Here is a 144179-nt window from a genome sequence, read left to right as displayed (position 1 = left end):
GAAAAGTTAGATAGGTTAGAGTATTGAATGTAAAAAGAGAAAACAAAGAAAAACAAAAAAGCATTAGCTAGCAGTGTCCATGGTGGAAGGCGAGACACTTAGCAGATAGTCGCGAAGTTTCTGGGGATCATCATAAGACTTGGTACGGCCATTATGTGTGATCTTGCAGAAGCAGGGATGGAGAATTCCATACTGAATGTTGAGTTGTCTCAACGTAGGCCGGAGGTTCAGGAATTCCTTACGTCGAGCATTTGTAGCAGAAGAGAGGTCTTGGGAAATGAAGATGTTGTGACCAGACCACTGGAGACGACGTTTGGCCCTGGCGGCCTTCAATACAGCCATTAACTCTGTGAACTCCAAGAATAACATGATGATACCACGAGGTTTGGCGTCATTGGAGTTGAGGCGGCCAAGGCGGTGTGCTCGTTGTATGTTGAGAGGATGAGTCGATGGTTGGAGTTCCAAAAGTTCCTGGAGAAATTTCCAAATAAAAGAGACCATGTCAGACCCCTCCAAATTTTCCGGAACACCATAAACGCGTAGGTTGTTGCGTCTATTGCGATTTTCCAAATCCTCGGTATGGAGTTTGAGTTTGTGGATTTCTTGCTCCAATAGTGGAATCCGAGTTGAGAGGTCTTGGACATCGCTTACACGTTGTTCTAGGTTCAAAACTTTATTTTCCATAACCACCCATCGCTCCTCAATCTTCTGAAGTTTAGCATTGGTTGCAGACATAAAAGGCTGAAGACCACGCACCTCTTCAAGAATGGAGTCCAGTACAGGGTTAGTAGAGGAGTTAATGGGGGATGGCGGGTCATTTTTAGGTCTTTTAGGTTTTGTTCCAGTCTGCGACAGTTTCGGTGAAGTAGAAACATTTGCCATGGTGCAGGACAGCAAAAGGGAGATATGACCAACAAAGTTGTTAAATATGAATTGGAATGTGGATGCACAAAGATGATAGGGGCACACAGTGTGGCAAATAGAAGCCGATGAGTAGAGGAGTTGCCAAGTATTGCACTATTTATCAGTGCGAAGACACACTATAGGCCACATATCACCATAGAAGGAGCATCCACGAATAGGAGCATATGAGCATGGCGGTAGAAGTTAGTGGTGACAGAAAGTGCAAGGCTAGAAAAAAAAGAAAAGCCAAAACACAATCAGGCTGGTATCAACAGGGCAGTGAGAGAATGCAGGAGGCAGGTGGCCGTAGAATATTAGAAGAGCAAGAGTCTTTGGACGACGGTGAGGCAGTTACCACATTGCCTTGATGTAACAGTAAAAATTATGGCATTCAGGAATTCAAAATGGCGGCCGTTTCTCCACAGAGAATAAGCTACGCATTAGGTGCAAAATAGATAAAATGCATGAATTGGAAAAGAACTCACGACATACTGTAAATGACTCAGCATCGTACTTTGTTTCTAGACCAAGCTAATGCAAAAACGGAAGGGTGAAAGCAGATGGTGTATAAAGTAGCATTCTCTCCGACGGCAGACAAAATGGCGGCCGTTCGCGTTGCAGATTGAAGAGAAAGTTGCCGATATAAATAGTCACTGAACTAGCGCTCGTTTTTGCTGTAAAAGCGCTGCATCATATACTGCCCACCTTCCGACGCCGTCACAAATCTGGAAATCTTCCAAAAAGACGGGAAAACGGGTCCTCACGGCATCCGCAGGCTCGTCCGAAGCGGAGCTCACGGGGAAGACGTCCTCAGCCGCCGGCGCGTAAGCCACGCCCCTATTTTCACAAATTATATTACATGGAAATTCCTAACATTAGAAATGCCCTACTACCACGATTTTTCACAACATTCATACAAATGCACGTATCTCTAATTGCATCCTTCATGATTAGTTTTTAATATTTCACAAACTATAGTCTCTAGTATCATATTTAAAATATCCAGCTTGTACTTCATTGTTACAAATTTTTTCACCAACTTTTTTAAAATGGTACATTATCAGCAAAGAGCATGGAAAACTCTAGACCACTGCACTTAGCATCACAATTTTCATCAATATACGTTAATAAGCAACATTTGCATTAGAAATCCATTATCACAACTCGTTTATATGTATTAGTGTTGTCTTATAAATGATTTTTCTTTATCTTCACGTTTTTAAGCACGCTTTTATGGTGCTTTTGCTATACTGTCTCTGTATCAGGTGTCACTGTGTCTAATGTGTGCAACATGTACTTTCAACCTTTCATATCTTCTGTGTATAAACATGTCATGTATTATGATTTTAAAAATCATGCTGCACCAGGAGTCTTCTTCAAACAATGATTATCATTTTTGACAATTGCTTTCACAGGTTACCTATTCAGTGCAAAATCTTAACATGAACAGCAAAACAGCCTCATTTTACGAAAAAATTCAAGTTGTAGTAGGCCTTGAATGAGAACTACCCAAGAAATGTCTCCTACCACACCTATAATAATCTAACAAATAGCTTCCCTTCCCAGAACTTGCCTTGAGAATTCCAATAGAAGCCCATGTTCTGATGTGAACCTGGGCTTCTATTGGAATTCTCTATGGCATATTATCAAGCCCGTTATCGCCGCTTTAGCTTCAGTTTCCTGCCGATAAAGCGGCGATAATTTTAAGGCCGTTCTTGATAATATGCCCCTTAGTGTTTAAAAGCACTTGCCACGATGTTTCTTGTGCGTCCAGCTTTCATGCTGCAATACCACTGTCAAGTTAACGCTTTTGGTTAATGTTCCTGCTAGAGAGAGATCGGCCAGGTGGTAGCGACGAAATCTGAGGAGGTTAAGGGGAGGGGTGCCAAAAAAGAATGTTGCACTGGGCGCCAGTAGCGCTAAAGTCGGGCCTGTCCCCAGGTAACTGACATCCTTGGGAAATTGTGGCATTCAAGCACCATGTACGGAGGGAGATTCAACTGAGTTTTTAGCATTTCAACTGTTGAAGCACATTCTTCAACTTTGGCAGGTGTTTCAAATTCCTTTTGACGCAAATAATATCTAAAAAATGCAAATTCCCTTCTATGGGTGAAAACATCCCCTTAAAAGTCATCAGATATGCTACAGAACCTTCCCTAAACTTCTGCCAATCCAGGGAAGTTAGACCGGGAGTAGACAGATAAGTTAGGGCCCTGGCACATTCCGCATGATGGAAAATGAATTGCTTCATAAATGCCAAAGGCAAGTTAGAAAACTAAGTGATTGCTTAAAGTTGTGAAGAACCTCAATACAAAGTCCCTCAAGGAGTACACAACAAACTTGTACAGTACCCACTTCTGACAGCTGTGGTGCAGGGTTCTTGCACAGTCTTAAACTGCTATCATACCGAACTGCTCAAATAAAATGTGAAACACCTAAAGAAACGCAAAACAAAATGGCCCACAGAAATCACGGCTGAGCATACTGGATATAAGTAAAGTGCGAAGATTTATTTGGTTTGAAGAGAAACCAGAGTATCCATAGCATGCTGGATATGTGAGCATGGGTTCAAAAAGACAATGGAAGCAGAGGCATCAGTAGATTTGCATGTCTTGGAAACAATCTCTGACACAATAATATGCCACCCTCAGAGTTAGACATTAACACATGGCGATGCCTTCTGTGAATGGTACCTTAAGTCACATGATCTCCTTCAGGCAAAATTGCTTTGTTGCCACTAAAAAGAAGACTCCACTAAGGCGAAGTAATACAATTTTTATTTACTAAAGATCCAAACACGCAGCAAGTTTCAAGGGGCAACAGCTGTTACACTTATTGGAACATTACCCTCCAACACACCCAACATTCTCTGTGACATAAAAATATGACATTCTAAATATCACATATCTTATTCAAGAACCCAACACTACTACACTCCAGGAAGCAGCTGGCGATTTTTTTCCTCTTCAAACAACACATTGACACATTCTAACCTCTTGGTACAGCCACCTGTTAAAACAATTCAATTCCATCTATGCTGATTCCCCAACCTTAGCATTGCTTTACTCATATGCCTTGTTTGTGACTATCTCTTGCTCTCTTTGGTAACAACTGTGCAGCCAGTTGTTCCCATGAATTACTGTGCCTAACACATGAGTACTCCAACTAACAACCACCTCCCAAACCCAACGAGTTGTCATCCTACTTCTTAATAGTATTCCCTTTGCATGCCGCAATTGGTTCATAACTAGGTTCACATTTATCAGTGCTTAATTTGAGCCGGTGTTTCCATTGAAGGTCCACTAACACTTACTTTTAGGCACCAGTTTTTTTGTTTCAGATATTACATGTATCAAGAGAGGAGAAAACACACAAACCAGAAAGCCGGAGGAAGAGAAACAGAAAACCTCCTGCAAAAGGATAAAACAATAAGTTGCAAGAGCGAGATAAACAGACAGGGTGTCTGGTAGTGGATTAAAGAGGTTTCAGGTGCACTGAAGACTGCCCAGTTTTGGTATTCTGCGCACTGACAGGAAATTGCATAGGGCGAGCACTTTTGAGCAGGGATTTGGGCATCTCCACTCATTTATTTAGAAAATAAGCCCTGCTTATACCCGTCAGAATACAGACTCTGAAGATACCGTCACGACGTGGGCCTCAAAGGCCATCACAGACAAGATATTCCCCACAAAAGATCATTTTGAAACGTGGGGAATATCGATTGTACGAAACACACGCCCAAGATATCCATTCCCATTCCCGTTACAAAAAAGTACCCGCAATGAAACAAAGGGGAACGAAAAAAAAGGTTCTCCCTTTTCCTGTCTACTAGGTGCAAGTTCAACAGATGGGGTAATCTTGAAAGTAAATAAGCAACCAACCAGTCAACATGGCCGGGACAAAATGGATTGGTCCTGGGTTCCTATGGTTTTGAGTAACAAGGGTCCCTAACACGGAGAAAAACCTTTCAATGACTCCATGCAGGAGGGAGGAAATGCAGAGTGTTAAAAAAACAACAAACCTCTCTGTTTGTTCATGAAACGTACACGGCTTCCAAGAAATGGAGCTGGACCATGACACACAAGCCTTCTTTTCCCAACAAGATATAATCCTGATTCAGGAGTCATGGAAATTATCACCCACAGTAATACCAGGATTCAATGCCCACCACATCTTGGCAGAAAGACTCTCAAACTTTGGGCACCCCGGGGGAGGCCTATCAACTCACATAACCCAAAAATACAATTGGACATCGGAAGCACTGGACGTAGGCCTTAATTGGGTGCAAGTGACCAGAATCACAGAAACTCTGGCAGTTGGGCCCGAACAGTGGCAAATCATAATTCTCAACGTCTATATCCACCCGGAACGGAAGTCACACCAAGATAAACAAACAAGCCTAACGTCACTAATAAAACTGATGCAAAAAACCCATTCAGGATGTTCATTATTAATCTCCGGGGACTTCAACTGTGACCTAATCGGCAAAAACAGGGCAAAAGGAAACATGCCGAGGTTAACTTCCAACCTAAGAGAACTAGGTCTGACGATTCTGAACGGCAACACGAGGAGGGACAGGCCGGCAGGTATTACGTACCTGTGTGGAAGGGCTCACTCAACGATAGACTACACAATAGTAAGCGACGACCTAGTTCCAGGCGTCAAGACTTTCAAAATTGTTCAGCGGCCAGAAAGTGACCACTTCCCCCAAATAACCACCTTAAACACCACGCCCACTCTGGGACCGAACCTTTCTTGTCTACTTCATCAAGCATCCAAATTCAACCTAAAGAAATTAAAATGGCGAGGAGAAGGGCTGGAAAAAATTCGGTCCGCCGTCACAGCTCGAATACTTGAGCAAGGGCTGCAAAAAAGGGAAGATCTTGTAAAAAATTGGGAGCAATTGGTCCTGGACCTTCTCCAAAAATTCCCAGCAACACCAGGGACACAGACCAAGTCTACCTTCAAAAAGGAGCCTTGGTTCAACATGGAACTAAGAACAAAAAAAAGGAGGGTAGCCAAAGCGGCCCGAGATCTAGCACGACAAAAAAGACTGGGGTTACAAGCAAACAAGGGAGACCTGATCGAAGCCAGAAGCGCTTATAGAAAGTCACTGAGCATCGCAAAATCCTCCTACAAGGAAAAGCTATGGAACAAACTCCTAAGTGCAGGAAAACATCCTAACAGCCGTTACTTTTGGGGCATGATTAATGATCTAAACAAAGGATCTAAACTCCATCAGGAAGCAGGAGTAGGAGCTGACGCTTGGTCCCAGCACGTACAATCCCTATATTGCACAACAACAGTAGGTCTCTCGAACGACATAAGGTCAACAAATTTAATTGAGGATGATCAGACGGGAATCAACAGCACAGGTACAGAAGGATTAGGGACGAAGGGGGGTTCAAAAGAGGAGACGGTATTCCCGGAACTAACGACTAGAGGAGAACTCTGTAAAATTATTAAAAGACTAAAAGCTGAAGGAGCTGCAGGCCCGAATGGGCTGCCCAACGCCATCTTCAAACACGACCCGGAATTCTGGGCAGATACCCTAATGCCACTTTTCAATCATATTTATAATGATGCCCAGGTTCCCGCGTCTTGGAAGGGTAACATCATTCACCTAATTTTTAAACATGGTGACCATCGTATTCCAACAAACTATAGGCTTATATCTTTGATAGATGTAGAAGCAAAGCTTTACGCCTCCTGCATCCTTTTAAAGCTGCAAGAATGGATTGAAGAATCAAACAGAATTCCTTGGTTCCAGACAGGCTTTAGGCGGAAAATGGGAACAATCACCAACCTCACTTGCCTGTCATTACTAACGGACAGAATGGCAGCAAAGGGCGCACGGTTGTACGCCTGCTTCGTCGATATCAAATCGGCCTTTGACAGAGTTAACCGAAAGCGTTTATGGGGTAAGCTACAGTGTTGGGGGATGCCGACCAAACTGTTACAGGCAATAAAAGTTCTATACCAAAACACATGGGCAAAGGTGAAACTGGGAAATGGAGCTTACACCACGAGGAAAATACCAACGTACCAGGGCCTAAAACAAGGCTGCGTTTTAGCACCCACCCTTTTTAATCTTTTCCTTTCCGACCTCGCAAAAGTGCAGGAGACGGACGAAGTTCACCCTCCATCATTGGCTAATCATCGAATTCCTTGCCTACAATATGCTGATGATATAGTACTGCTGAGTAAAACTCCAATTGGCCTACAAAGAGCTCTAAACCTACTAGCAAAATATTTAAAGCAAGAGGGTCTGGACCTAAGCAAAGAAAAAACAAAAGTGGTCCGTCTGGTAGACCCAAAGAAACTAAGATATACATGGATGGTGAACGGGACAAAGGTGAAGGAACAAGGGTCGTACAAGTACCTCGGAATCACAATATCTCAGGGCGCAAAACAAACGGAGCATAGAACTGCAATACGCGCAAAAGCCCAAACCCTAATCTTCGCTTACCGTCTACTAAAAACAAAGATGGACTGTCCAAATCACAAACATCTGTTGAAGGTCATGTCGGCACAAATTTTACCCTCTCTGTCTTACGGTCTAGTCACCTGGTGTGGCAAGGAAACAGACTTACTAAATGAGCTCCAAACCAAAATCTACAAAGCAGTTTTTAATCTTCCAAGATGTGCCTCAGCCTCGCAAGTTAGGCTTGAATTTGGTCTGCAAAACCAGAAATATAGGAGCATGAGCGGCTTCGTAAAACTGTGATCTGCAGACCCGGAATCCATGGACTGGCTAAACTGGGAAGTTATAAAAAATCAAGGGGAGACCGGAACCCCGTGCTCCTGGGGAAACTACCTGAAAATCTGCGTAAAAGAGCTGGAGTTGGAAGCTGCATGGGAATCCGCGATGGATAAAGCAAGCATAAGCAGATTGGCCAACAAGGTAGCAAGGAAAAAATCCTTTCAAGAAGATAAAGGGACACTACTAAAACGGCGACACGGCTGGACCATTATCAATTCCTTCAAAGCAGGATTACCACACGCTTACTTAACCTCTCACTTTAACGTGCATTTAAAAAGAGCCTTTACAGATTATAGGATGGGCATGCACATCTCGAAGGATCTATTACCATCCTGGAAAGGTAACCACCAGACTGCGCAATGCAGACTATGCAGCTATAAAACAGAATCATTAGCTCATTTTTTGTGTGTCTGTCCTGCACTTATGGCACAACGGCAACGACTGTTAAAAGGTATTTGCAATGAGCTAAATATCCGCACCTGCAGACAAGCAGTAACTTGTTGGTTGGGAGGGAGTTCTATTATTATGGCTTGCCGGGGAACAAAATTCTTGGCAGAAGTGAAAAAAAGTTTGAGCCAAGTAGAACGAGGAGAAGGTTAAGAAGCAGGACACTAAGGCTGCCTTGATTTTAACGAATGGTAAAGTTTGTATAAACAAGCAAAAACATTTTGATATTCAAAGACAGCGGGAGCATCTCCGGAAGAAACTTTTAAAACATCGTCCCACATCATTTTTAACAAGAGAGGAGACTTAATTTTACCAAACATATTTACACTTTGTATTATTATTTATAATGTGAAAATTGTAATAATTTTAATTAATTATGCAATAAACCTTTTTGACTTTTGACTTTTTGAAGCCCTGCTTATACATGCATATCCATACAGACATCAAGATGTATTTAGCCACTGTATATTACCCCCAAAATTCACCAAAATCCGTAGAAGACCAGGTACAACATGGGGTTTTTAGTCTCTCTCATCATGTTGTATGACAAAACCTTTGAATTACCTATTATGTGGGATATTGCCAAGAATCAATCAATGTATATGGCATACACTAGAACAATTAAACAAATTATTTCTACATTTTATAACAGATATTTACTTTACTTTCAGGTGATTATAAAATATTGCAAATAATAACATTACATAGGGGTCTTAATTATTAGTATGGGGTCCAATGCCACCATAGTTCCATTGCACAGGTTGCATAAATAAATATACAAAAAATGCCAGTGTGCTGACTTCACTCCGGAGTTTCTTGGTGCAGAGAAAAATGAAGAGTTGACATGGCACACATCTCTGTGTGCGAGAAAGCAAAAGACACATAGATGATGGACAGAATGCAGAGCAAATCATACATTCAGCCCCAGTCAAGAGATCTGGGTAAAATCCATTGTTCTTTTGCTCACCATGCTACCTGAGTTTGGACCCAGTCACTTGCAAATCAGTCTTGACCCTATTACTCATGGGAACAGTCCAGCCCGACCGCCAAGCCAGGTCCTCCCTGATTTGCATATGGCTGGGTCTAAACTGGAATGGCATGGGCAGTAAAACAACAATAGATATAGGCCCAGATCTCTGTATTGGGGTGAATGCTTGACATTGATCAGCGTGCCATGCCCATAGACACTGCATGAGATATAGGTAAGACACCCCTCTAGCAGGCCTTAGCCCTAAGGCAAGGTGCATTATATCTCCTGTGAGGGCATATCTGTGTGAGCAGATATGCCTCTGCAATTTACTTGTCGATTCCTGGATATTGTAAGTGACCAGGGAAGCCATAGTGAGTACATGACCTGGACACTCGTCATTATGAGGTCCTCAGCTCCAGATGTCTTTACTGAAATTTGGGATGTTTGTACCAAACATCTCTGCATAATAAACCTGCACTGATTTCAGAGGCAGATTTCTTAAAAAGTGCACACCAAGGACCCCGTAAAGGCGTTCCCTGAAACCTACTAATCCTTAGGGTGGTCACCGACTGGCCTGAGCCAGCCTGCTACCACCAGACAGTGTTCTGACCTCACTGGTAGAGTGCCTTTGCACTCTGAGGCCAAGAACAATGCCTTTCCTGGGTGCAGGTGTTCACACCTACCCCTTGTCAGGAAGATACATCCATTGCGGGGAGCTTCAGATGGCTTGCCACATTTGTAATGAGACCCCAGCCTCCCCTGTTACATGGAGCAGGCTTCCTTCCTCTCCTCACCTCCCTTTTTGGAAGGAGGACAGGTGGGAAAACATCAAAAGAATAGGAGGTGTGTCTCCCTCTGCCATCTCCACCCCTCGGGTGCTGGAGGTGAATTGAAGTGCACTTTTCAGTGCCCACCATCTAGAAGATGGGGGGACTCCTCCAATCAGGGATATATGCCCACCCCCATGTGGGGTGAGCCTTTAGAGGGTGTAGTCACCCTTATGGTAAGTACCCCATTAGCTACTACCTGGCACTCTCTTTAACCACCCCTGAATGTAGTATTTAGGTACACACCACACCACAAGCCCTGAACTTCACTTCCTAACAACCTAAGATTAGCCGGACACTACAGAGTCACACCAGCTGAGAAGACTGCAAACACATCAACTCACCTGGCCCCAGCCCTACTGGCCTTTCTGCAGCTCTCGACGATCCTGCACCAACAGACGACCTGCCCTACAGCTCTCCATGCCACTGGAGTCAAGCTAGCCTGGCTGATGAGGGGTGATGCCCCAAAGCCGGTCACAGGATGATTGTTTCCAGTCGAGGGAGGACCTGGCCTGGCAGTTCGAGCTGGATTGTTCCCATGGGGAACAGGATTAAGAATGATTTGCATATGGCTGTGTCTGAACTGAAAAGGCATTGGGAGCAAACAAACAATGGATTTAGGCCCAGATCTCTGTACTGGGGTGAATTTTTGACACTGTGAAGCATTCTGTCCATCAATTGTTCTTTTTGCATTTGTCACCCCGAGTGGGAGGGGTATGCCCAGACGTGGGTCCTGTGCTCTCCATGCCACTGGAGTCAAGCTGGCCTGGCTGATATGGGGTGATGCCCCAAAACCGGGCCTGGCAGTTTGGGCTGGGCTGTTCCCATGGGGAACAGGATCAAGACTGATTTGCATATGGCTGGGTCTGAACTGGAAAGGCATGGGGAGCAAAAAATTATGGATTTAGGCCCAGATCGTTGTACTGGAGTGAATGTTTGGCATTGTGCAGCATTCTGTGCATCAATAGGTCTTTTTGCATTTAGAGGGTGTAGTCACCCTTACATTAAGTAGCCCATTGGCTTCTACCTGGCACTCCCTTTAACCGCCCCTGAATGTAATATTTAGGTGTCCCCGCAAAGCCCTGAACTTAAGTTTCTGACAACCTAAGATTAGCCATACACTTAGGAGTTGTACCAGGTGAGAAGACTACAGACATCTGACTAGGCCCCAGCTCTGCCAGCCTGACTGCAGCCCTCCACGATCCTGCGGCAAAAGACGTCCCGAATCCCCTAAGACTTGGGAGGACTGCCTACCTTCAACAAAGATCAAGAATTCTGAGAACAGTGGACCTGTTTACCAAGCAACCATCTTTAAAGAAAAGGCTGAAGAACCGCGAAGCCTGCCCCTGGTTCCACCTATGCACCTGAGTCCTCTGGCCCGAGTATGAGTGGCCCACGAGTTCCATCAAAGTGTGCCAGTGCTCCAGAGCCCAAGTCCACCATGAGCTGACCTCTCCTGGACACCTCGACTTCACCAGCAGCCTCTGCAAGGAGACCCCCTCAACTGAAAGCTGTTTTCTGAACCCAAAAGGCACCCTTGCCCCCATCCACCCTGGGCCTTGATGAAGAGGACAAAAGTTGTCCTTACGACCTCGAGCTTTGCAACTTACCCCTGCAGATATAGGTTTTCTTCAGCCGGCCTCCGGTTCTGAGTCTGTAGCCGGTTTTCAATTTTGGCTTTCTCCATTGCTTTGCATTGGGTCCCCGATGTGGGGTAGGCACCCTGCACCCTGTCAGTGGAGGTGTAGTGTTGATACTGCTTTGGGCCCCATCCAGTGCTTGCTTCAACCCCTGGAAACTGCCTCCATCACGCCACCGCTACTTACCTGTATGTAGCCTCAGACCGATTGCTTCCAATTCTCATTGATTTGTATTGGGCGCCCAACCTCGAACTTGCACCCTGCACCTGGCTGGCCTTGTGCCACTGGTTGTGCACTGTTAGTGCTGAATGGAACCTTGCGCAATACTGCCGGTAACTTCCGAAGACTGGTATTGTAAGTTGATGTTATCCCTATGTATGCTGAATATTTTCTTCCTCCTTTAGGTTCACATTGAAAACACTGAAAATTGCAGGGTCCATTTTTGAAACTGAAAAATGTTTCTATTGAAAAACGTATTTACCCAGGGCAAAGTTCTGTGGTTCTACAAAGCAAAGATAGCAAGTATTATTTCTATAAATTGGCGTGGAATGTATTCACTGAATGTGTCTCTCATTTATTGCCACTGTGTGTACAGCAAGATGCTTAACACCTCCATCTAATAAACCTAACTGCTTGCCCACACTACCACAAAAGAGGACATTTGTATTATCTACTTGAGCCTCTGTAAAGCCTCTAGGGATCCACTGGACCTCTTTTTGGTATAGTATATTGAGAACCAGCATCCCACAGTACATGTGCCAATCGAACAGGAATCTTGCCATCTTAACTTTCACAATATATATTAAATTAATTCCCTACTTTTAACTTGCTTCCTTTTTCTTTTTTTTTTTAAGTACCTTGGCACTTGTTCTATTTATCTTGACCTTTTCATATAGAATTGGGACATTTTGTGCAATTTCAATACAGTACACCAAATGTGGGGGCATCAGCGCAATTCATTCATTCCTTTCTTATTCATATTGCACCTGTTTCTGTACGTTTTAGGGGATCTCAGGCATACTCATGCAGATGTAAAGGCCTATGCAGTCCCTATATAATCCCTAAAATTCTCAAACATGTTTTTTCAGGGCCTCATTTATGGGGTTTTGGCAAAGAGCAGTGCAGCAAGTCACCTTGCTGCATTGTCCTATATCAAAATAAAAGGGCAGAAATGCACCATATTTATCCAATATGTTGCATTCCTGTCCTTTACCCCAGTGCTGGCACCATTTTGACAGCATAGCACCAACGCTGGCACCCTTGCACCGGGGTGGAAGGGTGCCTATGTTGTTGCAGGATTGTTTTTGCGCAGGAAGGGGCATCTTCTTGCTCAAAAACAATCCTGGGAGGCTTTTTCCTCTTTCTAAGTATGCTGTAGAATACAGCACACATGAAAAGAGAAAAAATTAGGAGAAATTTATTTATTTATTTATTTATTTTTAGAGTTTTCTATAGCGCGAACTTGAACCGATTAGGTTATCAGAGCGCTTTACATAGCACAAGTTTCGTTACATGTTAACACAGCAGTTTACATAGAATCAGTTACGAAATAAAGTTATTCCTCCTTGTTGCACCTCCCCTGGGGAGGAGTGAGGTTTTGGCACATCCCTAGGTTTGCATAGATTTGTGAATCTGGAGAAGCGTTGAAATCCATGGTTGCTGCATGGGAACACCCACCGCAACGCCCATGGAACGCCCCCCTAGCGCAGAGTAAGGCAACGTAGCATTTTGCACTGCCGTGCCTTACTGCATACCTATGAGGCCATTCAAAGCCACGCAGAGTGGAGTTGTGTGACTTCGTAAATAAGATTTAGCAGTGTCCGCCCCCGGAGCATTATAAAAAGTGACACTCCTGCCAAAGTGTGATATTCCCATTCTCTCTGGAATAACTTGGAAATGCTATTTACGACCAACTGGGATCCTGCTCCAGCCAATCTGTAATCAGGTCTCTGTGTTTACCAGACCAGTCAATAAACACTGTCCACACCAAAGGTGCGAAGCGGCCTTACCTAGGTATGCAGGCCTTCTACGATGACAATTTCTAACTTGAAAATATGCAAAACAATTATCTGAAGAGAGTGATTAGTTGTTTTTACCTTCTTCCTAATGAATGCCTTTCGAGAGCCTCGAGAAGGCTGAACCCTCTGCTTTCTATGTTTTCCCTGATACCAGCTCCTCCAGTAGCTCCCTTCCAAGCTTCTTTGTCCAAGACAAAGTTAGGAGGCATTCAGCAGCAGTGGGAGCCGAAAATAACAACATGTTGTGGCACCTGGCCGACAATTAGCGCCATTGATGTCCGTTCACAGTTTCGCCTCATCCGTTATAATTGGGGATATGACAGCCTCCTAAGTGTCATTTTCCAAACTCATTAGGCAATGTCTTTCTCCAGCACAAAAAAGAAGCATTTAACGAGTCTATAGTGCCCCTCCTGATGGAGGCATCACCTTGGAGGTGTGGGAGAGGAAGATGGCGCGTAAACTGCCGATACCACAGAAAAGAGCTGAGACGGCGACAATGTGGCATTCATTACCTGAGTTCGGCTGTCAGAAAATGCAAAGCTGCCTAGAAGCAGAGATATTCAAACGAGAGACTGAACTAAAGTTCCTGAGAGAAGTTGAGGGGCCGCATTTGGAAGAGCCATCGTTTTTTATTAATTATGCAAAATGAAAGTGCTCGATGGATAAAACATACCAAAATCATTCAAAGGCGAATAGAGAAGCATAACTAAGCTCAGATTCCAGATGGGGAACACCTGCACGGACACACGACTAACATTTGCAGCCACAGCTACACGTTTCCTCGTATGAGAGGATGTGCTAGTGAAGCACTTAAGTTTTTGAAATGCTGCCCTTGTATTTGGAAAGACTGAAAAACTGCATATTGCGTGAGATTTATTTATGTTTGCGCAAATAGTTCAGGCACCCGAACAGCTAGTTTTTCCACCTTTTTCTGTCCCGAGAGATGGCCGGCAAATTACACTTCATCCTATAGAACAGAGGACATAACAAATACTTTTGTTTCATTTTTGTAGAAAAAAACTCTGATTACTGCGTTCTGACAGGAGTGCAGATGTTTTTTTAACAACGGAAATCGTGAGAACAGCAACAAAGCCTGGAACCAAGAGATAGGCTAGAGCAGGGGCGCAACTAGGTCTTAATTTCGGGGGGGGCTGACATGGCAGATGAAGGGGCGTGGCTAATGTAAATCAATGGGGCGGAGCTAAAATGGCAGATAATCAGAATCGGGTAATGCTCAGGTCAAGCTGAGAAAAAATGTGGTGAATTCTGCATTTGAAACTGGACAACAATTGAAGCACACATTTTTGTTAGTTTGATGCATTGCCCCCCAAAACCCATACTCGCCCTGAATCTTAAAATTACCCCTGGCACACCAAAACACATACCCACGCTGAACCCTAAAATTAGCCCCCTCACACCCTAAAACCCATACCCGCCCTGAAATCTATAATTACCCCTGGCACCCCAAAACCCATACCCACCCCACACCCTAAAATTACCCCCTGGCACCCCAAAAAACAATACCACCCTGAACCCTAAAATCACCCCCCTGGAGCCCCAAAACCCATACCCGCCCTGAACCTTAAATTACCCCTGGCACCCCAAAAACCATACCCATGCTGAACCATAAATTCCCCCCTTGTCCCCCAAACCCACCCTGAACCTTAAAATTACCCCAGGCACCCCAAAACCCATACCCATGCTGAACCATAAATTCCCATCTGGCACCCCATAACCTATACCCACCCTGAACCTTAAAATTACCCCAGGCACCCCAAAACCCATACCCATGCTGAACCATAAATTCCCATCTGGCACCCCATAACCTATACCCACCCTGAACCCAAAAATAGCTCCCTGACATCCCAAACCCACACCTGCCCTAAACCCTAAAATTACCCCTGGCACTTTAAAACACATACCCACGCTGAACCCTAAAATGAATCCCCTGGCACCTCAAAACCCACACCCACCCTGAACCTTAAAATTACCCCTGGCACCCCAAACCCCATACCCATGCTGAACCATAAATGCCCCCCGGCAACCCATAACCAACACCCTCCCTGAACCATAAATTCCCCCCTGGCACCCCATAACCCATACCCACCCTGAACCCTAAAATAGCCCCCTGACATCCCAAAACCCACACCTGCCCTGAACCCTAAAATTACCCCTGGCACACCAAAACACATACCCACGCTGAACCCTAAAATGTCCCCTGGCACCCCAAAACCCATACTCACCTTGAACCCTAAAATTGCCCCCTGGAACCCCAAAACCCATACCCGCTCAGAACCCTAAAATTACCCCCTGGCACCCCAATCCGTAACCCACCCTGAACTCTAAAATTACCCACTACCACCACAAAAAAAAAATGAACACTACAAACTTGCCTCCACTCATGATCTCTCCATCCTAAGATCTACTCTTGACTCCATTCAAAACTGGATGTCATCTCATCAATTGATTCTGAATCCCTCCAAAACTGAATTCCTCCTCTTCTCCTCCTCACTCTCTCCTCCCCCGGTTCAATCATGGATGGATCAGATGAATCTACTAAACAACAAACCCATCATTGTCGACAGCGCAAAATCTCTTGGTGTCATTCTAGACAAAAAACTCAATCTAACTCCCCACATCAATTCTATTGCAAAATCTGCTCGCTACCAACTGCGCCTTCTTTGGGGAATCCGTCGCTTCTTCCCGGAGCAGGACCTTATAACCCTGGTGCAATCGCTGGTCCTCTGCAGACTAGACTACTGCAATTCTCTTCTTACTGGCCTCCCCAAATCTCACCTGTCTCCACTTAAGTCTGTCTTCCATTCAGCAGCTCGTTTCATCTATGGGGCCAAAAGAAGCGATCACATCACACCGATGTTATCCACCCTCCGCTGGCTTCCCTTCGAGGCTAGAGCTATCTACAAGACCGCTTGTATCACCCACAAAGCCTTGCACTCCTCCTCTCCCCGCTACCTGGCGAATAAACTGAAACTCTCTGGAGGCTCTAGACCTTCACGCAATGCCGAGAATCTACTGCTTGAACCTCCCACTTTCAAGAAGGAAAGAACAATGGCCCAATCCTTTTCAGGCAACGCAGTGAGAATCTGGAACTCGTTTCCGCCTGAGCTCCGGACCACCGCCTCCTCCCAGGCCTTCAAAAGGGACCTCAAAGTTCTCCTCCTCCAGAGACACCTCCAAAAGTAATTCACGTCCTCTTGCTATTTGGAGGAAGACTCCCCACTACTGATATTTTCTACTTTCTATGACCATGGGAGTGCCTTCCCAGTGTTTTCCTGTGGTGGGAGTGTCTGCCTTTTTGCAGTATTCTCCATGTACTTGTGTTCGGTGCCCTTTTGTAACATGCACACTACACTTTGCCCATGTAACACACGGTTTCTACCTCTCACATGTTTTTACCTTTGATACTTGCACAAGGGCCACCTTGCCTACGTAACGCCTGTTCTTGTGCCAGCACTTATTGCAGTATTATACCTCAAATTATACTCTGTTTTCTCTTATAACTGCACACTTGTCACTTTTCCTCTTGTGCACTTTTGACTACCTCATGTATTTTTGGTTGTTCACAATTTTTACTACCTCAAGTATTTTGTTTGCTCACAATTGTCACTAATACCTTTACTACCTCATGTATTTTTGGTTGCTCACAATTTTTACTACCTCATGTTTTTTTGTTTGCTCACAATTGTCACTATTACCTTATGTAAGTAACGTATGTTTTAGTAATCTGCTCTTTTGTAATGTTTCTCATTATGTTTCATTTCTGTTCCTAATGTGAAGCGCTCTGACGCCTTCGGGTAAAGTCCGCGCTATATAAAAATGCATAAATAAAATAAAATAAATAAATAAATAACAGCAGGGGCAAAGGGATGGCCAGTGCAGGTGATGCTTTTCCTTTGTAAATTAATTCCTGCTGGCGTCATAGCCCAGGGGTTGCTGTCTGCGCACTTGTATGAAATACACATCTATACAAGTGCACAGACAGCACCCCATGGGCTATGACGCCAGCAGAAATTCCTTTACAAAGGAAAAGCATCACCTTAACTGGCCAGCCCTTTCCCCCTGCTGTGCACTTCACACCCCATGCTCACAAGCGATCAAGTGCTTAGGTGAAATCCCTGCCTTCAGGCAAGGATTTCACCTCGCAGCGCCACCGTAAAGGAAAACAAGAGGTGGGGGCAGGAGGTCACTCACTGAAGCAGAGGCTGGCTGGCTCGGGCTGCTGGGCCTCTCAGAAAGCATTAAAAAAATCATTCTCCGATCGGATGCTATCTTGCACCATTTCAGTGCGTGTAATCTTAGCCCGGGCAGAGGAGGCGACGGGGGGGGCTGAAGCCCGGTGAGCCCAATGGGTGTTGCGCGCCTGGGCTAGAGCATGGGTACTCACAAGCATTCTGTTGGGGGGGCCAAAATTACAGTGTGGTTTGTGGCGGAGGGCCGCATCCGTAGGGGTGGAGACAGTGAGGGCGGGGTCAATGGGGGGCTGGGCTAGAGTAAAATAAATCAAACCTGTTTCAAAACATTTGACAATGTGACAATGCTGTATTTCAAAAGCAGATGTAATTACAAAGAGCACATTTTGATAATAAATTTTTATTAGCAGGCAATAGCAAGCTTAAGAGGCATTGCATATCTTCATACACACTTTGATCCCAATTCCATCACAGTCGCTCTCTCTCTCTCTCAGTCAGTCAGTCTCTCTGTCAGTCAGTCTCTCTCTGTCAGTCAGTCTCAATCTGTCAGTCAGTCTCTCTCTCTCTCTCTCTCTCTCGGTTTCTTTCTCTCTCTATGCCAGTCTCTCTCCAGTAGTCAGTCAGTCTCTCTCTGTCTTAGTCAGTCAGTGTCTCTCTCTTAGTCAGTTAGTCTCTCTCATCAAGTCAGTCTCTCTCTCCCTCGGGCAGTCAGTCAGCCCCTCTCTCTCTCTCCCTCAGTCATTCAGACTCTCTCTTAGTCAGTCTCTCTTTCTTTCTGTCAGTCAGTCTCTCTGTCAGTCAGTCAGTCCCTCTCTCAGTCGGTCTCTCTCTTAGTCAGTCAGTCTCTCTGTCAGTCAGTCATTCTCTCTCTGTCAGCCAGTCTCTCTCGGTCAGTCTCTTTCTCTAAGTCAGTCTATCTCTTTCTGTCAGTCAGTCTATCTCTTTCAGTCAGTCAGTCTCTCTCTCTCTCCCTCTGTCAGTATCTCTCTCAGTCAGTCTCTCTCTCAGGCAGTCTCTCACTCTGTCGGTCTCTCCATAAGTCAGTCTCCCTGTCTCTCTCTCTCTCTCTGTCAGTCAGTCTCTCTTTCTCAGTAAGTCTCTCTCTCTTAGTAGCTCTCTCTCTGTTAATCTTTCCCTCTCTCTTAGTCAGTCAGTCTCCTAGTCAGTCTCCCTCTCTACTCTCTCCACTCTTACTCTCTTTCCACTGTCTATCTCTCTATACTCTCTCCAGTCTCTCTTTCTCCCCTCTCTCTCTCTCCCTTTCTCTCTCTCCACTTTCTCTCTGTCTCTCTGGGGGTCATGGGTACATTACCTGCAAGGTCCATCCGTGGGCCGCCAAGGAAGGCCTGCCGGGCTGCTGGTGGCCCGCGGGCCGTACTATGAGTACCACGGGACTAGAGCATGGCTACTCACAAACATTTTCCCAGGGGCCGAAAGTTTGGTCTCAGGTGTTTACTTAAATTCCCCTCCTTTTTCTTTATTATCATTTAAGACTTCAGGATGCGTGCTGTATAAAACCTTCTCCTGTGTTTGGAATTAATCCCTAATGGTATTGTTGTCAGAATGGGGAAGCATGGAGGTTTCTAATTAAATGTTTGCAAACTGTCACTTTAAAATAAATACTTCTCAATGTGCTGCTATAATATGATTTACTAAGGTAAAACAGTACTGCAGATTAATGAAATACATATTTTTAAACGTTTAAGTTTCCTGTCTTTAAAAAGTTAAGTGGTGCAGTATCCCATAGGTACTTCCTTTATTTAACGGAAATTAACCTTTAAATAAATGCTTGCTGTTTATTTAACGTTTTTTTTTAATGTTAGTGCTGAGTGGAGGAAACAGTACAAAAAGGGGTGGTGATGGACAGAGCATCTGAATCAATCAAACACTCACACCCAGTCAAAAGATCTGGGTTTAATCCATCACCGTTCTTTAGCCCACTCTGCCATCCCAGTTCAGACATGGCTATATGCAAATCAGTCTGACCCTGTGCCTCATGGGAACAGTCCAGCCCAAACTGCCAAGCCATGTCTTCCCCGTACCGTAAACAAGCTTCCGAGGACCGGTTTCTGGCATTCCAGCCGTCTTTAGCCCGGCTTGCTTGAATCCAGTGGCAAAGTGAGCAAGGGACTCACGTCTGAGCATACCCTGCCACACTTATGGCGGCCAAAAGCGATACAAAAGGGGGTGGTGATGGACGGAGCATCTGAATCAATCAAAAACTCACACCCGGTCAAAAGATCTGGGTTTAATCCATCACCGTTCTTTAGCCCACTCTGCCACCCCAGTTCAGACATGGCTATATGCAAATCAGTCTGACCCTGTGCCTCATGGGAACAGTCCAGCCCGAACTGCCAAGCCATGTCTTCCCTAGACGGAAACAAGCTTCTGAGGACCGGTTTCTGGCATTCCAGCCGTCTTCAGCCCGGCTTGCTTGAATCCAGTGGCAAAGTGTGCAAGGGACTCACGTCTGAGCATACCCTGCCACACTTATGGCGGCCAAAAGTGGTACAAAAGGGGGTGGTGATGGACGGAGCATCTGAATCAATCAAACACTCACACCCAGTCAAAAGATCTGGGTTTAATCCATCACCAATCTTTAGCCCACTCTCCCACCCCAGTTCAGACATGGCTATATGCAAATCAGTCTGACCCTGTGTCTCATGGGAATAGTCCAGCCCGAACTGCCAAGCCATGTCTTCCCTGGACTGGAAACAAGCTTCCGAGGACCGGTTTCTGGCATTCCAGCCGGCTTCAGCCCGGCTTGCTTGAATCCAGTGGCAAAGTGAGCAAGGGACTCACATTTGAGCATACCCTGCCACACTTGTGGCGGACAGAAGCGGTACAAAAGGGGGTGGTGATGGACGGAGCATCTGAATCAATCAAACACTCACACCTAGTCAAAAGATCTGGGTTTAATCCATCACCGTTCTTTAGCCCACTCTGCCACCCCAGTTCAGACATGGCTAAATGCAAATCAGTCTGACCCTGTGCCTCATGGGAACAGTCCAGCCCGAGCTGCCAAGCCTTGTCTTACCTGGACCGGAAACAAGCTTCCGGGGACCGGTTTCGGGCATTCCAGCCGTCTTCAGCCCGGCTTGCTTGAATCCAGTGGCAAAGTGAGCAAGGGACTCACGTCTGAGCATTCCCTGCCACACTTATGGCGGCCAAAAGCGGTACAAAAGGGGGTGGTGATGGACGGAGCATCTGAATCAATCAAACACTCACACCCAGTCAAAAGATCTGGGTTTAATCCATCACCGTTCTTTAGCCCACTCTGCCACCCCAGTTCAGACATGGCTATATGCAACTCAGTCTGACCCTGTGTCTCATGGGAACAGTCCAGCCCGAACTGCCAAGCCATGTCTTCCCTGGATCGGAAACAAGCTTCAGAGGACCGGTTTCTGGCATTCCAGCCGTCTTCAGCCCGGCTTGCTTGAATCCAGTGGCAAAGTGAGCAAGGGACTCACGTCTGAGCATACCCTGCCACACTTATGGCGGCCAAAAGCGGTACAAAAGGGGGTGGTGATGGACGGAGCATCTGAATCAATGAAACACTCACACCCAGTCAAAAGATCTGGGTTTAATCCATCACGTTCTTTAGCCCACTCTGCCACCCCAGTTCAGACATGGCTATATGCAAATCAGTCTGACCCTGTGCCTCTTGGGAACAGTCCAGCCCGAACTGCCAGCCATGTCTTCCCTGGACCGGAAACAAGCTTCCGAGGACCGGTTTCTGGCCTTCCAGCCGTCTTCAGCCCGGCTTGCTTGAATCCAGTGGCAAAGTGAGCAAGGGACTCACGTCTGAGCATACCCTGCCACACTTATGGCGGCCAAAAGCGGTATAAAAGGGGGTGGGGATGGACGGAGCATCTGAATCAATCAAACACTCACACCCAGTCAAAAGATCTGGGTTTTATCCATCACCGTTCTTTAGCCCACTCTGCCACCCCAGTTCAGACATGGCTATATGCAAATCAGTCTGACCCTGTGCCTCATGGGAACAGTCCAGCCCGAACTGCCAAGCCATGTCTTCACTGGACCGGAAACAAGCTTCCAAGGACCGGTTTCTGGCATTCCAGCCGTCTTCAGCCCGGCTTGCTTGAATCCAGTGGCAAAGTGAGCAAGTGACTCACTTCTGAGCATACCCTGCCACACTTATGGCAGCCAAAAGCGGTACAAAAGGGGGTGGTGATGGACGGAGCATCTGAATCAATCAAACATTCGCACCCAGTCAAAAGATCTGGGTTTAATCCATCACCGTTCTTTAGCCCACTCTGCCACCCCAGTTCAGACATGGCTATATTCAAATCAGTCTGACCCTGTGCCTCATGGGAACAGTCCTGCCCGAACTTTTGGCCGCCATAAGTGTGGCAGGGTATGCTCAGACGTGAGTCACTTGCTCACTTTGCCACTGGCCTTTTGTACCGAGTGGAGGAAACAGCAGCCCAGTGCCACTTTTGCCCTGGGGGCAACATGTAAAGGTCAGGAGGGCCTCAGCCAGCCCTCGGTCCGTACTTTGAGGATCACTTGGCTAGGGCAATACTTAATTTGTAAAGTCCGGCCCTGCACCCATTGTCCCTGTCAGCACTCCCACTGACTTTACTAAGAGAACTACTGCCATCACACAGCTACAAGTGTGATAACCGACTCTATTCCAGGCCCACAAAGCTATAAGAATGGCTTGGGCGGCAGGTATCAGTCATTGTAATGCATATTGAATTAATAAACAACTGTTGTGTGCTAATCTCTAAATTAGGGAAACAGCTCCACCATTTTGCAGACTCTCATAAGTGTCGGTGTTCGTAATTAAGTGGTGTTGCCAAGCACCATGAACCACCGGCTCAAATTAAGCACTGTGCTAGATGCAGCAAGGTGCTTATTCATGGCGGTAAATGTGTAGCTTAGTTGGTGCAGCAGTGGCTCACTTTCCTGGGTATCTGCCATGATCACCTCCTAGCTGGCTCACCAAATGTTGAAACAGGTTCTGACTATCAAAAAGGAGAACAGCGAGGCTTGGCAATCAGTAACAGTTTAAGTTTAATTAACCCCTTGCATGCTGCCGCGATTCTGCGCCTGTGCGGCACATTCCGATCGCGGGTGCGGTCATGGCAGCCCCCAGCCGTCATCAGCACACGAGCACTGTAGTGCATGACGGCTGGGGGCCGTCATCAGCATGCAAGGGGTTAAACAATAACTGCAGAGAATAGCAGCCACATCTCTTACAGTTGCATGCTTAAATTCAATTTGCATTAGGTACATGGCATGCTTTATACTGTACAGTGTTATTACTAAAGAACAAGGGAACCCTCTAGGTAAGCAAGGACCTGGGGTATCAATTAAGTAAAAAACAACGGTCCTTGACAAGGAGGAATAAAGATATCAATAATTATAGGCCACGATTTATATGCCCTTTAATGAACAAGAAGTCCAGCCGGACTTCAAAATTTATTTGATAACCAAATAGGACAAATCAAACAGAACAACAATAAAGCAGTGGGACACAGTCCTGTATCCCCAGTACTAAACATACAATACACAGTACAAATAACTAGGGATTTTCAGGCATGATAATTGCGAGGTAAGCACCCTCCATCTGTTGTTCCTTCACTTCATCGCCAGGCACCTTAGCTAGCCCAGGCTTATTATGGTCTCATTCCCCGTAGGCACAATACGCTTAACCCTACTACCAGCCCATCTCGACTCATCACCCTCATCACCCCCAGCCCTCCCAGGCTTCACATCTGGAAGCCCGTCCATTCTTGATTCTGGAATTGGTCTAGTCCACTGTGCCTAGGTAATTATGCCACCCCCGGTCTTAGAGACTTGCCGTTCTACCTTTGCACGAATATCTCATGATTGCAATATGAGATGTTATACTCACACTTTCCACCTTATCCACGTAATGCCTCTTGCACGCCATATATCTATGCACGTTAGCCGTGTTCGCCTGGCACTGGTTGCCTGTCACTTTTTGATATGTACTATCCTGGCATGCTCTTGGGCACCGATAAGAAATGTGGCTTGGTTGCGACACGTTTTGATATTTACCATCGTGGCATGTTTTGATCACCAATAAGAAATACGCCGTGGTTGCCTAGCACTGGTTGCCTGACACTTTTTCACATGTATGACCTACAGCACCTCTAAGCATGGTATGTTAGCGTGTTGAAACTGTTCTATGAGTAATACAGCTGGTTAATCATCTGTTATATGTTTCCTTGTTCCCTCCTGTCAATACAGGCCTTCAATTTCAGGCAAACACTGATTGTCCTGATGATGATCCACTATTTTTAACTGGATCGAAACGCTGTCGACATAATATGTGGTCCAAACACTAGTTCACTATCATGTGCCTAAAATCATGTGTTTTCCACATATGTGATGCAAATAGATTGTAATATTACCTTTTTGCTCCTGTTCCTTCTAATGCCTGAAATCCCTAGTTATTTGTACTGTGTATTGTATATTTAGATTTGATTTTGATTTGATTTGATTTATGCATTTGTAAAGCGCGCGATTGCCCATAGGCGTCTTGGCGCTGTGATTCAGCTCTGACTCTTGAAGATGTTGATTTAGGGATATACAGAGAAAAGCCACGTTTTAACTTGCTTTCTGAATGTTTTCAGTGATGGACTGTTTTTTATATCTAGCGGTAGTTGGTTCCAGATTCTTGCTGTGTGTACCATGAAGCTTCTTCCGCCCCAGTTTGCTCTCTTGAATCTTGGTACCGCGATTGTTTTCTTTTGGCCGGATCTGAGAGGTCTATTTGGCTCATATAGTTTTAAATGGGTTTTTAAAAATTGGGATCCAATTCCATTGATTGCTTTATATGCTAGGCAGAGTGTTTTGAATTGTATCCTCTTTTCGATTGGTAGCCAGTGTAGGTCTCTAAGTTTATGGCTGATTCTTTCAAATTTTGGTATCCCTAGTATCAGCCTGGCTGCTGCATTCTGTAGACGTTGGAGTTTGATTAGAGTCTTCTTCCTGGCTCCAGCATATAGGCTGTTCCCGTTTACAGGACTGTGTCCCACTGCTTTATTGTTGTTCTGTTTGATTTGCCTTATACTGTACAGTGGGTACTGTAAAGTGAAGCTCGTGCCCCTTTGAGCAGGAAATACTGGTACTGTTGGTCATAAATTACATGTTTAAATGCTTGATCCCACTATGATAGAAGGGGCCATAAATACCAACTGAAGGCCACATTCCGAGGTGGTCCAGGTTGTCAGGTGTGTCGTGTGTTATCTAGGGTGACCACTAATACTAGGCATTGTTTGGGCTTTATTTGATTTATGCAACTGACCAGCTACTCTGGCATTGTGTCCTTAGGCCAAATGCAGGCCTTCTGCTGTGCATTTATTTGTGTTTATGAGTGTGTGCATCTGACTCAATGTATTTAGGTATTACATCCTGGGGCCATTTGTGATTTACTGCTGCACTCTTCCAGATGTGTTTGAGGCTTGTTCCATATCTGGTGTCTCATCACGGGAAGCACTAGGGGTGATCTGATTAAGGGTCACTCGGAAACAGTAACAATTGTTTTATGGTGAATTTGGGTTGCCCATGCAATTGTTGTTCTGAGGTTTGCTGGAATCCTTAGAGCGGGACCTTTCTATAAATTGATCCGATGCTAACACCATCTTATCCTATACTTCCAGTACTGTAATGAGATATCAGTGTCCGGTGCATGTTTTTAATGTTCTATTACCATCTTATCCTGTCCTTTGAGCACTGTGCTGGGGTATCGCTGTATGGTCCATGTCTACACAATGCTAAAACCATATTTTCTTATATTTCCAGTACTGTACTGGGATGTTAGTCACTGTGCAGTTCTTCACTGAGCTACTGCCATTTTTTTCCTATGCTACCAGTAGTGTACTGGGATATCAGAGCATGTTACAGACCTTCCCTGTGCCAAATGCCATCTCATCCCATGCTTATGGTACTATACTGGGATGTCAGTGCTCTGTGCAAGTCTTCACTGTGTTACTACCATCTTATCCTATACTTCCAATACTGTATTGGGATATTAGCGCACGGCGCAGGTCTTCCCTGTGTTTCTAATACAGTACTGCGATATCAGTGCACAGTGCAGATCATCACTGTGCTATCATCATCTTATCCTATGCTTCCAGTACAGTACTGTGATATCAGTACGGGATGCAGGTCATCACTGTGTTATTATCATCTTATCCTATGCTTCCAGTACAGTACTGCGATGTCAGTGCAGGATGTAGATCATCACTGTGCTATTATCATCTTATCCTGTGCTTCAAGTACAGTACTGTGCTATCATGCAGGATGCAGGTCATCACTGTGCTATCATCATCTTATCCAATGCTTCCCATACAGTACTGTGCTATCACGCAGGATGCAGGTCACCACTGTGCTATTATCATCTTATCCTGTGCTTCCAGTATAGTACTGCGATATCATGCATGATGCAGGTCATCACTGTGGTAATCATCGTCTTATCCTATGCTCCCAGTACAGTACTGTGCTATCACGCAGGATGCAGTTCATCACTGTGCTATCATCATCTTAGCCTATGTTTCCAGTACATTACAGTGATATCATGCAGGATGCAGGTCATCATTGAGTTATTACCATATTTTTCTATTGTGTAGATTGCAAACACTCCTGTCACCAAAATTAGTTTGGACATACCTTCTTGGCACATGGCGGTACTCCCACCCCTTTGGCATACATGGGCATGACCAAATTGCTGTCACCCATATTTCATGCAGTCCAAGCTACATGGAAATCTACTTGCTCTGCTCCGCTCTTCTTCCTGCATATCAATGCAGGACGCAGGTCTTCACTGTGCTATCATCATCGTAATCTATGTTTCCAGTACAGTACTGGGACATCATGCAGGATGCAGCTTCACTATGTTTATCAACATCTTAACCTATGCTTCCAGTACTCTACTGGGATATCAGTGCACGGTGCAGCTCTTCGCTGTGTTATTACCATCTTTTCCTATGCTTACAGTACTGTACTGACATATCAGTGCACAATGTATGTCTTCACTGTGCTATTACTATTCTCTTCCAATGCTTCCAGTGGTGTACTGAGTTATCAGTGCGCGGTCCATGTCTTCACTGTGCTATTCTCGTCCAATGCTTCCAGTGTTGTACTGGGATATCAGTGCACCGTCTACATCTTCACTGTGGTAATACCATATTTTCCTATGCTTCCAGTACTGCCACCTTTTGATCTAAGAAGGACAATTGTGATTTGTGGCCATGAGTATTTTTGGTGCTCATGGTTGGATAAGGTGGTTGAGGCAAATGCAGCTGTGTAATGGAAGCAATGTTAGGTTAACCTTGTGTTGTGAATCACATGACTATTGAACTCCCTAGTGGATCAAAGTAGAAGCTAGGGATAGATTTTTCAGATCCTTTTTGTGTTCATATGAAGAGAGAAGTAAACAACATTGTAGTTACTGACAACTTTACCCAGTGACCAGAACAGAAGGTGGAAGAAACTGTTACGTTGTTATTGTTATTGTTAATTTGGATTTGTAACGCGCCCAATCCTCTACAGGTCTCTAAGCGCTCGGAAATCGATGTTATTACAATAACTTGGCACAACACATCAGAGAGACACAGCTAATAGTTTACATTGCGCTCAGAACTTTACCAAACAGCAGTGTTTTCAACCGTTTTCTGAACGTCTAATGCTGTCATTAATTTCTTGGAAATATTGTTTGCAAGAGAAGGTTTTACTAAGAACTAAGTAATGCATAATGGCAAACAATTTACCAGTGAAAAGTTTGATTATCATCTTTCCAGATGTGGTGTGGTACATAAGAGGATCGCAGGTTACCAATCGAATAATTAAAGAAGCTATCCAACATTCAGTGAATGGAGAAATGTGTTGCCATCAAACTTTGCAGGCTATGCCAAAATCTTGTATGACTACTCCCAGCTCGATAATGGGTTCATCACCAGTATGAAATGTTGAAAGGATGGAAAAAGGTTCAGATCTTGTGCCATGGTCATTGGAGTAATTGGTTCTTCGACTGGCACAATTTATTTTAAAGTAAGACAGAAATTTGATTAATTTTTAAAGAAAGTTGGAGCATTACATGAAAAGTAGAACGGGGAGAGAATCCTGGAAGGTAACTAGTGTTGGGGATTTAGTTCAAGTTGATCTCCCCAGTGAGCAAGGGAAAACACAGCTAGCTTAGTCTGATCTCATTAGAGTCACAAAAGTCGTAAATGTAACTGGTGGAGTTGAAGGAGCAGCTGTGTGGAACTTAAGAAGTGTTTCTATGTACTAAGGACAGAGGGATCTAGGAATCGTATCGCCCGGATAACATGATGTGAGGGTACCATCAGTGCATGTATCAAAGATGGTGCTTTTGATCCTGTGAGTAAGTGCGGTTCCTGTTGATGCGCAGTGCTGAGTGGGGATGGTATTTGTGTTTTACATCAAGGATGGGAAGGCATTGATGGTAGGGGTTTAAGGCGTAGCAATAGAAACAGATTTGTGCCTGGAAGATTTTATTTTTTTGTGCTCAAGAAGTTTTTAGCAGTTAGAAATAAAAAAGAGGGATTCATTCAGAAATACTTGCGACACAGGTAAAATCCATGTAATACAAAATGCGCATGAGAATACGGTTGATTACATAGAACAAATTGGCACAGCAGAGTTAAAGAAGTGGAACAGATGAGCAAGAACACAGCAGAGAGATGCGTCCGCAATATAACCAGTTAGCACAAATGTGATCAAGAGCATGAAAATAGCTGTACAACCAGTGAAATTAAGTATAATGTAAAGCAGTACCACGAGAATTAACAGTGTGTGTTTCGCCTATGATACATATAAAGCCAAGGGGGGAGGAAGGAAGGAGGTCAAGGAATAGGTTGGGATGTCTGTCACATGACTCCAGCATGATCCCTAGGAATAAATGGTGGATAGTTAAGGGTTTTGTGCTGTGTTGCAGCTGTTGTGTAGCATTTCCGTTTTTTTTCACTGGCCGTCCTTACCTGCAGAAACACTGTGCTCCCACACACTTCCACAAATTAAGACACTCACGTTTTTTTATTTCATTCATGAATAACCAATTCCAGGTTTCTCATGTAGTGGTTGTAGTTTGTCCTATAAGTTTATACACTCGGAACTACTTGTATATAACCGGTAACAGATTGCAAAGAAATAACTGGGGCTGGATGACTTCCTTAAGCAAATGGACATAAAAAAGCAAATGAGCCTTCTTATGTCATATTAGGTACTTGAGGCACTCTCGAATTCCCCAGGTCCAAGCGTAAGGGGCTGATCTAGCCCAGTTGGTATCTGCCGCCCTGGCTATTATGGTACAACATGCAGGACTACAAGCACCAGATGCAATGAAAAAACACACCCCGACTGGATGAAATGCTCACTCATAGACCTGGGAAACATGAGAGAGCTCGAGGAAAATGGAGCATGATGGCTAAATCTCTCCCTGGGCAGGAGCCGGGGCCTGCCGGCGCTGCTTGGCGTCCTTCCTCCCAGGTTATTGCATTATTTCCTCTCGCAGTGCAAGGTCATCGCAGATGATGGGGCGGATTCCCAGCAGTGCTCCACTGACCCACTTCGGAGTCATTCCCTTGATGTCACTGAAGGAGACCGCGGGCGGAGGGAGGTTTACAAGAACGCGGCTGATTCCCGCCACTGTTTGCCTGCTCCTCACTGCAAATTAATGTGATGCTATTATGTAAGAGCCCTCATCCTCCCTAATCACATTCCAGACCCGAGGAGCCCGGGAATAGCTCCAGGAAAGTTTCTGAGCTGCCGCTAAACTCGGGGAGGGGAATGTTGTTGAGGGCCTGTACAGTGCCTTCCACAAGTCCTTTGAAATACAATCTGGTTCTGTCACTACTTTTATTTCACTTATTAGTCGCTCGGGTTATTACATTTTAACTACAAAAGTATATGTTTTCTTAACAGTTTTACACAAAAAATGAAAAGCACATCAGGTAGAAAAATTGAGCCTGTGTGATTTTTTTCCACGTGAAAGGCACATAGTTGTAATCCTTTTAAATTGCCTTTCTGTCACTGGTGAATATTCAGTGAAGGTCAAACGTGACCACGGCCAGCGACTTGTGATAAATAAACGTAGTTATTTGACGCTTCGCACTAACTGTTTCCTTCTGTGAATTGTTAATGGCGACCGAAATGCAGACACGGGGCCTCTCTAGAGATGTGCGGGCACCGACATTGGAAACAAAAGAAGTATCACCCCATTTGCATTTACGGCTACCTGGAACTAAGCAGCAGCTTCTCGGGTGATGAACCGGCCAAAAGCTGTGTCCCTTGTCTAGAATGTTGGTTGAAAGTTTAGGCACAGAGGCCAAAGATTGTCTGGGCATGGAACCCAACTGCCCATTTCTCCTTTCAGTGACACCTTCATTATCCAAAGCTCTTGCATGTCGATGGAATCAGCTTTCCATTTCTGGACTATTATGGATCTATGGAATCATGTTGGATTTTAGTTTTCCTTACTTTCAAAAAAACATCTGTGATGGACAGGAGCACAATTAGCCACAGCACCTCCATGCAAGCATGCTTAAAGCACTCAACAGACCAGATACGAGGTCATGGTGCTTGCAGTTAGGGAACCTTCAGACTGAAGAAACCTCTCATCAGAATGTGTCACTAGTCTCAGGCAGGTCACTTACTTATAAACCTGGCTGGTTGGGACCTTTTTGTGGTCGACGTAGAGCGATTCAGAGGTTAGCAAGGAGCGAGTATCCCTTTGCTATCAACTAACCCTTCATGCATGGGGCTCACCCTGCTCACTTGAATTGTCTAAATACTCAATTTTCATGGCTTTTCCATCTACTTACAGTGTCTTGAAACACTCTCTGGGGGCCATAGGCTTTGTTAGCGCTTTATAAAACAAGGAAACAATCCAAGACCAAACCTATAAAAAAACAGACTTATTCACAAGATTGTAAAACGGGCGCTAGAACTGACCAGTCATTGACTAACTTTTCAATATATATATGAAATATATATATATATATATATATATATATATATATATATATATATATATATATATATATATATATATATATATATATATATATATATATATATATATATATATATATATATATATATATATATATTGGGAGGTTGGCTTGTCTTTTCTTGAGAATGCATCACGTGATTCAGAACATGCTCTCTTCTATTTATACTTTTCTCACTAAATCTTGAGGGAGCCTTTGCTCCCCATGGTTGCTCCTTTACTGCTCAGGCCTACACGAAGCATTGTGCAGTTATTGACATTCGACCTGCTTCTGTGGACAGTTATATTTCTAGGGATTAATCCTCATAAATCCTAGGATGGTGGAATCAGGGGAACTAGACTGATGCCTGTCTCTAAGGGTTGCTTCAGCAGGACACCCTTTACCCAGTCTTGGGCTTTCACTGAGCAACTCAAAGATTTGGGAGTTGCAATCTTGGTTCATTTCAAATGCAGAAATTGGTCACACATACCCAATAAATGTTTTGTACAGAGATAGACAACCATTGAATACACTGTTTGGGGGATGTACTCTCTGGGTTCTTGGAAGTCAGTGATTACTGAATAATATCAATGGTGAGAATTGTCATTTATGTCTGGTGTCCCATGACCTAATGCCTTGAAACTGGAAAAAACAAGGGTCTTTCTTTCCATAGAGGGAAAGCAATCAAACATACTTCAGGAGATTTGAACTCAGATGCTGCATTGAAAAAAAGCAATTGCCCTCAATGATTTAAATTCTTAGTCGAAGTGATATCCTATAAAAAAAATAGCCATTTTATTTACATAAGGGAAAGTAGGGCAATTAAAATTAGGAACACAAAACTCAGAAGCTTCTTCCTTCCGGGTCTGAGCAATTACCCCAACACAGCAGTCTTATACATTGAACAGAAGCTCAGTATAGAAATAAAATAAAAATGACTCTCTCTGTGTGATCAATGTTATCATAAACAGAAGGGTGCATGCATCTGGCATGTTGTACTGTAGAGTAGGTTTGCACTTTGCAACCAATGGTACATAGGTGTCCCACAGCCTCCTACACTGTACCAAACATATTATGGCATGATTGCCATTTTGACTTATCATCTCACCAGTTACTGAGGAGTGCTGCAACAACTCACAATTGTTACTTAAACATCCACCACCTTATATCAACAGGCTTCTCTTCCAGATCAAAAGGCGATGTTTCCGATTGCACACTGGTCTTTTCCCAAAGACAAAAGAATCTCGGTGTCCAGTTAATGAGACTACCAGGGAATAACGTAACCAGGGCACAAGAGGCAGTTTAATTATATATTTATTTGTGCAATTCCTTTGCACTATGCCAGTGGTTCTTAACATTTTGACTTTTGTGTATATCCACACAATCATTACTGGAACCCCGGGACCCTGCATTGAATCATTATTGGAATCCAGGGACCACCAATGTGTCATTACTGGAAGCCGGGCCGCCCGGTCGAAGCGTTTTTGATGAGTTGAAAAGCAAAATAATATACAAAAAATACAGAAGCGAGCATTCATCAAACAAATGCACTAACGATGAACTATTCTACTCAATTTACAAACAAAAATAAAAAATAAAAATCTTAATTTTAAGGAGACAGTATAAGCTTTTCTAAATTCAATGAAGGGCACCCATCATCCATACTATATTCTGTTTGATGCACAAGCTCAGCTCCCTTAAATAAATCTGACTGTATGAACCTAAATTTTAAACTCAAATTTCAGATTCCTTCACAAAACGTTTTAACATTTTCAATATTCAATTTTGCTTCTTTATTTATGTACAATTTACTAATCTGTTATTATTTAATTTTCTAAACAGTCGTGAGCACCTGAGTAGGTTTGGCGGACCCCCAATGGTCCTGAAATACAAGTTAAGAACCACTGCGCTATGCCATAGTGCGTTACAAAATTTAAGGGGATGGCACAGTCAATGCTTTTATGATCTCAAATGGCTACTGAAAAGATCATTAATAATCAAATCCAAAAGAAAATTGAAGAAACCAAACATGTTTGTACATAATAAATACATGAAATGAATAATGTTTAAGCTGACTCAGTAGTTTAAAAGATAACTGTATCTTTCCTCTGGAAATGGGTCCGGATCCCCGGAGGTTAAATGCCAGATTAAGTGCACGGGATCCTAATTTCCTACTGCTGAAAGATATCAATGGACTACTTTTGCAAGACAAATCCCTGTCCACCAGCCAAGAAGCCCCAGGCAGATGCCACTGCAAAGAAGAGAGGAAGCAACAACAACGTTCCAGCAGCAAAGTGCCAGAAATGGCCACTCAGTAAAAATGACTGCTCAGAGAACCACCACACGTCTTTGCTGTGAACAAATGAAAATCGTCTCCAAATTCATCCACAGGAGCCCCAACCAAAGATGCAACATTAGGTCAAAGAGGGCTGTCATGTCTGGCATCTCTCCTATGCCAGTCTAGTTATCCTGTAGAATGTTATCATTGATATGATGTCATGGAATTCTAGGATGTTCATGAGTGTCATTTGTAGGTTAGGTACTGCTTAACTTTGTGATGCAATTCCATATCTCTTTTATGTGAGTGGATGTTCGTGAGTAATTTTTTGCAGTTTAGGAAATGTTTAAAATTTACTGCTTTAACTTCAGGTTGGGATTTCCATTTCTCTTTTAGGTGAGTGGATATTCTTTAGTAATTTTTACAGTTTGAGTAATGTTAAAAATTACTGCTTATTGTTCTTGATGCAGCAGTTGGTAGTTGATTACTGCTTATACTATGTGATGTAATTTCCATTTCTCTTTTATGTGAGTGGATGTTCATGTTTTTCCTTGTCATTCTTTTCTAAAGTCCGTATAAATTTTCTTCAACTATTCTTAAGTTCTGCCAGTTTCTATTTTACCTTGCGCAAGGGTTTCTTTCTAGTAATGTCTGTCTAGAATTGTACTGGCAATTGTTTTTTGTTCTCTCCTTCTAATTGTTCGTATTCCTGTTCGGTGTAATTTTCACCTTTCTTTATGTTTACTTTCCGGGAGATTCTTGTGTTTTCTCCTGTTTTAGATACTTTTCTTATAATCCTTTTTGTGTTTTTCTCCATTGTCTTCCGTTCGCCGGTTCATGTCTTCATACCAGTCTGGCCAATTGGTGTGTTTTACTACAACCTTGAACGTTTTGACTACTTCTCTTTTGTCCTTGAAGGAGAAGATGTGTTTCCTTTCACTTCTTTGCTTTTCTATTCTTTCCATTTTATTCTAAATTCTTTTGATCTATTCTTTCCATTATATTCTGTATACTTCTAATCTTTTCTATTCTTTTCATTGTATTCTGTATACTTATAACCTTTTCTATTCTTTCCTTTATATTCTACATTCTTCTATTGTCTTCTCTTCTTATTTTGTTGTTCCGTCTTTACTCTTCCATTTATGTCTTCTTCCATCTATACCCTTCCTTTTAGTTTCTTACCTTTTCCTTTCTTCATCGTTCTTTATACCTTCCTTTGAGTTTCTTACTATATTCTTTCTTCATCACCAAACTATGTTCATTTTGTTGCTGTTATGCTTTGCTTTTTCGATTCCATTATAAAGGGGAAGATGTGTCATGTCTGGCATCTCTCCTATGCCAGTCTAGTTATCCTGTAGAATGTTATCATTGATATGATGTCATGGAATTCTAGGAACTGGACTCTAGGAGTCAGTTGATAACTGGGCTGAGCAAGAACATACTGCTCCTGGTGGGGTTTCTTCACTGCTCTTCATTCTTCCTCCTTAACTTATACCTGTAACCTAACTGGAATAAATACCTTAACCTTCCACTTCGTCTGCTTCCTGATTCCTTCACCAACACCACAAGGGCCTTTCTATTATGAATGCTCAGCCGATATAAGTTCCAGTTGTTTCTCCAGCAACCATTGCGGCAGCAAGTCAAGCACTGAAGACTTGCTCCATTGGAAACCTGCACCGAGACACTCTCAGAGCACCACAGCTGAAGGGCAGTGAGGTGGTAGTTGCACAGCACAGACGAGCACAAGGCCAGAGTTGGAGCAAAGGCAGTGCCCAGGCATCCTCAGAGGGGGCAGGATGTGCTAAGACCATAAACCAATTCACAGGAAGAGGACAAGAGAGCAGACTGCATTGTAAGAGCAAACCTATCCACCTCGGCTCCAGCCTCATATGCATGTGGCACAATAGAAATGACAAATATGAAAACATGAATTGCTTCAATTTCTCTTAGCAGACAATGTGGAGGTTGTTTCATTGTATTTACCTTCAGGAGAGGCCAGTTGCAAGTGTAGCTGGCCTCAATGATCTTTGTTAAATGTTAATGTTCTATGGTACAGGAAGTTGGCCAGCACCCAGTGTATGTAATTGTAATTACACTGAGGCCAGGCCTGGACTGACTACTGGGCGTTTTGGAATGATGCCGAGCTGCGGGCTGATTTCACTGCGGTGGGGACTGATTTCGTTCATGGAGAAACGCGTGTGCTTCGAAATAATTAAAGCAAAACGAATTTCGTTTAGCACACGCAGGTCCCCATCAACGAAATCAGCCCCCAGCTCAGCAGCATTCCAAAACGTCCGGTAGCCAGTCCGGCCCTGACTGGGGCTTATTTACAAGCCCCTTGCGCCACCCGGACGTCACTTTTCCCATGTTAAAAATGACACATAGGTGGCGCAAGAGGCATGTAAATAAGCCTCACTGTATGTAGGTTGCAGATACCACAATTCATAAGACCATGTGTCAAAATTAGTCATTGAATGAGATGATGTTCTGTTGGTGAAGAAGCCGCAAAATCAAAAGTATCCATTAGACTCACCTGACTGCTAATAGAAACTGGAAAAATGAAATTGAGGGTAAGAGTTCAACAGTGAATTCAAAACATGATATCCTTATTATTTACGGGCTACAGAGATGGTGCTGATAGTTCCATAAATATGAAGACCAGCTCTAGCCAAAGGAATACTATCTTCAGGGCTATGGAAAAGATGAATCAGTGTTGTGTCCCTGGACTGTAATGAACTGAGACAGGTTACCACAAGCCATAGTTGCAGGCTCCCCATTCTCACAGTCCTGGATTAACTCTATTAAACCACAACCCTCTGGTCATAATAATATCTTTCTAGTCAGCTTGGCCAAGTGGGCTGGAGGGTCCTCATGACTTATATGTGTCATTGTTACATGAGAGGGCCTTTACAGAGGCATCAATTTGTTGTGCATTGTTCCAAGGGGTTGTATAACATGACAACGCGTGGTATTACCACACGTGCCATTACAACGCAGGAATTACAACGAAAGTTGTTACAACGACTTTCGCTGGAGGGCGCTGGATAGTGGAATAGTTTAATGTTATACTCCAACTCCAGCCCACGTTGACAGTAGGGAAGGAGTTGGATAGAAAATTAAAGTACTCCCAATCCAAGAGCGCCCTCCAGCAAAAGTCGTTGTAACGACTTTCGTTGTAATTCCTGCGTTGTAATGGCAGTGCGGGGTAATCCCCACGTTGTCATTGCTGTTCACCCTTCTCTCCTTGTAAGGGGCTCATAAGCACATCATCCAGGGCAGATTGCAGCATCATGTTTTTTAAGATACAAGGACTGGACTGGGCGGTAAAGAAAACGTTGACACTCAAAGTTCTGCTCGTGTTAGACATCCATTTAGACTGGTGCAGAGTTTCTTCTGAAAGTCTTATAGAAGTACCAGTTACTGAATCCAGGAGAGTCGTCATAATTGCCCTTTGTCAAGAATGGCAGTAGATCAATCAACGTATTAGCTTTCTGTACATTTAAAGTCTGCTTCAGCCCTGTCACAGTGTATTTCTATGTTCTTCCTTCCTGGGCTTTCATGTGGCAGGAGAGAGGCGTCCATCAAAAGGTCAATGGGTGGCTTCAGGGAAAGGGCAACAAGGTAATGTTCTCTTGTGCAGGACAGCACCCACTACAACAAAAGCCAAGCTGTGAGCCGGATGGTTCTCAATTACTGTTGCAGGGCAGCTGTTCTGTCAAAATACATTTTACTATCCCCAAGACATCTGGGTCCCTGAGGACGTGTCCAGGAGATCACAGATTGCAGGTTGAAAAATCCAGAAGAAAGATAAGGGCATGGACAACCTGGAAGCGAAGCAATAATGTATGCAGGATACACAGTTCACCCTGCAGCTATGAGGAATGCAACAATTGTTATAGGGTGTGTTGGCAAAAAGATACGGCTGACACATGCAGTTGGTCCGGACCAACTGCATGTGTCAGCCGTATCTATGAGGACACCGTTCCTGTCTGCAGCGGACCCAAGAATTCTTTCGGGACCGCCTGCTAATCCTTACTACCTGCCGTTCGGGCGAAGTACTTGCTCAACTGTCTCTCATCGTGGACGACGACCATAACTGCTGGTGAATTGTAACGTGGAAACCCCTTCTCGGCAACGGACGGCACTCCGCGGAACAAGAACTTACAGAGTAAATTCACGATGTCTAAACCAGTGGCGTAATCGAGCTTCGCTAAGCACGCCGTCTCTTAATTAAGAGGCGCATCAATGTTCCTACCTGGCATAGTAATTGTATAAAGTCCTGATGATGATCCCACTGTATCTTAAGAGCGTGGGATCGAAACGTCGACCTTTTATAGAAGTTATACAGTACAACCAATGTGTATCAATTGCTGTATGTACTACTCTGGCAAAACAATTGTATTGCTGATCTAAAAGTGTCCAGTTTGCTCTTTTCCTCTTTTGCCTGCAAACTTTTCCTTTCTCATAATCACTTCTTATTCTTCTACTCTTTCTGTTCTGCGGTAAGGCACAGGATTGTGCTCTTTATTTCTTGTAATGTTATTTATGCACTAAACAATTTTACCATAGTTAAAAATAAATTCCATGTCCGGCTGGACTTGGATAAATACATAAGCGGCTCATCAAGGCCTGTCTTATTACCAATATGTTATTCCTTCCTTACTGCGGCGCCACCATTCCGGATGCCACGCCCCCCACCCAATCACCCTTTGGCTGCCAGTGACCACAACGCGTTACCGTAGAAACTCCAAATCCAATGGACCTGCATTGAGGCTGCCGCTCTCACCAAGGTTCGTGCTCGGCTTTGACCCACTTCGGGTTAGGCTTATACTGATAACCCACCGAGTCCTTACATGTATTGACTCACTACCTTTACCCCCCTAGATTTATTCTTGCCGCTCCTATCACTGACTGGATTGGTAGTAAGGATTTCTTTCCTTCCTGGACCCCCCTTGACAGCACGACTTTCTACTTGTCCTGGTAATTTTAGCAACTTTTCTGTCCACACTTGGACTTGTTATCCGCTCTTGCCAGAGCGCTTCATTCCATGTCCTTGTTTCCACAGACGCCCCTTCTTCACGGATCCCGCCCCCCATCAGCAGCGGCTCCTGCGTGGACCTACCCGGTGAGTCTCGCGCAGCCTCTGTTGACGAGTCGGCCGTACTCTCCCTTACCACCCTGTGACTTTATGTCTTTTTCCCCCAGAACGAGAGCCACTTGTGCCACATGGCCTGACGCCTGTGCTTTTTCCCTGTTCTGAAGCCAGCCGTCCAGCACCCATGCCTCTCCAACTTGATAGCAGCCCTCACAACGTCTAACTCCTTCCCATCGGCGCAATCCTTTGATTAGGTAGCCCAGTCAACACCCCGCAGACCCGTGAGTGAACCCTAATTTTCCTTCAGCGACCAATCCCCAGTGCATTGTCCACTCTCTATGACATGCTCTCCACGTGTGGCCCTTCCTCCCCCGCACCTGCTTTTGTTTGCCACTGCCCATCATGGTTCCCCGCATTCACTGCTCAAGCATGCTTCCTCCCCTCAAACGTGCCTCCTGCCGTCATCACCCCCCTCACTCCTTAAACCATGGGTTCCTGCCTTGCATTCCATCCAGTCTCCAACTGGACAGCGGCCTCCACTGTGTTGAGTTAGTATCTTTCTGATACTGGGTTACCCCCATCTATAACCTCTTCTTACCTCCCACCACCCCTCGGTAGCGTATTGTCCACCCCCCTGACAACCGCCTTACATCTTGACCCACCGGCTACTCTCGCTCCAACATTCCTCTTCCTTTGCCTCCCCATGTAGCTTTGCCCTCGACACAGTCCTGATGAAGATCCTGATTTAACTGGATCGAAACGCCGTTGACCATCCAGCACAATCACAGGCGCAACACACGAAGCGGTTCACGACATTGAACCTATTAAATACGAACTTTTAAAGCCACCTGGAACCGCCGTGTATCAAATGTTTCACTGTATATTTATGCACCAGTCACCTTGCGCCGCCCACGCTGCTCACATTGTCACATGCGTCTCTACCTTGGTTTTCACTGACACACCTTGAGCATCACGTACAATTTGGGTTGTTCTCCATTTTGTTAGTTGTATACTGCAGTGCTGCAATAACTGCAAATTACTTCCTATGTTTTTCTTTTTCCCTTGAAGATTTATATAAATGATGCCTTGAGCACATGCTATAATCCTACAGAGTCTCCTTGCTTCCTTTTGGATAATGTTGTACTCATATCTCTGCTAACTGCCTTCAAATAATACCAGTTGGGATACCATATGTTTTTACCTTACTTTTACCTTACCTGCACAGGCCACTGCAGGCTCAAATAGATTGTAATTCAAAATCATCTTTAAATGAATGAATGACTGAATGAATGAATGAATGAATATAAAACTTTTAAAGTGTGAACTTAGCCCGAAGGCATCAAGGCGCTGCAGACAGGGTCAGTATATCAAAGTTCACAAATTACTAAAACTCAAGGTTTAAGGGAGATGAGGACTGGAGCAAGAGAAAAGCCAGGTCTTCAAAGATTTTCTAAAGGCAGAATGTAGTTCCAAATTAGAGATTGAGAGAGGAAGCAGATTCCACAAATTGGCACCCAGCAGCGAAAAAGCCCTCCCCCCCATATGACTTTCCTGAACCTGGCAACTGTTACCCAATTCCTAGCAGCAGATCTCAAATTCCTCCTCGGAATATAACTGTGAAACAGTTTATTAATGCCTTCAGCACCCTTGTTGTGCAAGGCCTTGTGTACCATACACAATGCTTTAAAATCAGTTCTCCTCCCCAGCGGGAGCCAATGAAGGTTCTTAATGGTGGATGAGATGGCATGAAATTTAGGGAGACCCATCACCAGCCTAGCAGCTGAATTCTGCACTCGTTGGAGTCGATGCAAAAGTTCCCCATTTATTCCTAAATAAAGAGCATTGCAATAATCCAACCTAGATACCACAAGGGCAACCACTGCCTGTTTCCGAGCTGAAAGGGAGAGAAAAGGAAAGATCTTCCTAAGAGTCCTTAGCATCCCAAAGCAGGTTGCGACGGTTCTATTTATTTGTGACTTTAATGCCAGAGAGGAGTCTACAATAATGCCTAGATTCTTGGCACTTAGACAGGGAACAGGGCAGGCTCCTAGAGAAACAGGCCACCAGGCCTTTGACCAAATATCAAGCTTGTCTCCAAAAATGATAACCTCAGTTTTATCTTTAATGCTAAAGTTGGAGTTTAAGTTAGAACTCCCTGAAAATGCTGCTCCCAATCAATTGTGCATTCTATTCTATTGGTGTCCTTCGTAACAAGACTGTGAATGGCTGTGATGTTGGGCTTTGTGTATTGCTTCTAGACAGTAACATGAAGGAGGCTTGGGGGTGGAAAGGATGTTCCTTCCTGGCAGGGTGAATTGGGAGGGTTGTACCCAGCCCCACATACATCTCAAAGGACTTTGCTTCCTGCACACACATAGAAAATTTACAAAAAGCCTGACCTGCCTTTTGTCACCCCATACAGTTTGGAGCCTTGACAGGGAAAAGGGAAGAACTTTCCATAACCAGATGTGGGGGTAGAACAGGGAGTAACCTCATATAAAGTCTAGCATTAGGTATAAATATTGGGCCTGCAGAGCCACTCATCAGACCACTCATGGGCCTGTGGAAGATTCAGAAGAAGGGCTGCTCCCGGAAGGACTGCCTAGCTTTCTGAAGATAGAACATTAGACTTGTTGACTTGATCCCAGTTTACACACAGTGATTCCCAAGGAGACAGTTGGCTGGCCTCCTATTTGAGCTACCAGGATACCAAAAGCTTCCAGGCCCTGCCTTGCAAATGCCCAGCTGACCATCACCAACTGGACATGCCTGATCCCTGTTGCTGTCGATCTCCAGGAGGTGTACCACAGGTCCTGGACTCTTGGTAGGCATTCGAAAGAAATGCTCCCTGCCTAACTGAAGGTTCCAACAGAAATGTCATGAAGCTACGTAGAGCCCTGTAAAGCCATGAAGCTCTGAACCGAAGGCTTCACCAGAACCAAAACCGAGCACCGCAAAGCCTCGTCACATAGCTGAAAGCCTCATCAGAACCAACACAGAGTGAAACCTCACAAAACAATGCCGCATAGACCTCGTATTAAAGAGAACTTCCAGTGGGCCAAACTTTGTCCGATGACCAGCCTCCACTCCATTGCCATTGAATTGAACTTGTGTCTTTTTCCCAGTCCAGTGTGGCCAGGTACGCACAGTTGGCACTTGGTATCTCCTGTTTTCACGTTGTAAGTGTTTGTGTGCTGCATAAATACTTTACAGATTGCCTCCAAGTTAAGCCTGACTGCTTTTGTGCCAAGCTATCAAAGGTTTAATCACAGGTTAATTTAGTAACTTTTGTGTTTCACCTTGACATGGATTGAGGTTGCTGCTTGAGTAGGGCTTCCACCCCTCTCAACAAAAAACCCCAATTTCTTACACCACACACACATACACACCAGTTGCGGTTGCTGCAAATATTCAGTGGCGGGGAAGTGGGGGATTAATAAGAAATAAAAAAACAGCTTACCTTATGCTGCAGGCTGCCTCACGCCTCAGTGCACCTCTGCTCAACTAGTGCTCCTGGCAGTCCCTGAGACAGACTCTGCATCCAATCCATACGTTGATGTCATGTTATGAGAGCCCCACCGGTATTGGCCTGGGCAGCCTAGTTTAATGCTTGCTCAAGCACAGGGAGTCTGTGCCATTTCTGCACCCAGCTGTAGAACACAGCTGGCATGGAGAAACCTAACTGTGCATGTCTGCCCTGTGCATTGACAGTGCCCAATTAATTAATCCTCCCTGCCATGGTCTGGCCCATCCCTCCCTACACATGCATGGCTCAGCAAGTCACTTAAAAAATAAAACGATAATAAAATTGTTTTAATATCATTTTATTCATTAACTGGTGGCTTTGAGCAGACGGGCAACACTCCTCCACCATTAAGGAGGAGCAGCCGCTGATACACACTCTCAGGTAAGGTCTGTTCACGCACACCCCACACTACATAAATAGATGGAGACCTGATGCCCGAAAAGCATCAATAAATATGTTTTCTCCAGCCTTTTGTGATTGTTGCGCATCTCCTGCAGAAGGCGGATGCAGGATCGCTGTTTACAGCAGTGGCACCAGCATTGGGGAGTTGTGGGGGGGTCGTGCGGGGAAGAATGAAAAAAAAAATGTACCCCGTTTCTGCTCCTGCTCTCCTGCCTCCGACTCCAGGAACAGGAAGCAGACTGCCAGGCTCCTTCCCCTAAGCCAATCACAATGCTGCAGCTTTGTGATTGGTTTGAGCGCTGTGAAGCGCTCAACAAGAGGCTGGTGGGGTGGGAATGTTCTCCATGCAGGCTGTAATGCAGCCTGAATAAAGAACGGGGAAAGTGCACATGACTGGTTTGGGCGGCCCAAGAGGGCTGACCAAGCAGTCATTGCACACTTACGAGTGGGCAAACCACTCTTCCCCTGCTCCCAGAGCAGAGGAGCCCCCCCACCCGCCTTCCTGCAAAGTAGCAGGGCACAAAACATAAAATGATACAGTAAGTTTTTTTATAATTTTATGTTTATACTTGTTACTGCTTAAAAGCAGTGGGGGGGGGGGGGGGGGGGAGGGGGGCGCTCCTCTGCCAAAGGGAAAGGGGCCGCCACCGGGAGACCAGGCAGGTCCTCTGGACTGGTCCTCATTTTAATGAATTGAAACATTCACTCTAGAAATGGTCACTTTTGCTTGAAGCGGTTAACCGTTTCAAGGCAGGGCGCTGTTCTGTGTTTCTCTCTGATAGGTAAAGATGATGAAGGGGTATGGAGCCTGGTCCCTCAAATCTCGCAGCAAAACAGGAAACCGAGGCCTTGAAGCCAGCAAATTCATCAGACAAGCTCGAAGGGGTAATCGGAGCAAAGCTTTTTAAACTTTAACAAGTGAGAGGAGAAAAAGGCTGCCGCTGTTTTAAACATTCATGGACGGTTGGCAAGTCTGTATCAATTATAAAGTAAAATAAAAAAAAGAAAGCACTAGAAAGAAATGCCGTTCTCTCTTGTTTTCCTAGAAATGGCATGCTCAGCCTGCAGCCCTCAGATGTGGCGCAGACGACGGGGTTTTATCTCGCGCTTTGACGTGCGGCTGCGAGAGCACACTTTGTTGATCACGGGGGCTGCGGGAGCGGCTGGTAATAACGGCCTCTGCTCTGACTCCCCGACTGAAGCAGCGCCGCGGAATCACCGCTTCAAGGGAGCTCAGTCAGCAGTGCCTGCCGTGCTCGCCGTACTTTACATGTCTGCGCAGAACAGAACTATTTGCCGTGTTTTGATCCGTAAACAAATCGCGCCACACTCCTCATCAAAGCTTACCGTGAAAGGACACGAAGCTCTTGGATATTGAATGCAAGTCCCGATCTAAAGAAAATGCGCGTTATTTAAGAGTTCAGAATCAGGACTTGCCTGGCCATTCTGGACTTGGGCGTTTCCCCCGTGGGGCTGGGGCCAGGCGACTGCTTTCAGAGCTGGGAGGGCCGCCATGACCCTGGGGCCCCATTCTTGTCGGGGGGACACTGAAATGTGGGGCTGATGTCAACATTTTTGCCAGGGCTTATATTTGTTTTTCTAGAGGGATACTGCTCTAAATTTGACCCCGACATTGAAATTAAGAACAATTTAGATTTTACCAACATATGCTTTTCTTTTTACAGAAGGCAAACAGCTCTCCTCGTGCTATTTGATATCATCTTGTGCTTCTCTGCCCCTAAAAAAAACGTTGGTGCTCATAATTGCACATTTATTAAATGGAAAAGTGAATAAATAATGTTATGCTTGTTTAGTGCTTCTTGCCACGCACAGGTTAGGCAACTACAGACACAAGAAGCATTTTTAACTTGGTGGATAATAAAGTAAATGTATTCCTTATCACAATCTTTGTGTACCTTCACTCCCATTCCCAAGTGGTCGATGATAAGGAAGTAATTGATACACCTTGACTTGGGAATGATGCGAGTTACATTTATTATGGGCAAGAAGAGAACCCCACATTAAAATCATGCCATAAATACAAAAGAAAGAGAGGGTTTTCTTTAGAAGTGGACGGGGGCATTCTGTTTGATGACCATGCATCTTGATTGTTCATAAGACATTGATCTTTTTAAGATTGACGTTTTCTACCATCACATCCCATTATTTGAGTCTACAAGCTCTCTATCTAAGTAATGGGATCTCTGTCAGCCCCAGGTCCATGCCCTCAGTCACAGTCACAACAGTTCCTGCTTCCCACCTTGAAGTTGTACATCCCAGATCTTCCCAGTGCTATGCCCTCCATTTGGCACCTGCGATCCAACTCCCACCCCAGTCCTTACTTTCATGCATTGGTCCCTCTGTCCCAGCTATAAAGCCCTCTATCCCCTCAGCCCCTCTCACGGCCCAAGGACCATTACATGCATCCCAGCCTGAAGACTTATATCCCACTGCCTGGCCTACGCTGCAAGATCTGTATATCGTCTGCACACCCAGCCACCATCTCAGCCCCAGCACTCCCTACAATGTAAAGCAGCACAACATAACACAACACCAACACACAAAATCAAATAACACCACACAGAACATGAAACAACACATAAAACAGCCCAACACAACACATAACATAAATTAACATAAAACAAAACATAATATAACATAACATAAAATAACATAACCGAACATAGCATAACACAACACCTAGCATAATGTTAAAAGTCTTAGCTTCTGCCTTGAAAAGTGTCTTACCACGGTAATGTGAAGCAAGCAAACAACTTCTGTCAGTTTATTTCTAATGAGAATTCAGAAGAAACTCTCCCCTTTAGTCCTTCACATTTGAAATTTCTAGTGGTGACTGAAGCCAATAACTCCAGATTGGATTATGCCAATGCAAGACGTCCAGGTCTCACATCCTTTTCAGGCTGTAAATTGCAAGGGATTCAGAACAGGGCAGTGAGGTTTGTTCACAACTTGTGGATATAGATCAGGATTCCTGAGGCCCTGTACTCGCTTACCAGTAAAAGGGAAATTACATTCAATGTGTTGCTTGTTTTTGTTTATAACATTTTATATGAGTGGGTCTGATTTCCCTCCAGAATTTGTTACCTAGACACTCCCCTAAATTCTCTCTTAGTTCCAGGTCTCTGGATTTGCTGTCAGCTGCATATCTTGCAAGAGCTAATACAAGTGGTCGAACTTGTTTTCTACACCAACTAACTGAAACTCTTTTCATCTTTACCTTTGTCAGCGTAAACACTGCCAATTATTTAGAAAGGCACTTAAGACCTATGTTTTCTGCTGAGTCCCTTTTATAATCACCCACGAGCGCTAACAATGTTTCAAGATTCATAAGAACCTCAAACGTAGCATAAAATAACATAAAATTGTCAAATTAAAGGCTTAAGAGAATTGTTTGTCAATTTTAAGAATACAAAGAGTTATTAGCAAAGGAAAATTCAAATGTAAAAGGCATGCTTAATGTATGAGCAATCACCTGATGTGCATTGTCCTTGGGATCCTAGGGTGTGCCGAAACCATGGCCAAACACGGTCATCATAAGCCGATTCCACTGCTATTGGCAAGGAGGGCAGACTGCGACCTTGCCCTTCAGCCACGCAGCTTTGTTGAGTGATGTACTCAGTGCTCCCAAGCATCAGTGGTGTAGACAAATTCATTTCTAGCAGGGTTTAGGGATGTAAATCAGCTTGATGAGCACAGACTGGGCTGCAGACCCACCAACCAAGCTTGGCGTTATCAAGGGCCTGCAGGGGGCTAGCCTGTATCAAAATTCAAGGAACAATAATTCCCATTGGCGTCATTTGCTAGGACATTTTATTGATTAAAAGGCCAAATAGACTTACACACTTCATTCCAAATTATAGGCAAACAATACATGACCACTGTATTCAATGGTGACATTTTTTATATATACAAGTTAAGAGATAATAAATGTGTAACACATGATTAAGGCCCAGGACAGAGTGTCCCCAGTGTCAAAGCATTTGCAAGAGAAATACAAAATTCAAAAGATGAATAAATGCTGATATAGAAGTAAAAGCAGTATAGGATTCCTGAAATATTCAACAATTTAATTGCAAAAAGACCATTGATTGTTTGTTACTTTATTTATTTATTTATGTTCTTGTATAGCGCAGGACTCAACCCCCGAAGGGGTATCTCCGCGCTTACGCTTTACCAAAAGAACCTAAACCTAGTCATGAACTGTGAAGGAATCAGAGTGATGATATCTTAACAGGCAGGAAATAAATACGTTTTTAAGGTCTACCTGAAGGACTGAAAATTGGTGAGTTTTTTGAGGGTTGGGGAAAGTGAATTCCATAGAATGGGGCCTTTGTAGGAGAGGGCTTGACCTCCCTGCCTAGCTTTTTTAATCCTAGGAACCTGGAGCAGTTGCTGACTGCTGGAGCGCAGACTACGACCAGGATTATAGAGAATACATTTTTCTTTTAGGTATTTAGGTCCATTGCCATACAGACATTTATGTATTGTGCAGCAGATTTTAAATTGTATACGCTGCCTAATTGACAACCAATGAAGTTTGTCCAGGAGGGGACGTGAAGCAGTCCTTGGCTGAGCATTGAGAACTAGTCTCGCTGCGGTGTTCTGGACCACCTGTAGTCTCTGTAGTTGTTCCTCATTGGCCAAGATGAACAAGCCGTTGCAGTAGTCTAGTCTACTGATTACCAACGTCTGGACAAGTGTTTTCCTATAGCAGTCAGATAGGAACGGGAAGACGCGTCGTAGCAGTCCGATGACACGAAAGCAGGATCCTGCTACTTGATTTGTGTGCCCTTCCCTCAGCTCTACGAAAGGAGGAAAATTTTGCCAGTTTTAAGAAAAGCGTAAAAACCTGGCTTTTCAATAAATAATTGTGGTCTTTGATCGTGCTGCTTTCTGTGTTGTCGGTCTCTTAGTCCTGGCGCCGGGAAACCCTTTGTGGGTATCTGCGCGCATTATAAATGCAAAAAATAAATAAATAACTAAAATAAATAAAAATTTAAGCAAAAGTGTCTTGTCTAGCCGCACACCGAGATTTTTTACGGTCTGTTTGGGACTTGGTGTTGGTCCCAAATCCGGGGGCCACCATTCAGGAGACCACAGAAGAGTGGCCTCCCCGAACAGCATGACCTCTGTCTTGCCTACATTACACTGGAGGCAATTTATGGCCATCCAGTCCGATATTGCCCTCATTCCATCTGCAAAAGATTTTTGTATTGCGGGCGTCAGGGTCTGAAAGGGGAACAGAAGCTAAATGTTGTCAGCATACGACACAGAGGTGAACCCATGAGCTCTAACAATGTCTGCCAAGGGGTCCACATACACATTGAAAAGTGTGGGGCTTAGGCATGAGCCCTGTGGCACTCCCTTGGTGAGCTCCCTTAAGATGGAATGATGGGAGCCCAATCTGACCCCTTGTAGGCTCTCCAACCAGGACAGGCCACGCCTCCTATGCCCATCTCCCTCAAACGACCGAGAAGTATCTCATGAGACCCCGTGTCGAAGGCAGTGGATAAATCTAACAGCACCAGAATCATAGTGACATCCTGATATTATCGGTCACTGAGAGGAGGGCAGATTCCGTGCTGTGATTGGGCCTAAACCCAGATTGCGAAAAATGTAGACCCTCCGCTGCCTCGATGTACTTAGACAAATGGGTGTTTACATGTCTCTCGGTCATTTTGCTAAGGTAAGGCAGGAGGGAGATGGGTCGGAGGTTTGAAAGGTCCGTCCATGGAAGTGCCGCATTCTTTCGGATAGGGTTCACCACCGCTTTTTTCCACTCTGTGGGCACATATCCTTCCCTGGGAGAATGGTTAATCACTGCTTGGATATGAAGTCCTAGCAAAGTACGCAGGGAGGCAACTATTTTGGCCGACAGAAAATCATCTGGAGACCCGGATTTTATATGACTCATGAGGGAGGAGAGATCTAAATCACTGACTGCTGGAAATGCCATAAGTGAAGTATCTCTCCGTGTGGGCAGAGTAAAAGAAAAAGGAGTGTTACTCTTTTGGCTGGAGGCCCTCATGATTTTTTCATAAATCAAATTGATTTTATTTTCAAAAAAGAAAGAGATTTAATCACATAATATTTGAGAGAAATCATCTGGGCTTTCGCATGCAACTGGTTTTACAAACGCCTGAAGAATTTTAAATAATTCCTTAGAACAATTACCCGCTTCTGCAAGTTGCTGAGTGAGGCTGTTCCTCCGTGCAAGTTTAATATTTTTATAATAGTGTGATGATGTTTCGACCCCTGAAACAGAGTACTGGGGTCTCATCATGGCTTATAAAATGGGGGGTGGGAGGAGTGCAGCTGAAAGTCTCTTCCGGATAAGGGCTGGATATAAAAAAGAAAGCCAAAAGTCCTATATGAACAGAGGTGCATGCACACCCTTGAGTGTTGGATGGAAAAATGATATTGCTAACTCGGAGTAAGTTTACACTTGCGGAAGGTAGGAAGTTAAAGGATTACAGTTCTAGGAAGTAAAGTTAATTCACGAGGTAGAGTATAGGTACAGTGACAGGCAGTCGATTTGGGGAAATTGAGGTGGACAGTTAGGGGTGGAGGTAGGACGAGTGGGCGGTGATTATTTTTCTGTAGCGTGGATGATAGTTTTGTAAGGCGTTTGCTTCGGGTAACATAAATGTTGTGATGTTCACCTGCCTCATTAAAGTGACCTTTTCCACACAACAAGTAGTCAGTCGTCTGTATGCTCTGCCCTCTCGTCCAAAGTGTGTGAGTGGAAACAAAACTAAACCAGTCCAATGCATGAGAGATATTTTTTTTAACTGACATGTTACAGTTAAAACGCAACCCTAGTATAGGCTGGAGATGTGGGGGTGTTGTTTGTGCTTGAATACGCGCATTCGTGCAGCCATTTATCAGAAAGTCTTTAGTTTCCTCACCCCACAAGCCAATGACCTTACCAATACAAGAGAACAGGACGGCACAAATACACCCACTTCACACATCCTCCCAGCCCCATTTAGGTCAGGGTAGAAAAAACTTACCACAACTAGACCACTGAATTCATCGAAGAGCAGCCTATGCAGAGAAAACAGAACTCCTGAGGTAGGGCACAGAAACCAGTTATTATTATCCTTTTTGCTTCTGATTGATTCGTTTATGAGCAGAACTCGAGTAATAATTCTACAAAAAATGCTCATGAAATATACCTGTAGCATGCATCCAGAACCTCATAAAAGGCATTACAATCAAAGGCTTCCCAGATAACTCAATGGGCAAGGGCTGTGGTCGAGAGGGAAGAAAGAAGACTTCTACATCCTTAACAACCACTGGGAATTGAGTACTGTTGTTAGAGAGGTTATTGTGCAACTATAGGTAGAAACCTACATTTACAATATATTTATTTATTTAGTTAATGCGATTTTACATAGTTAACCCCTTCGCTGCGGCGGCAATTCCGCCGCAGCGCTAGGGGAAGGGCCGAGCGGCGCTCGCATGCTCGTGACAGAACCGCTCCGTCACGAGCCGCGGTTGCGCTGTGCTCATGACGGAGCGGTTCCGACATGGCCCCGCCTGTTCAATCGAACGCGCCGCGCAGGCCCGAAATCAGCGCCGCGCAGGCGCGGCGGCAGGGCCGTGACGGAACTGCTCCGTCATGAGCACAGCGCAACCGCGGCTCATGACGGAGCGGCTCCGTCATGAGCATGCATGGGGTTAAATATATCGTAATCTGATGCAGAGCTGTGAATAATGTCGAGATCTGAGCCACTATGATCTTCCCAACAAACCCGCCAGGACCAGATTATGACACAGGCTGGAGGAAACTACATCAGAGTAAGTCCTGTCTTGGACATTTACTGCTGTGCGCAAACAGGAAGACTGACATTTACCAAGAATGTTGCAAAACATCACCAGCATTTGCTGCTCTGTTTTGATTGAATGGAAAATAATAAAAAAGCAACAACTTTGCAACTGTCACAGAGTAGCACCACATTCTACCCAGATCCAAAAAACATAACAGGATGCGTAATTCGTATTGTGACACATTCAAATGGTGTTGCACAAAAGGCACAGAACTAAGGGGTTATTTCAGCAGCAACATGGCTGAGAAGAGCAGCAAGGAGCAGGGGGAGCCCCTGGAAGTCAAAGGCCACCTGTCAGGAAGTGTAAAATGAAGCTGAATGAGAAAGAGGTGAAGATATTGACTTCCGAGGTCACGAGAATAAAGGATCAGCTTTTTGTCATTAAAGCTCCGACCAGCCAAGAAGGCCACCTGGTGGTCACGTGGGCTTGACGAGACGAATGCCGATACACCAACATGCAGAACCGTTGAAGAGTTCAGTAAAGGTGGCATGGGCACCAGTGAATTGGATGGATGAAAATTGCCTGAAATTAAATGCATCAAAAACCGAGGTCATCATCTTCGGCAACAAACCCTCCCTCTGGACGCCAGATTGGTGGCCACCAGAAATGGATGCGTTACCTACTCCCTCTAGTAAAGTAAAGGATCTAGATATTACCATAGACAAGTATCTCACATTTAAAGCACAAATCAGCAAAATTACTGCTGCATCCTTCTGTTCTATAAGGCTTATCAATACAATTTAAAAAGATATACAAGCTGAACTGCTGAAAACAGTTACCTTGGCAATGGTCATCACATGGATTGACTACTGCAACAGCCTTTTTCTCACCCTCAATTCAGGATTGGTGAATAGGCTCCAGATTATACAAAATGCGGCGCCTCATCTCATTTTTAAATTCCCAAAATTGTATCTGCAAGAGAAGCTTTAAAACAACTGCATTGGCTACCAGTTAGACAGAGATGTACATTTAAAGCTCTCTGCCTAGCTTTCAAATCATTGCACGGTTTGGGACCAGCACAATTTAGGAACAAACTGAAGTAGTACATTCCAAACAGGACCTTAGGTCAGGTCTGGCCAAGAACATGGTGTCACTACTTTTAAGAAAGCCTTCTGGGGAGGTAGGAGCTTTTTCAGAGCAACAGAAAAGCTTCGGAATGACTTACCAATTACTTTAAACTCAGCCCCTTCCCTGCTGAACTTCAGAAAAAGCCTAAAAACGTGGCTATTTACACAAACTGTTTAAAATAGGAAACCATTTCTGTCCTGCTATGCTTCCAGTACTGGTTGTCCCTTCTGTCTTATTTGTTTTTTGTTTCGATAGCGCCAAGACGCCTTTGGGCAATAGTTGCGCTTTATAAATTATACTTACATTACTTATATTACATTACATTACCTGAACAGCTACAATGATGATTTGCGACAAGGGCTTTGTTTACTCATGTGACTGATGTGCGAGTAAATGGCCAGCAAATAGCATATTGCAAGAAGCAAAAAAAAAACGTATGCCTTATCCTTATTATTGAGTCTGTAGGCAAATGCCAACCACATGACTGTGAAGGCAGGCGTGAGTGTCCGCGAGGCACCGTGAAGTACAGTGACAGCCCAAACACCACCCGGATCCAGGGGTATAGAACACATCACAAACAGAGGTTCCCTGTGTAAGATTGTTAAATGACAACACGGGAAGCGTGGGCAGGATTTCCAGGATTTATTCAGGTGAAAGATGCACCCACAACCGGAGCCGTCCAGCTGCAGAGAATGCACCACCAACTGTGGCATTGCTAAGGTTCTCCGCAACGGAGCAGCCACTCTCGAGAACGCAGGCAGAATACAAAGATAAACATTGCCATCACGAGTCTCGTGAGTGCACGCAACTCGTGATGAAACTAATACATTGTATAAAAAATGACATTGCACTTACAACATCTTCCCCCTTAGGGAGAAATGAAAGAATGTTACATACAAGCATTGGTGAAGTTCAACTGTTAGATTGCATAAATAAATTGAATAAGCACAGTAGGATTGTTATACCAAAGCGAAATCTCGTAACCTACAAGAAATTTGTTTAAGGCGTGTGGACCTTTTAAGGCATGCTTCAGATGACACGTTGTGATCAATGGCTTGTCATTGAGTTGCATGAGCGGTAACTGGTGCAGAAATAGAGTTGGAGCTAGACTCTTTTACATGAGGTAAGACAAACCAATCACAATAATCATTTTCTACAGCAAAGGGTCTACTCAAAACATCAGCCGGAGGAGAAGATACTTTAACAAGAGCCCTCTTGTTCCACCATCCCTCGTTGTAAAGAAGAGCGGAACACTTGCTCACTTGTATTTCTAAGGTTGGCAAAGAGAATTTGGAAATGCCTTTGGCTACTTTTCTAGGGTTCTTGACAAGGACCCAGTCCCCTTTTTGCAAAGGTTGGTCAATGGAATGTTTTCCAGAATCTAATTGTGCTTTCATAGAAAATTGTTTGGCCTTTACTTGTTCTTGCAATAAAGTGGCATCAAGAGAGTAATTGGAGTTTTCCTTATTTTTCTCAAGCAACCAGTTGGGATTGGAATGTGAGTGTACTCTTCTTTTCCTGAGAAGAGTGAAAGGTGAAATGCCGGTAGTAGAGTATGGAGTAGTGTTGTATGCCCACACCTTGTCGTGTATAAAAGCCAAAGGGTCTTGTCTGGTAGAGATTGCAGTTTGTATTCCTTCCTTTATGTTTCAATTGCCTGTTTCTACTAAACCATTGGAGGAAGGTGAATACAACGCAACCTTTATGTGGGAAATGTCATGCATTTTGAAGAAGGAACACATTTTTTGTGAGACAAAATGTGTTCCGGTGTCAGTCACAAAGATTTTTCGAAAATCATCAACATCAAATATGGTTTTCAGAAAATTGATGGCATTTTCTGTTGATGCTCCATTACAGAAGCCATAGTAAAGCCACTTAATGTCAACTAGTAAAATCAAATACTTATTTTCACTTGGTAAAATATCATAGGGACCTGAAACGTCTAATCCCACTTTATCCCATGGGGGCTCTGGAAGAGGAACAGGATGTAGTGGTGTGGAAAGAGTTTTCCAGTGTTTGTTTGATAGTAGGCATTCTGTACAATTATCAATCATTTTTCTGACTTGTGCAACTAAAGATGGCCACCAATAGAACTGTTTAATGCGTTTGCATGTCTTGGTAATGCCCAAGTGACCTTGATGTGCTGAGTGGATGATTGAATGGTGCAAGGATTCCGGTGGAACAAACAAGTCATGGCGTAAAATCATGTCATTGACTAAGGAAAGTTCATCAGATACATTGGCAAAAGCTTGTAATTCATGTGATAAAACTCTACGTTCTGACCATTTGTTTACAATAAAATCCTTGAACTTTGAAAGTGTGACATCATTAAGATAAGCTGTATTCCATTCATGTTCAGCAATGGGAAAGCATTCAGCAACTGTGACTGCACAGTCAACATCATCATCAATTTCAGATGTTTCGTTTAAGGACATCCTTGACAAACAGTCCGCCCTGAGATTTTTACGACCAGGAATGTGTTTTATGACGAAATGGAACTCATTGAATTTTGAGAGTAAGCAAACTAGTCTGGCGGATGCATTATTGGAGCATGTGCATGAGTGGCTTATGGTCTGTGTATATCTCGAATTCCCAACCACAAATGTATGTTTTGAACTTGTGAATGGCCCAAACGTAAGCTAGGGCCTCACATACAATGGTGCTGTACCTAGTTTCAGCAGACTGAAGTGCTCTGGAGGCAAAAGCCACAGTGTGTTCCTTGCCTGCTACCCATTGACTTAACACAGCACCTAAGCCAGAAAGACTAGCATCAACACTAATGAAACACTTGAACCCGTCTAAGAACGGGTGTAAGGCTGGAGAGTCTTCGATTTGTTTTTTTACTTGTTCAAAAAAAATTGTAGCTCACCCGACCATGCAAATTTTGCCCCCTTTCTTAAAAGAGCCAGTAAGGGTTCCACGATTTGTGTGTAGCCCTGCACAAATCTAGCACAATATCCCGCGAGCCCGAGGAATGAGCATAAGGAATCTTTATCATTGGGAGGTGTGGAATCCCTAATGTCCTTTATGAGAGAAAACTTTGGTTTTATGCCATCGGGTGATAGTGTGTGTCTTAAGTAATCTAACTATTGCACTGCAAAATTGCATTTTTCGTGTCTGATAGTCATTCCGGCCTTTTCTGGTACTCTTAACACTTTGAAAAGAACATTGTCATGTTCTGTAATGTTACTTGCAAATACAAGGATGTCGTCCTGGTACGCTTGTACACCAGGAATGTCTTTGAGCAGAGTATCCATGAGTTTTTGGAAAACACTAGCCGCAGAGGCTAATCAAATTGGCAGTCTCAAATATTTGTTAGCCTAGAACGGGGTTACAAAAGTAGTTAATTCTTGGGATTTGAGAGAGAGAGGAATCTGGTAGTAAGCAGATTTGAGGTCTAACAAGAAAAAATACTTAGCCCCACCTAGATTGGCTAAGAGATCATGAATTTTGGGTAAAGAATGACAATCTAAGATTATGTTGTCGGAGCATAGCCTAACCTCACCATTTATTTTGCGTACCAAAACTATGGGTGACACCCATTCGGAGGAGTTGCATGGTGTAATGATCCCCTTGTCACATAGGTTTTTAAGGACCTTCTTTAGCTCATCTCTTGCACTCAAAGGTAATGATTGCACCTTGAGAACAATGGGTTGTGCATTTGCTTTGAGACATATTTCATGTTTAAAACCTAATACATTGCCAACCTTATTCTGGCAAACATTGGGTAAACGAGTAAGTGAGTTGTCAACATTGTAATTAGAAACAGAGAGATTAGCAAAATCGATATGTTCATGTTCATGGTAGCTATAGTAGTCATGTGGAATATCTCCTAAGGTAGACTGGTTCATCTGAACCGGCTTTGAGAAGTAAGCCCATTTTGCCTAAATCTAAGCAACCTAAAATGTTTCTCCCCTTGAGGGCAACATATATTTTAGTGTAAGTGCGTCTACTCAAACACTCAATTCTGGAATTGAAGTATCCGAACATCTTAATGTCTTTCTCCCCATAAGCCTTAGGGTAAATGTCTGATTTGATGAGGGATACATGTCCATCCCTTTGTGCGTGAAATTCTGTGTCTGAGAGGATGGTAATAGGAGAACATGAGTCAGCTTTGACTTGTAGAGCGACTGTGCCAACTAGTAATTCACACCATGGTCCTTTAACTTTGCAACAGTCAACTGAGTCACACTCGATGGATAATAAAACATCATTGAGTCGATCAGAGCAGGATTCTATATTTTCTTTGAATTCAATTCTGTTGACCCTGATAAACTTTTTGCCAATTCTGCATACAGCTTGGAAATGTCCTATCCTTTTGCAAATTGAACATCTTTTGCCAGAGGCAGGGCAATTAGAGAAAATGCCAATATGATCCTTTGACCCACATCTGTAGCAAATGGTAGGTTTATTGAAGGATTGTCTAGTAGATTTGTTGATAAGATGAACTGAACAAGAGGAAGAAGGTTCATCCAATGTATGAACATTAAATTGTGAAGAACTTTCTTGTAAAATTTTCGTAGAAATGGTTGCTCTTTCAATGCTTTTGGTGATATCTATAGTTTCTGCTAGAGAGAGATTTTTGCAGCTTAATAATCGTCTTGTATTTTTTTAGAAAACCCTGAGAAAATAAATTGATCTCTAATACAAGTATCTGTGCTTGCACCGAATTTGCATGTAGATGCTAAAATTCTAAGTTGGGCAATATAATCTTCCACGCTTACCTCTAAACTCTGCCTCCGTTTGAAGAAGTTGTGGCATTCTAATTCAACGCTGGGTTTGTCAGAATATGGTTTATTTAGGTGTGCAAGAGCCTCTTGATATGTGTCCCAATTGTCACCAGAACCACTGGGTTCAGGCAATATGGGAAGATTTTCAAAGACCTGTTGTGCAGCAATACCGAGACAACCATATAAGGTTGCAACTTTGCGAGGTGGTGAATACTTCACTGCATCAATTCCTACAAGATAGTTCTCAAAACCTTTCAGCCATTGTCGCCATTTCAGTACAGGTTTACCTGGAGTTTGGAGAAAGGGAGCTGGTGTTTGAAATTGTTGAGCTAAGGCCATAATAGATGACTGTTGCACAAATCTGGTCAGCAAGAGGAGTTGGAACGAGTTTGAGTGCCCAACAATATTATTTTGTTTGTCGCTGTAACACAAAGTAAATATGAAGACACAATATTGTACGAATTTAAACAACCTTGAAATAGCTGTGAAATACGCAGTAATAAGATGACAAGCAAAGCGTGCCTATAGCTGTGATGAAGAGTAATGAAATGGCACACAAAACTATGTAGTAATAAGATGACAGGCAAAGCGTGCCTATCGCTGTGATGAAAAGTAATGAAATGACACTATAATCATGCCTGTTGCTGTGAAGGAGTGGTGGCGAAATGACAGGCAAAGTGTGCCTGTCGCTGTGAAGAATAACAAGCAAATGGTAGGCAATGTGGAGTTTAAAGCTTATCTCTCGCTGTTGTGTAAATCAAAAATGCAATAAACAAAACATATGCGTGAGTGTAATGAGTTTCCTCAACTTTCAATATGGCAGCCTGACGCTGTTGTCAAGGAGATGGTTGTACGTAACTTTCGCTCGGTGATGGGCTTGTTTTGTGGCTTGTTTGAATCATCAGAGCATTCTAAGCAGGGATAGAAGGGGCGCGCGCATTTGCTTCAAAGGATGCGCAGTAGAGCACAAGCGTTCAAAGGAGTCTTTCTGCTGTGCAGCAATGAAATTAAGCCAAAAGTAAATGAAGTTTGTACTTTGAGATGACATTGAGATCGTTGAAAGCAGGTGCAGGCTCACAACGTGAAGGGCAGTAAGTTGCTCCTCTGAAGAGGAAGTGGAGGTGGCCTCATGTGAAACTTGATAAGGCACTCCATTCTATACCAGACTTGGCTCCATGCTAAATGCGCAAAGGGCAAGGTATCCCTTCAAAGAACATTTATCAGACGTTCGTCCACGCCTACCACTGAGCCCCACAAAGGCCCCAATCGCGGAAGGCCTCTCAAATCATTCAGGCAAAAGTATTTATGTTAGTCCTGAAGATGATCCCAATCATTAATTGGACATAGGGATCGAAACGTCACGTCGACTGTTGAAACAATACTGCACTTGTGAATTGTGTAATTGGTATTGCAGTAGTTGTTGGTTTGAGCTTACACAAGATTGCATTGTATTGTAAGCCACCCTTTTTCCCCACTCTGTTTGCCTGTTAATTATTTTTTCCCCCTGTACTGTCTTTCTGTTACTTGGTACAGGCTTGTGCCCAGTTTTTTGATTCTTGTCGTGTCCTACATGATCTGTTATTCTTTTATTTATTCTAGCAATAAATACTCCTCTGTCTGGCTGGACAGTGGACAAAAAAAGCAACATAGTCATTATTCAAGTCTATGTTTATCACTTCATTCAGTATTGAAAAAGTTTAGGTCCCTTGTTCTTTTCAAACATCTGTTCAAGTTTATGACATAGGACTTCAACACACAGCAGCCAAACAACATCCAAAGTGGCCTCACTATGACTGTCACGCCTAATCTACAGTGCAGTCAATGCATGGCCATTTACCTCACCAGAAAGAGGATGATCTGCAAACCTTCAAGCTGGACCTCTTCAGCACACAGCAGAACATCTCATTGGTTATGATGAAAGGCCTTTCTCCCCTTCGTGATGGACGGAGCATCTGAATCAATCCGTCCATTACCACCCCCTTTTGTACCACTTTTAGCCGCCACAAGTGTGGCAGGGTATGCTCAGATGTGAGTCCCTTGCTCACTTTGCCACTGGATTCAAGCAAGCTGGGCTGAAGACGGCTGGAATGCCAGAAACCGGTCCTCGGAAGCTTGTTTCCGGTCCAGGGAAGACATGGCTTGGAAGTTCGGGCTGGACTGTTCCCATGAGGCACAGGGTCAGACTGATTTGCATATAGCCATGCCTGAACTGGGGTGGCAGAGTGGGCTAAAGAACGGTGATGGATTAAACCCAGATCTTTTGACTGGGTGTGAGTGTTTGATTGGTTCAGATGCTCCGTCCATTATCACCCTCTTTTGTACCGACTTTTAGATGGACACCAATGACGCTATAAATGGACTCTAAAGAAAAAAGATCTGCTATTGAAAAGGAGGAAAGCCATACTCTGGGGTGCTGTCCATACGTACAGTAAAATGAGGAAAGGCCTGAGGATGCACTTAATGATTTGTTGTAGGACAGACACACTTTGATGCTCCATAATGAAACAACACGAGCATTGCTCAACGGTCTGATTCAACCTTTCAGTTTTTCCATTTTTCTGAAAATGATAATGGAAAGACTTAAAATTGATTAACTCTAACCTATCGAACAGTGAGTTACAAAACTGGGAAATATATTGGGGACTTCTATTTGTGGTAATAAGTTTTGGTAACATATGAAGTCGAACAATCTCTCTCAAAAAGTGAGCTGCTAATTCCTTGGCTGTTGGTAAACTCATGAGTGGGGCAAAGTGGGATAACTTAGTACAGTAATCTACAATAACCCAAAAATTTTGCAACTTTTAGACCTAGGTTGTCCCTCGAGAAAATCAGTGTAGATCAAGAACCAAAACCATTTATTGTTCCTTTGCTGGCGTCGGTTTTGAAGGAGGCCTTTAATCAGGGTTTTGTCTGGGTGAATTAATCAAGGCTAAAATATCTGTCATCTTTGACCCCGACACTGAACTTTTAGAATGCTCCAAGTATAACCCTTATCAATGCAGACACTAAAACTTTGGCGAAAGTTCTGGCGAACCGCTTGCCATCGCTTCTCCCCATCTTGATACACCCTGTGCAGGTGGGCTTTGTGCCAGGACGCTCTTCCTCCAATCATCTATGCACTCTATCTCACATGATTTGGCAGGTCAGGGACGACCCTGGACACTGAGGAAACGTTACAAAGGTTTGTGTGGGACTATCTCTTCCGAATTATGAAACTTATGGGCATTGGGAAAAAACTTCTAAATTTGACTAAAACCATGTATTCTAAACCAGACAGTGCCCGCCACTTGTCGAGATTACAAATAACTATTCTTCCTCATTCACTGGGGGATCAGACAAGGATGCCCTTTGTCTTCACTCGTATTCCTTCTTGCATTTAGAACCTCTGGCAATTTCCCTTCGATGCTCCAAGCAGATTGAGGGTATCAGAACATCAGCCGGAGAGCTCAAGGTATTTTATAACATGGGCATCATCCTGCTAACACTATTGAACCTCTGAAAGTCTGTACCAGTGCTGATTTGGTATATAGACTCCTTAGTGTCATTCTTTGGCTATAATATCCATTGGTCTAAATGTAAGGCTTTCCCCCAGACACCCGTTAGTACAAGAGCTTCTCTGGGAGATCTCCCTTTTAGGTGGCTAACTTGTAAATTTAAATACCTTGGCATCTAAATTAACCAGGGCCTGCAAAATGTGATCCTTGACTTCTCCCTTTACTGACCGCTGTGAAGACAGATCTCCTGCGATGGTCGATTCTCAATCTCTCTTTCTGGGGTAGGACTCAAATCATTAAAATGAATTTGACACCCAGGTTTCATTACCTGTTTGGCATGATTTCCCTGCGGTTCCCGATGTCCCTCTAAGCAGAATTACAATCATTGATCTCAGGGTTTGTGAGGCTGGAGAAAACCCGCAATTGAAGGGGCCTAAGCAGTAAGCTGCTACGGAGAAGGGAGGACTTCACCTGCTGTTCATGGCTACCAATTAGCCTCTGCCGACTACCTATTGCTCATGGGCAGAGCAACCCCACCAAGGGTTTTACTTGAACGTCACTTCTTCAATCTTCTGAACCCAAATCACTTTGCAAAACCAGCTAGCCAGAGTCATCTTTTGCCTGCAGAGACGCTAGTGGGTAAAGCATCAGCTCTTATGCAAGGGCAAGATAAACCAGCGTGCACAACAAATACATTCATCTGCTAACAAATGAAAATGTATATAAATATATAAAGTGCAACCTGAACAGGTTGTATGTCACAATAGCGTGGTCAGTAGTATCTACCTGCACATCTATTGACTTCACGATAGCGATTTCCAGCTCATAGTCTAGATAAGCATATGTAAGGAAGTGAAAAATTACTATTCGATCTCCACACCTGATTGCCTTGACTATATGGTAGCAGTTGAAACTGTTGAGAAGATATGTGTGCAGGATGATATTAAAACTTTATTATAGTCCCACTCCCCTGAACGTCACTGATCCCAACATCATCTCCAAACTTGGGCAAAACACGAAGCATAGTCAAAGGTTTAGGAAGGGAAAGAAGGAAACCTATTTAACTATATGAAGGCTAAGAGTGGGGAACTTCACAAAACTTTGTTTGCGTTATAAAAACTTTGCAAACCACCCAATACATATAACAAGTGGCCAAAGAGAAGCAAGCTTCATCTCAAATATTTCGAAACCCATGCACACAAACTAGCCCCACAACAAGATGAAGCCAGTTTAGGGATGTGATAAAACTAAACACCCAAGTGGCCACCCTGGAACTACTACATCAGAAAGAGGCTAGGACTCTAGAGATAAAATGTCACCAGCTCCTGTGCATAATACATGAAGGCGGGACATCACAAAGCTACAAGCTGAGTGACTTCTGGAAGGTTTGCAATACATATGTCACTTCACACAGACATTCTCAAATACCTACAATTCTTTGACTCTAAAGTAATGGAGGGGACCACATATCATTTAAAACACCTCACAAGTGCAGAGTACTTCCCCCAGACCAAAAAGATGCAAGACCTGTTCCAAGTAGGGCCAATGTACCCTATTGAAGGCCTTTTCGGCAACTATGGCGAGCAGCATGCAGTTTGGTCGCGGGCGCGACTCGGCTTCGATGAGGTGGAGGACTCGTCTCATATTGTCGCTAGTCTGACGCTGAGGTATGAAGCCGACCTGGTCCGGTTCCACCAGCTGAGGCATGTAGGGTGCTAGTCAGTTTGCTAGAATGCCTGTGTATAATTTGAAATCGATGTTTAAAAGCGAGATCGGTCGGTACGAGCTGCAGCGGGTAGCATCCCGGCCATGTTTCGGGATAACCGAAATTGCGGCCACTAAAAGATCTGCCGGGATCGCGCCGGGCTGGTCAACTGAGTTAAAAAGATCTCGTAACAGGGGGGCCACCTGATGGCAAAATGTTTTGTAAAAATTTGCCGGGTACCCGTCTGGGCCGGGAGATTACCCAAGTTTCAGACGGGAGATTGCTGACACACCTCCTCTAGGCCAATGGGTCTGTCTAGGAAGTCTGCCTGTGCCGGGTTCAGGGAGGGGAGGCAGGCCCCCTGTAAATGTCGCTGACCATCTTGTTGGTCTAGTGTGTCACCAGTGTAGAGGGACCCATAAAAAGCTCCGCTATTGCCGCTTCGTCTGCACCAGGTCACCCTGGGTGGTCTGTATAGCCTGGACCCCTTGTCTCTGCCGTTGTTCCCGCAGCTTATTGGCCAGTAAACGGCCGCATCTGTCTCCCCCCGTGTAGTAGGCCTGCTGAAGGCAGAGGGCCGCATATTCCACTCTGTCCTGATCTAAGGCAGCCAGCATTTTCCGTTCCGCGCACAGTTGGCGCCAGGCCCTTGCTGCTCCTGCACGCTGATGTATTTGTTCCAGTTCCGCCACTCGTTGTGCTATTTCGGCCCGCTTCTGTTCTCGTTTTTTGTTGTTGGCTGTGGCGATTGATATGAATTCGCCCCGAAGGACAGCTTTAAGAGCCACTTCTCACTTGGCAGGGAGACTAGGCAGGGGTGCCCGCTCTCCCCGATCCTGTTTGCCCATTACATGGAGCCATTAGTGCACAGGGTCCGGCAACACTACCTAATCAAAGGAATCCAATTTGGGGGACACACACACACAAGATCAGCCTGTACGGTGACCCCGTCCAATCGCCTTGTGCGCTCTTTACGGAACTACATAGTTTTAAGCTCGCATCTGGGTTCAAGATTAACACCGATAAATCGATGGCCCTCAATATCTCCCTGTCAACCGAGACGTTGGTCGAGTTGCAAGAGGAACATCCTATACAGTGGTCCAGCACCACGGTCCCCTACCTGGGTTCCTTCTCGGCCCCACCATCCCAGCTACTGGGGAGGCGAACTACACTAGAATACGCACACAGCTCCGCGGAGCACTCCAGAGATGGAAACACCACTCCTTCTCCTGGTTGGGGAGGATAGCTGCCACTAAAATGACGCTCATGCCACAGATTCCTTATCTGTTCCAAACCCTCCCCTTTCGTCCACCGGCGGGCTGGGTCCAACAGACACAGTCCGAGCTGGCGCAATTTATTTGGCAGGGTCGACGTTCGCGCTATTTATTTGGCAGGGTCGACGTCCGCGCTTTAAGCACGCCATCGCCATCCTTCTGCCTGAACATGGTGGTGTGGGGGTGCCTGACTTATAACTCTACTTCTACGCGACACAGCTCCGTTGTCTAGTGGAATGGCATCAACTGGAATCTGGCAAGAATTGTCTCTTCCAGGACAAAGCAGTTGCCGGTATGCCATTGCAGGGGATCCCCTTTCTTATCTTATCTTATCTTATCTTAAGGGGATTTTGTATAGCGCTCTGTCACCATAAGTTTCCTGGCGCTGATTGAGTGCTGAGAGGTGGAAGCACGGGAGTCTGGCCAGACTGTACGAAAAGGAAAGTTTTCAGGAGTATTCTGAATTCCAGAAGAGAATTAGAAGATTTGAATGGAAAAGGCAACGGATTCCAAAGGTTGGGGGCTAAGTGAGCGAATCTGCGGCCACCAAATTTTTTAAGCTTAATTAGGGGAGTAGCTAGGAGTAGGTGATGAGAAGACCGTAGATTGCGTGCCCGGCGGTAGAGGGTGACCAGAGATTTAAGAAAGGCGGGAGAGGTTCCAGAGACCGCTTTGAATGCTAAACAGCCGATCTTGAAAGCCGCCCCATGTTCAACCGGCAGCCAATTAAGTTTGCGGAGTAATGGCTTCGCGGACTGCCACTTCGGGATCTTTTAGGCCAGTCTGGCCGCCTGGTTCTGTACTATTTGAAGCCTGTGAAGGAGGGATTTGGGTAGGCCATGGTACAGAGAGTTTGAGAAATCCAGACGGGACAGTACCAGGGCGATCAGGACTTGTATCAGAGCCTCGGGTGTAAGGAGATGGGAGACTTTCCTGATTTTCCTAAGTTGGAGCATGCAAGAGGACACAACAGCACCCACCTTGGGCTTCAGGGAAAGCTCCGTGTCAATAATGACCCCGAGACTTTTTGCTGATTTGGCTGGAACGGGTGGGGGGCCAAGCTCCACCGGCCAGAACTGTGGACCCCAGTACGTGGGACTAATGCTGGGGAGAATTAGCTCTGTTTTCCCCGGGTTTAACTTGAGCTGGTTCAAATTCATTCATTGTTGGATGTGTAGCATCACCGCTTGACAATCAGTGGCTGCATTTGGGGTGTTAAGAGGGAAAATGATTTGCAGATCGTCTGCATAATTGAAGACGGTGATGTCCCACCTCCTCAGGGAGTGAATGAGTGGTTGAAGATAAATGTTAAAAAGCAAAGGGGATAGGGAAGATCCCTGCGGCACTCCGCAGGTCGATGGCACCTTGGCAGCCATAAAAGGGCCCAAGCGAACCGCTTGGGTTCTGCCCGACAGGAAGGATTTGAGCTAGGCAGAGGCCAGACCCTGGATGCCGGCCTGATCGACACGGTGGAGGAGGATGTTATGGTCCACCGTGTCGAACGCTGCTGACAGTTCTAATAGGACGAGCGCTTGAGGTATCCCTTTGTCGGCATTGTCCCTTAAGGAATCCATAACTGCCAGGATCACAGCCTCGGTGGAATGGGCTGGTCGGAACCCGGCTTGGTTGGGTTCGAGGTAGTTGGAACACTCGATGAATTGAGAGAGGCAACTGGTGACATGTGCCTCCAGGAGTTTGGATAGAGAGGGCAGAAGGGAAATAGGCCGATAATTCGCGAGGTCCTCTGGGTCAGCACCAGTTTTTTTTTAGAAAAGGCACCAAAACTGCCTCCTTAAAGGAGTTGGGCACTGTGCCTGTCTCAAGGGAGGTAATTAACAGGGGTAAGATGCAGTCCGGCAAAGCCCGGCAGATGTCGTGGAACACAGAGGGGGGACAACAATCATTGGGCGAGCCCGATTTGACTCGAGCGGTAAGTTTAGCTAGAGCATTGGGGCCAAGGGTGGGGAAACTTAAAAGAGAGTGGGTTTTCAGGGGTAGAGGCTGATATGGCAACAGAGGGGACAGGGGGGATAGTATTCTTGATCTTGATGATCTTATCAATGAAGAAACTATTTAGAGCACTACAGGACTCTTTAGTGGGGGTCTGAGAAGGGAGGGTTCTAGCGTCGGACGTGAGCTCGCTCATGACTGTGAAAATATCCTCAGACTTATTCGGGGCAGTGAGGATCCTATCAGAGATATGTAGCGATTTAGCTGCCAAAATTGCACTTTTGTATTTTTTTCGTGCAGTGACATATAACTCTCTGTCAGTGGGTGAGTAATTGCGTCTCCACCTACGTTCCATCTGGCGTAATTCCAGTTGCTGAGTTTTCAGAGCGGTATTGAACCACCTGTGAGATTTGCTATGTCTGGAGCGAGGGTATCTGGAGAGGGGGGCAAATTGGTCGCTGGCCTTGGTAATCCAACCAGAGAATTCTTCCTCCAGTGTGTGAACAGTCGCGGCGCTGCGCGGCTGGGGGCAAGTATCAGCCAGGAATGAAAGGAAGCCTTGAGAGTCAAGTCCCTCCATTTGCGGGCTACCGCACCCATGAGTGGGGGGACCTTTACCCGGCCCCTGACAGTGATCGCGGTGGCCATCATATAATGATCGGACCAGATGCAGGGCGTGATCAAGGGACAGGAGAAGGTGAGATTGTGGGTCCAGATATGGTCTAGTATATGGCCCTTGATGTGAGTGGGAGAGGTGACGAGTTGGGTCAAATTAAGACTGGAAAGAACTTCGAACAGCTCGGCCCCGTGGGGGCCAGCATCGCAGTCGTTGTACCAATAGTTGAAATTGCCAAGAACATTGGCCACCCAACATCTACGCGTCCCAGATCACTGGCACTGTTATGGAGGTGTGGGACTTGGTCGCCACCAAACATGAGCTGATCTCCTTCCCCTCCCCTCTGACGCCGCTATTTAACAATCCTGACTTCACCCCGGGTCTCGATCCTAAGCCATTTAAGATATGGCGACGTGTCCCATGTAAAGCCCTGGGACATCTTTTTAATCTGAACGGTATCCTTTCCTTTCAACAGATGTAGGACAACTATGGCATCAAGGAGGGCGACAGGTTGCCATACTTACAGGTGTAACATTGGGCTCTTCACCCACAGGTGAAACCAGGAGCGCAACGCCATCTTACTCCATACGAGAAGTGGCTAGTCACTCGTACATCCGACAAAAAACTGATTTTGGACCTATACCAGCACCTCCTCACAATGAACATTTACACATACAATGCTGGTAGGTGTTGTTGGGAAGGGCACTTACACCCAAAGAATGGCATGGCATATATCACAGAGCTAGACATTCCGCATATCACACAGGTCTGACCGAAACCCAGACCAAGGTGGCCACCTACTGGTACCACACTCCTGAACTCCTTCAATTCGACCCCCGCATTAGCGATCGCTGCTGGAGAGGGTGTGGGGAATGTGGCACGCTGGAACACCTACTGTGGAGTTGCGACCACCTACAGGGGTACTGGAGCGCCGTTCTAGATGACATAGACTCCCACTTTGACACACCGCTCCCCTGGTTCCCGGCATACATTCTCCTGGGGCTATCCAATGCCTTGATGTATCCCTTGAAGTCACAGAGGGGCCGCCTTATTGCCATCGCACTAGGAGCGGCTGTGCAAAACATCTTAGCACATTGGAGGACCCCACAAGCCCCACCACACACGGGTTGGCTACACAGGTTGTGGATGATGCTTGGCATGGAGAAGTTGTCCCTGGTACAGGCTTGGAGGGGAGAAGAATTTTCGGAACTGTGGCGGCCCTTTTTGACGCTGCTCACAGGGGAGTTCCGAAAATTGAGTTGCCCACGATACCCACGCCTTCTCCTATTGGCAGATACCCCAATCCCTGAGCGGAAGACACCCACGCGGAAATGGAAGGCCACGCACTGTTAACTAGATCATTTATTCCCCTTTTATTTAGCGGAGACCCTATTTTGAGTTCTGGACAGAGCGGAGAGGGAGGGGGGAGGGCCAGGTCGCTTTGCTTCAGGATGTTCTGGGTAATCTGTATTGTTGATCAAAGCCTTCTGACGCTGGATTTGCTTGTACAGAGGGCAATAGACTTTTCTTGCTCAGCCTGCTGAGCCAATTGGGGCTTTTTGTTTTGTCTTTTTTGAAAATTCAATAAAAGAGTTAAACCATAAAACGCCCAATTTAGCATCATTTTAAAAATGCATGGATACGCTGTATTTACAAGAGTACGGCACACTCCTGTGTTTTCTCTTGTGTGGTGCTAAAAAAAGCTGCCTAGTGCCAACACAGACACCCTTGCGACCTAGTGCAAGAGTGCCAGCATTGCAGGGATGAATCCCTGCAATGCAGGCACCCTTGCACTATGGTGTAAGGGTGCCTGCGTTGCAGGGAATGATTGTTTATGTGCAAGAAGGGACACCTTCCTGCACATAAACAATCTTTAAAGGCCATTTGCTCTTTCTATGTGTGCTGCAAAACGCAGCACGCATAGAAAGAGCAAAAACAAGGAAAAATAAAAGCATTTCTCCCTGTTGCGTCACTCTAGCGCCTGCTATTCAGTGGGGTTTGTCTCTGGCGCTGCCTCAGATTTACAGATCTTGTAAATCTGGGGCCGCGCAAAGTGGCTTAACGCTGCTTTGTAAATATGGAGTAGGCATTGCTCCACCGGAGCGTTGGTAAAATTGATGCTCTGGTGGCACAAGCCCCTTGAAAATATGCCCCCTAGAGTTGGAAGTATTTTTCCACTCCAAACAACTGCCTGACCAGATACACTGAACCCAGCAAGATCTTGGCTGCTGAAAGTTGTAGCATTGAAACAAAACTGTTCCAGCACATTCATGCAAGGAGTCCTGCCTCAAGTACTGGATTCAGAGACTTAACCATCTACAATACCCTAAAAGTCCCATTTGTGCAAGGAATATTCCTGAATGCAGTACACCAACCAGACAATACCCTAACCAAAGAAAAGCCACACTGTTCCACCAAAACAGAAAACCATCATTAAAATGATACACTCCCGTGCATAGAAAAAAATATATAACGTGAGACAACATATTCAAGTCAAAGCAACTATTGCTGGGTGAAGTGAAAGAAGGTGCAATGCAAAGATCCACAAGTATCACCTGTGAGGAAACCACTAGTCTAATGAGAGGCTAAAAGCTAAAAGAGGAAGGTCCATCCTACACTTTTTTGGGCGTTGAAAAACCGCAGTACAACACCCCGGAGTCATCCGGTCATTTTATCATAATATAACTTGTTTCCAAATTGTACACTTTTAAGCAAACATGTGAGAGCTTCCGCCTCTCTCCCTCCTCGCTATGCTTGTCCTGTAGGGTCCCTAGAAGGCATAGACAGGGCACACAGGTAGGATACATGGTCATGAACTTTAATTTGCTCACAGATTCCTCCATAGCAAATACAAGTTCTTCAGCTCGGGTGAGTGTACCCCCTTTCGTACCCGTGCTGTGTACCCTGCATTTTGTTTACACTTTTACATTTCCCTTGTGTGCGACGGTTACAATGTTAGCACTTAAAAGCCTTAGCTAGTGACCAGTGTGTCACATACACTTGTGCACATCTTCCTTGAAATGTCCAGAAGGGTGGTCGCTCTGCAGGCCCTTAAATTGTGGAGGGGCGGAGGAGAGTGGTGTCGTTGTTTTCCGCCCCAGTGAGGTTTCGTTCTCGGTGAGTCTACCTCATCGTCTTTTTCGATTTCACGAAGGAATGACTAAGTCATCAGCGACTTTTCTGCTAGTAATTGTTGCATCTTCTGAAGCAGCGTCCTATGAAAGGGACTCAGTTAAATGATGAACATTTTTAGTTGCCAACACCCTGTTCGTCTTCGTTCTCAGTGGCACATTTCTATTTGGCACCGTTCTAAGAGTCGTCACATGAAAGGGCGCTGTAGCATTACAATAGTTTTCTACGGTGATGAATGAGTTACATTTGCTTCATCAATAAGGCAAAGCAGTGCATTCTGTACGAAATGCATGTAGATAGGGACTGTGCAATCAAAGATGGTCCTTCCTCTAGGACTAGGTATAGGGTGACACTCAGGAGCAAAGTAATTATTTGCAGAAGTGTCTGAAATATATATCTCGTATGTTGTTAGTGGTGTGCGTATTTGCATGGTCTGGGTGTGAGTACGGGTTGTGGGAATAATGTAGCGTATGCAAATCTACAGATGTAGGTGGCTTACTTGATGAGGCTGAACAGGTAATGCCCTCGCTTTGTTCATCCTTAATTGATGATGCCTGAGCAGTGGGGCATTCCACCACCCAGGAACTGGAGATAAAAGAAGATGTAACTTCCCCTGTTTTCTAGTTGGTTGCCACAGGTAAAGGAGGCAAGGTTCTTCTGGTACCCTGGAGGGCACTGGAGCTGAAGGTAACCTTTTTATTATTGAGTGGGGAGTTTTGTATAGCCTGACTGTTAGAACTGGGTATTTCCGGTTGGCTAAGGCTGACGCCAAAGCTAGGCAGAAACCACCATTCTAGTCAGGGCAAGGGAGTCACACGCCAAGATAACCCCTGCTCACCCCCTTGGTAGCTTGGCACGAGCAGACAGGCCTATCCCGGAGGCAATGTGTAAAGCATTTGCGCAAGCGCACACCAGCAACAACATCCTAGGCACACCACAAAAGGAACTCCACACAAGGTTATATAAAAAAACTTCTGTATTGAAAACACACATCAGATAGTATCACACATGTACATTGTGCCAACTGGCACGGGCAATATTCACAAGGGATTATTTACAGGACAGGGCCACATGGGCCACTGTCAGAATCAACACTTTTAGAAATAGCACTTCTAGAACTTAAAATAAGTATAGCACAAAATAACAGTTATAAATCACATCCAGTAACTACTGGGAACAGGTAAGTACCACTTACGCAACCCTAAACACCTTAGGAGAAATGTCACGCAGGGAACCAGGACCTCACTAGGACCACCTGTACTAGAAAGAACAACCACCTAAGAATAAAATACATTTAGGGGTATAGGTAAGAACACATAACACATGATGCATAAAAACATTCAGAGGTGTAGGTAAGGAAAACACATGATGCATAAAACATACATTCAGCGGTGTAATAACATGGCACATGATACATCAATCACATATTCAGAGGTACCGGAGAAAAACACATGAAGCCTAAAACATTCAGAGGTGTAAGGAAGGAAAAACACATGATGCATAAACCAACACATTCAGAGGTGTAAAATCAAGGAAGACACATGATGCATAAAAACATTCAGAGGTGCCAGAACATAACTCAATAGCGCAAAAACACATGATGCCCAAAAACATTCAGAGGTGTAAGATCAAGGTGCGTAATCATATTAAATGCATTACATTTCCAAGCACCATATCACATTGCGCAAAACTCACATTAGGCAATTACCATCACATAGATAATCACATTGCGCCTAAATAAAATCACATACCAGCCCCCATCCAATAAAGGGACTAAAGAGCCCTGTGTCCAGAATGTCAGGGCGCGCTGCCAATGCAGCGCCAGTCAGGGGTGCGCCACTGGCGCAAACCTAAGCGTTGCAGGTGCCCACTACTTGATGGGCACCTGGGAACAACACAAGACCTAAACGGCGCAGCTGCCCACTAATTTCTGGGCAGCTGAGAATCATCAAAACTGCGACAGGGCCCTCACTGGCCCTAGGATAGAACTGCACCAAATTGTAGGAGCCACACAGGCTCTGGGCAACACTGCGCAGAATGTTGGAGCCACACAGGCTCTGACACTACACCTAGTCAAATGCTGGAGCCACACAGGCTCTTGGGACAATAATGTCCCCGTGGGAGCCACAAAGGCTCTTAGACTAAGATACAGCTTCACTAGGCGGCGGGGTCCCTCACGGGGGACCCAGGAACACTTGTGGCGCCTTGAGCCTCTCCTGGACTCTCAAAATGTACATGCGGGGCTCCTGAGCCTCTCGGGGCTCTTGAAACCAAACCTCTTGCAGGCAGGAGGGGGCGGGCACCGGCAATGTGCCCCAACACCCCCCTCTAGCTAAACTGGCCCCCGGAGCCTTCTCATGGCTCCAAATAAATGTGGGCTGTAAGCCTCTTTGGGGCTTGTAGCAAGGAATGCCCCCGGAGCCTATCTAGGCTCTCCAAACAAATGTCAGGAACGTTGGAGTCCCGCTCGGGGGACTCTAAATCAACAAATGCCCAAGAGCCTCTCCCGGGCTCTGCATCACAAGTGCCCCCACAGGCAACACGACCTGTACCACAGTGAAAAAGTGCGAAGAGGCCTAAAATCACCAACACCAGGTCACAGAAACAGGCTAGGAAAAAGCAAAAAGTCTTGGGGTGAACCTGCCAGAAGGGCTGAGTCCAACAATGACATATTGTCATTCAGTAACTGCAGAGACCTGACACATTTAGCTTGCTTGTTGGAATTGGGTGGTGGGGGGTTAGTGGATAAACATGCCCAATATTCTTCAGCATTAGCCATAATCCACGTTGGTATCAAGTGAATGCAAATCTGAAGAATTCAGGTGATAGACGTTTCCTGCACTTTATGAGTGCCGGTCCTTCCAAAACCAAAGTTCACCCCTTTTAGTTATTCCTGTTCAGGGTTGTTGGTTGATGCAGTGGGCAGATAAATAGAGAAGGTCTCTGAAGGTGGTTTAGTGTGGTGTTAGTTTCTGCAGTTACACTGGACATTTGCCCCATTACACTTTGTTCATGATGCATATGAACCTTGAATTTGATTGTACCATCTACCGGGAGCCAGTGAAAGGTTTTAGAGGTGGGTTTGATACAGAGTTTATACCACAATCTGACTGCCTCGTTCAAAGGTTTTTTTGCCCCCCCCTCCCCCCCCAGCTAAACTGGCCCCCGGAGCCTCCTCACGGCTCCAAATAAATGTGGGCTGTAAGCCTCTTTGGGGCTTGTAGCAAGGAATGCCCCCGGAGCCTATCTAGGCTCTCCAAACAAATGTCAGGAACGTTGAAGTCCCGCTCAGGGGACTCTAAATCAACAAATGCCCAAGAGCCTCTCCCGGGCTCTGCATCACAAGTGCCCCCACAGGCAACACGACATCCACCCGGAGCTTCTGCCTACCCCCCAGCCCTTCAGCACTCACCGGGCTGGTCGGGGGCGGCTCCGCTTCACCCGCAGCTTCCTCTCCTCTCCGGGCGGCGGTACTTGGCAGCAGGCGGGGCTCTACCGTAGCACGGGAGCCCCGCGGACTTCACCGGATCTTCTCCCTCGGCCGCAGCATCTCCGGTCTCCCTCTCCTCACGGGAGACCGGACGGGCGCAGCATGGCTTCCCCCAGGCAGGGGGAAGCGGAAACAACGTCCTCCCGGCCCCACCCACAACCTGGTGGCCGGCCGGACATCTCCTTCCGGCGTTTTCGCCCGGGCTGCGGCGGTGACTTTAACGGAGGCAATCACGAGGGGTGGGCACCCTCGAAGTTCAAAACAAACATAGAAGCGAGGTGGGCACTCGCTAAATAATTAAATAAAATGCGGGCAAAGTCGCAGGGTAGGCACCTGCCAATCCTCACGCAAAATGCGTGACGGCGACACGCTCGCACCACAGCAAAAAGCGCTCTGAAGCGCTATTGGACCAAATAAAGCGCTCTCCCAGCGCTATGAGCAATAAAGCAGACCCCATGAGTGAAGGGGGCAAGAGAGCCAGGCAAAGTGGTCCCCAAAGGTCCTGGTGGAGTAAAAGTGGAGCAAAACAGCTCCCTGCAAAGAAGAGTCCTCCAGCATCCATCTGGAATCCAGGGGCTGGGCAGGGCTCAGGGAGGCAGGCCTTCCCCTGAGCCCAAGGAGCAGCATGCCCCTGGCAGGATTCAAGTCCAAAAACAAGAACATATTGTAAGGGGACACAGCCACTTTTTATACTGTAAATTTCCTTTGTCTAGCAGGGTGCAGGCAGTGTGAGAACCAGCTAGAACTGGTTATAGGGAATTCCTTTCACTGGACAGGCTAGGGATATCAGACGCACCCCAGGGGGTGGAGCCAGCATTGTGTGGGGAAAACCCAGCCTCATTCAGGACCCTCAAACCAGACGGTCAATCCACAAGCAGGCCCAGGCTCACTCCTCCCTTCACATCAGCATGCTAAACACTTCATTTATTTATTTATTTTATTTATGGGTTTCTATAGCGCTGGAATCGACTCCAACTGGAGTATCTCTGCGCTGTGATACCAAATAAAATTTCAATATGTATGCAGATAAAGAGGCATGGGGCTAGATTTTATCAGTGAACAGCAGAGTTTTCAGTTGTTTCCTGAATTTTAAATGATCTGTGCAGAGCTTAAGGGCCAGAGGAAGTTTATTCCACAGTGTGGGCCCTGCAACAGATAAAGCTTTCCCTCCGTGTCTAGTTTTTTTAGCACGAGGTACTGCCAACAGAAATTTTTCGCTAGATCTCAAGGATCTGGAGGGAGTGTAGGGGGTGAATTTCTGCTCCAGGTATGTGGGGCCATGTCTGTTTAAGCATTTATGAATAATGCAGCATATCTTAAACTTGGCCCTTTGTCGAATACTCAACCAGTGTAGTTTCTCAAGGAGAGGTTTTGATGCTGTTCTAGGGGGGGCGTTTAAGACAAGGCGAGCTGCCGTATTCTGGACCACCTGGAGCCTATCCAGAACTCCTTCATTAGCAGAGAGGAGCAATCCGTTGCAGTAGTCGATGCGACTCAGTATAAGGGCTTGCACTAGGGTTTTTCTGAAGGAATCCGGTAACAGGGGAAAAATTCTGCGCATCATGCTGATGGTGTGAAAGCATGAGCCAGCTACCATATTACTGTGCTGTTCAAGGGAAAGGTCATGATCAAGGCGAATCCCCAGATTTTTGACGATCTGTTTGGGCTCCGGAACAGTACCAAGATCAGATGGCCACCAGTCTGGGGTCCACAGTAATTTGGCATCTCCAAACAGCATTACTTCCGTCTTGTTGACATTGCACTGTAGGAAGTTGGTGGACATCCACTGTGCGACGGCTTTCATGCCAGCGGAGAAGGAGTTTCTTATTTCCGCGGTGAGATTTTGAAAGGGAAAGAGGAGCTGCGTGTCATCCGCATATGACACGGGAATGAAACCAAATTTGCGCATCACTCTTGCCAGGGGTGCCACGTAGATGTTAAAGAGTGTTGGGCTCAAACAGGAGCCCTGTGGCACCCCTTTCGTAATCTCTACCTCAGTTGATCGATATTCACCCATGGTGACAGTCTGGGTGCGATCGGTAAGAAAACTCCTTAGCCAAGCAAGGGCCTTGTTCTTAATCCCTACGTTCGACAACCGGTCAATAAGGATGTTGTGTGACACGGTGTCGAACGCTGCTGACAGGTCTAATAACACCAAAATTACCGAGTAGCCTTTGTCCTGAAACATATGCAGGTCGTCAGTAACAGACAGGAGGGTGGACTCTGTACTGTGTTTCGGCCTAAACCCAGATTGGGAGTAGTCTAGGCCGCCAGCTTTCTCAATGTAGCTGGATAAATGACGATTAACATATTTCTCAGTGAGCTTACCCAAGAATGGTAGCAACGAGATTGGTCTGAGATTTGATAGATCAGTCCAGGGAGTTGTGGTATTCTTCCTGATTGGCCTAACTAAGGCCTGTTTGCACTGTTTCACCACCGGGGCAGACCCTCCCAGACTCTTGGAGCCAGGCTCACCAGGCAGCCTCAGCCAATCACACGCCAGACACAAATTACACAAATATGCCAACTTCTAGAAGTGATTCAGAAAAGGGGGTGGCACTTCTACACTAGACACACTCATGCCGCATATATCATTTCGCAGCATTCAATCTCACGAGTTCGCACATACCAAACTCGACCTTGCACTCCCCACACATCAGGAACTACCATGGTCACTCATATTCCCCATGCATTCCTATGGGAGGGCAGGTCACTCACCACATATACACAGAGAGCTCACGCACTTTACACTGTACCACAGTGAAAAAGTGCGCAGAGGCCTAAAATCACCAACACCAGGTCACAGAAACAGGCTAGGAAAAGGCAAAAAGTCTCGGGGTGAACCTGCCAGAAGGGCCGGGTCCAACAATGACATGTTGTCATTCAGTAACTGCAGAGACCTGACACATATAGCTTGCTTGTTGGAATGGGGTGGTGGGGGGTTAGTGGATAAACATGCCCAATATTCTTCAGCATTAGCCATAATCCATGTTGGTATCAAGTGAATGCAAATCTGAAGAATTCAGGTGATAGACGTTTCCTGCACTTTATGAGTGCCGGTCCTTCCAAAACCAAAGTTCACCCCCTTTAGTTATTCCTGTTCAGGGTTGTTGGTTGATGCAGTGGTCAGATAAATAGAGAAGGTCTCTGAAGGTGGTTTAGTGTGGTGTTAGTTTCTGCAGTTACACTGGACATTTGCCCCATTACACTTTGTTCATGATGCATATGAACCTTGAATTTGATTGTACCATCTACCGGGAGCCAGTGAAAGGTTTTAGAGGTGGGTTTGATACAGAGTTTATACCACAATCTGACTGCCTTGTTCAAAGGTTTTTTTGCACCTAGAAATTAGTCTCTTCATAAGAGCAGTGTAGACGATGTACAGTTACAGTAGGAGGTAAGACATGCAATGAAGAGTCTTGCCAGCTCGATTCTGTTGTCAAGGTGGAAGAGTAAGAGAATTCTGGAGCAGAAATAGCGGTCTATTCACACACTTTAGCACTGAGTTGAATTGGGGAGCAAAGGACAGTCAGGTGTCAAAAAGCATTTCCAGATTTCCTACTTTTGGTGATATCACCTGAGCTGTTCTGAGGAATATCGGCTGTTGAAATGATAGAGTATCACGAATTATGTCTTCAAGTCCAAGAATAACTTCCTTGGCACCCTTCATACCTAGGAAGCTCTCTTCCAGCCTGTGCGACACATGATCTAGGCACAGGGTATTCGCAAGATCATCTTCCAAAAGGAAGTGTATTTGCACCTAACTGGTACACATGTGGAAGTTCTTCTGACACTTCAGAAAGAGGTATGTCAGGGACTTTATTGAATGTTGAAAAACAAATACCTGAGGAGATGTCTTTGAGGATTGCCACATGAGACAGGGAGTGACGATGATTTAAGTGATTTGATTTGGGCTTTTTGTCTATGATCAGTGAGAATTGAAAGGGCCCATTGAAGAGCAATTCCAGAGATTCTTGCTGGGTTTTCATGCCTATCCAAACATATTGGGTTGTCAATGGTGTTGTAGGATGCTGAGTGATCAAGGGGTCTGGGGTTTTAATTTTTATCACCAGCAAAGGTCAGGAGAATCTCTTGCCTCATATTCACCACAGACACTTTAATTATCATGAAGTCTGGCATACGGAGACTTGGTTTGGAGACAATGCAGCCGCCATACTGGTGTCCTTCTCCCCTTCTGTCCAGGACAAGACAGAGGGTAAGCAAAGGAAAAGGGTTGTCTACACATCTGAAGTCATTTTCTGAGCTATTCGAGACATGGCTTTCCCAACCTTTGGGTGCTTAGAGCCACAATTTACCTTCAATCCCAATTTACATTCAATATTTTAAATCTAAGCAGCTCCTTCATTTCAGCAGTGATTTACCACTCCCAGTTATGTGGAGAAGTGTGGCTCACTGGTTAGAGCAGGCAGACCCTGAAGCAGAGGTCAGACCCGGGACCAGGGTTCAATTCCCGACGCGGCAGGGTCTTGAGCTCAAATGTCCATGGGCTCGATAATTCTCGCTTCGGTGCCTGACCTAATCATGGGTTCACACTCTGCAACTCTGGGCATTAAGCTTGCTTAATCTCCACAACAGCCCCCCCGTGGCGGGATGCCTGGCTTTCACCTTGGGGATGCCCTGTAGGGGCTATATCACAGGGGAAAGCCAGGACGGGTTCCCAAGGCAAGCGCGGAGATACCCCTTCGGGGGTCGATTCAGGCGCTATATAAGAAACATAATAATAATAATAATAATAACCCTGACTATCTGGATTACTTCCTTGAATTCATTCATCAACTTCAGCCTAACAGCAAAATATTACCACTTGTGGTTGAATAGCTCGAGTGCTAAACTTCAGGAGAGGGTCTGAACAACAACCAGTCCCTCAGTTTCACCCAGGTGGCCCATCACATTCAGTCGGACATATATTCGGCCTTGTCTTCACAAAAAATGTAAAAGTTCTGTAGACTGACAGCCCATCTACAGATATGGTCTGATACTTGCCTCTTCACCAACCCCACTAAACTAAGCTACAAACCAATCATTCAAAGCAAAACTGTTCCCCTTTTAATCGCCTCCAACTACTTCACAACTATAACCACAAAAGGTATTTAAGTCATCATTTTTGTTAAATCCGTAACAAATGACCCTATTTACTACTTGAGAACATCAGCTTTAAGCCGGGTTTTCATTTCAACAAAAAACCTTTATTCTCTGCTCAAGTCAAAAAGACTATTTCTTCGTGATTCTTTCAGTTTGTTTTGAAAAAATCTTTCCATATTTACCCACTGACAGACTCTCATTATTTCGAGGCTTGACTATTGTAATAGCTTCTTTCTCAGACAGCCTAAACAGCTGATCACCAAGTTACAAACACTTCAGAACTTGGCAATATGTTAGAAATGGGGCTCTCTAAATGGCAGAGATAGGTGCCTTTGTCCATATTGGCACCCTTGCTTCTAATCAGGCTAAAGGGGATACACACTTTAGATAACCCCTGCTCACCCCTTTGGTAGCTTGGCATGAGCAGACAGACTTATCCCAAAGGCAAAGTGTAAAGTATTTTTACTCAAAACACACAGTAATACAGTGATAACACCACAAATAGACACCACACTAGTTTAGGAAAATAAAGTATCTTTAGCTAAACTCAACACGACCAAAATGACAAAAATCTAACATACAAGTAATAAAATATGACTTTACAACACTTATTGCAAAAATAAAGGTTGTAGAAAACAAATCGCTCCACCTGGGGCTATTGTGACAGCAATAAATCCAAAGTACGGCGCCAACCGTGAGGAGCGCGGTGACGGGCAAGGAGTCACATGGACTCCCAAACAAACAGCACCTTGGAAACTAAGTCTATGATGATGCATGGTGTTGTGGAGGTGAGGTATGAGGGACGAGGTTGATGCAAAGTCGGTGAGTTCGTGGAGTCACCCTCGGCCGTTATCGGCACCAGATAACAGGATGCAAGCGCTGGCTATGATGGAGTGGGTGCGAGTGCTGGCGTCAGGCATGGCCGATAACTGCAGCTGTTGAAGGGCATCAGAGCTGAAGTGCAGGCTAGGCGGTGTGTTGTTCACTTCATGAGCGGTGCCCCAAGCCTCGGTGCAGATGGTGGCGTCGCAGCGGCATTACTAACGGCGTCAGAGACAGATTTTCTTACTTCTTTCAAGTTACTTCAACTCCCAACAGCAGGAACAACCTCCAGAGGCCCAACACTGGAATAGGCACCTCCTGTCAGGTCAGAACTCTCAGCAATAGAGTTCATGGGAGCTGGGGGTGAAGTCTTTGTGACCCTGAGACTTCAGAACAGGAGGCCAGCGCACACAGGCCATTGAGATCTTCTTCAAGCAGTTTCAAAGCAAAGTTCTAGTCTTTGTCCTTTCCTTGGCAGAAGCAGCAGCTGCAGTCCAGCCCCACACAGCACACAGCAAAGGGGCAGTACTCCTCCTCACAGCTATTCAGCTTTTCACCTTTGCAGAGTTTCCTCTTGAGTCTAAAAGTAATCTAAAGTTCTGGGGTTTTAGGTCTAATACTTATACCCCAAAATGTCTTTGTCCTCTTTGTGCAAGGGTCACTGAGCCCAGTCCAAACCAGTTCTATCCTCACATGCAGTATGTCCATTGGGGGTGGAGACAGCATTGTGCAAGGCAGAGAGCGCCTATTCAGGTGCAAGGAAATCTCCTCCCACTTCTCTAAATACAGCCAACATCTATTCAGCCCAGCTCTGAGTCATTAAGGACGGACCAGGCACACCTCAATCCCCCCCTCCCTACCCCCCAGTGGCTGTCTACAGTGAATGCACATCTCCAGACCCTGGCACTCCAAAACCAGACAGTCAACCCACAAACAGACAGAGGCACACAGAATGGTTAAATACAAAAATACCTACATTATAAAAGTGACATTTTCAAACACACAATTTAAAAACCATCTTTTCTAAAAGATGTGTTATTGAATTCTGAGTTCAGAGAGCGTAAACTTAATTTCTCAATCTTGTCCCAAAGGAAAGTTATACTTGTAAGACGTTACAAAGCATTTCCCATTCTATTTTATAGGGAAAACTAGCCTTTCAATAATAAAACACTACATTGGCAGAATTTCACTATCAGGACATGTCACACACTCCAGTAGATGCCCTACCTTTCACATACACTGCACCCTGCCCAGGGGGGTACCTTGGGCCTACCATAGGATAGGGGGTGTCTTACATGTAAGAGAAGGGAAGTTTAAGGCCTAGCAAGTAGGTGCACTTGCCAAGTCAACATGGCAGTTAACAAACTGTGCACATACACTGTAGTGGCAGGTCTGAGATACATTTTCAGCCTACTCATGTGGGTAGCACAATCTGTGCTGCAGGCCCACTAGTAGCGTTTGATTTGCAGGCCCTGGCACACCCAGTGCACTTTACTAGGAATTTACTAGTAAACCAAATATGCCAATCAGGGAGAACCAATTGTAACAACAATTTGCACAGACAGTATATGCACTTTAGCACTGATTAGCAGTGGTAAAGTGCTCAGAGTACTATAACCAACAAAAACAGGTCAGGAAAAAATAGGAGGAAGAAGCAAAAAGTTTGTGGATAACCCTGCAAAAAGGGCCAAGTCCAACACAATGCAACTGATTTCCACCCTTACGAGAGGGACACATATTAATCCACATAGATGGTCTCTGCCTTGCCTCCCAGTTGAGAGTTTCATAAATAACTTCCTTTTCATTGTCTCCACATCTGAAAGTATCCTTAAAATACCAAGTTTTAAAAATCTCACTGTGGGGGCTGTGCTTTTAGCCAGGAAGATTCTAAATTATGAAATGATCTCCTTTGTCCAAATAAAGACATTGACCTCCATCTTGCTTTTGGTAAAAAGCACAAAACCCTTCTTTTTGTCTATTTCTACGTATTGATCTTGTGGATTTGTTTAATTCTGACTTGTATTCTTCCATTTCTCATAATTAGAGAACTATTTTTTTTATTTTTCATTCCATACTCCATCCGAGTGCATGTGTTTTCTCACTCTCCCCCTCATGGGATGCTTCCCCCACCCTCAAATACCCACCCTGTGCTCTCTGTTGCTCCCCAACCCACACCTCACCCCAACCAGTCTGTAAAAGCACAGCACTGTATCACTAAATAACAGCCTTTAAGGTTTGTTTTATTTCCTGTGTGACACACATAGCACAAAACTCTGGTCTAGCCACACAAAGGCTTTCATGCCATTGGAGGAGAGGTCAACTCCTGTGCTCACTCAGATGGCTTTTGAAGCAGAAGCTGTAATTTGCAAAACTGAAAAGGGGATGCCTTTTGCAGGCTCATGAATCTGTTCCTGTGGATGCCGCGGAGTGCCAAAACGCGGGAACAAGCTTCAGTTTTGAATCTTGTGGAAAGTAAATTAGACTTTGGCAAGCATTTTCCTGTAAATTTCCTTCCTCTTTTTAAATTCTGTTCAGAGTTTCCTGAGTGATACATATTTGAAAAGTAAACTCTGCCATTTATAAAGATCGAAAATATTGAATTCCGTGTACAGTTTTGAGGTACCATAAAATATGTGTTTGGTTGTCCTCCAATATTTTGAAATGTGTTTTCTTCACATTTTTTAAACAAAGTTTTACAAAAAAAAACATTCCAAAACCAATAGCTTGATGACACTTTTATTATGAAGAAGCAACCTACTGGCTTTGCCAATGCTTCTTAGAAATGTGTATTTACAACAAGGGGTGGTGAGGGACAGAGTCTCTGAATTAAGCAGGTAGCTTGTCTCCTTTCTGGTGAAGAATTGGCTTGGTAGTTTAGTATGCCCTGTTCCCATGATGCACTGGGCCAGGGACAGACTGATTTGCATATAGCCAGGTTCTGAGCTGGGATGGGGCAGTGAGATAAATAACGGTGATGGATCAAGCCCTGATCTTTGGACTGGGTAAGAGTGGTCTGTTTAACTCAGACACTCTGTTCATCACCACCCCCTTTTTGTAAATCGTTTTTGGCCACTATAGGTGTGGCAGGGTATACTCAGACATGAGTCCCTTTCTCACTGCTCCATCAGGATTCAAGCAAGCCGGGCCGAAGAAGGCTGAAATGCCAGAAACCGGTCCCCGGTAGCTTGTCTCCTTTCTGGTGAAGAATTGGCTTGGTAGTTTAGTCTGCCCTGTTCCCATGATGCACTGGGCCAGGGACAGACTGATTTGCATATAGCCAGGTTCTGAGCTGGGATGGGGCAGTGAGATAAATAACGGTGATGGATCAAGCCCTGATCTTTGGACTGGGTAAGAGTGGTCTGTTTAACTCAGACACTCTGTTCATCACCACCCCCTTTTTGTAAATCGTTTTTGGCCACTATAGGTGTGGCAGGGTATACTCAGACATGAGTCTCTTTCTCACTGCTCCATCAGGATTCAAGCAAGCCGGGCCGAAGAAGGCTGAAATGTCAGAAACCGGCCCCCGGTAGCTTGTCTCCTTTCTGGTGAAGAATTGGCTTGGTAGTTTAGTCTGCCCTGTTCCCATGATGCACTGGGCCAGGGACAGACTGATTTGCATATAGCCAGGTTCTGAGCTGGGATGGGGCAGTGAGATAAATAACGGTGATGGATCAAGCCCTGATCTTTGGACTGGGTAAGAGTGGTCTGTTTAACTCAGACACTCTGTTCATCACCACCCCCTTTTTGTAAATCGTTTTTGGCCACTATAGGTGTGGCAGGGTATACTCAGACATGAGTCCCTTTCTCACTGCTCCATCAGGATTCAAGCAAGCCGGGCCGAAGAAGGCTGAAATGCCAGAAACCGGTCCCCGGTAGCTTGTCTCCTTTCTGGTGAAGAATTGGCTTGGTAGTTTAGTCTGCCCTGTTCCCATGATGCACTGGGCCAGGGACAGACTGATTTGCATATAGCCAGGTTCTGAGCTGGGATGGGGCAGTGAGATAAATAACGGTGATGGATCAAGCCCTGATCTTTGGACTGGGTAAGAGTGGTCTGTTTAACTCAGACACTCTGTTCATCACCACCCCCTTTTTGTAAATCTTAGAAATGTGTGGCACATCTAGGTAGCTATGCCCTGGAGTAGTACTACATTCTGGAAAAAAACTGAAAAATGGTCACATGGTTTATCAAATGCCTCATGTCCAAAGCACTCAATAGAAGGTATAGCCTTTAACTCTCCCTTTGCCGCTCTGAGCTCACTCCTCTATTAGTGTTTTCAGTTGGGCCTGTGCAAGAATGTAGAATGGCATGCTGTCACAAATGGGGTTATTCATCTGCAACAGGGCACCCATGTCAACACAGTAATTCCACTCTGGGTAGATCTAACCACAGTCCTTTGAGAATCTCTGGTTAACCCTTGGCAGCTATAGCAGAAGCAGCAGGCAACCCCCAGAGAAGTGTGTGCCAAGTTCCAGCAGTACCAACAGTTTTAAAGTAAAGAAAACAATACAATAAAGCTTCCAAACCAAATAGAAAAATAAAAATAGATTTGTTTTTAATGAGCAACAAGACACTAACTAAAATCATCAGAAGAGATTAAGGGGACACCGCTAAATGGATTTTTAAAGTTTTAAGGCAAAAAGGCACATGAAAATGTCAAGCACTATGGAAAGAAAACAGTTCAACTTGGACTGGGACCTAGGCACTATTTCAGTCCGACGGCAATGGAGCAGAGTTCAGATACACCAAGCCAGTTGTCCTGGTCAAAGGACTATCTTTAGACTTGGACTCCAATTGCTGGAAAAGCTTATTCTGGTCAGCATGGAAGTAGGAACAGGCTTCTGGGCCCCAGGTCTCTCTCCAGCCATGGCTCCTGCAGGGTCCAGTCCTCTTTAGTCAGCTGGGCCTTCTTGGAGTCAGGCATCCTCCTGCTTTTTGTGACCCTAAAGCAGGTAACAGGAGGCCAATCATGTGACCATTGGCGAGAAGTTCCCGCCCCTGGGTGCCAGTAGGCTTCAGAGGTCCTTGAGGGAGTTCTCTTCTTCCAGCAGATGCTAGGAGTTGGAAGTCAAGACCAGGGGTGGGCGCAGCTCGCGTAGTGGTACTACGTGGAATTTCACTGAGTCACTAGAAAAGTCTGTGAAGTTCCGTGGAGTTCCGTGGCCTGGCGGAGTGTCCCCCTGCCCTTCCCCCCACCCCTGCCCCGCTAAAGCCCTGGCCCCCACCCCTCTCCTGCACCATCACTCCTTCTGCTAAAGCCCCGGCCCCAACACTCCCCCCCACGCAGTCTAAGTAAAGAAATAAGAATATTAAAAACTAAAGACTTACCTTCCTCCCAATTTGGTGTCTCCTCTATCCTGCTCCTGCTGCTGGGCCTGGCTCCAATCTTCCGTTGCTCCGGAAGAATTACAGGAAGATTTTCAGTGCGCATGACGTACTGCGTGAAGGCCTATAGGTCAGGCATGCCTTTATGCAGTATGTCAGCTGCCCTGCAATTCTTCCTGTAATTCTCCCGGAGCAGTGGAAGAAGTGGATGTTATATTCTGACTTCTTGGTATTTCCCTTTTAATCCAACCCTGTACATATTTCCCTTTTAATAGAACCTTTGTTCTATGTTGCACATGCACACCATTCAGGTGGTTCCATTTAGAATTGTTATGATCTGAAATAAGATACTGGGATTGTGAACTTGATGGTTGGAAGTACTGTGCTGCAGCAGAATAAATCCTGGACTTATCAATATATCTTTGGATTTCTCTTTATTTATTACAAAATTGGCGACGAGGGTGACCAGTACCTACTACTTCTACATCAGCAGCACAGGCGTGGTACAAAACTGGAATTTTGGGAGATTTTTGAGCTGTTTGCAGTATTTACCCATTTCCAGAAGCTTTTGGATTGAGGATTTATTCTCCAAAAGTACTTGGATTTTCCTCCAGAAACTATCGTTTGATGTGTGACCTGGAGTGTGACCTATAAATCTACTGGGAAAGATTCAAGAAAGGATTCGTTTTTCAACTTCTTCATTGTGGATTTACTACAAGGAATTACAATTTATTACAAGCTTCCTGATTTCTTTCCATTTTACAAAAATTGCGTTGACTTGGAACCTTTCCTGTGTAATCCTGCAGATTTTAAACTAATATTTTATTTTTACGAGTGTTTACCTTCAAAAGCGGAGTCTTCGGTTGCAGCTCGCATGCGCCGCCGAGAAAGCTGTATCCAAGGTAACGAGTGAAGCTATACGCATGCGCTGTCAGGCAAGCTGTACCTATGGCAACGAAGGAAGCTACACGCAACGCATGACGTAATGCGCAACGCGTTGGTAGCGGCCATATTTGTTTACTTTGTTTTCAACGCTACTGCCGAGCGCTGCGAAGAGCGGGCATTGCTTCACAACGGAAACTGAAGGTACTTTAAAAACAAGACTTAACGCTACTGCCAAGCGCTGCTGAAGAGCGGGCATTTATTTACAACGTTGCTGCAGGTACTTTGAAAGCGCGTCTGCCTGAAGCTGTTAGCAACGCGCGTGAGAAGTGATTTAAACAACGAAATTACTACTTTAGACTGAATTCAGGAAGAATTACCACATGTTGCAAGTTTGAATTCTACGCTGATTTCATTTCAATTTCGCTGATGTACACAGCTTGTGTACTCATTAACTTATCTGTCATTAAGTTGTAGCAGTTAGTGCAATTTCGTTCTTATTGCAGTACTATTATTTATACTGTTATATTGCTATTATTTTTTTTTGTTGTTCATTCCTGTGATATTCGCATTTACTAATTAACATGCAGTTCGACCCTCCTTCAAAATTTTTGCAAAGCAAAGGGGATTCTCCCATTCCGTGGAACAGATGGAAGGAGGAGTTTATGACATATTTAAAAGCTATTGATGGAGAAAGGATGGGAAATGAAAGGAAGAAAAACATTTTCTTACATTGTTTGGGATCCGAGGGGCAAGCTATTTTCAGAAATTTACCATCCGTTCCTGGTGACAATGGGGTCTTTGATGAAGCTATGCTTCGTGTAGAAACACGCTTTAAACCCACCACTAGTCTAGCTTTAAACCGGTACAAGTTTTATACCAGAACACAAAAGGAAAATGAATCTTTTGATGATTTTCTAACAGGTTTGAGAGCTCTAGTTATGCCATGTAATTTTGGTAATATGACAGATGAGATGCTTAGAGATAATATTATTGTGAATGTTAAATGCAAGAAAACACAAGAACAATTGTGGATTGTAGGCAACCCAACTTTGTTGGAGTGTATCTCAACTGCTAAAGCTTTTGAACAGTCTAACAAATGGATGAAAACGATAGAGGAGACAAACAATAAGAGTAGTAAGAGTGATAAGTTAACTGAAGAAGTGTGTGCAATGAACAATGTTGCAAGAGGTTCCCCAAGTCATAAGTTTGGACCACGTAACCGCATCGTGTGTTTTAGATGTGGGAGTTACAATCATGTTGCTACGTTTAAATTTTGTCCTGCTTTGGGCAAGGAGTGCAACAAGTGTGGAAAGGTGGGTCACTTTTCCAACTCATGTAGAGAAGACAGAAAGAAAACTGGGGATAAAGGTAGTTATTTCAAGAAAAAAGAAGTCTCTTGTGTGAGAGATGAAACAGACTATGATTCTAGTTTAGTTAGATATGAACCTGTTGTGTCTGATGAACCCAACAGAGTAAGTGGGATGATTGTGTCTATTATAAGTATAAGTCTGCTTGAAGAGGATTATTTGGAGTCTCCAAAATGTTCCGTTAGGTTTAAAGGAGTAGAGTTAGAGTTGATGGCTGACTCGGGGTCTCCTTGGACCATCATAACTGAAAGGTATTTTGATGAAATGTACAAGAACATAATTTCTAAGAGTGAATTGTGTCCCCCCGATGTCATGGCAAAAGGTTTTAATGGTTCAAGTATTGATTTTATAGGGTACATTGCCTCCATGATGTATTTTAAAGATCAATCTGCATTTATCAAACTGTATGTGGTTGTGAAGGGAGTGAATGTGTTGGGGTGGCGGGATCAATTCAGACTTCACATTACGTTGAATCCACGCAACAAAGATCCTGTCATGGTGTCATATGATTGTGATATGTCAGAGGATAAAATCAGATCAGTAGAAGAGAGTAATGTTTGGAAGACTCTGTCTGATGAGTTTCCTAGTGTGTTTTCAGACAAATTAGGTAAATTAAGTGGGTTCACTCATGTCATTAAGCTTAAACAACGAGCTATGCCGGTTGTACAAAAACTTAGGCCAGTACCACTTAATGTTAGAGAAGAATTAAGTGATGCACTGAATGACATGTTAAAAAATGATGTCATAGAAGAAATAGAGTCATCCGAATGGGTTTCGCCAATGGTTTTGGCACGCAAACCTGACAAATCTTTGAGGTTGTGCATAGATTTGAGAGCACTAAATGCAAACATAGTGGTAGACTGTCATCCCCTGCCCAATATCAACGAGGTCGTGAGTATGCTGGGAGGTGGTATGATATTTTCCACGTTGGATTTGAGATCGGCGTATCATCAGGTTGTGTTAGCAGAGGAGTCACGCCATCTCACTGCTTTTATCACACCCCAGGGTTTGTTCCAGTTCAAGCGGATGCCGTTCGGTTTGGCGTCAGCAGCCTCTGTTTTTCAGAGATCTATGTACCATATATTTAAGGACATGAGTGAGTACGTGAAGTGTTTCCAAGACGATATCTTGGTTTTCTCCAAAAATGATGAAACACACATGGAGCATTTAAGGAACGTGTGCAAGAAGTTAGATAAGTTTGGACTTACTATTAAGAGTAAGAAGTGTAAGTTATTTCAAAAAACTATAGAATATTTGGGACACACAATTTCTGGTAAGGGTGTTGCTCCAAAAAGATCCTTGGTAGATGCTATCTTAAAGGCTCCTGCACCAGATTGTAAGGACAAGTTGTTGTCGTTCTTAGGACTGTGCGAATATTACAGTAAGTTTATTGCAAACTTTGCAACAAAGATGGAGCCGTTAAGGGAGTTGACAAGGAAGGAGGTAGAATTTTTGTGGGGATCTAAACAGCAGGATGCTTTCGAAAGTGTCAAACTCGATATGGTGTCAGCACCTACTTTAAGGCCATTTTGTTTGAATAAACTTTGCATTTTGACAGTAGATGCAAGCCTTTATGGTTTAGGTTGTGTACTTTCACAACGTTCTGGAAAGGAAGATTGGAACGTTGCGTTTGCATCCAGATCGTTGAATCAAACTGAAAGACGGTATGCTGTCATAGAAAAGGAATTGTTAGGATGTGTATGGGGCGTTGAGCATTTCCGGAATTACATTTGGGGTGCAAGATTCCTCATACGCACTGATCACAAACCATTGGTGAGCATTCTCTCAACTGGTGGAGGGTTAAATGCCACAGCTCGCATTGCAAGATTGATGTCACGTTTGCAAGAATACAGTTTTGACATTGAATACGTGCCTGGGAAGCTAAATGTGACTGCAGACTGTTTGTCTAGGTTGCCATGTACTAGTTCTGGGGTTGAAGAGGATACAGAGGTGGTAACCAGTGTTTCTGAAATGTTTTCAGAGCAATACAAAGTTATATCGGAGGATATGTGGAAGAGAGGTATGGATGAGGATGATTTGTTATGTAAGGTCAGAGACTATGTGAGGTTGGGATGGCCTTCCAAAGAGCGTATTCCTGCTGAGATCACACCATTCTACAACGTTGCTGATGATTTGGCCATTGAGGGAGATCTTTTGTTTAGAGCTGGGAAATGTATTCCACCGTTGGCTATAAGAAGTGTGATTTTACAAATGAGCCATGAATGTCATATGGGAATGTCTTCTATGAAAAGACTTATTAGGTCCAACTTCTGGTGGCCAGGGGTTGATAGAGTAGTGGATAAGTATGTCAGGGAATGTCCTGAGTGCATTGAGAGTGATAAATCGTGTAAGTGTAATCCTGCACCTTTAGTTCCTGTAAAGTGGCCAGATCATCCGTGGCAAAAGTTAGGAATTGATATAGCTGGTCCTTTCAATTTCTTACCACAAGAATGTAGGTTTGCCATTGTAACTGTGGACTATCACTCAAAGTGGCCTGAGGTCAAACTAGTGCCTCACCCAAATACTGAAAGTGTTATTCTATTTTTAAAAGAGATTTTTTCCAGAGAAGGTTCTCCGGAGTGTATTGTATCAGATAATGGGGTACAGTTCAAGTCCTCACTTATGTCAGAGTTTTTGAGCACGTATGGCATTAAGCATTGTACCACAGCTCTCTGTGAACCACAAGGTAATGGACTAGTGGAGAGATATAATAGAGTCCTCAAGGAAGATTTGATTTGGGCTCGCAAATCAGGAGGTCTGTGGAAAGATAAGTTGAGAGAGAAATTATGGTTATACCGTATTACACCTCATGCCACTACTGAAGTCTCTCCTTTCCGTTTACTAAAAGGTAGAGATCCTGCTTCGGGATTATGTCCTTGGTGGTTTAAGAAAAGTTGTAGTCAACAAGTGACTGATGTGAATATTAAGGATGTGGCTGGAAAAGTGGAGCTCAAACAAAACAAGTACAAATGCAATTATGATTCTAGGATGAAGGTTAGACAACCAGTATTCATGGTTGGAGATGTTGTCAGGATTCGCAAACCAGGGTTCATTGCTAAAGGAGAGAACAAATTTGGTAAGCCAATGAAAGTTATGCGAGTCTATCATAATAGTGTTGTTACTCAAGATGGGAAAAGATGGAATGTTAGAAGAGTTTCGAAATGTGTACCATAGTTGATTTATACATACGCATCCTGATGTTTGTATATACATATATGTCTTTTCTTTTTCCTTAAGGGGGGAAATGTGTTATATTCTGACTTCTTGGTATTTCCCTTTTAATCCAACCCTGTACATATTTCCCTTTTAATAGAACCTTTGTTCTATGTTGCACATGCACACCATTCAGGTGGTTCCATTTAGAATTGTTATGATCTGAAATAAGATACTGGGATTGTGAACTTGATGGTTGGAAGTACTGTGCTGCAGCAGAATAAATCCTGGACTTATCAATATATCTTTGGATTTCTCTTTATTTATTACAGTGGAGCCAGGCCCAGCAGCAGGAGAAGGACAGAGGAGACACCGATTTGGGTGGCCAGTAAGTCTCCCTGCACCGGTGAACTCCGCTCCGCTGCGCAGGCAGAGATTTGGAAAACTTCGCACTCCAAACGGAGTGCGGAGTTACTAAATCTCCGAAAACTTCACTGGCAGAGCAGAGTTCACTGCCTGCCCTTAGTCAAGACTCTTCTTCAGTAGGGCCACCTTCTTCAGATAGAGTTGTCCCAGACACAGGAATATTCTGAGGAGGTCTAGTGAGGTGCTGGTGTTACACTGTACACTAGTCAGTGGCTGGAGGAATCCTAACAATCGCCCAATTCTAATAATTTTCTTGCAGTTTAGCCCCCAGCACTTTCAGCAGCTCTTCCTGTTTGCCTTACTGTAAAACTACCAAGGAGATCCTTTTTCAAAATGGCGGGATTCACCTGGCACCACACAGGCCAGTGTTCAGCTTCCTGGCCATTACCCACACCGTCCGGATTAAAATTGATTTTCCCTCCTATTGTGCCTGAAGCCTAACTGTCCAGTAAGGTCTAGGGGATGAACAGAAACAGCCCTCCTTGGCATCTCCAAGTCAAAATAGATAGAGCTATGTTCTGGCAACTGTTCCTGTCCAATCCCAGATAAATATTCAGTGTTAGGTGGTCAGGAGTTAACACCCATTGGCTTTTCTCTGAGTTAGAGTTGTTCTCTCTTCCAGCCAAAAATGCGTTTTTGAGCTATGGAAGTGTGATAGGTGCCAGAACGGGTTTTCACTCCTACTATGACTAGGGACGAGCTGTCCAAGAGGGTCATGGGAATAAATAGAAGAAGCCCTCCCTGGCATTTCCATGTCAAAAGAGGTATCGCTAAGGCTGCCCTTTGTTCTGCTAGTTATTCCTGTCCACACACAGATAACTAATCCCTGCTTAGTGTTTAGTAGATAACACTTATTTGCCTTTTCTGGACCCCAATGAAAGCCATTGTCCTATGAGTCAGAGATGTGAACTTATCTAGCCAATGATGTGTATTCCAGCTCTGAAGGTGTAATGAGGGGCAGAGCTGGTATTAGGTCTATTCTGTCTCAAGCAGCTCAAAGTACATTTTCACAAAGCTATTTTTCTGCTTAAGCCATCAAAAATCTAATTTTAACCCCTTCCATGCTCATGACGGAACGGTTCCGTCATGAGCGTCGGTTGGCCTGTGATCATGACGGAACCGTTCCGTCATGGTTCCATAAGCCCAATGGAACGTTCAGCACAGCGCAAGAATTTGCGCTGCGCTGAAGCGGTTAAAAACTAAGCAGGGAATAATTTTGAAACATTTGTCTAGCCCTTTCCTAATGTAGTGTACCCTATTTTTATTTATTAGCACCCTGCCTTGTGGACTTACAAGACAATTTTATGGGTGACTTATGAATATATAAAAATAGGAATTCCTGCATGGCAAATGCATATTTTCCTGCCATGTGCCACTGCAGTGCATTTAAACTGAGGTCTAGCCAGAGTGCAGCAGTGCCCCTGGCAGGAATGTATTTTTGTCATATATGTCACCCTAAGTTCCACGGGTGTGCGCAGATGTGGGTCCCTTGTGCACTGTGCATAAGACTCAAGTTATACCTCTCTCATGAAACATAAGCAGGTAGAATCAGGTCTGGGGATGATTCTAACATCATTTGGAGGGGGGCCTAGCCTGGAGCTTGGGACAAACTGTTCCTGCTGGAGCAAGACTAAGGCTGAGTTGAGTAAGGATGATCTCTGCCTAGAATGGCACAGAAGGCAATAAATGATTGTCTGGCATGAGCCAGAGTGTTCGCCAATGGCTGAGATTAATTCAAGCATTCCGCCCTGAGTTTGACGGGTATGCCCAGACATGGGTCTCTGTGCTGACTATGCCATAGACCACAAGCTATACTTCACTGAAGATATCTAAGCAGGTCAAAACTGGTTTTGGGTTGCTTATGGTACCATCTGGAGGGGACCTCACCTGTCGGTTTGGGATGTTCTGCTCACATGATGAGCAGGGTCAGTAGTGATCTGCCTGGGGAGGGCCTCAGTCTAGAGAGGCTTAGTGAGTGAAAGCCAATAGACCGGCATGCGACCCAAGCGCTTGCTAGTGGCTGAGATTGATTTAAGCATTCCCTCCATGCCTTGTTGTTGTTGTTGCAATAGGGGCACTAAAAGAACCATTTACAAGAGTCTAATAGGGAAGTTAAGTAGGCCAAATAGGGAGGGTCAATGACTTAGAGGGGAAGTACAGGCACTTTACTACTGTTTGGCAGTGGTAAAGCACACAGGGTCCTGAAACCAGCAAACATAGGGTCCAGAAAAAGGCAAAAAATCTGCGATGACCATGCAGAAAAGGCAAATTTGAGACACAATGCTTGCACAATTGTGCAATAAGTTTAGTCTTTTTCTGTATTACACAAGAGTGAAGATGTGAAGAATGATACCTGCTCCGATTCCCAGAGCATTATGAGTAGATAAAATGTGCGGGTTCAACACAGGTGATAGCACAGTAGATTTCTCTGAATGTTTAAATTTCATAAATATATGTTTTGTACGCACACCTATGATCTAGACTGCCACATGTCCAGGCTAGAGACGTTGCGACTAATATATGGAGATATCTGCTCTTGCTGAAAGAAGATTACATGTCAGGGCGTCTCGTGGTACCACATGGTGTGTTTGAAATTACACGTGCACCGTCACCATGGAACTGGGAGGAGTATATCATTTAAGACAGGTATCACGTTTATGTTTTTTTTACAGTATAATTTGTTTGTACTTCAGAAGGAAGAAGAAAGTGTGCATTTGTATTTCATTTGCTGCAGCTTCTTTGGTGTATGAACATAAAATGTCGGTTATACTAATGCAATTTGACCCATCTGAGGTATCTACATTTACGCTGAATAGATGTTTATTTTATTTTATTTGTTTACATTTATATGGCGCACAGCTACCCAACAAAGGGTTTCCCGGCGCAGCAGATCCCAATGTCAATGCGGTTACAGAAAACTAGATGTTAAATAGCCATGTTTTTAAGGCTTTTCTGAATTTGATGTAACTTGGCTCAGACCGCAATGTATGTGGCATTGAATTCCAAAGTGTAGGTCCTAGGAGTGAAAAGGACTTGCCACCCATGCGTGACAACTTGATCTTTGGGATTTCAAAATGATTTGCCGTGGAAGACCGAAGAGATCTGGAAGGACGATAGGGGCGCACCAGGTTTTGCAGGTATTTAGGAGCGGTATTGGTGGAAATCCTGTGCATAAAGCATAGGGATTTAAATTTGACTCGATTTTCAATTTTTAGCCAGTGTAACTTCCTGATGTATTTAGTAGTTGGAGTAGAGATGGGAATTTTCCAGAGTAGTCTGGCTGCTGCATTTTGTACTGACTGTAACCTGCGGACAGTAGCTTTATTCGCCCCCAGGTACAGGACGTTGCCGTAATCTAGTCTGGATGTTATTAGGGCGTTGACAACTGTTTTCTTGGTGTTTTCAGGCAACATCCAACAGATTTTTTTTAGCCATTTCAATATGGCGAAGCAGGTGGCCGAAGTCTTTACTGCTTGCTGGTGTAGACTGAGTGAGTCGTCAATAATGACTCCCAGGTTGCGAGCATGAGTGACGGGGGTAGGGGGGTGCCCATTTCAGTTGGCCAATGTTGGGGTCCCCAGAGTTCTTTATTTTTGCCCAACACGATTAACTCAGTTTTCTCGCCGTTTAGTTTTAGGAAGTTTTTTTGCATCCATTCAGCGATTTTACTAAGTCCGAGTTGTAAGGAAGAAGAATTGTCAGAGTCTACAGCTGATAAAGAAAAAAGCAGCTGAGAGTCATCAGCGTAAGAAAACATTAAAAGCCCTGTATCCTCCACTATCTTGGACAGGGGACTCATATATACGTTGAAAAGCAACGGGCTAAGAATGGAGCCCTGTGGTACTCCGTGTTTAAATGTCATGGTATCAGAGCAGGCAGTTTGTGAAAATACCTGGAATGTGCGGTTTTCCAATAATGATCTGATCCAGTTGAGAGCCGCCCCGTGGATGCCTAGGGAGTGAAGTGTCTGGGCGAGGACCGCATGCGACACGGTGTCGAATGCCGCGCTGAGGTCGAGTAGCACAAGTGCCACTGTTTCGCCCTTGTCCACCATGCAACGGATATTTTCGGTCACCCCCAGCAAGGTAGTCTCTGTGGAAAAACCTGCACGGAATCCCGACTGGTGGGATGGTAACAGGTCATGAATGGTGATAAAATCAGTAAGGCAACGATGTACATGCTTCTCTAATATTTTTGCAAAGGTGGGCAGCAGTGATATTGGGCGGAAGTTAGCTGGCAAATTGGGGTCTGCGCCAGCTTTCTTCAAAAGCGGATGAATCATTGCATGCTTCCATTCACTGGGTACGGATTGTTCCAGTAACGAAGCATTGAGAAGATCAGTAACAGTAGTTAAAACGCTGCTGTTAAGTTGCTTTAAAATTGAGCATGGCAGTGGGTCTCTGGGTGAGCCAGATTTGATGGTTTTTAGCAGCCCTTGAACCATATCAGGATTCAGCAAGGGCCAACTATCAAGTGTGGCAGAAGATGCATCAGCCAGAGTAGGGCAATCAGTAGTACCTATGGCATTACCTGGACTAGGTGATGCACAGTTGGAGGTAGCTTCAGAGGCTGAATCATGTTTATTAGAGGCTTGGTTAATATCTTGGTGGATTTTATCAACTTTGTTGATGAAGAAGTTGCCTAACAGGTCACATTGTGTTTTGTTAAGTTCAGGTGGAAGTTGAGACGTATTGGAGCCAGCCAACTCTTTTACTAACTTGAAAAGTGTTTTGGAGTGGTCTAAGGCATTTGTGATTTTAGTGCAGATGAATTCTGCTTTGGCTTTGCTACACTGCTTTTGGTAAGTTGTTAACTGAATTTTATATTTTTCCTTGTCTGCAGGTGAATAACACCTCCTCCATTGACGTTCCAAATTTTTACATCTAGTTTTTTCGTTTTGTAGAATATCATTGAACCAGGGTGCAGGAGAGCGGTGGGTGTTTTGTTTTAGCTTTGTTTTAGGCAGGGTAGAATCAATGGCTGAAAGAAGCCAGTTTTGTACTGTAGAGGAAAGCTGTTGGACAGTAGTCTTAGTGCAAGGACGATGTTTTTCCAGGAGGGCATTAAGACTATCAATGTCAAGTTGTTTCCACTTTCTTATAAACTGAGTGGGTAAGGGTGTGTTGTCTTTATTTGATATATCAACCTGAAGATTAAATTTAACCAAGTAGTGATCGGACCAGGGCAAAGGCTGGGCAGAATGCGTCACAATATTGTTGAGATTAGAGAAAATAGGATCTAGCAGGTGTCCGGCACGGTGTGTAGGCCCAGAGTTCTTTAAGGTTAGATTGAGAGCTGCTAAATCATTTATAAAATCTTTGGCCAAAGAGCATTCCTCATCCTCTAGATGCAAGTTTATGTCGCCTAAGATTGTGAAATTGGCCGTTCTCATGACTAACGGTCCGATAAGTTCAGACATATTTGTTACCCATTTGGATGCTGCCGCCTCCGGAGGCCGATACACAAGGATTCCGGATAGGGTGAAATTGGGGGCTAGTGTAAGTTTAAAGGTCGCCGCTTCACAACCACCACATGAAAGAGGTTTAAATTCGCAGTTAAAAATTGTTTTGAAAATTATAGCAATTCCTCCGCCAGGTTTCTTATCCCTGTAGATGCTTATTTTTATGGTAGCCCTAAATGATATGGGAAACTGTATAAGGAAACTATAAGCAAATCCTTCTCAATGTTGGATGAAATAGTTAGTGAAGAGGCAGGTGGTAAGCCATCTCTAGGGTTTTGTGTGGGTTCGTTTTTATAACAGAAACACATGGTAAAGTTGGGAGTCGGGACCATGTTATATGTGCCAGGACATTGCGGGGCAGATTTATGTTAACTGGCGCACCCCCAGGGATGCGCTAGTTAATGTGCGCCACAGTGCGCCACAGCTCCACCACCCATGGTGCGCCGCATTTACAATGCGGCGCACCACGGTGCAGGGCAGGGAAGATGTGTGACGCATCTTTCGGCGTACGGGTGGCGCATTGCTGGAGTCATGTCGCAAGTGCGACATGACTCCTGCAATGCACAGGGGCCACCCCTACATTGCATGGTGCATCACCCTTACGCCTGCTTGAAGCAGGCTTAAGGAATTGACGTAGAAAGTGACTCAGTGAAATCTTGTAGATTTCACTGAGTCACTTTCCAGGGCGTTCCTGCGATGGAATGCCCCCCCCTGCACCGGAACGCCTACATGAAACTTGACGCAGGTTTCATGTGGCGCAGGGCCTTACACCGTGACGCATCTCCATAGATGCGTCACGTTGTAAGTGCCTCGTAGGGATGCACCACTTTTACGCCGCCTTGCGTGACACAACAGTGGCGTAAACGTGGCGCAAGGGCCTCATAAATCTGCCCCTGTGTATATTTTAGACAAATATTTGATGACCAGGGTAAAAGGTGGACTTGAATTTGATTTCAGCAGTTTCTCTGGTTAAAGGACGACCATGCAATTACATGTCATTATAGTAATTTGCTGAGTTTGTGGAGCTGGGGAGTGCGACTTTGTGAAGGTCCACGAAAATCTTTTGAAACATTTTACGCACTTTAACATTTACACTGCATGACATTGGCCAATAACAGTGACTTTTGCACCAAGATATTTTGAATTGTGCAAAGCTAACAATGATTCTGATATAAAGGCTTTACTTTCTTCTGCTAAGGAAATGAGTGAAGAAAATGTAAACATTTCGGAGGAATACTTTTCTAAAATGAAATTATGATACAAATACAAAAATAGACTACATCGTCCTCAATGGATCGTGGAAAATGTATTTCTTCAAATCCTAAGTGAAAAGAAAAATCTTTGCTTGAGAGAACTAGAAGGAAAGGTGGGATAATTTGCAAGGGGGAAAATCGTGACCTTTCGAAAACGTTTGGGTGAAAAATATGTGCAGACATCCGGGGTATATCAGCGATGAATGTCCAGAACCACTATAGTTTCTGTTTTTCGGAAATCACTTGTTTTCGTCTCTCTGTGGTAAGGTATAGAGAGATAGAAAATATACAAGGAATACATTTCTAAAGTCAAGTTCTGTCTATTTTTTTTAGAAATCGCGACTGTGGGTATTTACCATTGATCTCTTGTTCACAGCGACGGGTATACTATATGTATAAAAAAACAGCCACCACTTGCCTGCAAAGAACACTTGTTTTTCTATCTAGACCTGAAATGCCATGACAACCCAGTTCTAGAACTGTAAACATATTGCAGCAGGTACGAATGCATTTTGACATCCAAGCATTTCATTTAGTATTTATCCTTTCTTATAGTTTATCAATTGATTCTGTTTATTATCACAACCCTTTTCACATCCCATAGTAAAAAAACACATATTTTCGCCAGTTTGTCTCTTTTGGAAAAGCGCAACAGAAACCTGAAAACCGTGGACAATACTACCGCTAAAGCACATGCGGAAATAAATGTAACAGAATGTCTTGCAAAACAATATAACTGACTACTGAAAGGCAAGATGAGAAATCATCCCCAATTACTTTGAAATAGGAGGCATGAAAGATCTTATAATGCACGTTTATGGAGATACATATAACCATATTTTCTATACAAAGGCATCTTTATAACTATACTGTCAAACAGTCCACAACTTTTCGATGTGAAATTCTAAACACGTTTCCGTTATTATTTAGTCTAATTAAATCTGTTCTTTTCATAAGTCACATTTTATGAAGTTTTACCGCAGAGAGCTTGTTTTGTTTTTGCTGCCGGTGCAAAGGCGGGTTTCTGTGAAGAGCGAGGTTTCCTGTCAAGCTCGCGGAGGTCCACCCTTGCGGCCCATTGTCACCGAGGCGATGTGGAACCACCGGCTTCCTGCACACCGACAACCTTCAGTCTGTGACCGCGAGCGCTCGCTGCAAAACACTTGTATCGCCAAATCGGACCCGGCTAGAACGAGGAGTGGCGGCGGACGCCTCTGGGAGGCAGCAGCACTGGGGGCCAGTCGCTTGCAAAGGAGGCTAACGTCTGTGAGTCAAAGTCAGTCACGTGCCTCGTGGAGTAACGTTTGTTGGGGAAAGTTAGTCACGTGCCAAGTAGGTTAACGTTTGGCATGGCAGTTGTGGCTGGCCCAGTCCTGCTGGAATCCATGGGACATATTTACTAACATTCTTCTCAATGCAGTGCTGCAACCTGGGTCGTAGCTTCGGGGAGGGGGGAATTGGGAGGTGACACCTCCCCCCACACCAAATACATGCCTTATTGGCTTGAGAGTTGGGTCTAGGGGCCCCATGTCAGATCTTCTATGTCTTTGTTGTTTCTTCTCTTCGTTCTCCTTTATTATAAAACGTTTTAACTGCTTTTTAGGTTTCACCTGCACATTGCTTGTGCTGTTCTTGAGAAATCTATTGTTTTTAATATAAACTTAAAAGGGACTTACATCCCACCTCGTCTCTTTCCTAGCTTCTATTGGTTCCTGTGCGTGTATGGTGACCAACTGGCATAGGTGCAAATTCAGGACGGTGAGTGTAAAAATTCAGGACAAAGGGTCAAAATTCAGGAAAAAAAATCAGGACAAAAGGTCAAAATTCAGGACAAAACTTCGGGACAAAAGGTATGTTTTACAGACAGGTCAGAGGTGGTCGCGCAATAGTATATATGTAAGTAAATAGACAACCATCTAAGTACAAGTCAAAATAGGTTTATATTAGGTTGAGACAATCGTGCACTTCACCGTTTTTCAGTATGGCTGCAGCTTGCTACCATAGACAATTCAAAATTTGCATCTCGCTCCAGCAGGTACATTAATCACCAGACAATGGTGAACCACACCTGAATATAAGTGAAGCCGCTTTTATTGTTGATTGAAAACTACTTGATATATAAGGAACTTTGCAGTGCCAGCCCCCAGTAACAAAACCGCCCCCCCCCCTTTCCAGCCTCCCAGGGAAATCACCCTTCAATGGTGCCCCTCATCTTCACTTAGACGGTCTCTCATGTGTATTTAATTTCTCTTATAGTGTTACTCATCCCAATTATGTAGGGCAGGGTGTCGGAGTGCATTACATCACACACATTATATAGAGACAATGACTCATATTAACGTGAAAGTCAATGTATAGGAAATGCTACTTAAGATAATGGGTGCTACAAGGGTTAATCATTCTTTTATCTATTATTCAGTCTTTCACCATTCATTCTGTCCTTTCATCTATGTGCCCATTTATATCCAAACATATTCAACCATTTGCAAACCTATCCACCATATATCCTTCCATCCATCATTACACTCATCCATCCCTCCATCCACCCTTTCAGTCATCCATCCATTATTCATCTATCCACCCTTTCACCCCATCCATCCATCCAGTCATCCATCCACTCTTTCACCCATCCATCTATTCACTCATCCATCCAGCCATTTACCCTTTCACCCATCCAGCCATTCATTCATTCACTTACTTACTCATCCATCCACCCAGTCACTTATCCTTCCACCCATTCACCCTTTCAGTCATTCATCCTCCCTTTCTCGGTCCATCCCCCTTTCACTTATCCATCCATCCATCCATCATCCACCCATCCATCTACTCATCCATTCATTTATTCCATCCATTGATCCTATTACTCATCCATCCTTTCACTCATCCATCCATCCGTTCTCTCATCCATCTACCCTTCCACTTCTTCACTCATCCATTCATCCTTTTGTCCATCTACCCCTTTCACTCATCCATCCATACATTCACCATTTCACTTATCAATTCAATCCATCCGTCCTTTCACTCATCTATCCACCCATTCACTCGCCCATCATCTAAGCTTTCACTCATCCATCCATCCTTTCATACACCCATCCACCCTTTTACCCATCCATCTACCCTTCCACCCATACATCCACCTGTTTACCTTTTCCCTCAGCCATACTTCCACTCATCCATCCATCCTTTCTTTTATCTATCCATTCACCCTTTCATTCATCCATTCATCCTTTCAGTCGTCCATCCAGCCATTCACACATTTCTTCACTTATTAACTCACCCACCTTTTCACATTATGAGCTGAGCCTTTGTCTACAGAGTTGCAGACAGAATAGGCCCATGAAGAACTTCACCCTTGCTGTAGTTCCTAAAGCAAGGGGTGGGGTGGGGCGGGGGAGGGTTCACTATGCCCCTGCATATAGGCAGTCTGAAAACGTAGAAGTCATAAATCACACATGATGCACAGTGCCAGGATGTGAGGTGACTGTGACATGGTGTTGTTTCCAGGGCTTGAAGTGGTGTAAAAAAACTGGGGGGTCTCTTCAAAGGGGGTGTTTGATGTAATTAAGGGCGTAGTTTAAAACACCTAGGCTAAAAATCAGCGCTAGCGTAGTGTTCCACCCGACTGGTATTATGTTGTTTCTGTCATTGCATCCAGATATATAAATACAGCAAGTATCATTACACCAACAAAAACCAGGACTATTGGCTTTGTCAATGGTTGTTAGTTGCTTAAAATAAAAAAAAGCAGCAACCATGGCTTTGTTGGATATAATATTGAAAATACTTCAGTTAAAAAATGATCAGACAGTGAAAGAACGATAATTTACAGGCTTCTTTGTATAAACTGTTTTCTTACGTTGCTAAAGTTGCAGCATTAGCGTTTTGCCTTTTATTTTACAGAACGCCCTGCTGTACACCGAGGCATGAGGAGGCCGCCACTGATTTACCAGCTCAGACTGCCCCATTGACATTCTGTATGTGGAAATCATCAGCCCCATACAGAATGACAGTGGGCGGGGAGGATCTGCTCTTTTGCTCAAGGAGGAGCGCGAGGCGCCCCATCAGGAAGGTGAGGCCTCTCGTGGGGGAGCAGTGCTGCTCCCTGTTATGGCCAAAATTACGGACAAAAGGCGTCCGTAAAAGGTTTCCTCACGGACAACGGACGTGAGGTCCAAATTATGGACTGTCCGTGAAATTTACGGACGGTTGGTCACCCTATGTGCGTGCCACTTACCTTTCCTCCATTTCTAATGGTTGTAGTAGATTTTCCTCAATGCATGTTCCTCGTCTGCTTCTCCTATCAGTTTCCCACCACCGAAATACCGTTAACAGCCTTTTTGGTGGAACTGTATTTTCCTAAAGTTTTGCCTTTCACTCTTGCAGCATATTTATATATCAATTCATCAACTGGAGAAATTGATTTGCATAGAGTCACAAGACGTTGTGCAGCGCTGCCGTGACTTGAACCTGGATCCCCAGGTCTCAAGTCAGAAGCTCTGCCCACTGTGCCCACTCCAGTGTTTCCTGTCAGGTAGCTCTTTCCTTCTCCCAGATGATGATTGTTGAAAAACAGCTCTTTAATCATTACATAGGCGAAACCGATGCATTATAATTAATTTTTTTTTAAAAGGAACTTAGACAGAGGCCCTCCCTGTGCAAATAAGTATTGAACCTGTTCCTTGTGGGAACAGTGTATATTAAAGCTTGGTCATCCCTCCATCCTTGCGCCTACTTTTTTTTAGTTGGGTAATTATGATTCACATCCCCTAAATCTCACGGACTAAGTTACGCCCCTGCCTGCAACCCAAGTTCCTGTGTTGTGCTTGTTAAAAGGGAGAGAGCAAAACAGAGCCATATTGAGTAAGATATGGTGCTGTTTTCCTCTCTCCCTGCACCAATGCACGCTAGGCTGCCAAGTGTCGAAGCACACTACTTGTAACTATTGTGAAATGCAGTGGGGTTTCTTACAAACATACAAACTATGCTTTAATACTTGTCCTAATTTGTATGTGTGCTGTGCAGTATAACACACATACAGAGTTAGAAAAATGTCGATAGTTTTAAAACTTGATCCACAGTCAGTTCTGCCTCGCCTAGGCTTAGGTTTCTGGTGCAAACCCCTATTAGCAATGTTAGTAGATAGGGATTTGCTTCAAAACCCATGGGTGGTTGCATTGGAATTCCCATAGATAACCTATGGAAATAACTTCTTAACACAAGGGAGCATAGAACACTACTTTGCATTACTTTGGCCAGCTTTCCAATGCAAATCCTTATTTGTTTTGTAAAGTAAATACCTCTACGACACTCTGCTCTGGGTTTGTTACAAAGTAATACAAACTTGGCACAAAGTGTTAGTAAATCTGAGGCCAAGTCGGGTGGCAGTTATGGACTCCCAAAAGACCTGGGTGAGAGTCAGTGTCATGACTGCAGCTGCAATACCTTCCAGAAGTTTTAGTTTGTATGCAAACATTGACTAGTTATGCTCCAGCCCTGTCGCCTTCCCAGAGATGTTACTCTATTGAGAAATGTCACCATCAAGAAGTCCTCTTTATACTAATCTAGCAGGGCCCATGCATCGTTCTTTTCAACAAACTTCTTACATGTGTGACCAGTTCACTCACTCCTAGGATGTTAGTATCAAGCTGCACTGTTTGGTATGCCAAGCATCGATGACTAATGTAATAACATCGATGGATAATAATATCAAACCACAGCCGTAGAGCTGTACTCATCACTGTAGTCATATATCACCAATCCATGTCCAACACCCTGGTGCATTGTGGGAGTCCTCTCTGCACTCCAATTCTAATACACGACTTTAGGCTGTTTTTAGGCCACCGTGAGCTTTTTACCACCTCGCTTGGGTGCAGGGCTTCTTTTGTAATAAGAACAAGGCGCAAGGTTTTTCCTAAGAGCCAGCCACTGGTGATGCCAAATAGTGGGGCTGCTGAATACCAAGGGTGTTTGATTGTGATTCCAATTCATACCTCTTATTTACACCACCCTACACTTCATAATTATTTATTTTGCTCTTTTAACCTCTTTTTAATCACTGATTTCTCCCTTTGTTAGGGTTTTTCTCATCTTTCTCTTTCTCATTGCTTCATTTTCTGCCATTCTCACATGCCTTTTTGGGTCAGAGTCTAATGATAAAAACACATTTCTGCCCCTAAAACTGTGCCCCATTGCCCCATACCAGCAACCACTGGTACAAAATATGATGATTCTTCCTGTATCAAAATCAATGATTGTAAGGCAAGTTTTTTTATTAGGACTAAAATGAGTTTGCGTTTTTCTGGTTTGGCTACACCTTTCACATAATTCCATTCCCTATTTACTGACTAAGTCTTCCTAAATATTTTTGCAGATCTATGCCACTCTCCTTTTTGAAAAACTAAGGAGACATGCAAAAACTAGCAATACACATCACAACAAAGCTGGTGTTAAAGGCTGTTCTTTCTCCTAATCAATATGCACCCCAGATTTTAGCATATCAGCTAGGGGAAGAAAATAAAGTGTTTTTTGTCCCACTATCTTGATATATTTAAAGTTCACTTCCATATAGCTTAAAACCCACTCCATCTTCAAAAAAACACATAGGTGTATAGGTGTACAGGAATCCCCTTTTTTCTCTTAAGTGCTCCTGCGTCTCAGTAGGTAGCAGCATGCCTGGTCTGTTGAGGGCAGGGATGGACCCTATGATGACGCATGCCACCAAGGGGAAACCCGGGTGGGTGAGGGTTATTTGAAAGAAACAGCTATTCTTTCTTTTCAGTCCTAGCAAGAGGTGCGTTTTTTCCTTCTTTGAAAAAAGGGACTCGTTTTTTGGTTTTTTGGCAGATTCGTGGAGGACTAGTCACTACACCTCCCACCTCTACTCCCCCCTTGTGATTTTACATTGACTTATCCACAATTGACATATATTTAATTTATTTATAAGTCCCTAGTACTGTGCACTACATGTGCCCAGGTCCTGTAAATTACATTTCAACCAGTGGGCCTGCAGCACCGATTGTGCCACACACTTGTTTCCCTTTAAACATGTCTCAGGCCTGCCACGGCAGAGCCAGTATGCGCAGTTTTGTATTGTATGTATTGTATTGTATATGGTATTTATAGAGCGCAACAAAAACCCTACGGGTACCCTGGCGCTAGAAGAAACGTGAGATGCAGACCAGCAGGAACAAGAGAAATGGCTAAAGAAGGAATACAGCCAACGAGAGCGATGTTACAGCCCAACGGAATACATTTCTCGGGAACAGCCATGTTTAAATTTTTTTCCTAAAAAGGGACAGAGTACTGCATTGTCGAATTTCCAGCGGAAGCTCATTCCAAAGTTTTGCAGCCGCGAAACTAAAGGATCTTCCACCCAGTCTGGCCTTGTGAAACCTAGGTACACTTGCCAGGTAGGCAGAAGAGGAGCGAAGACTCCGGGTGGGTGTATGCCAGACCATTTTCTACTGCAGTGGCCTAGGGCCAAATCCATGCAGTGCCCTGAATCCGATACACAATGATTTGAAGAGTATTCTTTGGTGCACCGGAAGCCAATGTAGATCTGCTAAGCACAATGAGGCAGAAGAGCCCCTAGGTCTGGATAGGGCCAATTTTGCTGCTGTGTTCTGAACACGCTGCAGTCTCTGGATTAAATATTTAGGAGATTCTAATAGTAAGGCGTTACATTAGTCAAGTCTACTCAAAATAACGCCTTGAATGATCAAGGCTCTAGCCATCGCTGGGAGCAATGGAAGAATCTTCCTTAGGGCCTTCATGAGGCCAAAACAGCACCCCACTGTCTTGTTCACTTGAGTCTCCAATGACAAGTTGGTGTTAAACATGACACCCAAGTTGGGCACCGTCGTAGATGGCGTCAGGGGGGTGGAAGTATCCAGAGGCCAGAAGTTACAAGGAAGAGGCCGGGCAGCCTTCCCAACTGCGCAGTGTAAAATTTCGGTCTTGCCCGAATTGAATTTTAAGGAATTGTCACGTAACCACTGCGCAGTATTCTGCATACATGCATGAAAATCTTCTAGAGTGTTAGAGTGGATTCCATCCAAAGAAAGGATGATCTGAGTATCATCAGCGTAGTTTACTACCTTCACATTGTGGGAACAGATGGTTTTAATCAAAGGGCTCAAATAAATGTTAAATACGGTTGGGCTAATAGCCGATCCTTGTGGAACCCCGTGACAGATATTTGTGAAGGCTGACTGAAATGGAGGAAGGGCCACTGCCTGACACCTGTCAGATAGATATGATTGAAACCAGGCCAGGGCTGTGCCCACTACTCCCACTTCCTCTAGACGCGCCAGCAGTATGTCGTGGCTGACCGTATCGAACGCGGTAGACAGGTCGAGCAATACAAGTATTGCTCATTGTCCCCTGTCTGCCATCTGACAAAAGTTGTCCATTACGTCTTTAGTTTTAAACTGCCTTGTCAACCTGCAGTAGCAGCCAGCATGGCTCACAGGTGGGGGGCGGGCGCATGGAGTGGGAGTCACAAGGGGAGGGGGTTCATAATTAAAATAAAAAAATGTAAAAACCTACCTTTCCGCCATGTCCCTTGTCTTCTCTGCTCCTGCTTTCCTGCCTCTGACAGGAACAGGAAGCAGGCAGCTAGGCTCCCTCCTCTAAGCCAATCACAATGCTGCATGCAGGTTTGTGATTGGTCTGGAGTGCCGTGACACACGCAGCTCAGCAAGGGGCTAGAGGGGTGGACATGTTCTCCATGCAGGCTGTAATGCAGCCTGCATTGAGAAGGGCAAAGTGCACATTACTGGTTTGGGTGGATCGAGAGGGGCGACAAACATTTTTTGCACACTCAGGAGTGGGCAAACCACTCCTCCACTGCCCGGACAGCAGAGCAGCAAATCCACCCACCCACCCACCCACAAAGCAAACATAAAGTGGTAATAACAAAAAGTTATTTTTATTTTATGTTTTGGCTTCTGGCACTGCGAGAAAGCAGTGAGGCGACTCTCATCCACCATTGCGGATTAGCCACCCCTGACGACCTGGCAAGTTAACCCACTAGTGAGGCCTAAAACTTCCTTTGTATTACACATAGGCCTATACTAAGGTAGGCCTTGGACAGCCCACAGACAGGGGGCAGTGTATTTAAAAAGTAGGACATATACTTTTAAGTTTAACATGTCCTGGTAGTGAAATACTTTAAAATTTGTTTTTCACTACTGCAAGTCTGTCTATCCCATAGGATAGCATTGAGATTGCCTTATTACATTTTATAAGTGTAACTTCCAATTGTAAAGATACGGTACCCCCATATTTGGTGTCTATAATCATAATTTAAAACCACAATTCATGGTGAAGTTAGATTTTAAATTGCAATTCTGAAATGGCCCTTTAAGAAAGTTGTCATTTTCATACTGTAACCATTTGGTGTCTTCCACATGTTTCTCAAGACATGGCTGGGGTGAGTGACAACTGGATATGTGCATTCAGTCTAGACAGCCAAACACAAAGGGAGCTTAGGCGTGACTGATAGGCTATCCACATCTTGATGGCACATCCCAGGCAGGATAGGAGGGAGAAGCAGACACTTCAACCTGAAAAGGGCAGTGTCCTGTCCTCACACAAAGGGCTGCACCCCCCCCCTGTAGTGAGGCTGAAGTCAGGGCAGGAAAGGCAGGGACTGGGGCACTTCAAAGGCATAACCTGGGTGTAAGTACTGGACCTCTGAAACCACCAACTCAAAACACTTATGGAACTGAGGACATTCTACCTGTAAGAACTGCTGTGCTGCCGGAGGGACTGCCACTCGGCTCAACTATTTTGTTCGCTGGCCTGCTACCCTCTTGGCAGGGAGTGGGAAGGACTGGACCTGCATCTCTACATCCCCGAACCTAAGTATCTCCAAGGGCTTGTTGGCTTGCCTCTTGTTCTGAAGTCTCAGGTTAATCAAAGACTTCTCCTCAACCTACAAACAGCACATGGACCTTGCTTGCTGCAAGTTCTACTCTGCCAAATGGTGCCAACCCAGTCCAGTGCCTTCGGAAGTGAGTATAAAGTGCAGCATCTGCCAGAACCCACCCATTTTCACCGCTGTGCCGATCGGAACCAATGTATCACCGCTGTTGCGGGAACCAGATGGGCACATCGCACTTGGACCCGCTGCATCGCCTTCTGAACCGCTGCATCACTGCCACTGGATGGAAAAGATCAACGCATCACCTCTACAGCATAGAGAAAACCGACGCATCGCATTCAGAACCGGTGCATCTCTCACAGAACCGACGCATCACCCCAATTGCGTGGAGAAATCTAGTGCATCACCCCAACCTGCATGGGGATAACTAACACATTGCTTGGTCTGCACCCCGCATCTCGTTGTTAATGACCAGGAACAAGGTACTATTGTTCTGTGGCTCTGCATGAGTCCTGCATCCAGCCCACACTCCATCCCAGTTGGCTTGACCTCTTGAATTTGTACCAGTCCAACGCAACCAAATAAATCTTCAAGCACTTACTGCTTCTAAGTGCTATTTTTGTATTTATTTTTAACAATTCTTATCTCGGATTTTTATAGTATTTGTCTTGTTTTATTTATAAAATTATTCGTATTTCTCTAAACTGGTGTTGAGTCTTTTTGTGGTGTTTTCACTGTGTTACTGTTTGATGTGTTGCACAAATACTTTACAAATTGCCTCTTAAGTTAAGCCTGACTATGCATAGATACCTGAGGATGATCACAGGTTAATTCATGGTGTGTTTGTGACCTACCCTGACTTGGATTGTGGTACCTGCTTGGACAGGGTGCATACCTCTGACAAACAAAAACCTAATTTCTAACTTCTTTCCTATGTGTAGAGAGCAGTGCCAATTAATACATGTTTGGTGGGCTAACATTAGGGGGCTCTCCCTAGGGCAAGGGGACATAGTTCATGTTTCTGTATAGGCCACCATGCATGCTTCGTACTGCCTTATCATAAGACTGACATTGGATGAGAGACTCAACATAATGGAACAAGCATTTGCAATGCAATAGGTCTCGCATTAATTAAGTTTGAGCTATTGGCATTGCTAAATATTGCAACACCAATTGCAACGAAAGACTATAAATTGTAGCTCAAAATAGTTTTTATTTATTTTTGTAGCAATGGTGGCATGCTGCGCTTTAGATTAATATGTTTAAAAGTAAAGTGTGCCTTACTGCGATTGCTACAATACTTAATTGTGGATGTGTTAACAATTGATGTGTGCACTGATAGCTGCTGGTGTGTGTGCCTGGTGGAAGTGTGCACTGCCGGCTGGTGGTGTGTGTACCTGGTGGAAGCGTGCACTGATGGCTGGTGGTGTGTGTGCCTGGTGAAAGTGTGCACAGACGGCTGGTGGTGTGTGCCTGGTGAAAGCGTGCACTGACAGCTGGTGGTGTGTGTGTGCCTGGTGAAAACGTGCACTCATGGCTGGTGGTGTGTGTGTGCCTGGTGAAAACCTGCACTGACGGCTGGTGTTGTGTGTGTGCCTGGTGAAAGCGTGCACTGACGTCTGGTGGTGTGTGCCTGGTGGAAGAGTGCACTGACGGCTGGTGGTGTTTATGCCCGGTGAAAGCATGCACTGATGTCTGGTGGTGTTTGTGCCCGGTGGAAGTATGTACTGTAGTTGTGGTTGTGTGTTTGTGGTTGTGTGTGTGGTTGTGTATGTGGTTGTATGTGTGGTTGTATTTGTGGTTGTGGTTGTGTGGTTGTGGTTGTGTGTATTTGTGTGTGTGGGTGTGGTTGTGTGTGTGGTTGAGTGTGTGTGTGGTTGTGTGTGTGTGTGGTTGTGTGTGTGTGGTTGTGTGGTTGGGTGTGTGTGGTTGTGTGTATGTGTGGTTGTGGGTGTGGTTGAGTGTGTGGTTGTGTGTGTGTAGTTGTGTGTGTGTGGTTTTGTATGTGTTTGGTTGTGTGTGGTTGTGGTTGTGTGTGTGGTTGTGTGTGTGGTTGTGTGTGTGTGGTTGTGTGTGTGGTTGTGGTTGTGTGTGTGTGGTTGTGTGTGTTGTGTGTGTGTGTTGTGTGTGTGGTTGGATGTGTGGTTGGATGTGAATCATGAGCAGTGTTCAGCTAAGCTCAGCAGACATATAAAACACTTCTATTAACAGGCTGGACGCAAAGACAACAAGCCAATTAAAAATATGGGCATAGAATGGGCGGGGCTTCTAAGCCTTACTCCACTACTGCATGCCTCGCAGCATTGGCTCTCCCTAGTACTCACTGATTGATGGTGCAGAAGAATTGCATCTCCTGTCAAGCTCCAGATTAGAAGACCCTACTACCACAGGGCCAATATAAACAGAAATTTAACTATATTAAAAGGGTCAGTATGCCGTTCGCCAGCAACACAACATGTTTGAAAAGGCTACAAAAGCAGGTAGTTTCCTCTAGTCTACAATGATGAAAATACAAGTCCACACAGCCATGAATCAAGAGCAGCAGATACTTCACCTGGCCTACATTTTGTGATTTCGTACACATTCCTTTCTACCCCTAGTCTTAAAGAGTCATGAAAACAGCAGCAATAACCATGGCGCCATGTTTGCTTTCTGCAGTCCACCTTCTTGACCTGTTCTCGAAGCCCTTATTTGTAAAAAGACTGTTGAAAGTTAAGGATAGAAGATTTTTAATATGAGTCTGTAACATTAAATCAAGAAGAGGGGGGAGTATAACTGGCCGAAACAACGTGACTGGCGCCTTGTGAGTGAGTGTCGGTGAGTGGAGGTGTGTGAAATGGTCTGGAATGACTGTGTGTGCGTAAGTGGAAAGGTTGAATGGCTGAATGAGTGGTGTGCGGCTGAACGGGATTCCGTGAATTGAATGGCGCTTTCAGAGATTGAGTGAACGATTCACTGTGACTGAAAGAGTTAATAAATGAGGGAATGAGTAAGTCGGGGACTGGCGGCTCAGATTTCTTGAGTAGCTCTCGCTGCTGACCTCCAGGCACTTTATGAATATGTGGATTGTGGTTTCCGTGCTACTAAAAGGTAGGCGCCATTCATTTAAAGCGCCTGCAGTTCCTGGACTGCATCTGCCCCTGGTGATCATGTCAGGGTGTATGCTATTACCCATCTGGACAGACTTCGAGCTCTTGACCTCGAAGGATAACAGGTCATGTGTGCCCTGCCTAGGTCCCAGCACCATGCCCACAGACCTCCCCAGCGGAGGCTCACTGTACCGACCTCACGGTACTACTGAAAACACTACCATTGAGCGTGCAGAACACCGTCTTTTCGCTGGCCCACTGGGATGATTAGAGACAGGCTCCTATAGTGGAATTAAATCTTCACTGGTGCGATACAACTTCATATTTCTTATAAAGGGACTCCTCCCAGGGGAGCGGGGGGGGGCTCAGGAACAGGGTGTGAGGCAGGCAGAGCCAGGAGTACAGGCAGGAAACCCGAGCAGGCACCTCCCATTGTTCCAACAACACATGTGTTCCCACTGAAGGGCGCGTGTTTCAAGCAGTGCACAATGGGAGCTTAGGGACACACGCATCGAATGAGTACACCCCTGAAAACCACCTCTAGGGCTGTCAGCATCTCTTTCCTTAATGGCCCATAAAAACAATATAAACAATATAAATAGTATAAAAACAATGGAATGGAATGCAACTCGAAGGAATTCCAAGTGGTTAAGATCAATTCAGGCATTTCCAGCCATCACTTGATTGTCTATGCACATCAAACGCGACAAATATAACTATTATAACCAAGTTAGCTACAACCAAACTCAAATTCTGGGTTGTCGAAGCGCTTGCAAGCTTCTGCACATGGCAAGTCTTATTTTAATAGCAATGAGCTATATCAGAAATCTCCCTTTAGGGCTCAGAATTGGAGTGCTTCGTGCAGGTTTCCCAGTAGGCCTATTCCAAAGGGACCCGCTCCTGTACATACATTAACTTGCTGCGCTATTCCGAATCAAACTGCTTTCAAAGGGCTTTTAAAAAGCAAACCACTAAGAGACCAGCACCGACAAGGCTACAGGTTTAAGTGGAAGAACGTTGTATATAAGAAAGGAGAAATAAAACATCTCTTCTTGGGCGGGTTGTACTTTAGGAACACAACCTACATCTGATTAAAGGAATTCACCTATGTACATGGTGTACAGGTGAGACTTCATTGAGCAACCGTATGTATTTGCTTTGCCACAGTGACACAGTATATGTTAAAGGAAATTTGCATGAGACATTGCACAGGATGAGAGAACGGAAGACATTTTTTTTTCGTATTTCTCCCAGTAGCTTGAGAAGGGAAGCAAACGTTGCGTGTGGTATAGAAAATAAAAGCATGCACAAACGCTTTATAGGGTTTCTAACCTGCACATGCTAATATAACATGGCTGACGCTAGGGAAAACAAGCGTGGGCGCCTTGCAGCAGGGGGAGGGGAGAGAGGAGGGGCCCTGCACGTTTCGCTCACGGGAGGGAGCGGCTGGCACGGCGATAATTGCTGCCATATGCCAGCCGCTCGCTCCTGAGAGGAGATCGCCAACTTGCGCGTGTTGCAATAGAAAGTAATGCAATGTGTGCACGTTTTTTGGGAGAAAAGCTCATCGACGGCATGAGGACTCTCCTATGCAGAGCATGCGTGCTGCATAGGAGGCGAGACCTAAAAAGGGTCCCACTTGAGCCAGTTCCCAATTGCAGCCAACTATTAACAAATTGTTTTGGAGTGTATAAAGCAGTACCCTTGGATACTTTTTAACTTAATCCTATACGCCTTTGTGAATTGACATCAAAACATCTAAAATGAGAAGGAGGATCTACGACACCAACCAAGATGGCCGCATAGTCTCCGGGCTCCGCTGACCTCCGTCCTACGCTCGCTTATCCTGTCGAATATCCTTATCTCCTGCCCCGGATTCGTGTGGGTGAACTAGTCGGCACCCCGATGGTGTGACCACAAACTTTTTCTGATGTTCTGGGGTGAAGTACCATCGAAAGTGTTTTGAGGCCTAACCCAGACTGGAAGCCGGGGGCTCGATTGCTGATCTACCCGGGTCCAAAGTGAACAACAACGGACTGAGAAGGGTGGTTTGGCCCGGTCCTTGGAACTTTTGCAAATTTCCCTGGATTACGTTGCAACCATTTGCTGCCTGGTGGATATCTGAGGTGAGGTGCCGGGTGGTGCGCGGTGCTGCGTCGCGGGTGGCCCCGGCCCGGAGGCCCGGCACTAGCACCGCTGCTGCCCCGGGGTGGGGGTCCCGCCGCGCGTTGCTGCGGGCTGTTTGCCCGTCCCTCACGGCTTGTCTCTGCTCCGGCGTATCCTGCGCCGGAGGGGGCGCCTTTCCGTGGGCATCGTTATGCCTGCGGACGTGTGGACCTTGGCGGAACGGACTCAATGTGGCCCCTCCTTGCGGATGGTAATGGCGGAACTTGCGGCGCTCCACACGACGGTGAGGGCCCAGGTCAATTATTGGCTGTCGGCAGCAGATGGGATCATAGGACCGAGAGCAAGCCCTGACCCGATTTTTGAGACCCGGCAGCCGACTTGTCTCCCGTTAGGCGCCCCAGTGGCGCGTTTGGACCCGGTGCTGGAAGCTGTGCCTGCCCCCGAAGAAATGGAACTCATCGTGTGTGCTGAGATTGGTGACTCTCTTACGGTCTCGGAAACATCGGTCCCACAGTTATCGGAACATTGCACTGCTTCCCCCATCCTGGACACTGTTGGCCCCCATTTTAATCTGTATCGGAATGAATCGCACTCCCTCCCCAATCGGTCTCCCAACATGGCGGGTGTAACGATGCTTGGCTTCGGAGACGGGGAGGGACATCGTTTGTGCAAGCCGTGTGCGTTGGGATCTGTTATTCCTTTCCCATTTGCTGGCCCAAGCCCCGGCTGCTTTTGTGTGACTTTTGACTTTCCGGGGATGGGGCTTTACTTATCCGAGGGATTCGGCAACTTTGATAGACCGGGCCAAGGCTGAGATTGTGGGTTGAATTGTTTATGATGGATCTATTGGTAACGGGACTGCTTCATCACCAGATGGATTCCGGGGCGGGGGGTTTGTGGTTCCCCCCGGGGTATTTTTGTATGATGGACAACTTTATTTGTGCTGGCGTAGGGGGGCCCCCTTTGTTAGGGCGGGGGGGAGAGATCGGGAGTGCATAGACTATCGCCCTCCTCCACTTCCCCGTTAGGTGGGGTTTCTTTTCTTTCTCCTTTTTCTCTGTCTCTTCTATATTTCGGGTTTGGTTCTTGGGCGACAGGCACACTGCTGGGGGGGGGCCGTAGTCATCTGCAGGGGTGCAGGGTGGGGGATTGGGGGAGGGGATTTTTCATTTTTTATTTTGTTTCTATGGCCCTTTTTCTCGTCTCTTATCTGTCTTTGTCTTTTTCCTTTTCTGGGTCAGTGCAGTGGGTTTCTTTGGTATCCATCGCTGCTTTTTCATCTGTGCCTCAATTTTCGTGGTGTTCTCTGGGTCTTAGGGCAGGTGACTGGCATGCGCGAGTTGCCCGTAAGATTTCTTCAAATCCTGAACTGCCTGTTTCAGCGCCATTGCTTTGACCGATTACTGTTTACTGTTGACACGTTTACTATTCAGCCTGCCATTTTTTGCTGCTGGGAAATTGTTTGGCACCTGATCCTTCCATCTTATATTATAAAATGAAAACCTTTTATATCCTGTTTTTCTAATTGTGCTGTACGGTCACCAAGAGTACGCTAGCACGGTGATTCTGCTCCCCGAGGTGCTGCACATGACTAAAATTGCTCTCTGTTAATATAACTGCTTAGCGGCCAGCCCCGGGGGTTGTAGGCCCATACTTGTATTTGGTTGAAATGTCAATAAAGGTTTTAAAAAAAAACCCATCTAAAATGGGATTACATTGGGAATATTCAGACAGTACTCATACTCTTCTAGTTCAAATGGAAAACACTGTGCCTCCTTTGCACTTTCGCTAATAGAAAGCTTGCTGTTAGCGGGTTGAATCTTCAAAGGCATGTAACAGTACTTTTGTTGTACTACTTCCTGTACTCATAAATGCTTTTGTGAATCGGACCCTCATTGTTTGGAGCAGGTGATGGCAACTGCGTGGTTAGTAAGGCATTGGCTGTCATAGATCATACCTACAGTGGATGGCGATCCATTAGCTTGATGATCACAACCATAGTCGCCAAATCAATTCAAGAAAATCAATTGAATAACACGTTGTAAGACCTCAACCAGAATATTTAGACAAAAGAAATATACAAAAAGTCCTTTCTCTCAACTTAGGAAATATTGGCCCCTCTTGTGTGGTTGGAAGGGTTTGTACATCTTGCCTGAAATTATGTCAGGCTATTTTAGTATTCCTTCATAAGATAAACTCTTCAATGGCATATTTTATTTTCAGATTTCTTGCCCTTTTTTCTCCAGTTTGTGAGTGCCTGTTTAAAAGTGTGTATGTTAACCAGAAAGGACAATTGCTCTTTAATGCGACCACATCACAACACCACACTACACCACAAAGAATAATTATTATTTATCTATCTCCAATTGCTCTGCCTCCTTTGGTACAATCTAGTATTGCATCTGGTTGTGTTTTTTTATTGAAGCTATTGGCTGTTGATATTTTGCTTGTTTTCTGTATTTACTCTCAGATCTTCTGAGAGGTTTCAATTCAGAAAGGTATTTGGGCACCTAAGTAAAAATGCAATACATAGGGTCGAGGGAAGTTTAAACTTCACCTATAAATTTATTTTATTTATTTTTATTTATAAAGTTTTATATAGCGCGAACTTGATCCTGAAGGATATCAGAGCGCTTAACAATTTGAGGCCAAGGAAGGTAACCGATCACAAGAATCAAATGGGGAATCTAACAGGCATTGAATCATATAGTGCACACATAACAGATCCTTTATAAACCTGGGATAACAAAGAATGGGCTAGACGATGAAGCATAATGACATAAAGGGAGCAAATACAATAATAATAAACTGGATGATAACCAATACTGTAGTATGTCCTATGCTATTCGAGCTGACAATCGTCCCTCATGTTAAGGTAAGAACTTATTCATGAGGAATATTTTTGCTTCTAGTTTGAAAGTAAACTTGGACGAGATTCTACGAATTTCCGGCGGAAGAGATTTCCAAATTGTTGGTGCAGAGCCAGAGAAGGCTCGTTTGCATGTTCACTTTTTCTCTGCTTTCAAGTGATTGTTGGATAAACAGAAAGACAGCTTGAGAAGGAGGGAGGGAGAATACATAAAGGATCACTGTGTAATACAGTACAATATTGCATCTAGAAGTTCTGGTGAGATTACATACCACTAAGCTTTTTGGTATGCTGTTTATTAACATCACCAGAACCATGAGATGGCAATATAAGACTATATGATCGAAGTAAGGAAACTCTGCCTCTTCAAAGGCTGGCACAGTTTTACAACTCCATCTAGCTTTCACCAAGCCTAAGTTAAACCTGGCTGCCCCCTTGTTACCTGCCATTATAATTGGGACTGACAGACACAGAAATTCTACTAGTGTTGCCGAATTTTCCTACGAGGAAACCTGATCACAAGGGTAGATTTGTGGTCTGCCTCTAAAAGCTACATAATAGAGGTGGACGAGCCAACAAATTAAGAGGGAGAGCCGGTCCAGAGCCAAGCCAAGGGGCTGGCTGGGCTCTAGGAGCCCATGCAGGAGCCGATCCCTTAAATAGATGACATCTAAATCATGCAACAAATATCTCAAGAAAATATGATAGTCTCTTTAAAAAGTAAAAAAGGAATTGCTTTAACATGCAGAAGCATTTCACCTTAATACATCAGATTATTTTTGCACAGTGCACATCCTGAACTCACATATTGGAAGGTGCTCTCATATATGATAACAAAGAACAAGCATTTGCAATGCAATAGGTTTCACATTTGCGTGAGTTTAAGTTATTGGCATTGTAAATGTTAATGCCTTTTATTTATGTTTTAAAAACCAAGACATAAATAAAAGGCATTGCATTTACAATGCCAAGAGCTCAAACTGTTGCAAATACGAGACGTATTGCATTGCTGTAACAGGAATGAAGCAATTAAAACACTCCGTTTTTTAAATTGTACATATGGAAACTATTTAGGAAAAAATGCAGATTCCAACCTGCAGCAACCCAGCGGGGGTCACGAAGAAATATGCCAGACTCTTGAATGACACAAATAGCAATCTGCGTTTATACCACTGCAAGGACACCATGCATTTAAAGGGAAACAGTGTGCTAATACTTCTCAACGAGCATCATCAGGTGACTGACATACATATTACATGTTCATAATACTGTATCACAAGTGTGCCAACTGTTTTATCACTGATCGTGGACCACACCATGACACCAATCTATTGTTATGCCTTTCAACACAAGAACCAATGGCAATAGTCTCCGACTCAGCCTTTATTTGTATTCCTTCGGAAAAGTTGCAGAAGCCCCTAACTGCACCGACTGTTACCCCCTTGGGTGTAAGAGCTGCCATCACCCGGCCCCTCTTTTTAATAACACCTCTATGAACTCAAAAATTAAATTCGCCTTTACTGCACCCCAAGATGGAGGGCTCTGCCATGGCGTATATTATAAACCCTTTCTTGACTGCACATTGTGCGGTATAGCTGCTGGGATCATGCCATATACATCCGTATTGACAAAAAACACTGGTGGCCTGATTCAGATCACTCCATAAGGAGGATCCATTCAGATCACCAATCAGTAACTAACATTCATCAATTTGATCACCAATGTTCAACTCTTCACTGACTACCTCTTTATAAGAAACACACATGTATTTCCAACATGGCTGTCAACCTAAACAACTCAATGTTTACCATGTTAACAATGAAGGACTCTTACTCCTCTGGCTTGAAATGCACAAAATGCAACTGACCTCTGGAACAATCTTGCATTAAAGTTGCAAATACCATTTGGAAGACTTGGCAGGTGGATGAGTACAACTCAGATCTAAAATAAACATTTTAAAACCTCTCTTTGGAAAACTCTTGAAAGTAGATATGGGTAACGTATCTCTCCCCGTGAAGTACATCCCTGCTCTCCCTCCTTTCGCGATATCCCTGACTTTAACAGCTAGAACCTCCTTCAGAGGACGCGTGTCAGGCATTGATACGATCATCAGAGTGAGAGGACAGACAGCAGGCACTGTTTCACTTCACGTCACACTCGACCTAAGCTAGGCACTGATGTATAAATAAATGCTAGGTATACAGGGAGCTCGATCTGTTTAAAGGGATCATTCGAAATTCTAATGCACATCACTCCTTTCAAACCAAGGGCACGATACAACTATCTCTCGGCACCCAGGACACGTGTCAGGTGCTACTCACTCTCTGGAAGCCGTCTTGGGTATTTAGTGGTAGGTATCGCTGCACTGACAGCATATCAGCCAAATAAAGGAAAAACAAAGGTTGGTAATCAAATCTTGTTACCCAAGAAGAAGAACTTAGAGTTACCCCTCAGCCCCTGCTCTAAGTTATCTGACGCAATGTTCGGCCTGTCCACACCCCCTCTGCAACACCACCCTGCTACTAACCTGTGAGGCAACTGCGGTGCTGCGGGTTGCTGCCTTGCTTCCTCCATGACATGCTGAGCTTCCGATGTCCCGTCAGATCCCAACACCACCTCCATTCACTGTGCACACAATCACTAGGTTCAAAGTAGCAAAAGCAAGAGGGCGGGCTCTGGCTGTGGTTAAGGGAGGGGCAGAGCATTGAATGATGAACCTGAATTTGCAGGAAAACGAGGCATTGCCTTTAATGGTAATGGGCGGGTTTGACGGGTGGAAAGCAACATTAAAAAAACTAGCTGTGCGCTCGTAAAGGAATCATAAAAAAAAATAAAGCAGTAACATGCAGAAATTGACGGACAGAAAAGCGAAGTGTGGAAAGCAATGCCGAATGAAGAAAAGAGATGCTGTGCACGTGCACATCTCCTGTCCGGGCAGGCACGGCAAGCAGGAGACAGGGAGGGAAGAAAACATGCCTCCCTTCCAAAGAAAAGCACGCATGACCCGCGCCAATCAGAAGCATGGGTGGCGATTCCACCCGGCTTCGGAAGCAAAATCGACAACAATAGATCTCGTAAGCAAGCAGCGCATGGGCTGCGTCACTAGTCGAGACCTAAAAAGCAGGCCCTGTAAAATAAACAAGCTGCCTAGGACTACACCATTTTGTCAAAGGGGGATACCAGGATTAATCCTAAGATTTCTCGTATTACATTATACAATTCACCCACTAGATGGCTACTTATTTCTCTCCTTTTAACACCAAAGTCTTATGCATTGATTTTAATTCTTGACACACTTTGAAAGTGCATGGGGCAGGCAGAAACCACATTAAAGTGTGGCTTGTTTTGGGCTCAAGTGTACAATAGTATCTTGAGCTCTTGGGCTGAGCCAGAGCAAGGCTTGAGACTTAAGTGTCTTGCCCAAATGTATGACGGTATTCCACATGCTTTCAGGATGCATGCATTCCGAACGCTATCTTTTGAACAAACACGGCTTTAGGATGCATTTGTTCAGTACACAAGTTGTTTTACCAACTTGCCTAAGGGGGGTGCTGAATGTTGAAATAGTTTAATTTACCATTCCAACTCCAGCCGCGCAACAGTAAGGAAGGTGATGGACTTTAAATCCAAAACCATTCCACCAATGTGCCCCCCTAAAACGAGTTGCGTGCTAAATAAATGCGTGCTAATGCTGCATTCGTTCTTTTGCCGGCACTGTGTTGGCACAGCATGATCCAGCTTCATCCGAAAGGACGTTTCCCGTCTCATCCACCTCCACTACATAACGCTCCTTGTGGGCACAACAAAGGTTTTGCAAGTAGGTTCTCATTCTGAAAACAGTCATCTGTGTACTACCGTTAGATCCAAAGCCTCTAAAATCAAGATCATGATAGAATGCAGCTACAATTGATCAGTATTCTGACCACAGTGCGTCCTGAATCCTAGGTCTAGTCTCAGGAAAGGAGAGAGCTGAACAGGCACGATCACTGCCCAATTGATGCACCTGAATGACCTGTTGAATAAACTGAGTTGCACCACTGAAGCAGTACAACAGAGGTGTGTAGCGCATGCTTATAGTGTCTAAAAGTGGTCAATGTTAGGGTGTCAGGACCTCCAGATCTAAACTCAAACTACCTTCCTCGGCCTGTGTGAAAGCCCAATAATGTCAGCAATAGTATGACATGATTAAGGTATAGAGAAAAGGGACCAATCACATGGGAAAATATTGGTAAACAGTGGCTCTCCGCAATCTCTTAGTTATGTCCACTGATTGTGAAACATTTTAGCAAAGAAGTCTGGAAAATGGTGAAAAATTTGGAATAAAATGCAGCGTAAAATCAAACATTTTTACACTAGACCGAACACAAACTCATTTGTATTTGGTCCTTCACAGGGACGTAGTTTCGGGGGGGGGGTGTATGGGGTGTTAAGACCCCCTAATAAATGTATTTTCTGTTTAATAGTTGGGTACAGGTGCTTTCAGTCGCGTATGATGAGGTGTCTGTTGGCTTTCTCCTGCAATTTTTAACCACACCCAGAAAAAAATGTAAACACACACACACACTCTCCCTCTCTGTTTTGAAAGTCTTCAAAAGTGTCGGCCATTTTTACAAAATGTTATTTTTTTTCTCACTCTTCTCTCTTTCCATTGCCTTTCTCCTCTTTCGTGCACCCTGCTTGTTGTATAATGTATTTTAACATTATATGCCATTGTGATTGTTGGGAAATCTGAAGCTCACTGACCCTCTCCCCCGTAATATTACTGACCAAGCTACGCCCTTGGTCCATCAACCAGAACCCCCCTGAAGTGGGAATGTTACAAACTAACAGAATGTTTGCCAAGAGGTATAGTAGTCTCAACTCACAGCAGCGTTGCAAATCACACTAATACAGCAGCACTAGCTAACTATTTCACAGTTTGCTCTTTATGTGATCCTGCCTCACAAGTGAAAGTAAATCCTACAACCTTTTCAAGCTAAATTACAGTCTCCCCTTTTGGAGACCTGGAACTAGTAACATCATGCTTTCCAGCATAGATGCAAAAGTAAATCTTTAAGACCCGCTCAACAGACCAGATCTCCTAACAATCATGCACATGCTGCTGCACCAGTGCTTAATTTGAGCAGGTGCTCAGCACCAGCACTTAATTGGTTTCCGGTGCTCGGCGCCGACACCTAATTGTCAATACCATACTTGGAACGGTCTGCCACATGGTGGCGCTGCTCATCTTATTTAAAAATGAGCAGAATAATGGTTGTGTAGGAAAACAATATATATTAAAATTGTTAAAACCTGCCTTCACAGCCATTCCTTTACCTTTGGGGATCTGAAATAATCTAAACTGTCGCATTTACATGCAAGAAAGATGATTAGTAGTTGTTTTGGCAGTGATGACAAGGGCGATGGGTGGTGCGAGCTGTAGTGGCCTCCTGGGCAGCGCCCTGGCACTTGATATTTTACAAATTAAGCACTGTTTGCAATCTGGTAAATTAAAGTGATATTATCCAAGGATATATTTCTAATTGAACTCTGCAAGGAGAGAGGCAAACCCGTTTTTTTCACGCTTTGTAGTGAACTTCAAGCTCAGGTTTTTGGGCAGAAACTCAATCAGAATATTAAGTATTAGTATAACCAATGTTTATCATATGGGCGACAAAATCATTATACACACTTGCAAAATGCTAAAGTAAATTAACCTGGAAAAAGCTTCAGCATGACAAAAAAAAATCCTAACGACTCTTTTAAATATAGATATATCAAGAACAATTCAAACAGAGACCACTGAACTTGCCTTTTATTCCCTAGCACAGAGGGCATGAAGCTGGTGATCATAGTGCTGCCGAGTCTGATTTTGTCCCATGGAAAATTATTATGCTAAATTGCCTTCCAAAATACAACACATTTTAAATGATCTAATTACAAGATACACGAGTTGTGTTTGTTGAATTTGGTTTTTGAACCCCTGGAAGAAGAATGAGTAATTGGGTGGCTAAATGGGTGTTTTACCTCTTATATTGTGTAAACTTCAAGAAAAAAAATACTGACTAATTATTCTTACGTTATAGGTTGCACACTTATTTTCACTAAAAATTGAACATTTAGACCTCTGTCTCAGTTTAGCTAATCAATAAGTTTTGAACTTAATGATGAAATATGATCACTGCTATTTAACTGCTATGAAAGGTGTTGTGTATCTCTTAATATACAGAGTAAACATTTTTAAGTGCCAATCCAAAAGCCAAGTTCTAAATATCAATCTGAAATAAGGGACTAAGGGGGATATTCTCAAGAACGTGCGATAATCATCGCCAAAATATGTTAACGCAATGTTTCATATCGCCATCTATCGCGGTAAAATAACTCTGTGTTAACGTCCTATTTACATCATGGCAGTAACACGCAATAGTTTCCCGATAACGCGTCAAATGTCGCTATAAAGTCACTGGGACTGCGATGAAAATCCAAACCCGAACTTGAAAAAAGTTGCGATGGGCCCAACAGCAATAAAAAAAATCAGCAATAATCTTTGCCAGGCCTGCAATTCACACACGTCAGGTGGGAAAAATCACTATAAAAGTAGAAAAAAATCCCACAAATAAAACCAAAACAACTGCGAAGCGCAATGAAAGTAGCCAGAGCAAGTACAGAGGGGAAACAGAACCCCACAAGCCTCAAAGAGGATCAGCCTGGGACCTCAGGATCAGGGAAGGGCAGGGAACAGAAGAAGAGGAAGACGCAGTTCAGTCCGCAGGAAAACAGGATCCTGATAATGGAGGTGATAGAACATCGTCAACTTCTGTTCATCACCTCCACTGTGTCATTGGCAACAACAAATGGAATATGGCAGTCCATCGTGGATATGGTGAATGCAGTCAGAGTGCTGAGGAGGACAATGGAAGACGTCAAGAGGCGCTGGAATGATGTGAAGCGCAAAACCAAGCAGAAACTCGTCAAAAACCAGAAGGCAGCAATGCAGACTGAAGGTGGGAGTCCAGCGCCACAGGAGGAGCTGGATGAGATGGAGGAAATGGTGTCCTTAGTCATCAATGTGGAGACGGTGGCAGGAGTTGAGGAACGGACACTGCTCAACATGACCTGACACAACAGCAACCGGGTGAGTAACAACCAGGGACTGGGGGCACGGGGCAGATGGGCACAATGGCACACATGCACAATTAAGTATAGCACAGTGCACACCCACAATGACTCTGGATCATGTCCCTGACCCCCCTTGGCACACTGCAGCATACCTAGAAACAATAAGTAAGGATCCGTTGATTATGAGGCCAGAGGGGGGCCTTCCCACACACCACCAATCTCACAACCAACCCATTAACAGGGCGTGTATGTAAGCAACACTGACAATGCAAGTGACACTGCATGACGAATAGCATTGCTGCAGTCAACATATCATGAAATGTTGCACGCCACAACACTGAGGTGGTTGAGTGTGGACCACAGTGTGTTAACAACAAGGACCCCCTGATATGGATCAATATCCTGGGACAGGGTAAACAATGTATGTGAGGTAACACTCCCAGGCATACAAACAAGATAATGGCACACTAGACTAAGCAAACAAACTAGTTCAGTTTAGAAAATATACATATTTAATGCGATAAAAAAGAATGATAAAAATCAATACATTGATCAGATTCGATAAAATGACATTGTATTAATACATATGTATTCACAGAAAAAGTTAAAAAGAGTAGATGGTTTCCTGTCGACGCGTTTCGACATAAAGACTATGCCTTCATCAGGACTTTTACCATCAAATTGCTGTAAAAGACATTATAAAATGTTTTACTATTTAGTTTCTTCATCTTGAAACAGTTTAACAGAACTAGTTTTATGTTTGCCACAACATTCTATTGCCAAATACTTCTCAACAACATGATGTACCGCTTTATATTCAAAAACTTATACTCATGTCAGACACCTATGTATCTTGTATTCACCGAAAAAGGTATACATATCATTGTTCTGCATTTACAGGTAATACAATACAATACAATAGTATGAGTATTCTTTACAAAAACACAGATTGACATTTCCTTCATGCTTATATTGCCGGATACATTATTTAGTACAGAAATTATTTCATGTGTGTCTTATTCCATACATAAATCGTTAACATTTCATCTCTACGATTTAAATTGCAACAGTGGTTCCTAAGTATAGAATATTTTGTAGAAAGTTTTAGTATGAAAACCTACAGAGGAATAATTAGGGTAGAAGAAAAGGGGAGAATAGAAAACAAGTTGAGATAACCATTCTAATGCTCTATATATTTCTTCGCTAATAGCTGTACCAAGATTCTCCTGTTTTTAACAAAACACGATATATAACGCCCATGTTTTAGTACCTGTATAGTGCAGTTCGAAAAACGATTTTGATTTTCCGTTTCCCTGCTGGTTATGTATTTATTCCAAACTACAGGGTATGAAATCTAGAATTAAAAATGTTTATAACAGACTCACTAGACTATTTACAAAGAAAATTCTTTTTTCATTTCATCTTATTTTCTAACTATTTCACGCTCTAACCTTACTGTTCTCATGCAGCACGGCTGTACGACCTGATATCTAGCTGGATATTCTGATTTAAAATTTCTTAGTTTTCTGCAAAATGAGATATTTAATGCAATGTTTCAGGTAATTGACCTCTAAACTGTTGGATTTCAGCTTTACATTTTTGGTGCCACTAGATCATTATATGTCGATTCTCTCCTTACGTGGATAGCTCTATAACGGCTATAACTTTCAATTCTGTTATTCAAACCATGGAATTATTAAAGGTCCATTAAACGTCAACTGCCTATAAACAAGAGAACATCCTTTTATTAGTGATTTTTCTACTATTAATTATTTAAGAAAATATCTTACACAAGAATACAAAATCTATCTTACCCTGAAATTTCGGACGCTATCTTTCTATGGGTTTCAGCTTCGAAAAACGCTGCACAGCGATATCCTGATATTTTACATGGACCTAACCTATAACAATAGGACAACGGGTATTACAACCTAAATTTTATGAGGAGCATTAGTTGAATATGGTTATCGCATGGCTTACGCTTACCTAAAAAAAGTAGTGTTGAGCCATAACGGTCCATAGGCGTTCTCGTAGCTTGACTTTAACGTATGCGGCGATGGCGTGGCGTTATGTTGATATCTTGTACCACATCCATAAAGGAGCAGGTCACACTCTGACACATCCACGTGCACAAACACCCCCTGATGTCAAAAACATATCTACAGACAAACTATACCCCAGACTCTCAACTCTGACCAAGAGCCCAATGTACCCACGTATGCAACATCTCAGCGCTGTATAGGCACAGAAGTCAAAGGCACACCGCATGAAAGGGATAAGGGGCTGCAAAATCAGAGCTGCAGGAGTGACTCTCCCAAAATGCAGCACACACACATAACATTCAGAGCACATCAACATTGACAACAATGTGGTACAAACTGCAACACGTTCACAACAGAACAGAGGACACAACTGGTGCCGCTTGTGTGTAGAAACTGGCGAATCACATTTGGCATAGCAGGGAAATATGAGTAGATAATGTACAAACACACATCCGTGATGTCAAAATGTCCACTGTCCCGCATCAAATAGGCAGCTCCTCCCAAACAGTCACAATGTACACTGTTATGCAGCCTGTATGTAAACATGTACAATGTTTCAACATACATGAGAACACAATGTTAAACTGCATCTCCCCTTCACATTGCAGAGGGAGAATCAACACCTCCTGCAGAGCAGACCCAATAACTCTTCACTGATGACGAAGAGGACCTCCCTACCTTTGACCACGACATGCTCCAAGAGCTCATGGACACCCTCAGCACCCCACCTCCAGGAGCAGGGCAGCCCAGTTGCATTGAGGAGACCCCACCCCTGCACAGACCACACAGCAGAAAGCACCCACCACCACAGCTGCCTCCCAGGACCCCCACTTACAACACATGGCCTTCCAAACGCCGTGTGTTGGGGTGCCAGGAGAAGAGGGCTGAACAGGTGCTGGTGGGGTAAGACTGCGCTAAAGTGCTGATAACTCTGCGATAAATCCTTGAGATTATGCCCCAAAAATAGAAGACAAAAAACTTTTTCAGTGAATTCAGTTTGCATTTAGATGATATTTCAGTGTAATTGCAGTTGTTTTTGTTTAGTGTTTGTGATCATTAAAAGTTCCATGTTTGTATTCTTAACCCCTATGTGAATGGATGAACCATATTGAGCTAGTGGCAATATGTTGTTTACAATGCTATTAATTTTAGCTCAGTAAAATATTGTGATCATTAATGCAAACGTAGTCAATAATGTGATTGCACAACAAATATGATGCACAACCTTGCTGTGACAGATGCAATTACAAATGGCATAACTGATCTTAAAGGTGAAATTGTCATCAGTGATGTAATACGTCAGGTCATAAGCTGTGCATTGTAGTGGCGTAAGTTATACTTAGCTCAGGTAACTATTACTGACGAATTTCACTGGTTTTGCATGAGTGAAATCTGAGCCTAACTCTAACATCCCTGTAGCCTCTGATTTTTTAAATTAATTTCAATGATTTTTTAGCTAGTGGTCACGTTTGCAGAGTGGTGGGAAAAGGGGGCGTGGCCTTGGAGGAACAGTCAGCTATCCCGCTGTATGAGACTTACTGAAGGTAACAGGAGTTGTTGGTGGCTCCCAAGGGCGCTCAGCAGCCATGGGGACTTCATCCCCCAACCAGTAGTGTGCCAGCAGATGCATTTGCAGAGTGCTGGAGAAAGGGGGCTGGCCTCTGACTAGCTCTGAGTAATCTCACTGTGTGGTACTCACTGGAGGTAATAGGAGTGGTTCTTCGACAGCAACGACCCTCAGCATCCAAGGGGACTTTATTCCTCAAATAGAAGTGCACCAAGAGTCGCGTTTGCAGAGTGGTGGAAAAAGGGGGCTGGCCTCTGACCACTTCTCAGCAATCCCGCTCTGTGGGACTTACTAGAGGTAACAGGAGGGGTTGCTCGCCCCCAAGGACCCTCAGCAGCTGAGGGGACTTAATCCCCCAAAGGCGCGTTTTCAGAGTAATGGAGAAATGGGAGTGGCCTCCAATGACATCTCAGCAATCTCGCTGTGTGGGACTTATCCTCATCAGCAAAGGGTACTTCATCCCCCAACCAGTAGTGCAGCAGTAGGAGTGTTTGCTGAGTGGTGGAGAAAGGTGACGGGGCCTTCGAACCCCTCTCAGCAATCCCCCAATGTGGGACCTACTGGAGGCAACAGAAGATGTTCTTGGCCTTCAAGGACCCCCCGCATCCAAGAGGACTTCATCACCCTAACCAGTAGTGTGCCTGGAGAAGCATTTGCAGAGTGCTGGTGAAAGGGAACAGAGCCTCTGGCGACTTGCCGGGATTGGCTTTACTTTTTAAAAAAATATTATTGCAGGAGAGGGGCCAGTGGCCCCCCCTTCCCTGGGTCGATTTCCAGCCCCGGGACCGCATCCCTGGGGCAGGGCCTTTTTTTTATAAACTAGTGGAGCGGTGCCCCTCCCTGGCCGATTTTGGCCCCAGGGATCCCATCTCCTGGTTCCTGGCCATTTTGTTTTCTAAACAAGTGAAAGGGGGTGCATGGTCCCCTTCCTGGTATATTTTCGGCCCCACGGACCCCCTCTCCCAGGGCCCTGCCTCTATTCTGGGTGCCCTGGCCGCACCCAGTAACGTTTATTAGGGCTGTGGGGGAGTCTAAAGGTCCCTCCCTGCTCCTTGCCTCCTGTGAAAGTCGGCATTGTTTTTACAGAGAGGGAGCTGCTGAACATTCAGCTCCCTCTCTGTGAAAGCAATTGTGCTCCGCTTCTAGCATGGAAGAGCATTTTTAATGCTCTCTCCTGCTAGAAGTGGAGCGTTTGCTATGGCTTGCCGGAAGCAGTAAAGCCCCCACCAAGCCATAGCAAAACGCTATGTCCCAGGGTGCACACCCTGGGACATAGCAGGAACGGTCATAAGGCATGGTCTTCCCCAGGGCTATCTATGGCCCTGAAGGGGCAACCACGCAGGCCCCTCCTTTCAAATTTGTGGAGCCTGCCTCAGGAAGGTAGCGGTCACTGGGGCTGAGATAGGCCCAGGAGGGGGGCCCACAGCCCCCCTCCCAATTATGTTAAAAGAACAAGGCCCCTGGGAGGTGGTGGTTCCTGGGCCGGGTGGTCTGTGGGGCCCTCGTAAAAATATAGTAGCCCCAGGGAGGTGGTGGTCTTTGAGGCAAGGAGGGTCCAAGAGGCCCCCCGATTACTTAGTGGCATGTGGCCCTGAGGAGGTGGTGGTCCCTGTGGCCTAGGGGCATCTGAGAGGCCACTCATTTATAAATTAAAAAGCCTGTGCTCCCCACCCCTCCCTTATTAACAAAATGCCATGGGACCTTGCTCACTGCGGGCCGATAATTAACAAAGTGCTGGATCCGCAGATCCTGCCTTCGTCTTTTTCTAAAAAAAAATGTGGGGCCCTGTGGGGTCCCTGTGGGTCCCCACCCCCCAAGAGAGATTGGGGGTCAGGGCATTTCTTCCCTGCCCCATTTTCTTTTTTTAATGTTTTTTTCTGGGACTCGATTGAAGCCAAGTAAAAAAAATGGCTGCCAACACTTACTGGTTTCAAGTATTGGCAGCCAATCAGATCTCAGAACAAGATAGGGAATGGTCGCGGATCCTTTGCATCCCTAAATACACAAATTGGATTTTCTTTAATATTTCAATAGCTAATGAACTGATTTACACCAAACCACAAAGGGACCTTCTTTGGACCAACATCTACCGTTCTGCTAAATTCGGTGTAATTCCGTTCAGCAGTTCAGGCTGTAGCCTGTCTAAAGTTCCTATGAAAATTAAATTTGGGGAAACCTTTTTCTCGCCTACTGCTTGACGGATCACTACGACACTTTGAACACAGCAGCTGAAGTGAGCGTTATATTAGTTTTCAAACTTTCACAAGGAATCGTCAAATTACACAAAGTTTACTGGCAAAACAAAAAACACTTCCTACGGAAACTAGGTCCTAACTATAACTACATACTGGGGACCACCAGTAGGTAATATGCATATATACACACACACAAATATATAAATGTATATACACACACACATCCTATATATAGACACACACATATCTATACACACACACACACATATATATATCAGTGTAGTTAAAGTGAAGTTATGGTTAGGTTTAATTAATTGGTTATAACACCTTAACATATGTTAATAAAAAAACGTGGAGATTCACTAAAAAACTGCCAATATAAGTGAAGATATGAATACAAAACAATACTTAAAAAACACTGAAATCCCCCAGTTATGGTTAGCCACTCACATGAGTTGCATATGGGCATATATGTATTTAGCTGTTTTCTCTGGTCGAGAAGTCTATTACGCAAATGTGTTATATTTAGTACTTTGGAGAGCTTGGTACTGATTTTACATCTATTTAAGTTAAAGTGGCAGGCACCTGTGACATTCAAATGTTGCTGTTTTGGTCTATCTAGAAGAATTAGCATTTCAATATTTTCACTTCACACTACTACATTTTCTTAGATACATGTGTGTTGCATTTTATGTGACCCAACAGTCCTACCTTTCTTCTTATGGCTTCCTTTCTAACCTCTCGTCCCTGCGCTACACAACTTTTCATTTTCCAAGCATTTCTATCAGCTTCAACCTCATTCATGCCACATGTTAAATCTGCCTCTCACCCCACTTATTCCTCCCTATTAGAGATCTTGAGGTCTCACATAAGAGTTGATTGCTCATGGTACAGGACCACTCAACTTATGCACATAGGGGGCTGTAATGCCATGAAGTGGTCATTGTGTTTATGGGTGTCACCTACAGAAAGTGTTTAGTTCTCTGGTGTCAACCTACCAATTGTGCACAATACCAATATTTAGATTGGGCTTTGGGTCAGACCGTGGCTTACTATCTATCTCATTTATTTGTGTCTTATTTGATGGCGTTTTGTCCTATTCTTATGTTTGTCCCTTCCCTAGAGCATAGCTTCTTTACCATCATTTTGACTGCATAACTGTCCTATTCTGCCTGAAAACTGGAGTATTTGGTGAAAACATGTTTCACCTGGTACAGAAAACCGACATTTGTACCAGTGGTCATACCTGGAGGGCTCTATCTTTGCTAAAGAGTGACATGTTTAATCATGGAAGTGAGTGTAGTAGCACTGACTTCTACAATGTATGCCCAATTCCATTGGTGCCTACATGGACTCAACTGTGATAACGATAGTCTGAATATCCTCTAGATATTTTGGAATAGGCCTCTTAGTGGGATTGGGTTTTATTAAGTACAATTTGTGTATGGGGTGTATTTCTTTAAAGATTGATGTTCCTGGCCACAATCCTGTGTCATTGTCTGCAGAAGCTCAGTCTATGCCATTAGCTCGCGCGGCTGCTGCTCTGTCTGGTGCACAGCTTGCTTGTAGTACTCAAAGAATGATAAAGCCATCTGGCCCAGGGGAAGCCCTGACACTGCTCCGCTGAACGCAGCCTAATGCAGTATTTATGTTCTGCCTCCTATGCATGCCTGAGCGTGGATAAAGAAGACCTTTCTCACGGCTCTCAGTTGAACAAAGCAATTACTGCTGTTAACTGCTGTTCCCGCGCACAGAGGCCTATTTCACAGAGAGTGCACCGCTTTTGTCACAGCGCAATAAGGTAATGTCATCGCTCGCTTTGGTTTACATCTCATGCTACCAACACTGCCTGCTGTATTTACAAGGCACAGGCAGACAGAAGATGCCGCCTTTATACATGCAGCGACTCGATACGTGTTGCAGCAAGAGGGGTGAAGGGAAGTCCTCCAAAGCGCGGTGCAGTAATCATCTGTCACTTATGTGTGCCTTCAACGCATATGATGTCCTGCCTCCTGAATGATTAGAGAAGACAGCATTTTAGGTCGAGCCTACTAGACAACGCATGCACTGTCTGTTATGAAGCATAGTGGGGCTTACCAACAACATTGGACCTGCTCTATGCTAACCCTTGGTTGGCTTTCCTTGTCACTCGAATTTGCCTGCTTCATCTTTGTGTCATAACATGCCAATCTTTTGTTTGTCCCTCCCATGGACCATTGCCTCTTTAACATCTTTGCGGCTGGCGTCGCTGCTTCCACTGCTTTCTTTACAAGCACAATTTTTTATCTTTTGTGTGAGGCCCACCTTTAGAGTGCATGTATTTTCAAGCTGTCTCCCTCTTCTGTGTCTCTCCCCTGCACTCGTTGCCTGATTGCTTCTCTCTGCCCCCTCTTACACACACCGGTGTGCTTCTCTGCATTGCTTCCCCAACCAGCACTATTTGTGTTGCTTTTCGACAACCCCGTGTTGCTTTACCTTCCGCCCCAGCTTCCCCACTTACCTTGCACTCTCAGCATCCCCGACTCAGCAAAAGGCAAGTGGTTTAATTTCTTTTTTGTTTTATGTTAACTCATCCTGTCGTATGTTGAGTTCCCCAATCACCACCCAGCCCGCCCCATCCCCGCCCACCGCCCTTAACAATGGAGGCCGCCACGAATTCCTTAGTTGGTTATATATTTAAAAGCCAATGATAAAGGCTGTACTTCTAATGCTCACTAGGAAACTTTTTGTCACATTCCACAGTTCTGAAACATTATGAAAAGCTACTAAAAAGGTAGTTAGCCTGACCATTTTATTGTGTAAAGGCTTGTTAATATCAATAGGCCTTTACGGGCTGATTGTCATTACACAGATATTTTGTTACATGGAGCCTTACAGATTAACTTAATAAACAAGAATTTTGGTGTTGGTTAACCCCTCAGGCAAACCCTTAAGGATAAAAGGTCAATACTGTGGTAATCCTGGTTTGTCCTTCTAGTAGGCAAAGGTTTTGGAACTGACAAACAGCAACGAAAATTCGCAGTGTGATAATCGTTGTCTGGCCCTTTTGACAGGGGTTATCTATTGTTTTGCCAACTAGCAATGTGTACATATTTGTAATGTTATGACTATTCCTGATGCTTTCCCGTTTATGTGCAGTACACGATTCATTAATTTCTTATGGAGATGATCTAAGGAAAAAGACAATAGGTTTGATTAGCTCACTGGGAAATGATGTGTCAGATGCTATCGGTCTGATCTGTTTATTACAAAAAGTTACTCCAAAGGTAGTAGGCCTGGCTTGTGTAATGCATTTATTAAAGCCATTAGGTCTTTAAGAGTGGATTATTTTGCACGGTATTTAAGGCTGTAAGCTGGTATTTTGTTCCATGGAACGTCACAGAGTAACTTAGTAAACAATGGCTATGGTGTTGGTTAATCCCTCAGTTAAAACCTTTCTGGATGAAGTTTGTACTTCAACAATCCCTGTCAGACCTTCTTGAATGGTTAGTGACTTTGTAGGAAGCTGAGCTACTGGCTGAGGGAGGGGGGTGAAACCCTACTAATACAGCAACTACAATCTTTGTTAGGGTGGCACAAGCAAACCCCAAATTAACATATGCCTAACCTTCTGGGAGCTTCAAACAGTAATAAAGTGAAAACACAACACAAGAAAACTCCCACACCAATTTAGTTAAATAAAGTAGTTTTTTAAAATATTTGAAACCAATCTGACAAAGACCCAATCAGTAGAACCGGAGATATGCAATTTTAAAGATTTCAGTGAAAACTGTAGTTAGAAGCACAAAGAGCCAAACTGTGGTTATCAGGTCGCCCCTGACTGGGACAAAGTCACTAGTTCAGGCTGACCGCAATGGAGTGTGGGCCAGATACAAGGACCAAGTTAGGGACCAAGTTAGACCCTCTGAACAAATTACTTTAAAACCATGAAATACTTAGTGCAGTTGCACTCTCGATATTCTTTGGGGCAGCACTGCGAGGTCCTTCATTGAGATGCACTGTGCAATAGTGGTTCCGATGGCCTGCGATGCGAGGTACTATGGTGAGATGCTATCTGCAGTGGTGGTTCCGAGGAGCCGGGAGGCAATGCATCTCATTGCATGGGGTCTGCTTCAGGCCCACTTCCAAGGGTCCAGGACTGGGGGTGGGAGGCAAGATTCACAGCAGGCAGAGTCCAGGTGGTGGGTTCATGGTGGTGGGAGATTTTCTGTCCCTGAGGCTCCGAAAAGGCGGGCTGCCAAATAGCCCATGCAGTCAGTCTGGTGGTCCTGGGTTTAAGATGAAAGTCCACCCCCAGAGTTGCTTAGAATGTCCTGCCTCTCTGCCCTGACCTCGGCTTCTCTGGGTTCTCCAAAGAATGGTGTCAAACCCTTTGTAAATCTGCTCAGGCAGAGGCTTTGTGATGTGAAAGTATGGTAGGTGACAGCTCTCCTTTCCTATCAAGTCAGAAATGGCTCATCCTTTCCCCTTTTGTCTTTCTCTCTGGGAGCAATGCACAAAGACTACTGCCTAGATGCATCAAGGGATTTTGCATTCGCAAACGGTGCGAATCGCAAAATTCGGCCGTTTGCGAATGCAAATCCCGTTTTTGGGATGCATGAAGCATTTTGCTTTTTTCGCAATTTAAGAAATCCCAATTTTATTGCGATTTCTTAAATTGCGATTGCATTTAAGAAATTGCAATTTTGCGATTTCTTAAATGCAATGCATGATTAATTTAGAATTGCGAATTCGCAATTTGGAAGGGGTAAATTAGCATGAAGTTGAACTTCATGCTAATTTACAGAAAACTTTCAAACATGCACTAGTTGCATATTTGAAAGTTTTAATTTACACACACACATGTCCTTGGGTCATGTGTGTGTGTAAATTGCACTTACAGTTCAATTTCAGGGGTGCAGGGAGGGGTTCTTTGAACCCCCCCTGCACCCTTGAAATTGCATTCACATTTTGCGAATTGCAAATTGAAATTCGCAAAATGTGAATGCCTTCCCATTGATTCCTATGGGCCTTTTGGCCCATAGGAATCAATGGGAAGGGTTTTCCTTAATTGCGATTCGCAAATTGTGAATCGCAATTAAGGAAAATTACCGAATCGCAAAACAATTTGCGATTTTTTGATGCATAGCATTTTGCGATTTCTTAATTGCGATTCCTTAATTTTCGCAATTAAGAATTCGCAAAATGTTACAATGATGCATCTAGGGGTAAACTACAATTCCATAGACACCAACCATGACATTCCTAAATGCTCCCAATTTAAACGTATCACTTACTAAATGTAATAAGGGAACCCAATGTTATCCTATAGGAGAGGCAGGCCTAACAGTAGTGAAAAACATCTGTAAGAGTTTTTCGCTACGAGAACATGTAAAACTGAGATGTAAATGTAAAACTGAGATGCACATTGTTTGAAATACACTTCACCCAACCCTCTGGGCTGTGTAGGGCCTACCCTAGGGGTAACTTACATGTATTAAAAAAGAGGATTTGTGAGAGGGCTGGGTAGGGCCTACCCTAGGGGTGATTTACATGTATTAAAAAAGAGGATTTGGGACAGACAAGAGGTAATCTTGCCAGGCGTGATGATTATATGTTATATGTTTTATGTTTATGTTGTAAAAACAATAAAAAATCATTGAAATAAAAAAAAATTGTGCACACAGGCTGAAATGTCAGGCCTAAGACGTGTTTAAAAGACTACATAAGTGGGTGGCACAATCAGTGTTGCAGGCCCTCTCGTAGCATTTAAGTCACAGACCCTGGATACATGTAGTACCCCTTTAGTAGGTACTTACAAATAAATTAAATATGTCACTGGGTATAAGCCAATTTCACCATGTTTAAAAGTGAGAACGCAAGGGCGTAAGAACTCGTTAACAGTGGTAAAGTGTGCAAAGTCCTAAAACCAACATAAAAGAGATCAGCAAAAATGGAGGAGTAAGACAAAATAATTGGAGGAAGGCCAGCCTAAGACTAACAGGTCTAAACAGAAAGCCAGCCCATTGCTATAAAACATAACAATGTCTACATACATATTTATACAAACATAAAGCACCTATGGGGCAGCCCTTTTCTGTCTGTTCATATGACATGCTGCTTCTCCCCATGACAACATGCTGCATGGTGCAATTGTTTGGCCCACTTTTGACATTTTCTATATTGTCCTGTGAGCAACAGCATTTAGCCTGATCACGTGTACACCTGCCTGAAAATAAATGTGCTTAATTGTTTGGGCTGGCAGCAAGTATTTTAGTTTTGTATTTCTTCCTTTGATATTACCCCTTAAATTTATTTCATTCTCCTTTTTCTGAGCATCCTGAAGATTTCTAGACAGTCCTACAAGGCTGCTTGCTTGACCCTCATTTCATCTGCAATGTGCTGCATCCTGTGTGGCCACTATTTCTAACCTGGCTAGTCATCTTGGAATGGTCTTTTCCATAGTGTATTATTGTTTTACTGTTCTAAGATCATGACCATGTTTAGCAGCTTTATCTTAACCACCTTTGCTTAGTACAACATTACTATATACTATAGCTTTTGAATATTGCTTTTCAAACAGATATTTACTGGGCAGTTACACTGAGCAGCTACTTTGGAATGGTATTTTGCACAGTGTTTCATTGTTTTACTGCTCCAAAATGGTCAACATGTTGCTTCTAAACGTGGCACCTACATTGGAACTTTAACACTATGATACATTATGCAATATGACTGCTTGTTACTATGTTTAACTTTATTTTTGTATTGTAGGCAAACAATGGAGGCGGGAGCATGTTACTTTTCTCCATGTTAATTTTTAATTTATACTCCAGAGTCTTGTGGACATTTGTATGTCTGTTTTTTGTGGATATGTAAGTGGAAAATACAAGAATGTGGCAGTGGGGGATGAATGGATGTATGAGTGCAAGAGTGCAATGGAGAAAACTACCTAGGCAGTCATTTAGAATTTAAACACACAATACGAAAAGGACCAACACTGAGAGTGAACAGCTTCCAATTAAAAACATAAGTTTATTACAGTCACATAAACAATAGCTAAAAAGTACATTTCATAAAAGGTTGAATTCACATCAATCATAACATAAAAGTTCTTGAACATAGAAGAGTGAGTTGTGTGTCGACGCGTTTCGGCGGCCAGCGCCTTTCTCAAGACAATTTTACAACTATCTGAAAATAAAATGATGTATAGTATTAATTAAATCATTCTTAGTTATTACATTAATATGTTTATTCTATACATTTTATATAAAAATAACAGAAACATTGTTCAAAAGTCTCAGGTCCTAAATCTGTCCACAACACAGTTGATAATTTACAAAAATTGTGAAACATAAATTCATATATCATAACCTCTTTTGTAGCCTGCTACTGATTTGTATATATATTAACCACAGTCTCTAGATGTAATGACTGGAGGGTTATTGATCTCATTGTTTTGTTCTTCAGGGTTTGAACATCATTATTATACAATAAATCATTTCTGACAATTGCTAATTTGTAGCAAAATAAATATATATCAGCCTACGTGTCAGATAAGGAGAGTATTCATCACTAACATAAACAATTAATCTTATATGATTTATAGAACATCATGTATAGTATAACAGATATGGTTAAATATCTGATAGATAAAACAGGAACAGGTCTAATTCCATTATGATATTTCATGATCCATTATACAGTCACCATTATATAGCAGTAAATGAAAGGCGATGATCAAAGCTAACATTAGATCTTAAATATTAAGAATAAAGCTAAGAATATAATTAAGAGAAAAGCAGATAAAGGATTGAATGGAGATAACAAGAAAAGAAAACTGAATCTCATAGTTCTTTATTCTACATTAAATGGTTTTTGTTTTTTCTACTAATTATTGTTGGAGTCTTAATCGGTTATATCACATGGATATTTCTGTTCTTACTCGAGTATCTGAAAGGCAGAATGGTTTTCCTATTTATGAATATCTATATATATATATAGTTGATCTCCTTGAAATTACGGTAGGATTATCGCTAACGGGTGTCATTCTGTTCATGCATCTAATTTACACTTACCACAGATAAGTAAGGACTTCAAAAATAAGTGATGATATTGATGTTAAAGCGGTTTCATCTACTATTCTGAACCGGAACACATGTGATACAAGACTAATTCTGTAAAGTTGATGACTACAAATAAAAAACACAATTAGTGTTACAGGTATACATGAATGCAATCCTATCTAAAGATGGATAATTGAATTGTAAAGAGGACAACTAACCTATTTTGAAGACTTGTCAGTTCTTGTGGTCTTGCTACTAAATAGATAGATATTTCAATCTGTTTTTCTGGGATAAATAACTGCCTGGATAGTAATGAAAGAGTCACCTTTTAGGATATGCTTTGATGTGGGCTATGTCTGATAGTTATAAAGGCTATGCCACAGATAAATATGCTTAATTGCTCTTCTTACCCAAATGCGAGCTTAGAAAAGTGTCGCCTCCACACTGTAAATATATGTTAATTGGGTCTCAAGATCTGAGATGCCCACGGTATCTGATGATTGAAACAAATAAAAAACGGAAATGTCAGTACGGAGAATCTGTCTAATTCACTACAAACGACAGGTATTCTTAAAATAGCCCTATTGCATGCTTACCGGGCTTATTGTCAATAGGTGACCGTCAATGATAGGGGGTCAAAAGCTGATTAGAACTTTCTGTGTATGTGATGGCCATACATACACATACGTCTGATTCCTTAAAAGACAAGAGCAATGCTTATTATAGTCTGGGACAAGGATATATCTTAGACGGAGTCTGGTCTAACAGTTAAGCTAGCAAGTAAATACTCAGAACCTACCGTTATTGATGGCTTATAACTTCTCTGCAAAATGGCAAGATGAAGTTGGAGCGTGATAGATGCAATTAATGCAGCTTTCCAGATTCCTGCAGGGCAACATCAATTCCTAAGTTATAATGAGGCCAGGTGATTTCTATTGCTAACACGTACTAATCTCTCTCTGCCAATGGCATACCTTTTAATTCTGGAGTCGAAGTAGCGTGGAGGCGAACGTCTGCTTCGGGCGTAGTCCCGGGATGAAATGAAAGAGTGGTGCAGCGCGCGCGTATTTATGTGCACATCGCTGCCGCTAATTAGGCTAATCCTGACTTAATTAGTGCATAGAACGCGAGGAAAGACTACGATCTACTCGCAAAGGACAAATGTGTACACGCTGTTGCTATGAAAAGTAAACCCACGCGTGACTTTACTTGTGTTAATAGAGCTCGATGACAGACTGAGGTCCACTAAGATGGACTATTGCTGTTTAGACATACTAATAGTCTAGACTGCTAGATTTCAATTTTATCGCTAGTATGTATCTAAAAAATGAATAAATGAACTGAAATGAAATACAGATAAAAGAGTTATCGATACAGTAGACGAAAACTATTTTCCTGAGTAATTTGAACGGAGTACAGAAGGGGTTAGTCCTCTGTTCTCCTATAGTTTTATATTTAAAAGATTGCGTTCTCCCACGGGATTTCACTATTCAATCCCTCACGGAAAGTATTGAGAGAAAAAATCCAGAAGACTTCGCGTTTTTTGCGTATTGCCTCACCTCCTTTGTCATCAGCAATGTTAATTTTTTCTAATATGCGCCAAGTGAAATCATTAGGACCATGGCCATGATCTAAGAAATGTTTCACAATGGGTGCAGTCATTTTTTTAGTTTTGACTGCTGAGCGATGTTCTGTCAGTCTTGTCTGTATTGCACGTGATGTTTCACCTACATACCCTTGAGAGCATGGGCATTTCAAGAGATATATGACGTTAGAGGTTCTACAATTGTACATCTCTTTGGCATTGGCTGTATAACCGTTATGTGTGAAGGTAACTCCTGTGTATATGTTTACACAGGATTTGCAACTTGAACAAGGAAAGGTACCTTTCACAGGGTTGTCTCCAACTAGGGATTTCTGCGCCATATGAAGAGAGTCAGCAGGCCTTTTAATTCTGGAGTGAACAATATGATCTTTGATGTTTTTGTTACGCCTATGGGCAAAAAGAGGTTTTTCAAGTTTGATAGCTCCATTGCTGTTCAGGATGTGCCAAGAGGAGTTAATGACCTGTTTGACTTTCGCGTTGACTGTTGAATGACGTGTGATGCAGACTAATTTGTTCGCTTCTGTCTTAGATTTGCTTCTCAGCAGACAATCTCTGTCATAGTACCGTGCTCTTTTATACGAATCTCGCACTAGTCTATGAGGGTAGCCACGGTCTAAGAATTTTTGTCTCATCCCTGCTGCCTGTCTATCAAAGTCTACGAGGCTGGTACAGTTTCTCCTGACTCTCAGAAATTGAGAGAACGGGATGCTTTGTCTCTGATTCCTTGGATGGAAACTTCGGAAGTGCAGGAGGGTATTCCTGGCGGTCGGTTTTATAAAAAGATCTACTTTCAGTTTTCCTTCTTCATGGAGAATCCAGATATCTAAAAATTCCAACTTCTCCGAACTAATGTGGGAGGTGAATTTAAGATTGGGGTCGCATGTATTAAGCCATGCTAAGAAATCATCCAGCGTCTCTCTCCCATCGGTCCAGACAAAAAAGATGTCGTCTATATATCTGGACCAATGGGAGACGGACTCGAAAAAGGGCGCTACTTCATTATGAATATGGCGCGCCTCGAATTCAGCCATGTAGATATTTGCTACAGCCGGTGCCACTGAGGCCCCCATGCTGACTCCTTTTGTTTGTCGAAAGAGTTTATGTCCAAATTCAAATATATTCTCAGTCAAGACCATGCGGAGACATTGCAGCAAAAAGGTTTTGGGGCAGGATACTGAGTAGAGGTCAATGAACCATTCTACTGCTGTAAGAGCCTCTCTAATGGGAATGTTACTATAGAGAGACTCTATATCAAGAGTGACGAGGAGATCTCGTAACGGGTTAAAACTTATACTTTCCACTTTGTTAATCATCGCACTGGTGTCTTTAATGTACGATGGGACATTCGGTATGTGGGGACACAAATAACTGTCCACATATTTAGATAGGGCCTCTGTGGGTGTGCCTATCGTGGAGACGATAGGTCTATAAGGGGGATTTTTTTCGTCCTTGTGGATCTTTGGTTGTCCATATATGCAGGCAGTCTTGCCCGCATTGGTGTTTAAATAGTCAAACTCTTGGGCATTGATATCACCATTTTCTAAGGCTCTGGTAGTTATTTGACGAATGTCTCTGGTTATTTTATTAATGGGGTTATATCTTTCAGGCTGGTAAAAGGTTTGATCTTCTAGCATTTTTAGCATATTGCTCTCATAAATTTTGGAGTCAAGTACTGCTATTCCTCCGCCCTTATCGCAGCTCTTGATTGTGATAGATGAATCCGAGGCAAGTGCATGTAGGGCATCATGTTCTAATTTATCCATATTATAAATCGGTTTCGGAATGAAACGAATGGTTTTTTCAAGTTTTTTGAGAACAACCAGCTCAAATGCTGCTACCTCCGGTCCAATCTGATCAAGAGAGGGGCTAAATGTAGATGGAAGTCTTAGGGTGAGAGGTTCTGATGATACCTGCTCGACTGCTTCATTCTGGAAGAACTTTTTTAATCGGATCTTCCGAAAGAAAGATATTATGTCACTAAATAACTCAAAGACATTCGTATTACAATGGGGAACAAACGATAGTCCTTTCGATAGAACGTTAACACTAGATTCATTTAGAGGGGTACTGGAAAGGTTAAATATGGGAATTACATCCCCGGTTTCCAGTACTGTCTGCTTCTTGTCTCTCTTACAAACTGGGGCTCCTGTTGTTGGTAGTGGTTCTGAGGATCTTGTTGGTAATTGGGATCTTGTTGATAATGATGCTGGGGTTTGTATCCCCCCCTGGTCTGTGTTTGGAACCTCACTCTGGGTCGTCCGCGGCGGCCGCCGCGGTTCCCTAAAAAAGGAGTCTGATTTTGGTTTTGTTTGGCTTGAGCAGAGTTGTAGTTGCTATCTGATTCATAGAAGGCATCTTCTCCTTCCCCTCCTGATTCAGATGAGACGGAGAAATTGTTAACTCTCTGTTGTTGATTTCTATTTGTATCTAGATAATGGTTTTGCATATAAAAGTCAGATCTAAGATAGGGGTACGCTAGTTCGACCGAATAAATTCGTTTCTCTTTTGTAAGTTTGTCGTTTTTACGTTTTTCTAAGTAGTTTACAAACGATTCTACTTCTTTATTAAGATCTTCTAATTTTTTCATCGTCTCTTCTAGGTTCCCTAGTTGTTTAATGGCCTCTTCCAGAGTCTCTATTTCCTTTTTAATATCTAATGCTAGTTCTTTAGCTGTTGCTACTATGAGCATCATTAAGTCTCGCGAGCAACGACTCGCGATCATGCTCCATTTTTCTATAAAGCTGCGATGATGTACAAACAGCCCTGGGATATTTCTTACTCGCAAGCCCATGGGGATGATGCCTGATTTCAAATAAGCTAACATAAATTCCCCATGGGCTTCCATTCGTCTTAATTTCTTTTTAAGGTCAAATAATTTATTGTAATCATCTTGTCCTCTCTGGGTATTAGACGACGAGGTAGTAGCTTCTGATGGGGTATCAGATGTACCTATCAATAGTGCAAATTCTGCATCAGAGAAGCCAAAAGTTTGAATTTGTGCCATTCCCAAATTTGAATCTCAAGTGGATGTTTATTTGTTATATGGATAAGATAAAAGAAAAAAGTTCTAGATAGAGATGATAGAAGAAAATAGCAAATAGTTACGAGACCAGGCTATTAATACATGAAGAGGTTATCCACACACTATCATATATAAGATAACATATGTAAACCCTGCACAGACAAGCTGTGGGTAAACTCTTTGAAGACAACAAGGGTTCCCTGTATGAAAATTAACAATCAACCCCTAGGTCAGGGAATAAATCAATGGAGAAAACTACCTAGGCAGTCATTTAGAATTTAAACACACAATACGAAAAGGACCAACACTGAGAGTGAACAGCTTCCAATTAAAAACATAAGTTTATTACAGTCACATAAACAATAGCTAAAAAGTACATTTCATAAAAGGTTGAATTCACATCAATCATAACATAAAAGTTCTTGAACATAGAAGAGTGAGTTGTGTGTCGACGCGTTTCGGCGGCCAGCGCCTTTCTCAAGACAATTTTACAACTATCTGAAAATAAAATGATGTATAGTATTAATTAAATCATTCTTAGTTATTACATTAATATGTTTATTCTATACATTTTATATAAAAATAACAGAAACATTGTTCAAAAGTCTCAGGTCCTAAATCTGTCCACAACACAGTTAATAATTTACAAAAATTGTGAAACATAAATTCATATATCATAACCTCTTTTGTAGCCTGCTACTGATTTGTATATATATTAACCACAGTCTCTAGATGTAATGACTGGAGGGTTATTGATCTCATTGTTTTGTTCTTCAGGGTTTGAACATCATTATTATACAATAAATCATTTCTGACAATTGCTAATTTGTAGCAAAATAAATATATATCAGCCTACGTGTCAGATAAGGAGAGTATTCATCACTAACATAAACAATTAATCTTATATGATTTATAGAACATCATGTATAGTATAACAGATATGGTTAAATATCTGATAGATAAAACAGGAACAGGTCTAATTCCATTATGATATTTCATGATCCATTATACAGTCACCATTATATAGCAGTAAATGAAAGGCGATGATCAAAGCTAACATTAGCTCTTAAATATTAAGAATAAAGCTAAGAATATAATTAAGAGAAAAGCAGATAAAGGATTGAATGGAGATAACAAGAAAAGAAAACTGAATCTCATAGTTCTTTATTCTACATTAAATGGTTTTTGTTTTTTCTACTAATTATTGTTGGAGTCTTAATCGGTTATATCACATGGATATTTTTGTTCTTACTCGAGTATCTGAAAGGCAGAATGGTTTTCCTATTTATGAATATCTCTATATATATATATAGTTGATCTCCTTGAAATTACGGTAGGATTATCGCTAACGGGTGTCATTCTGTTCATGCATCTAATTTACACTTACCACAGATAAGTAAGGACTTCAAAAATAAGTGATGATATTGATGTTAAAGCGGTTTCATCTACTATTCTGAACCGGAACACATGTGATACAAGACTAATTCTGTAAAGTTGATGACTACAAATAAAAAACACAATTAGTGTTACAGGTATACATGAATGCAATCCTATCTAAAGATGGATAATTGAATTGTAAAGAGGACAACTAACCTATTTTGAAGACTTGTCAGTTCTTGTGGTTTTGCTACTAAATAGATAGATATTTCAATCTGTTTTTCTGGGATAAATAACTGCCTGGATAGTAATGAAAGAGTCACCTTTTAGGATATGCTTTGATATGGGCTATGTCTGATAGTTATAAAGGCTATGCCACAGATAAATATGCTTAATTGCTCTTCTTACCCAAATGCGAGCTTAGAAAAGTGTCGCCTCCACACTGTAAATATATGTTAATTGGGTCTCAAGATCTGAGATGCCCACGGTATCTGATGATTGAAACAAATAAAAAACGGAAATGTCAGTACGGAGAATCTGTCTAATTCACTACAAACGACAGGTATTCTTAAGATAGCCCTATTGCATGCTTACCGGGCTTATTGTCAATAGGTGACCGTCAATGATAGGGGGTCAAAAGCTGATTAGAACTTTCTGTGTATGTGATGGCCATACATACACATACGTCTGATTCCTTAAAAGACAAGAGCAATGCTTATTATAGTCTGGGACAAGGATATATCTTAGACGGAGTCTGGTCTAACAGTTAAGCTAGCAAGTAAATACTCAGAACCTACCGTTATTGATGGCTTATAACTTCTCTGCAAAATGGCAAGATGAAGTTGGAGCGTGATAGATGCAATTAATGCAGCTTTCCAGATTCCTGCAGGGCAACATCAATTCCTAAGTTATAATGAGGCCAGGTGATTTCTATTGCTAACACGTACTAATCTCTCTCTGCCAATGGCATACCTTTTAATTCTGGAGTCGAAGTAGCGTGGAGGCGAACGTCTGCTTCGGGCGTAGTCCCGGGATGAAATGAAAGAGTGGTGCAGCGCGCGCGTATTTATGTGCACATCGCTGCCGCTAATTAGGCTAATCCTGACTTAATTAGTGCATAGAACGCGAGGAAAGACTACGATCTACTCGCAAAGGACAAATGTGTACACGCTGTTGCTATGAAAAGTAAACCCACGCGTGACTTTACTTGTGTTAATAGAGCTCGATGACAGACTGAGGTCCACTAAGATGGACTATTGCTGTTTAGACATACTAATAGTCTAGACTGCTAGATTTCAATTTTATCGCTAGTATGTATCTAAAAAATGAATAAATGAACTGAAATGAAATACAGATAAAAGAGTTATCGATACAGTAGACGAAAACTATTTTCCTGAGTAATTTGAACGGAGTACAGAAGGGGTTAGTCCTCTGTTCTCCTATAGTTTTATATTTAAAAGATTGCGTTCTCCCACGGGATTTCACTATTCAATCCCTCACGGAAAGTATTGAGAGAAAAAATCCAGAAGACTTCGCGTTTTTTGCGTATTGCCTCACCTCCTTTGTCATCAGCAATGTTAATTTTTTCTAATATGCGCCAAGTGAAATCATTAGGACCATGGCCATGATCTAAGAAATGTTTCACAATGGGTGCAGTCATTTTTTTAGTTTTGACTGCTGAGCGATGTTCTGTCAGTCTTGTCTGTATTGCACGTGATGTTTCACCTACATACCCTTGAGAGCATGGGCATTTCAAGAGATATATGACGTTAGAGGTTCTACAATTGTACATCTCTTTGGCATTGGCTGTATAACCGTTATGTGTGAAGGTAACTCCTGTGTATATGTTTACACAGGATTTGCAACTTGAACAAGGAAAGGTACCTTTCACAGGGTTGTCTCCAACTAGGGATTTCTGCGCCATATGAAGAGAGTCAGCAGGCCTTTTAATTCTGGAGTGAACAATATGATCTTTGATGTTTTTGTTACGCCTATGGGCAAAAAGAGGTTTTTCAAGTTTGATAGCTCCATTGCTGTTCAGGATGTGCCAAGAGGAGTTAATGACCTGTTTGACTTTCGCGTTGACTGTTGAATGACGTGTGATGCAGACTAATTTGTTCGCTTCTGTCTTAGATTTGCTTCTCAGCAGACAATCTCTGTCATAGTACCGTGCTCTTTTATACGAATCTCGCACTAGTCTATGAGGGTAGCCACGGTCTAAGAATTTTTGTCTCATCCCTGCTGCCTGTCTATCAAAGTCTACGAGGCTGGTACAGTTTCTCCTGACTCTCAGAAATTGAGAGAACGGGATGCTTTGTCTCTGATTCCTTGGATGGAAACTTCGGAAGTGCAGGAGGGTATTCCTGGCGGTCGGTTTTATAAAAAGATCTACTTTCAGTTTTCCTTCTTCATGGAGAATCCAGATATCTAAAAATTCCAACTTCTCCGAACTAATGTGGGAGGTGAATTTAAGATTGGGGTCGCATGTATTAAGCCATGCTAAGAAATCATCCAGCGTCTCTCTCCCATCGGTCCAGACAAAAAAGATGTCGCCTTTCATTTACTGCTATATAATGGTGACTGTATAATGGATCATGAAATATCATAATGGAATTAGACCTGTTCCTGTTTTATCTATCAGATATTTAACCATATCTGTTATACTATACATGATGTTCTATAAATCATATAAGATTAATTGTTTATGTTAGTGATGAATACTCTCCTTATCTGACACGTAGGCTGATATATATTTATTTTGCTACAAATTAGCAATTGTCAGAAATGATTTATTGTATAATAATGATGTTCAAACCCTGAAGAACAAAACAATGAGATCAATAACCCTCCAGTCATTACATCTAGAGACTGTGGTTAATATATATACAAATCAGTAGCAGGCTACAAAAGAGGTTATGATATATGAATTTATGTTTCACAATTTTTGTAAATTATCAACTGTGTTGTGGACAGATTTAGGACCTGAGACTTTTGAACAATGTTTCTGTTATTTTTATATAAAATGTATAGAATAAACATATTAATGTAATAACTAAGAATGATTTAATTAATACTATACATCATTTTATTTTCAGATAGTTGTAAAATTGTCTTGAGAAAGGCGCTGGCCGCCGAAACGCGTCGACACACAACTCACTCTTCTATGTTCAAGAACTTTTATGTTATGATTGATGTGAATTCAACCTTTTATGAAATGTACTTTTTAGCTATTGTTTATGTGACTGTAATAAACTTATGTTTTTAATTGGAAGCTGTTCACTCTCAGTGTTGGTCCTTTTCGTATTGTGTGTTTAAATTCTAAATGACTGCCTAGGTAGTTTTCTCCATTGATTTATTCCCTGACCTAGGGGTTGATTGTTAATTTTCATACAGGGAACCCTTGTTGTCTTCAATGAGTGCAAGAGTGCATGCATGATGACTTATTGAATGCCTAAACTAATAATCGACTGATGAGAAACCTATAGTAATAAGCCAGATCTAAAGGCATTATCAGTGCTTTGTTTTGTAGGTGGGCAAGCAAAATATTCTGCTCGCTATGACATGCATGTGGCATGCCTATAAGCATGGACAATGAATACATTTTGGGGCATATTTACCAAAGTAAATTTGTATGTGTAGATCACACATGTAGATCTACACCAACACCTAGGTTAAATCTCCTCATGGATGGAACTTACAATTTTCATGTTAAATTTGCAAATAGATAAGATATTATTATATTTTAACATAAATATTTTTTATTTCTAAATTATTTTTAACTAAATTAAACAAAATTACATTAAATGCTAATTTTACCCTCCACCTTTCCTTACACCAGGGTTCTTCAAAGTCAGTCCTGGAGGGCCGGATCGATTCCAGATTTTTAGCATATTCCATTCAGATTAAGGTAGTTATTTTAAAAATCTGGCATGGGTCCGGCCCTCCAGGTACGACTTTGAAGAACCCTGATTTACATTATCATTCCTGTTGATTATAGCCCAAATTTAGATTCAGGGTACAGAGTATTTTACTTAAGACTTATTCATTTAGGTTTCACCGGTAC

This window comes from Lissotriton vulgaris, chromosome 2_1, assembly GCF_964263255.1.
Source record: "Lissotriton vulgaris chromosome 2_1, aLisVul1.2, whole genome shotgun sequence".
NCBI classification, from domain to species: Eukaryota; Metazoa; Chordata; class Amphibia; order Caudata; family Salamandridae; genus Lissotriton; species Lissotriton vulgaris.
Note: the sequence above shows the minus strand (reverse complement) of the source record.